Source organism: Thermobia domestica, chromosome 3 (assembly GCF_964235325.1).
Source record: "Thermobia domestica chromosome 3, izTheDome1.hap1.1, whole genome shotgun sequence".
Classification (NCBI taxonomy): Eukaryota; Metazoa; Arthropoda; class Insecta; order Zygentoma; family Lepismatidae; genus Thermobia; species Thermobia domestica.
In genome coordinates, this window is record NC_137456.1 from 175,615,288 (window position 1) to 175,759,466 (window position 144,179).

The window sequence follows — 144,179 nt, forward strand, 5'->3', positions numbered from 1 at the left end:
AATACAGGCTTTTAATACAGTAAAAACTGCCTTCAACAAGCTCCTTATTAAACGGAAATATTTCACGGTCCCATGAATTTAAAAGTAAAGAAATGTGTTAAATTATCTTGATTAGGAGGAACCTGCGTTCCGAACAACGGATGTTAAAATATGCCTCTTAACGGAAATTTTCAAAGTTCCGGAATGTAGCACTCAGAGAAATTTTAGACATTCTGTGAGAGGTAGGTATATGAACTACGTTGTCTGTAAAGGTCTTCGTTTACTTGTTACCCTACACATTTAACCTTTAGTCCACCGCCATATATGGCCCTAGATACCGTGTGAGTTTTTGAACAAAGTGCAATTTACATAATAACTCGTTCCCTAGGTGGTCTAGAGACATGGAACAAGGAGTACAATATGCACAATAGATCAAAAGGAAGCCAAAAGTAGAGGGAGGAGCGCTGAAAAAGACACAGCATCTAGTTTTCGTCTTGGCCTATGAAATCGTATGTAGGCTTTTTTTTTTTTTTTTTTTTTTAGTGTAAGTTTTATGTGTATTAATTCATAGCATAAATAAATACTGCAATTGAAAACGGTAGGCCCTATGTACAACATTTTATATTCTCACTATGTCAATTATATGTATGTACCTTATTTATTTTTTAAGCATAGATCTATCTTCGTTAACTTTAAAACCTTTAACGGACATTTTTAAGAGTCCTGTTCAATTTCGCTAGGCAGTTTTATTATATGCTTACGCCAGAAATGTTTATTAACTTCTCTTAGTATATTTATTCTTTATTCACAGATACTTAGCGCATTCTTTTTTATTTGTATCTATCTATCTATCTATCTATCTATATATATATATATATATATATATATATATATATATATATATATATATATATATGTAGTACAAGTAGATGTATTTCAATTTCACATACTTAGTGTGACTTGCTTGAACTCAAATAAACCAAATGTATTCAAGAAGCCTTATACGGTTGTGGAGCTGAAAACATTAAAAGCGACCTAGAGTTTATCAATAATCATTTCAGTTCAATTTCAAAGATCCTAACGAGATTAGAAGAGCGGTGATTAGTACTTTGTAGCGCATGTAAGCTGTTTGATTCATTAACGAAACACGCCACCAAGACTAATCGGACAAGTATTTCTTCAAAACGCACAGTCAACCGACGGGAAAAATCCTGGCATAAAGTTCTTGTTAATTTTAATATTGTTCCTGGGAAAAACTCGCACGAATTTCTAATTTATCGGCAAGTAACACTGCTTCTTTGAAATACTGTCTTTTAACGACCCGTGACACGGAAGAACATTTTTTCAATGTACAGTAATGTTTTGAAATTACATACAGGCCATGGCAATACAGGTTTGGCATAAATTCAGGTTTTTGCCAGAAAACACCGAAATCTACAGTTGTGTATTGTAGCATGAATGTATTATAGTTACGCACCGAGTAGGTCTATATGTAGTTCAAATAATCCAACTTGTTTCTCAAAAGATAATAAAATTCCTCATTTAACTTTAGCTTTTGATTGGTGCATATTTACCCTTTTTAGTGCATATTTGCATATTTTTACTGCATATTTTCGTGATTTTTTTTCGCATGTTTGCATGCATATTTTACCGTTTTTTAGTGTATATCGATCCGAAGTTTACCCATGAGATTACTTCTTGTCCACAGAAAATTTTATTGTCATTGATGAATTAAAAAAAAATTCCACATATGCCTCCAATTTCGACGAAAATTTTCTCTATCCCTTTCCAAGAAATCAACGTTAAAAACTCCCACAAAATGGGATTATTCACACAGGTTGGAATCACTGATTTGTTCTTCACATCTGTTTACTATATAAGCATTTTCTGCTTTGATTTCCTGCATCCCTTACATTGGAAAATAACTTTTTTTAGTTGTTAAAAAAACGGAAAAAAAATTACGTGGAAATAGAAATTAGACAAGTGAAACACTAGTAGTCGTAAGAAATGTTTTTCTTTTGAGTATTATTCTTTCTGTACAAAAATTAGCTTTAATTGCTATGTAAACGATATTTATTAGATTTCTATTACGGATACGTTTGGTTGCAAGCGATCAAACTAGCGGCAACCACAATAGTCTACCTATTGTGTATTTTTAATAAAACCTGTCCTCGATCCTGGGATTTGCCTTAAGAAATCTACAGTGCAACAGTTACGAGACTTATCTAGTACAGCGTAGACTACAGTATAGTAGGCTGCCTATAAGGTTACACTGGGGCATCTCTCCACCTAAACCACTATCCAAATGGATGGCTTCTACCTGCTTACCATACCTTATTAGCTATTTTGTTTTCATTGTGCTATTTTGTTTTCATTATCATAGCTACTGAACCTCACGCTTCTTCTAAAATCTCCTTGGGCCCCTCCGTTCCGACTCCATCTCCTGACAAGCAAAGGATGAGCTCCAAACGCACCACACGTGGTGATGTTCATCAGAATCAGCCTCAGTCACCTCAACCAAAGCGCCATCACACTCTCAGCGAATCTTCCACTGCATCAGACTCATTCAATCGCATGGACGCTGAATCTTCTGCATTCACTTCTGTAAAACCAACTCTTCATTCATTTCTGTTCACGAATTATGTTCGTCTGTATCTCGATCTCAAGAAACTGTATCATCGCATCACCAAATACATGCCACGGACGAGTGTTGCACAAATCATTTACACCCAGAAAGGCATCATTATTAAAACGCCAGACGATAAATTCGCATCCACAATTCGCAATACTTATTCCTATGAAATCTTTGGTAAAAACGCTTCTATTTCGAAACTCTACGCTCAACCAGCCAAGCAACTACCTCCACCACGCAAACAACCTGCTTTGTCTGTTGTCATCCAAAGTGCTGGCTCGTACTTTACAGACAAAGAAATCAGTCCGGAACTCCAGCCTGATGGACCTTCTATCATCAAATGTATTCGTATTAAAAAAACTCGAAGAAACCTTATATGGTTCGTGTTTTAACCAATTCACACGACACCATCGACTCTCTTCTATCAAATGGAGCCTTCACCTATCGCAAAGGACATGCGTCATCATTTCGAGCCTTCTCGTTCTCCTGCTCCACTTCTTATGCACTGTGAAAAATGTCAAGTATATGACGATCATCCGACTGGCTCATATCCAAACCAACTTAAATGTGGATTCTGCACTGACCCTCACAACACCCGGAATTGCACTAACAAATTCCTAAATGATCCACCTATAATGAAACTGGACATGCTACTTATAGTTACAAATAAAAGGCTAAACCTACAGCCGATCCATTCAAACTTGAATTTACAGTGCCATTATAACAGCATGTTAGCCAAACTACATCTGTCCCTCAGGATATTTGTCAGCCAATCACAATTACCCAATTCTTGTCGTTTCTCACTGTTACGCTACAAAATATTCATGCGCCATACTACGCAACCATACCATCTGCAAAATCCAACACGCTGCCAAAGCCAAACTTAACATCAACTTCACAGCTACTTACTCTGGCCAAATTGTTTACTTTCATTCAGATCCGTTGCAAACAGAAGTTTAAGATCCCACATCATCTTGTATCTTATCATCATTGTGGACATTACCTTTCTCTTTTAGAACATTCGTTCTCTACCTCAACATAAAATCTTATTTGAACAGATTCTTTTCGAAAAACATCTTGCGTGTTTCGTTTTAAACGAGACGCATCTTACGGGCCGCACTTATATACACCTGCCAAATTAAACCATGCTTCGACATGATAACCTGACACCAGCAGGAGGGCAAGTGGTGGGGTCGCTATAGGATTTTCTCCATCTCTTCCTTTTCACTGAACTAGTCTTTCCATACACCTTACCCGAACATCTAGTTACTACTTTATATTTCAAACAATTCAACATCACAGTTGCAACCATTTACATTATTCCTAGACATCCTCTTCCATATCAGTTTATTCAAAACATTTCATATAACTATCACATTTATATAATTCTAGCTGATTTGAATTTTCACAGTCGCAGTCACCGTCAGCAACAGGATTTCCGCAACTAACTTATAACGCATACTTCCGGCCACTTTCATCCATTACCCAAGCCTACTTGACCTTGTAGTAATACAACGCCGGTTGTTGTTATCACTTCTCTCAATCTACAAATTCGCTGCAGGCTAGATGTCCTGTATCCTCTCGGCAGTGACCATGTGCCAATACTTCTGACCATCACCACTCCACATTATGCTACTCACACTCTTCCTCCAGCTCCTCGCTCTTATCCCATGTTTGACAAAGCCGACTGAAACGATTACCGCATCTTACTTCAATATTAGTTAGAAAATGTCCAGGAACCCGAAACAGAAGAAGACCTTTGTGTCACATTAGATACTATTACTCCTGCCATCCACATTGCCTTTGCCCAAAATATTCCGCTTCACACCGCTCATGCTTACAAACCGCTCTTCCTCCTCAGTATCTTACACTTATTAACCGTTCCCGATCACATTATCGAGAATCACTCGCACTGGTAACCTTGAGTCTCTCCGCTTCCCCAGTAAGTATCAACGCACTGTCAATAGCTATCTTGTTGCTTATAAACGCTGTCGTTGGATCGCTACCTGCAATGATCTTTCTACCACCACCCATTCTACAAAGTACTGGAAGCGATTCCACCAACTCACTGGATGATCATCTCGTATACTATTTCCTCTCTTAGATGAAGGTGAACCTCTCACTGACGATACTGCTGAAGCAAACACCTTTGCTGATTATCTTCAAGGCATTTTCACTCCTCTTTTACCTGATCCATCTCTACGCCGTCATCCAGCAGAAAATATCAATCTTTCTTCACCCGATCTTCAACCCAATTCCAATCACCATTTACCTGCAAACAGTTATCTCACTGCTCCTATTACGGTCGAAGATATCCACAGCACAGTCGCCAGAAAACATCAGTCGGCTCCAGGTACTGATCGTATTTCTTACTGACATATCAAATAGACTCCCTATGTTGTCCTCCATTTACTTGCAGTTATTTACACATTTACTTTAAGCACAGTCTTCATTCCGACTCACTGCAAATCATCGATCACTCTCATGTTTCCGAAACCAACCAAACCTCTACATGCGTCTCTTCTTATCGGCCTATTCAGCTTATCGTCTGTTCAGCAAAATTCTGGAACGTATTCTTGTCACACGTCTACATCGTTATCTTTCTGCTAATAATCTTCTTCCTCTTCCGCAAGCATGCTTTCGACCTTCGTATAGTATCAATGATCAGCTTATGCGCCTCACCACTCATATCACAATATAGTTCAACACATCCAAACTTTCATGCCTTGTCTTATTCGATTTGGAAAAGGCTTTTGATAAGGTGTGGTATCTTCGTCTTACATATAAACTTCTTTTCCGCCTTCCTTTGTATTATATCCGTTTTATCTGTCACTTTCTCTCTTGCCGCCTTAGTAAATCTATCAACAATCACCTCTCACATCCTATATTTCTGCATACTGCTGTCCCTCAAGATTCCTCATTATGTCCGTTATTATATCTGTTATATGAGGCCGACTTTCCTCCTTTGCCTGGGAATATCAGTTTATATCAATTTGCAGATGACACAGCCTTTCTCGCCATAGCAACACTATCCAAGGGATAAATCGAACTCTGCAGATTACTATTGACACATTTCTCTCATGATGCAAACGCTGGCGACTGACCCTAAATGCTGCTAAAACACAAACCATCATCTTTCTTCCACCAAACAAACGCTCTTACGTGTATCGAAACACTCCTAACTTCCATGTTCATGTCGACAGTGTTCCTCTTCAGCCTCAAAACACTGTCACTTATTTAGGGATTGTCTTTGACAGACATCTTAAATGGACTGCACATCTCAAGTCCATCTGCACCAAAGCCTACAATCGCCTCAACCTTTTACGCCGTATCACTGTTACTACGTGGGGGTTGAACACACACACTCTTAACCACCTACAAAGTTTCTCTCCGCCTAGTTCTCACCTTCGGTTTTACCGCCTGGATTGTCGCATCTCTCTCATTTTCTACTAGACTTCCAATTCTTCAACCACACGCCCTCTGCTTAGCTTTCCGTATCCACCTTCCCAGCCAAACGCATGAACTATACGATCGCACCCCATTTCCCCACATACTCTATTACCTTGAAACCTTACACCTCTGCTACATTTCAACTCGTTTTCAAACTCATCGTCCCCTACTTCTAGACACGATGCATCACTTTTTACATCCGTCCTATGTCCTTCTCCGTCATACTCCTCTTTCGCTCCTCTTTACACTTTACCACTTCTCCTTACCACCTGACAGTCCTGACCATCTTTTATCACAGACTATATCACTGACACGGCATCACCTTGCATTATTCCATCTTATGCAAAGTAGTCCTCTTCTTTAACTGAACTTCCCCTGTCTACATCAGATCCGGAGTTGCCCCCGGATCGGAAGATAACACACATCTGTTTTGCTAACAACACCAGTTGTTGTAACGTCTAGTGCACCTCATTTCCATTCATTCCCATCCACCTTAACATATGATTATGGTTAACGGCCATAATGTTCACCCCTTCCCATATTACATGATTTACTGATCTGTTTAGTAAATGCCCTCCCAATATATTTATGTACAACATAATGTTGAGATAAAGTTTAATAAATCTAACAGTATCCATCCACACTTTCCTAATCCCCATCACTCCTTCACTCCACTTCCCGATATAAAGGGTGGTACCCTTTGAGCGAGAGCTAGTCGGAAGCGACTAAGAAAAAAAAGTTATGTGAAGTGAGTCGATTTATAATTTTATTGTGCATTAACTCGGGAACTGAAAACCTGGACAACATATTTCACGCGTAAAAAAAAAAAAAAAAAAAAAAAAAAGTCAATTTCTACCACTATATCAAATTTGTTCCCGATCGGATGACTTCGATGTATGGGTTTTCGTTCTCGAACGTATGATGAAAAATTTAACAGCTCATAACTTGGGAACCGAAAGCCTGGACAACATAATATTTCAGATTATACACCAGGTCAAGTTCTATCTCGATGCCTAATCTGATCTCGATCGGATGACGTACATACGAGGTGTGTTTCAAAAGTATCGAATGTTATTTTTTCCCACGTAAACCAATGAAGAGTGCGAGACTTTCTTCGGTGTAGTTGGAGAGAAGACATTCATGCGCAGTCGTGAATGTTTTACGCCTACAGAAAGCATCAGTCGCTGGCAGTCGGCCTACTAGTCAAAATGTGTAGTTAGCGATCGTCAGATTTCAGTTTTTTTTTTTTTTTTTTTTTTTTTTTTTGTTAACAGACAGAAATGACAGAAAAACTAGAGCAGCGATATTGCATAAAACTTTGCCAAAAACTTGGTGATACCCAAGCAGACACCACTCAATCAGTTCGGTACATTCAATTTTGAACGAGAATTTTATCACGAGGAGAGTGTCCACGAAATTTGATTCAGGATTTCATAACCAAACACAACATTCCTGTGTGTCCTCAGACTTCCTACTCACCGACATGGCTTTGTGTGACTTTTGGCTATTTCCCAAGTTGAAAATGCCACTAAAAGGGACCTGATTTAAGTCAAGAGAAGATACTATGCGAAATGCAACGGCACGGTTACTCATCATTCCAAAAACTGCGTTCCAGAAGTGTTTCCAACAATAGCGGGAGTGTTGGGAGAAGTGTATGCATTACCAAGGAGACTACTTTGAAGAGGATTAGTGTTTTGGATTTTCAAATCAATAAATATATTTTTGCCAACGAAAGGTTTGATACTTTTTGAACAGATTTCATATGTAGTATTTTTTCTTTCTTTCCGAAAATGTGATGCAAAATTTGACTGCAAATAACCTGAGAACCGTAAACCTTCACAATATTTCACGTGCTTATATATTAGGATAAGTTCTAACACCATGTCAAGTTTGATTCCGATCAAATGAGTTCGGTTTATGATTTTTTTTTTTTAACTTTTGAAAATATGACGCACCTTTAACTTGAGAACCCAAAGGTTGCACATCATAGTATTTTCCATGCTTATATAGCAGGTCAAGTTCTGTTTTCCCTAAAAATTTGCCAACTTTGATTCCGATCGAATGAGTTTGGCATAACTTGTACAATATACAGTGTCTTTAATTTTTAGGAAAAAATCACACGGATGAAAATCGATGCGTTCATAATTTTACATAATGGTGATATCAATCCTTATTTTGAGAAGTGATAGTTTAGGGACAACAAATAGGATGAAGATTGAAATTGTTAAATTTTTGCCGACAGAACTTACTGATGACAGAAAGCCTATGAAAAATGGAAATCGAAACGATAGGGAAATTTGCATGTTATTGATACATGAAAGTAAATTAAGTGAAAGTAGAAAGAGTGCAAGAGAGAACTACTATAACCAGTGGCGGTTTCACTTAATGTTTGCATGTTTGTACAAATCCCCTTCCAATATTTTCATTTTTTATTTATGCTAAATCACTTTTCGTTTTATTGCCAACACCATCTTTCCTTAAAGAAGTGCGTTTGAAACGGGCTGGCTAATAGCTTTCTGCTTGGGAGCTTGACAAACTCCCCAGCTGGGCTACTGCGAGGCTTGCGACGTGTGATGATCCTTATAATGTCTCACAAGAATCTATATGTTTGCAGATCTTTTGCAAGCAAGTCTACCAACAAAAACAACTTTTCCAAAACAAAACGCTTCGGAACTGGAAATTCTCCACCGTCTTTCCCCCTGCAATATTGGTTGACACGGTTCTCGCCTGAAGGGATATGGTCCGCTCCTCGAAGTCGTACACAGAGGAGAAAAAAACCTTGCGCCTTGCCTAAATGCGAGATTGCCAAGTGGTCATAACTATTGATTCTGTCAACCAAGTAAGGTCAAGGCAGCTATGGAAACAGTAAAGGCGACCCCGTGAAGAGTGCAGTCAGATTGAGGGTGTCAGTAGTTAATACCTCGTGTTTGAATGAGTAGAATTTTCGCAGCATACAGAGAATATTTTCTTTTTTATATGTGTGTGGGTGAACGAGAGAATTGGAGAGCAGTTTTTAGAAAAAGAGGATTAATGGGGGAAAGGGATGAGATTTTAACCCTCCTGATACCACTGGCAACACCCAGTATGCTTCGCGATTCCGCGGGCCATTAAAATGATTTTTAATAGTCTATAGTGTATAAAACAAAAGCGTATAGCATAACTTCTATTGTGCATAGAGACATGACGTAAAAATATTTCTTTGTCTAGGGTCTCTAATTTTTTTGTGGTATTCATGATATTTTTTTTTTAAATACAGGGGGGCCATGGGGTCAAAAGCCGAAAATTCTAGAAAAAAGGATAAGTTTTTGGGGGAACTAATTAGTTAATTTCAGCGCTGAACTTAAGAGCGCTCTCAAGTCATTAAAAACGCAACAAATTTTAAGGTTACGTCAAAAATCATACAAAATGAGCTTCTCTATTGCATGTTAGAAGTATACCATGAAGAAATCACTATTATTATTTATACTAACTATTATTATTATTATTATTATTATTATTATTATTATTATTATTATTATTATTATTATTATTATTATTATTATTATTATTATTATTAATAATAATAATAATAATAATAATAATAATGATGATGATGCAAAAACGAGGTAATATATTGTGCACCCCCTAAAATTCAAAGCACGAGCCGCCACTAACTATGACTAATATAGAAACGAAGAATGAAAATAAAGGGCCGAGGAGGTTAAGTGGTAGAACATCGACGTCTCATGCTGGAATCTCTGGTTTGATCCGCCGCGCTAAGTAGACTTTGTGGTGGACAAACACCGTGTGCATGAGTTTTCTTGGGATTTGTCCGTTTCCTCCCAATTTCTTTATACCACCATTTTATTCATTATTAACTCACCGTCTCACTTAGTCTTGGAGATTAATCGTGGGACGTTAAACTTAAAAAAGTGAAACTAAGTTTGAGGTTTTCATATGAAAGAAGAATCAACTGTAGATTTCACATATTAAATATGAAAACGATGTAAAAAAAAAAATATATGAACAGGAATTTTCTTCTTCTTCTTCATAATATTATTTCAATAGTACTACAGCTCTATTGAAGGTCACATTACAAAAAATTAAATTTTTATTGTTTGAAACTAAGAGTAGAAAACTTAACCTAATGAATTAACTCTTGTATACAAAAGTTACAATATTTGGTAAGTTTCATTCCTTTAGTTTGAAGCAACAAAAGTTTAGTTTTAATATAACCTCCCTCAAGAGCCGGCACTGCATATAAAGAATTTACTAAGAGCGTAAAAGAAAGGGGGAAAATTCTCAATTTGTTATAAAATAAGAAAGATTCACCACAACTCTTTCAGGCAGAGTTATAGTTCCATTAGCTGCAATAGATATACGAAAAGTTGTGAAGACTAAGTAGAGATTTTGCTTACAACACATGCAGCTAAAATTGATCTTTGAGTATTAAATAGCTTGTTTGGATGAGCAAATTGAGAAATTGAAGAAATAAGTTTTGATTTAGAATATAAATGACATTAGATTTCTAATTAATTTCCTTCAAGAAATATACGATATCTTTCAAGGTTTGTATGTAATATTAGTTGATTCAGAAGATTTTATTAACTACTTGAACTGAACGATTCTCATGGAGTTATTTTAAAAAAAATACTTGGGGGGAAAATGGACATATTAAATCGAAAGAAACTTGCATGAGAACCAAGAGTTAAAGAGCCAGAATAATATAAGATACGACATAGAATATTGCAATTGGAAAAGTTGTTGAAGAAAGTATTGCGTGATATGTCAGAGTAAGTAAAAGGTTGTTTTGATAGGAGGTAGAAAGTATTTACTTTGCAGATGATATGCTTGTTGTTGCGGAATTCGAATTGAAAGTTGATATTGTGTTAGAAAATATGAAGGAGAGTTGTGAAGAATGTGAAATGGAAATAAATACGAAACAGATTAAAGCAGTGGAGGCTGAAATGATGGAATCTGAGACAACTACAGAAGTCTGAGTAGAGAAAGTAGAACAGGTGACTAGTTATCAGTGCATAAGTAGTATTATCCCTGAAGAGGAATGTTTCGATGTCGAAAACTATCTATTGATAATTCCTGAGGAAAGCAAGAGAAAGAATTTCTGCCTCCTCCCCCTTCCCCACAAAGTAGCTTCGCCCCAAGACTGCCAATGTCACAAAGCTCTGCCACAAGCAAAGCATACGTTTTCATGCCATATAAAATATTTCCACTCTCCTCATTTATGCGTATACCCACCATCGCTACCGCATCTGCTCCCTACTGACGTATCCCCATGTTACGGCACAGGTCTTTCTATTGACTCGGTAATATAGCGTCCGTTCTTTTTAGTTGCCACCTAGCGTATGTTGTTTTGTGTTTTTAAGTTGGTTCGTGTTCTATGCACTATAATTTTTATGTTATAGGGTCTAAATTCACACATTGCATTTATACTCAATCTTCGTAAGGTGAATCTCACTCATTAATACAACTCTTAAGAAACACTTTTTCAGGCAGTAAGAGTGCTAAGAGAAATTCACCTTTCATGAATATATGGAGAGCCATTCATAATGACCTCTCCACGTAGGGCAAGAATACGGAACACTTCATGGGATATTTGGCAGAATATCTACTCAAACACGCAACAAAAAAGACTGACATTGTTCACAAGTTCTTTGTAGCAGTTTCGAAGCTATATCCTTCATCGCTGTGAGAAAGCAAAGATTCATTGATTTCGTTATTTGTCAATAGTGCGTAATTTGCAACACTTAACAGTTTCGAGGTACTAATTTTGCACAGTAACACAACATAGATACATAAGTATTTAGGAAAAAGCAAAGAAAGTATGAAAGTAAGAAATATTTTGGATTAACAGTTAGGAGTGAAGGATAGAAAGCTCTCCAACTTCTGTTTGATTTCTGTCCTTTGTGAACTGGTTCCAGTTTCTATTCTGTATTTCTGTTTCTGCGAGATCCATCTTAATATTGTCCCCCATCTGCGCCTAAGTCTTTCTATTGATCGTTTTTAGATTGGATTTCCAGCTAAATCATTGAAAACATTCCTACTTTTCTTTCATTCTGGTTATATGACCTGCCTACCTGAACCTTATAGACTTGATAACTCTAACAATGTTTGGTAAGTGATATAAATCTTGTCGTTGTGAAGTTTCCGCCATTCCCCATTCCTGTTCCTTTTGAATGCGAATACAGGTATTCGTCTCAGGATCGTGTTCTCAATTACTTTCAGTCTACGTTCTTCCCTCAGAGTAAGCAACCATATTTCGCAACCATACATGACAACAGACGTGATTATCATTTTATATATTTTAAGTTCAAATTCGTCGACAGATTCGGGACGACAAAAGATACTGAACTGAATAATAAAACGGATTTCCTGCTTTCAGTCAACATTTATATTCTTAGTGGATATAGTTTTGGTCTGTTAACATTAATCCTGGATATTTGAAAGTAATCTACTTTGTCGACCCTATTATTTCATATTTTGTCGAATCCATAATTTACAGTATTACGATTCCAGCAAACTTCCATGTATTTAGTTTTCTCGTGAATAAAAAAGAAAACGAAATAGAACTGTTAAATTACAGGGGGTAACACAACACCTTTACTCTTATTTCTTTAGACACAACTTTAATGTGAATACAAAATGTAACAAAGACTACTACTTAGCAACAAGTGTAACATTCATTCCTCTTTCCTTCTTCATTACTTCGAACTAGCAGCGTCATTTCAGATTTTGCCACTGGGGGAGTGGAGTGGAGATCGTCCTCTGACATAAGAGATTCGCGTTTTTTATTAGCATATTAGTATACAATTTATTAAAAATCGCGTGTTTCTCAAACTTAGGCCCATGTCCTCCCCAGGTAACGCCTCTGCTTTTAACCTGGATCTATGTCATTTCCTATACAAGGTTTATGAGACTCACTGTCCCTTCCCCAGAGACACTCTTGCCCCACGTTCTCTTGAGTTTTAGTTGTCATGGGTACTTAAAGATGTAGAGTACCGCATGGGACCAGAATAAGCTGACAGAACTTCGGGGAGAACTTGAAATAGTATGCACAGCAATCCGAGTGGTAAGTTTGGTTAATTTTGCCCAAGCAGTAGTTTCCCATATTAATAGTCGGAGACTGATACTCACTAGTTGTAGTGGTAAAATGCAAATGTTGCACTTGTTCTTTGTATAGACTATTTAATGAAGTTTCTTTTCTTTCTATGAGAGCTTGTTTGAGAAGTATTTTTCCTTCTCCCATTACGAATATTCAGGAATTCGATTCCAGTCAACAGTCGAAGCAAATTTGCGTTTTATGTTTCTCATTAAGACTTCAGTTTCCAGCTACATGACAATTTTTTACTAGAGTACCGAATGAAGAGGAAAGTAAACTAAAAATGAAACGAAAGTTTTGATTCAGTATTTTCGTATAGTATAGATTGAAATATGAGCAAAATTTTGACCATTAACAATATGTTATATGTGAATATTTAATAAGAATAGCTTTTAACTATTATTAAAATAATTTATTTCATTATATACATCAGTACATGAATTAATAGCCTTAGGTCATATAACTACAACTAATGCTAATCATATGTACACAAAAAATACAATTAGATAATATAAGTATTTACAAAAATTGTAATTTATATCTTGCAATAAAAATAAGATCTTAACATATACAATTGTACAATGATAGCATATTTAAAAGTTTATTCAACTGACGATCAATAAGAATAACCATATTGCAATGTAGATTAGAACATTAGAAAATTTTATACTGAACACTATATGGGTAACCAACATGTTTGCTTTTCAATAATACAGGGTGTACAAATTGAAACGTCTTAATTTCAAGTACTCATAATAAACATGCAAGAAGAGTTTGTTAGGTGGTACCTTTTATCTTAATTATAGAAATTTTAAAAGTGGTGATGGTGAAAAGTGAAAATGGCAACCAATGCTGAAAAAGCAGGTGATGGTACGTAAAACTGGGATCCATTATTCCAGTTCAAAGGCGGTTCCATCCAGAGTATTAAAGAGATTCTCCCGATACCAAGAGACTTACGCGAGTAGCGTTTCTAAAGATATGATCTATCCCAAAAAGGCATAGTCGTGACCGATCACAAAATCAGAGAAGCGTCCAACATATTATATAGATGCATTTGCTAGAAGTTTTAATAAATCTATTTATATGGGGTCATGTGAGCTTGCTCTTCCAAACCCCACAATCCACGATGGGCTTCACAAGCATCTTAAGCTTTATGCATACAAATTACAAGTCTTACATAACTTGAAATCCGATGGCGAACGAAAACAAACATTTGCCGTAGACCTTCTTGAGTGCATCGAGATCGACAACGGAATTTTAACCAAGATTCTCATTTCTGATGAGGCAACATTTCATCTAAGCGGTATGGCCATAGAAACAACATGCGAATATGGGGTAATATACATCCTCTAGAGGTCGTGGAGTATCAACACGATAGCCCCAAGGTCAACGTGTGGTGTGGATTAATGGCGGATGAAGTCATTGGGTCATTTTTACTTGCGCTGGTTTCACATATTTTAATATGTTACAAAATTTTGTATTCCTTAGATAAAACATCGACACTCAAACCTGCTGTTTCAACAGGATATAGCACTTTGACACTGGCAGCGCGGAAAATGAGGAATTTCCAGAAAAAGTGGATTGAGAGAGGTGGTTCAAATCCCTGGATACTTCGGTTTGTTTACCATTACTTTCCTGGATTATTCGTGTGGGGTATGCTAATGACATGATCTATGCAACAGAAGTGATAACTGTGGAACTGCTTTCCGAGAAGATGCGTGGTGTTATTGAGACAGTTACTTCAACGATGTTGCAAGCAATCTGGAGAGAAATTGAGTTTCGTCCAGACATCTTCCGTGCCACTTGTGGAACACACAGAAATTTACTGATCGTACAGTCAAAACTTTATGCTTATCTATGTTCATAGTTGTATAAATATGTTAATGCATTCAATACATGTGGTATTACAGATAGTTAAAATTAGCACGTTTCAATTTAGATACCTGTATTTAGGCCGTCAAATTTCCAAACAAAGATCTAAGCTTTTAAAATGTTATTACGTTTGCCAAATAATGAATATATACTTAAGCACTAAGTAACTTTGTAAAGAATTCTTGTAAATAAAACAATATAACCTTGAAACACAAATAATATATTAAATGGTAATTGAATTTATTTTCCATATAGATCTATGTGCTCTAACTATTCTAGTTTCATACAATTTTGTTTATAATACAATTCAAATATCTTCATCTCTAAATTGAATATCCTTTGAAAATTTATAATATAGATATTTTATTTTCAAGTTTATATATATATATATATATATATATGAAAAAGAGCTATTTGTAAATTAGAGTAGTAATTCTATCATTCGAAAAAACATTTGAACTTACTTTTGCAACATTTGAAGATCATTGTGTGTTAATATTAATATCGTTGATCTACTGTAGCTCTATATCAGTACAGATGAGTAAAATAGTTTTATTAGTTCCAATATAATGATGAAATTTTGGGCGGACCTACTCTGATTCTTTGACTTCAGAATGGTGATAGTTGTTGTTTCCTGTTGTTCACAGTTAAACCGCATTGGACACTGAAGTAAACATCAGGACCCGACAACGATCAGTAATGAAATTTCTGTTCAAAATCGGTGATGAATCAGCCATATCAATTCATAAGAAGTTGTTTCGGGCTTGTGGGCATCATACATTGGACCACATCATTATCCAACGTTCGTTGGAGCGGTATAAAAAAAACTAGATTTTCCAGATCAGGCCAGAAAATTAAGGCCTCCTTTTTCTGGGATCAGTCCGGTGTCATTTTCATAAATTTCTTGGAACATGGTTCCACAATTAACAAGGACTGTTATTGTATGTCACTAGATAAGGTTGCTCTTCAGATCAAGAGACCGGAGTAAGGTCATCAAACTTCATCATGACAATGCCAAGCCTCACACAGCCATGATAAAGCAGTATAAAGTTATGAAAATAGGATGAGAAATCGTCCCTCAGCCTCCCTATAGTTCAGAGTTGGCTCCTTCGGATTTTTTCGCTTTGTTTGTGTGAAGACCCACCTGCAAGGATCAGCATTGGATAATGACAGGGTCTTCATTTCTTATGTGAAACAATGGTGTAAACGTCAGCCACCTGAATTTTACCAAAGTGCATTCAAGGCATGGATAGAATGTTAGACGATATGGATCATAGCAGATGGACGCTACATTGAGTAACATGGTCTTGTAGCCAAAGGATCAAAGTATGTTCACCTGAAATTTCACCATCATACTGCAACTAATAACAATATTATAAGATCTGTGCTAAACTTATTAAACGCCTTTTGTACGTCTAGGCTATTTCTGTCATTCCATATCTAGGCTCCCTCGTGGCTATATGGTTGGCATACTGACATTCGTTCTTGATACCCGGGTTTGATACCCGATGAGAGCTCATGTGATTCGGATTCCACGTTAGGCTTAGATCCTCGTTTCATATAGCCTTGCTGATGAAAGGTACGCAAAGTTCCAACCTAACCAACCAAATTATTATCTTATGAATTGCCATTCTAGAAGTATTATTTATTTGTGAGCTATATAATTTCAAGAAATGTCTTTAAATTATTTTCTTAATTTTCATTTTTCTCGATTGTCCTTTCTGGAGCTTATATCATCAATATTTCATAAACATTGTTGCTTTCTGAAAAGCGAATACTTTGAAAGAATTGGTTTATTTTGAATCGTATTCCAGTCTTTAGTCTTGTGTATTCCTTTTGTATAAGAATAAAGCCTATTTCTTAATTAAGAGATTTTCGTTCATATTAGTACGTGTGTGGTAATTTCTGTTTTTAGAGGCGATAAATAGGACTATGTATTACACATGCATGTTATCACTAACTTCTGCTATTATTTCATGTTCTATGTCCTGTTCATAGTAGTTTTATTTGATTAGTAAATTAAGGTAGCTACATAACTTTATTAATTTGTAGGAAATAAAATGCTTCATTTTCGAGCATTATATAGGAAAACTATGACTCAGTCTGTGATTGAAATTTGGAACTAAACAGGCGAAAAGCTCTAGAGTAATTTAGACTCTTATTTTGACAAAAGATTACTATATATATATATATATATTAAATAACGTCCTTTTACAACACCTACAAGAAAACGTGGAATCCGAACATTTATTTACTTTTGTTGGGAATCGAATCCAGATTTTCAAAGCTACAACGTAATTAGGCTAATATACAGTCAGGTAGAAAGGAGCTTGAAAATTATTATATACGTGAATTATGCTCGGATTTATCGAAAAGTACACAATTCTCCTCTCCCAAATTTCCAATTACCACACAAACTTTTGTGATGAAACACCCTATAACATTATTTCTCAGTGTTACATAGTGATGATTAGCACGAATTTCGTTATATATATATATATATGTATATCTTTAGGTTTTATTATTTTAGTGTGTTAAATTTTATAAATTATATTGTATTCCCGCTTAATATATCCTTCATCTTTTAGGATCTTTTTTCATGTATAAATAAAATATGGTGACACTGTATTTTTAAAAAGTATATGTATATATTGTATTACTAGTGAATGAATTGCTTTCAAATTATTTCATCTAAAACTAAAATGTGTATTGAGTAATTATTACTTTTCATATTACTTAAAAATATTTTTCCTCTTTTGCACTGGAAAGAAACTTAATCCATGTAATCAAGTAAAACAAATTATTTTAGTCATGTTTAAGATCATTTCTAAGAATTAGGTCGAAAGCAGACTTTCGACTTTCATATTGTTTTAATGAAAAAAAAAAGTATATTTTTACTTATACCAATTATATCACTTATGCCAATAATACTCGCCTTTAATTTGAAGGGTAAGGGGAGAAAACAAGGAATGTCCATGTGTGTGCTTTAACTTGTGCTTTGCCCTATCTGTTGATGACTCTTGATACTATTTGACTTTATATACATGCATGCATAGATGTAGAAATGTCCAAGGAAAGGGGCAAAAGATTTGACTAACCCTATTCATTTAGTACGCAGTTTTCAATATTAAAACGTCATTTTCTCGAAAATACAGTTTTGGGACATTGCTTGTTTTTTACCCTTACCCTTCATTTACAATAAGCAATACACTAATTACATCCTGGTTTATTTTTCTTAATACAACGTGACACTATTGAATCAAATACGTAACCTTGCGGACACGTAAGTTTCGCCAGTCTCAATGTTTGATCCATTACCAAATAGCAATCAAAATATTTCGTACAATTTGTGGGATCAGGAAAGAGTCCTGGCTTGTTGCATATTTTTATAGAATAATCACTTGGTATATCACAGTCTGACATGGAGATATTTACACATTCCAGTAATTTAGGACTAAACTCAAATCCTTGAGGGCACTGTAAGCGAAAGGCTTTATAACCACCGGCTTGAGGATAACATTTGTAGAAATGTTCGCAACTTTCAGGATCAACAAAAGCACCGTAAGACCTACACTGAAATTCAGGTTTATGTGCAAACAAAGATACATTACTATTAACACTTTCTTGTTCATTTAACCGCTTTCCTGTTAATCTTTGTATCTGTTTTATAGAACCATTTATAATTTTATGGTTGAAAGGTGAGCTACTGTTTATATGTTTATCTGCGAGAAAAGTATATGAAGATGATGTGTTACTTATATCATGACTTCTGCTAGAATAAACCAATGTCTTATTAAGGGATATTTTGGAAACATCTGAAGTTGATTTACTATGAGGATGTTTGCTTGTGACAGGAGTAACTGACGTTAAATTGGGACTGGTCAAGTAATCTTTGCTAGATCCGAACGATGTCTTGTTGTGCAATGTTCTAAAAGTGACTAAAGATAAGTTACTGTGACTGCGCTCTCTTAACATGGGTGTACTTAAAGATGGAAGAGAGCGTGGTATGTTATATTTATTAGAATGATTTTGTGTGTTGTTGTGAAAAGTTGTAGATCGAAGTATTGCTACTTTCTTCTTACTGCCTTGAGTCATTCTTGGCCAAAGAGTTCTATTTAAATTATTTTTCACAGTATTCTTCGATTTATGTGAGTTATCACTTCTGAATGATCCTTTTCCTGTTTCATAATGTAGCGTTTGATTTTTGCGCTGTGATTCATTTCTATAACTAGCAGCCGTTGCTAAAGCTTCTTCTGTTTTATTTGATTTTTGTATATATGTACTTTTCCGATTATCCAAATTCTGTTTATTCCTATTCTTTGTTCTTGTATTAGAAACTAATTTTCTTTTTCTGGAACGTTCATTTTCTTGGTTTACTTTTCTTGCGTTCTGTTTATTAGTTATTTCTTTAATACTTGTTAAATTATTTTCTGTACAGTTTTTATTTTCTATAGTAGAGAAAACAGTTTGCTTTTCCTTGTCACAAGTTTTTGCTTTTACAATGTCTTGATATTGATCTGATTTCTCAGAAAATAACATTCTAGCGTTTGTTTTATTTGAGTTTATAACCAAACTGGACCTTGCTTCATTATTATCGTTCCGTTTTGATTTTCTCGAAAACGGCCGTTTAGAATTGTTTTTGTATGTTTTTATGTTAAAGTTTTTCTTTCTTTTTCTTGGAGCAAGAGTTGTTGCTTCAGATCGGTCTTTCAACATACTAGCTCTGTTAGCCACCTCCCTAATAGACATACCTCTTCTCGAATCTCTTAATTTGGGTGAGGAGGTTACTTTCACCGTTTTAGATGTGTGGTTACTTTGTGACCGTAGATGACTTGTTTTGGTCTGTTGAGCTTTCACAGGTATGCTGGGCTTGTTTCCAGCAAGTTTTCTCGTTTTGAGTTCTTGAGAGTTACTTTGTTTAGTGCGTATACTTTTCACTTTCTTTTTGCTGTCATTGGGTCTACTTGCTCTTACGCTTTCAGTACTTGCTTCGGTACTTAATGACGACATGGAAGTTTTTTTTCCCGGTGAAGATGTTTCAAGATTATCAGTCTTTAACCTATCCTTACGTGGTTTATTACGTAATACTTTAGATGAAGACAACAAACTAGCTTTTTCATTGCTAACATTTTTTATTTCTTGACTACTTTTCATGTAAATATTTCTATTTTGTGTTATCTTCTTTCTCAAAATTCTTTGGCTATTTTCAACTTTACCTTTAGAATCTAATGGATTGGTCGTGGTATTTATGAATGTAAAGTTATCACTTGCAGATAATATTGGAATTTTCCTTAATGATTCTGATAGTTTAGGAGAAGAAGTGGAAATGTTTGAACTTGATTTAGCATTTTTATTCTCTGTAACTAAGGGATGAAATTCTTTATTTATTTTCAGTATATTATCTTCGCTTTGTGTTTCGTTAACAGCCACATCCGTATGAGAGATTTCTGATTTGTTAGTTTGTATGTTATGATTATTATATCTTAGATTCAAACCCAGAACTGAAACATTCTTAGCTAAAGATAAATTATTATGTAGCAAGTCATTTTCTATTTGTGAATTATTGTGCATAGGCGTGATAGCAAATGGTGTTATATTATAATAAAGAGCATTTGAAGAAGAAATTAAGATATTCGGTATTGCAGTAATATTTAATGGGTTTAGTTTGTTTGCAGAAGGCACTATATGAATAGTGCTTATATTCATATTCGGATAAATATTGTTTAATGAATTGTTCACTTCTGCAGTATGCTCAAATGCTTTTCTGGGATCTTTCATCATTACATTTAAATATGTATTAGTATGGTTTTTAATAACGGTGATTGTTTTGTTAATGGTCGTTACTTTAACAGATTTCATTATCATCTTACCGAATTTTGAACTGTCATTTGTACTTTCTGTTTCGTTTCCAGAACTGTAAAATATATTTCCCAAGCTGTAATTGTTCATGGTATTCTTAAATGTGGTATTGCTCACAACCGTGACACAATTACTACAGTTTATCTTGAGTGATTGATTTTCCGGAGGAGTATTTCCTGAAAGCAATCCAAAGCCATCAATGCTTCCATTTTTTCTGTCTCTGGAATCAAATCCACTTCCATAATCTAAGTTAGTTGATGGCAATACAATTATATGTTTTGTTGTGACATTTCGTGTTACTGAACGGTTATAAGAGATGGAAAGGAATAGTTTCGAAACTTTCACCCAATCATAAGGGCTATTTATCAATCGTAATCCAAGTTGCATTTCCTGTGTATCTGATATACATTCTTCACACGGTGTATTCGAGTTATGATTGCAGCATTGGTCTGGTAAACATTCTTGTAGTTTCACAAATGTAACTCTTCCAGATTTCTCGTCTGTTCCACATTCCCAGTAATGTGTGGCATTCGCACAATGATAAAGGTTGTTTTGGCACATGTCCACTCCCTAGTCAAAAGAAAGAAAGGAAAGGGAACACATTTTTGATAGGTCTTGAACAATATGATTCAAATATTAAAAGTTGTATTTTTTTTTCAAACGTTTAATAGAGAAATTTTAAAAACGAAATTATCGTGAAATTGTACATAATATTAACAAATTTGGTTCACCTTGAAAATGTTTTGAGGTGTAAACATATGTAATTGAAAAAATTACATTATCGAGCAATATGTTACACCGGGTATCTTAATTTGCACATGAAAATATAATTTTCCTCGAAGATTGTTCGATATTATTGTATATCAGAGACGAATACCATATAGTTCATATAACCATTGACGTAAAACAATGTTTTTATTAAGTATATAAATGTATTATGACTTTCTAGAGTATAACTAAAGTACTTAATTTAACAGCTGAATGGATAATCAATAACACTCCAACAAACTTTGTTTTTGAGACGAAACTCGCAAATAAAGCTTCTTTTAACTCAAACAATACATCACACACACACACACACACACATATATATATATATATATATATACGAAATATTTCTTGAGAAGATACAAATGCAACATAATAAAGGTTGAGCGCTTTCAACTCAAAATAATAGTGAGATTTAAGATTACTTTTAGAAAAAAGTACTTAATCCATTCTCACTCTTTCGAAATGTAACTGGTTTTCCACTCAGCCATCGTAAGATATAAATAGTGTGCTAGTACTATTCTGGTACTCTTAGAGTCTAAAAAAATTAATTCTTATGAACCATTCAAGAGTGCTTATGAATTCTATCAACATCTATTACTATTTTTTAAAATATTATCAACTATAGTTGCCACGAACTATTTATATGAAACAAGCCATATTTATAAATAAATATTTAAAAAATATGTTAATTCCAGAATTAAATTTTACTCTTTAAAAATTTGCAAGTAATATTACAATTATCATCTTAGTGATTTGTTTCGAAATATTAAAATGAATAAATAATGAAAATGGATTAATAAATTGCTGTCTTCAAGTTATTTTTTACGTTTCATTTCCAACAGGTAATAATAATGTAAACACTTACAAAATCATTTTTTAAACTTAAACACCGTTATATATAATCAAACTTCAAGTTCAAGTAATAACGATATAATTATATACCTGTGTAATTTAACATATGTTCTGTATCTTTATAAGTATTCTAGTTCATATATATTAAATTAAATATTAATATTGCTTTATTTTCAGTATCTTTCAATTGCAATAAACTATCCACTCAAAATAGAAATTATTTTGAAGTATGATCTACACTATTAACAGAACTCAATTATTACATGCTACGATCTCAGTTATATTTTCATTCTCACAATTATGAGCCCTATGAAAAATATTTTTTAAGTCTTACTCCAATAATAAACTTTAGACATAAATGTACTAATTAAATTAAAAAACACATTCAAGTTATAAAAATACAAAACATTATAGCTTAAAGATATTTGCCATATTCAAGAGGTAAAACAAACGTTACTTGGATGACAAATAATATTTTCTGGTTGGCCTTTTCCTGAAGCGTTTCTTCAATCTGCGATTAAGTCGTGAATAGTGATTAGCTGGTACAAGTGAGTTTAGTTTACGTACTGGTAAATGCTTAGTTATGTGCGACCGCCTTACAGTTCCCTTTCTTGTTACGTTTGTAAGTTTAACTTTCATATTATCTAAAGTATCATTCACATGTATTGTTTCTTTATTTGTGTTTTGAAAATCATTAATTGAATATTGGTTTGAAGTAGTATTTGGATTGGAAAGTGTATATGCGGACACTGTATTGGATTTCCTAATTGTGTTTAATTCTCCTGGAACAGTTATAGCCCTAATATGTCTTCCTCTGCCATTATTAATTTCAGTTGTTTCAGCAGTAATGTTTAAAACCAAGGGAATGTTTTGATTTTTGAGACTTTCATTTCTTAACATACTGCGTTTCATGTCATTAGTTGTTTTCAGTGGGGGTATTGATTTGTTATCAGACGGAAATTTAAGTGTTTTCCTAATTCCATTCTCTTCCTTATAACCAAACTTAATTGATTTAATTGAGTTAAGACTAATAGTTTCATTACCCATAGCCAATTCGTTTGCCTTTAAATTTTTACCAACCACTGTTGCTAGCTTTAAGTTATCATTTTCTTCTGTGTTTGATATCACTACTAAATCCAGTTTCATTGTTGAAGAGTTGGTTTTTGTTAAATTACTTTGATTCAACTTTTTAGGATCAAAGTTACGTATAGTCGAGTTTGTAGAGGAGATGATTTCCTCTTCAATATTATTCTCTTCGGCACTTGCTTCAGCATCAACATTGTTAACTATGGATATTTCAGACCTGTTTTCATGATCATTAATTAAGGTATTGTTTTGTGAATTTTGGACACTTTCAGAACTAAGTTTTGTTGTCATAGGTGTTTGGTGATATTTTGAAATATTAGATAAATCGCCAGATGGATTTAGACTATTATTTGTTTCTAGCTTGTTTCTTCTCAAACTGGACATGAGAAAACCATCATCTGGTATATGATTGGCAGTACTGTTGGACTTACGATATGTGTTATTACTACTACTCCCATTTTCTATCCTGAAAACTTTTTCAGGTATATGTTTTACTGTATCAATTATATGTGTCCCTTTTGTCACGTTTCCAACAGTAGAGATATTTAATACATTTGCAACAGTATTAGTTACTGCATCTGAAATGTTGTAAACTTTGAAATTTTTTGTCCCTTTCCTTACAGGATTTAGAAACTTTTCCAATAAAGTTAAATTCTTCTTACAAATATGCACTTTTCCGCTCCCTTCTTTTGACCCGTCACAGTCAATACATGGTTGGTTTGGATTAGCCCGTAATTTTTTAATGCAACTTGTTATTCTTTTAGGTAAATTTGCTGTTGGTATTTCATCTCCAAGTATAGATGTACAATTTGGTTTTAGTGGCGCTATAATAGGCTCCGGTATCCGGATTTCTCTTTTCTTATATGTTTTCTCTGGATATCTTCTTACACCAGTTGCATTTATATTTTCTTTACTGCTTACTAAAGGTTCCATGTCACCATGACTTTCCTTTGAGGCTAAAGATTCCAGTGATGGTTCTGGTAATTTGTTAAGATCTGACTCCATATCTTTCGATAATGTAGAATAAGTTGCATTGTTACCATCTTTTCCTGTCATATTTCCTATATTTAATTCATCAAGTACACTCGGACGGTAAGTCTTATACTCGTGCATAATATCAGGTTCCAACATAATTGTTCCATTATTTGTCAATAAATCAAATGAGTTAATTGTTTCAAGATCAAAGTTCAGCACTTTAATATCAGTTCCTCTAGAAGTTCCTCCTTTTCCAATGGATTTCGAACCAGGTCGAGAAATACTATTTTCTAGTGTGCGGCATGATTCACAAGGTGAATTGGACTGTGAATCACAACACAGTCCACTTTCACAAGCCATCAGCTCTTCAAATATTACTTGTGCTCGTCTCTGATCAGTGGTGCATTTCCAATAGTGTGAAGAATTTGCACAGAAATATGGGTTGTCTATGCAATAATCCAGACCCTAGCCAAGAAAAAAGAAAGAAAACAATGCTTCATGGTTTGTAAAAATGTAAATTTTACAATAAATACAACATTATCTAAGACCAACAGTTGAAACCAAACTATTCTATAATCGAAAAAATATTTATTCAATTTGAAATTTCACGTAGATAAGCGATAGATTTCCGGGACAACATAAACAGAAAAATTTTTAAAAAGTGCCTAGAGAAATTCTTTCACTTAAAATATAAACTCAAGAATATTTATGATATTATAAAACTACGTAACTGACTAATGACCAGAATCCTGGCTTTTGGTCTCATATTATTTCAAAACAAATTTAAGTATAATTTCTGGAGAACCAATTTACAGTTCGTACTATGATGTACACTACTCAAACTTTACATTTGGAGTTTGTAAAACTTCAAATATAATATTAGAAGCAAATTTATACTGAATTGTTTTAAAAGAGATACCGACTTTTTTATTTTGTTAAAATTAATAACCATGAATCTTTTATATGCCCTGGAAATCATAATCAAATTATTATTTTTCTGGTATAATTTTAGTAACCAATTCTGTTGATTTCGATTCCCAGACACAAAATGAAAATTTTTCTCTTCAGAAGTTGTTTTACATGTTAATTAACTTAGTTAAAAAAACATAAAATAAGCAATAACTTTTTAAATGTTTTTAATTACTTAAACATTAACTCACAATTATGCGGCACCAGTATATTTAAATAAAAAATCTAAGACACTACTAACTACACACATTTTTTTTTTACAAGTTACTGCTTATGTCAATGCTTTCTTTAAAAAATGTCTGAGTCAAGTAGCATGAAATCCTTCTGTGTATATCTTCATTTAGTATCTGATAGTTAAAAGTCGATTGGTTGCCGAAATCATTCCACGATAATAATCATCCAATTAGGATCTCCAGTGAATATAAAATGTTAGTAGTTAGTAATATATACTAATTTCGTTAAAGAAAAATAATATATACTGGTTTCGTTAAAGAAGAAATTATTAATATAATTTCATTTTAAATTTTTCCATTCTTAATACTAAAAGTGTATAACAAGCTAAGTGAGACCTTAAAAATCACAATACTCGCTGAAATTTCTACATTATATTCGGGTTTCGTTACTTAACATTCAAGTATTTTATATCTATGTATGACTTTTGATACCACTAATTTGTTTGTGAATAGTATATAAAATATTACTCTTTCTAACTCAGTAATTATTTAGCTAATGAAAAGTTTTAAGTAGTTTATTTAGCTTACTTTTCTAGTCAAGGAATGAACTTGTGCTAGAAGGTACAAAATGAAGTTGCAGGTGGGCAAAAAGTGTGAGGGAATCTCGTAGTAAATTATTTTTAAACTTTGACCCCAATTCAAAATGTGAAGTGTTTATAACTTTTCAAACAGTAGCAGGAAATTGAAAAAGAAGATCTACATTTAAGAATCTAGCGCTAAAATAAAGGTAAAGTACAGAGTTGCTTTGTGGGTACTGTAGCATGTATTTGTTGGAAGAAGTTAGATATTCCATGGTAAGAAGCAGGTAACTTCCATATTTCTCTCAGAAATGTTGGTGTACCTAAGAGAAATAGAAACTCACTCATACACACACACACACACACACACACACAAAAAAAACTATCAAAAGTTATTTTTCGTTTCATCTCTTTTTCTCTTCCATTTTGCTTTCTAGTCTATGTTCCAAGTCTCTCTGTGATTTGTTTGTGTATATATGTGAGTGCAAAATATAAGACATATTTAGAGATTTCCGAGACTAGTTTTCTCTGGTCTTTAGTTTGTTGTCCAAGATCCCATACGTTCAATATAGTACAAAACTGTTCACATAGTCCAGTGTCTTTGTGACAAATTAGTGCAGTTGAATTACGTGAAGTACACGATTGAAAGTTAGTGATATTACATATATATATATATATATATATATATATATATATATATCTTCACCAAACTAGAATAAAATTTACAAGGAACTTTTGCTTATATAGTTCGTGCAACTTATCAGTTTCAAAATCTCTTTACATATTTAATGCCTTTCATTAGTTACTACTATACAAGTAACTGTTAGATTCAAATAAATGTTAACTTTTCTTTTCATCTTCAAGGTTATATAAGATAAGCACGTGCGTTCGGCATTCGGCAGGACGTATGTTAAGGAAAAAGCAAAGGGAAAGACACTGAAAAGTTTTGTATTCTGCATGATTTTTAACCATAAGATGTTATTATAAAAAATTCTCAAAACTTTCAAGAAAGTATATTTAACCATTTTTCAGTCCAGTAGCTGAAGCAATTTTAGATCTTCTAAAAACACTTTACCTGTTTTACTTTACTTTAACATAAACATAATATTTGAATTGTGTTTTTGGCCAAATAGCACTTTTGTTCAAGAAAACTAATCTAATCCAAAGTAGGACCAATTTCAAGTATATACCCTGCAATTATCTTTAGCAATAAAATTATATATATATATATATATATATATATATATATATATATATATATATATATATATATAATTTCTTCTTTTGTTTTGTTTCCCTTTTTCAAGTTTTACTTTTATTTTAGAATATAACAGATATCGACGGTTAGCATTGCTAGATTAAATAGTACTAAAATAAATACGTGTAATGTCAACTAAAAGTATTTGACTGAATTTTAATTATTCTATTATTACTATGATAGTACCAAAATTCGAGAATAGTTAGTGGAAATGCGATACAATTAATATCCTCAAATATTTCTTTTTGTTTATTTTTGTAAAGAAAACTTGAATTTTATTAACAACAAAACTTATTTTCAATAGAGAAGCAGTCCTCACTATCACTTGTTAATCTTTTATTTGCTACACTATTCTTAACATAATATTACATGGCTTTCTTGAAGGATAAGCATATAAAATAACTCAAAATGTTTTTTTGAAAGAATAAAAATTATTATGAGGAAAGAACATAAGAAGATTGGAGAAAAGTGAATGGTTTAAACAAATTGCTCATTGAGACGGGAAAAAAATAACATAAGAGTCAGTAGATCAATTTTGAATAATTCACTGGTGATGGTTCGAGAAATGTAGAGAAAAAGTAAGTTTGTGTAACTCAACTGAAGCTGCAGTGCAGACTGAATTTATATTCTTTGTCCTTGATCTCAATTAACAATACAAATTTACCACATTGCAACATATCAAACATCATTTCATTATGCCACAACATAATCTCGGGGTCCAGAATTTCATTTTGTACACCTTCTGCAGGCTCTATCTCATTTAAAAATGTCCATTGTTATTTCGAAACAAATTACTATCCAACAATTCTTAATACTGTTTCTTGATATTTTTCTCTGATAACATAACTCACTTAGTAGATTTTATTACATTACTTAGAATGCATTTTTTTAAATTCGTTTAGTTTACAGGAACAATGCATGAAATGCTTTCTAGTTCTAGGGAGAATGGAATAAAAATTTAGTTCATTCTCCGAAGAAAATTATTTTCTATCTCTCATTTTGATATTGTTCAATAAGTAAATGTAAATTTTATCCAAAATTGTGGTGGGATGCAATTTTTGTTTCACATCTTGTATTTTTTGAAGTATAAAATATGAAACCTGGACGATATATAAAATATATTTTTATACACATGCCTAGTAATACTAACATTTTGCTATCTTTTTCTTTTGGTACTTAGAACGATACGAATTCGTTCCAATTTCAGAAACTAAGAAACAAATTCCTTTTTCAGAGAAGAAACTATGAAAAACAGAAAGGGGTAGAATAGAATTCTCTCTCAATAGGAGCTTTTCAAATAACTTATATATTTAAAAGCATCTCAGATTAACGTTTCGAGAATGTCATCATTTGCTCAGCTTCATCATTAAAGGAACAGGCTACTAAAACTATAACTGAATATTCAAATATACCTAACATATATTGCTTAAGATTGTCTTCATCATGATTTTTAAACGAAAAGCGAGTTCCTACCTATAAAGGATCAACTTTGTGCACAAAAGCAAAATTTGCTTCACATTTCTCCTATACAACGCCTAAGGATGCAGAATGCTATCTAGTGCTCAAAATTACAAAAATATTTCAGTCCTGAAATCTTTTCGTTTACAGTGTCAGTAACCCTACAGACTTCACCTCCATCTTCTTAGACTACTACTTTCAACCCATGTTCGCGATCTCCAGTAACATTTTTAAAGATAGCAATTAATTCTTGTTTCTAATTTGTTTCATCATTGTTCCTAGTTTCAATAGATTCAATTTCTTTCTGTATACTAAAATTCAGTATGCTCTTGCAATCCCTTTCTCTTTTAATATTTTCTCATTTATTTGGCAATTTCATTTTATATGGATTTCAAGTTGTGGCTGCAGTGACAAGTGTTTGTCTTTAGGAATGAATGAAATTTATTTTTCAGTTTAATTTAATTTTTTATTGTATTAAAATTTTCCATTTGCACTTAAATCTCTTCAATTTCGTTGCATTTTCCATCTACAAATTGTTCCTTTGTGGTTTAGCCACCAGCTATTTTTAACATGAAAGATTTCAATGCAGCTGATGGACAGCTTTCTCCTAATAAATGTCAAGAGATTCTGTAACTCCGTTTGTTTCTTCTTTTTACTTTTTTTGTTTAAGAAGCTCGTGTCTTTTTCTTATTTTATTTTATTTTATTTTATTTTACTTTATAGTGTGCTTTGCAGATTGAAAGTGTTATAATTCCTTTTGATTATGATTCGTGGGGCTTTTTCTGACTGGGGAATAGAGGGAATGCAGCTTTTTAATTCGAATTGTACAGCATAGACAAAATGTAAGCTAAATTAAAATATTATGTGAATTAAAGTAAAATTGATTTTATATTGATAAATGGAGAAAACAATCTATTTTTAACATAACCCATCCCTCTATAGGTGAGAATTCAGTGACGCACAAAGACTGAAACATGCATTACTGGACTTGCACTAGAACCCGGGATTTTCAGCGTACTGTTCTGATGCGTTAACCATTACGCTACCCAGTCCGCTCTCTGAACAGCCATACACTTTCTCACTCTTAAAGTCGGTTTTCCTTCACTCAGACCACATGGTTTCTCACTGGATCTTCAGTTCTTCAGCATACCTTGTCACACTTGTCCCCTCCCTGCTAAACTACTCTTGTACACTGTTTCTATTTCTTTTACACTGTTCTTCCTTCGTTCTTTTCAGAACGCTACAGTTGTGGTAATTGCAAATTTAACAGCAGAAGGAAGGGAGTTGTAAGAAAAGAACCAAACCAAAATTAAGTGCTGGAAACTAAAAATCTAAATCTAAAGTACCAGTTTAAAGAAAAATTCTTGCAAAGAATATAACGATCGAAAGTATCAACAAATGATGTGAGGATAAATTATGTGATTATTAAGCAAGTATATGACGACCTGTAGTGTGAAAACTCACTAGAATGTGGGTCTGTAGATAAAGCACCTGACGGAAGAATGACGACGTAGCAAAAGCAATTAAAACAAAGAGAAGCCCCAAAATAAAATAAGATAAAACAGGAATCGATGAGTTAAATGTTGAAAACAATACCGGTGAGCATGCAAAACGACTAAAAGAGCAATATAAAACGTCTACTACAAATAGGCAAGGCACAGAATAAAGCAACGAAAGGTTTCACCCAACAAAAGAGATGGCCACCTGAAATAAGCGAAAAAAGATAATGTGAAAAAAGAAAAAAATGGAAGGGATGTGGAAAATTTTGTTGTTTCCTGTATCTATCCTATGATATATTTGCGTCCCTCGTAGGTAACTTAACTACGAATTCAGAAGCTAAGGTGTTCCTCCAGAAGAAAGAAAAAGAATACTGAGATTTATGTTAAGAAATGTTACACTAAACATTTTACAGTACCCACAAAGTGGAGACGAGCATGTTACTTCTATTTTACGATGTCCAAAAGTCAAACTAGAGCCAAAAATAAAACAAGTTCTATATACCTGAAAATAAATTACAGTTTATAAGGTTCTGAATGAGAAAAATAGAAGTATAACTTTGTCTCTCTCTTGCTATGCTGTATGTATATAGCAGCAGTAGTCAACCTTTTTTTGGTTTGGGAGCTACTTTTCATTTTTAAAATTACTTTCGGTCTACCTATCTGTTCACTACTGGCTAGAGGGAATCACGAAACAATAACAGTAATCGCTATATACCTATGACACAGACCACCGAGGCTACCTCTCATGATTTGGCGATCGACAAGTCGTCCGCGGTTAACATGTTTGGCATCTCTGATATATAGGCAAGAATTCTAGATCTGTACAATCCAATTATTCTTAGAAAAGTTTGCAGGATATTTAATGTTGATGGTGATGTCTAAATGTGAATTTAAAGTAGCCTTGAAAGAATGGTATTGTAAAGCATGTCCCAAATTGTTCTACTGCATAAATTTTTCCATAGTCATTCTCATATCATTTTATTGAATATTCGTTTATCATATTTTGTATATCTGTGGTTATCTTAACTATCGCTCTACTAAAATCTAACATTCTTTCTCCACAGGTGTCCTCTTTGATAGTTTTGATGAAGCTACTGTTCCATCATTTACAAGAAGAGTGAGACTACACGATGGCTAAAGGTTTCTTCTTCGTTGCTCTTTCCTCTCTTTCTTCATTTGTATGTTTTATGAAGAAGTTACAGGCAAATGAAAAGTTTCTTTTGTAAATCTCATGTATAATCTTCAAGAAAATCATGTGAGTACCCTAACTTTACTTTTCGCATTTTTATATTAGAACTACTATGAGCTATATACAGGCCCGTATTTAGGTAAGTGCTATTCAGTGCATGAGAACAGGGTGGCAGAATTTAGGGCGGCAAAATTTTGGATTTTTTTTTAAAGATTCACAATATAATATTTAAAAGTATCAACATGGAGAGTCCCGCGAAAGCGCGACAAAATATGTTAATGTGTTTAATTCGCTCTAATTACATCAGTTGCTAATTAGCTAGCTTACCTTATTATTTTTAAAACGTCATCCTACCCCACCCCACCCCAAGGAATGAGGATGAACTTGAACATCGTGAAAACTGATAGCGTTAAACTCAGCGACCTCAAAAACTATGAATTTAGCACTAATATCTGTCGTTTTCGATTACTTTTAAAATCTTGCCCCCTCCCTGGGAAGTGGAGTATAACCTTGAAGTTGAATTGGAAATAAACTGTCATTATTCATCTCAGCTACCCCAAAAACTATGAATTCAACTCTAATATTGCTCGTTTTCGATTATTTTTAAAATGCCCCTATGTTATTCCTATGGGGACTTTGCACCCCCCATATCTCAGCTCAGGTGTGACCCAGAGACCTGCAACAGTCGTTTTGATCATTTCTCTGTGAGCTTTAAAACATTAAAATTTCATGTTTTTATCCATAATGGTTCTCGAGTTGAAAAGCGTTACAGACAGACAGACAGCTTAAGAATTAATAGAATGCATTTTCTCCGGACAGTGAATTAAAACCTACATGAATAAATTACATGCCAGTATTGAGAGAATGTGTCTGCAATGGATGAGTGGCTAAGCTCGCTGTCTTGTAATCAAGGGGTCCCGGATTTGATTACTGTGGGGACATAAGTGATTCGGATCCTAAGTTAAGCTGTAGGTCCCGTCATTAGCACGTCATAATTATCCTATGGAAAGCAGTGGCTAACTACCATGGGCTCACCTTGCCCAGGGATCTTCCAGTCAACCACCTACCTTCAGCAGAACACCACATCATAATTATCATTGAGAGAATTAGGCCATTTAAAATTACATTGTAATTCGTGTAACTTGTCATACCTAAACTACTACTCAACAAGAGCTGGTATGTTTGCAAAATCACGCCTTGATTTATTGTTTGAAATATAAGTTTGTGCGGGGGCGGGGGATTATTTAGAGCACAGAGGCGCACAATATATAAATATGGGCCTGGCTATATACTATTAAGAATATGTTAATCAGTAATCAAACCTTGCAAAAACTTAAAAATAACGATTTATGTTGCGGAAAAATAAATGGTTATCATATTATGCAACAGAAATGGTAGTCCGTTTACTTGTATATCGTGAATCCGATTCTCGAAGGTAATAATTTTGATTCTATTTATTTTTATCCCCCCAATTATGGTGTTTAATCTCTTCACGGATATGGTATCAAATGATGCCACATATTTATCAGGAAAACAATCCGAATTATTTTCACGAAGAAGAGTGCGAACTGAAGGTAAGTAAAAATAATATTCTGAAGCACTTGTTTTTACTTACCTTCAGTTCGCACTCTTCTTCGTGAAAAAAAATCGTATTATTTTCCAGATAAATATGTGGCATCATTTAGTGCCATATCCGTGAAGAGGTTAAATGCTATAGGTTTATTTCTTATACAAAATAATCTTGTTGATTTATTTATTTGACTTTAGATGTACTGTGAAGAAATCTACATAAACCGTCTTTTGCATTTCCATCTTATATTTTACACTAAAACTATATTATTATTATTATTATTATTATTATTATTATTATTATTATTATTATTATTATTATTATTATTATTATTATTATTATTATAACATAAAGAAGTAGTGCATAGGTGCATGTTTCTTCAAACTAGATATATTTATTTGCCTCTCAATTTATTATCAACGTGAAATGTAGAAATTTTACAGTGATTTTCTTCCATTTAATTCTTCATTTGTTTTCTATTCCATATTTTAATATATATATATATACATAGATAGATAGATAGATAGATAGATAGATAGATAGATAGATAATTTTCTACTAAGTTTAATTTAATGTTACTTGGTGTAATGTAGTCTTTATTCTATTTCAAATTGGATGCTTTTATTTTTATTTTATTTATAATTTTCATTTATGTATACCTTGAAATATTCATACTTAGAGTAAAGGACAATAATTCGTCTGTATTAGCATGTATATATTAAAGTATACATTATTCGTATGTTAAAATGCTAAGTTTATGTGTTTGTGGCTAATTCCTTTTGTCGATGAGATTTCAGAAACCACAAGCTCTATTAACGTGCTGCTTTCGCTGGTAGATTTCAAATTTTATGTAGATTTGACAGTTCTCATTCAAATTTTCGAAAAACGTAAAGTTAATTTTTTATTTAACGTTTAATGATCATTTAAGCCTCATAAGTTTAACATTGTTGCTAGAGTATTGCTAGGATTGATATCCTCGTATATTTATCTGCAGAAGAGCTGCAAGGCGTATTTTTTTAAAAAAAAAAAGAAAGAAAAAGAAACTATAATATTTGCAGGTATTGGCAACACCGATGAAGTTGAAAATACGCAAGAGCATGCTCTCGTATTGTGTGCTTGCAACAGAGATAGAATTGTCCGAGTAGAGTTGCGTACGTGCGAGTAGCAGTAAGATGAAATGGATGGCTGCCATAATACAAAATCCAAGTGTGAAGTGAGATCTGTCATACAATTTCTGAACTCCAAAGGACAGAATGCAGCTGACATTTAACGGGAATTGTGTTCCGTTTACGGACCGACAATAATGAATGAAGGGAAGGTTAGGCAATGGTGCTCAGTTTCGGGAAATGTGTTCAAATATTCATCACGATGAGCGCAGTGGTAAGCCTAGTGTTCAGACGAACGATCTTGTGAAACGCGTTAACGAGAAAGCGCGATCTAATCACCGGTTCACTATAACTGAACTCGCCAAAGAGTTGTCAGAAGTGTCTGCGAAAACAATGTATCGAATTGTGACTGACAAATTGGGCTATCACAAACTGCACGAAGAGTGCTAGAAACGCTCACAAAGAGCAAAAAATGACAGCGGTACATGATTTTTTGGCCCGGTGAAGGGAGTTCGGGAATGACCAGTTTTCTCATGTAGGAATACCAGATGATACCTTGATATCATACGCCACTGGGGTGTGGAAGTAGCAGTCAATTCAGTGGTGGCGCTCTGGTTCTCCTAAAGCAAAAAAATTCAAACAGCGATTCACAAAAATCATGGCAACCGTGTTTTGTGATCAAAAGAACAACTACAGAGATGTACATTGTCAAATACTAAATAATCAGCGATGTGCCATCCAAGCTAGACTGAGAGGAATGCTACGGTCAGAAATTCTTCTGATCCATGACAAAGTCCGCCCAGACACAGTTCCTCGTATTGCTGAGAAAAAATCAAAGATTTCGTTGAGAGAGCCAATCATTCCTCTTACAGCTCCGACCTTGTCCCAGCAATTCCTTTTCCTTTACCTGGAAAGGTGGCGTCTCGAAGCTTTTAACGACAGTGAAGTGCTCAAGACATCAGTTCTGCACTGGTTCTACTTTGAGGTGACAGATTTTTACACATGAGTATAGCAGAAATGGTGAAGGTTCATGGTGACTATGTCGAAAAATATTCCAGGTATGTCCCCGTCCGTAAACGTCACCAACACCTAGTGGCCCATTTGCCGGTAATTGTCGATCATCGCTATAGTGACGCGTCGAAGGACAGCCGCTATTGTGCCACTGGCGGCAGAGTTTCGTTGAGTCGAAAGAGATATCTAGAGTCGGGGTGTTGAAGTTACCACCGCGTAGCAGCGAGGACTTCATTTTGGTCCACGCTTCTTCGATTCGTCCCGGAGAATCACGAAGGGACCAACACGAACTATCGCCAGTCATGTGCATGAGGTTATGATTTTATATTATTTTTTCTGACGAATTGTTCCTAAAGTGAGCTACGGGGATCAAGAGTGACCCATGCTTCTACATCATGAAGTGAAAAATCTTGAGATGAGTGCGTATAATTGTATGAATTTAGATGACAATTATAGCCGATCATTTGAAAGTGAATATGGGAGAACCATGAAATAAAGTAAATAGACTCGTGTCATTTTGTTATAAAAAATTACATGACGAATGGATTTTATCTAACCTCAAACGGTTGTCGTCGAATATACACGGTTACAGGAGCACTCTGATTAGCTAAATTAAAAATACCTCAATGATTTCTGCCTCTACAAGCGGATCTTTTCTTCATCGCCTCCGTGGCCAAGTCAAAAGAGCTCGCGCCTAGTAATTCAAAGGTTGGTGGTTCACGCTCATCCCGGACCACGATTTTTTTATATATATATATTACTGTTTTCAGTGTTTCTTCTCTTTTAGACTCTCCCTAATGCAACGAATTACGCATATAGGCGATTTAACATATTTTGGGGGAGTACTTTTGTTGTTCATTGGCGTTTCGTCGCGTCTCTGCCGCTGGTGGTATAATTTTCAAAAAAGAAGTGGGGCCACCACGGATCGTCGCTGTGGGGCCGCCAATTTTTGGCGAGATATCTCTAGTTGCCCATCGGTGGTGCACCGACGCTTACGGCAAGGGGCACTTATACGTATATCAATCGCAGTAAGTTTCTTTTTCTTTCAATTTTTTTTTTTTTTTAATATTGCCCTTTTTTGACATACATATAATAGGTTGACGGACATTGCACGCGCAGGCGCTTTGTTGAATAGCAAAACCTATTGTATTCTCGCAACTTCAAAGGCCTGTAGAGGCGCAATGAGGCGTGCTCGGATATGAATTTGACATCTTTTATCACTTTTCCAAGTTTCCACTAATTCTCCTCAACATCTATATATTAAAATGCCACGTTTATATGTTTGTCCTTATCGATTCACTTCTTTTGTGAGTCCTCTCGTCCTTCACTTGTGTTTGTAAAAGACATGTACAGATATAGTGAGGAAGTGGGAACGAGATTCATACTCATATTATCATATAATGATGCGCTGTTTAGGTACTTAAAGTTGAAATTAAATTTAGATAGTGAAAGTCTAAATCAAAGATGAGATCATTTAATGAAGCATATTAACAATAAAGGAAAATTAATGAAACACAGCCTACTAACAGTGCAGACAATGTCAATTAGGAGGCGCATTTCAAGATTGTTGAGAATAACAAAAGGAATACTACTTAACTTATCTATAACTATTACCTCAGTAGTTTGTTTACTTTAGTATGTGGCTTTTTACAATTTTACTTGTATTGCATCTTGTGTGCTTTTTACTGCATTTTTTCTCCTTAGAAAACAATCCACATAACGACTCAAAACATCAAAATTAAGTTTTAGAGGAGTGTCTCTTTATTATTTGTGAACACGTTTCAGTGCATTTTCTTTATAAAATTCTCTATAAAGTGCATTCTCTATAAAGTGCATTCTCTATTTTCTTTATAGTATAAAAGGTATATTTAAAATTAAAATTATCCATGAGATACATTAAATTAAGAATTAAATTTAACTGTCTTTCTGCTTCATGAATTCAATCACCGCCAGAATAAATCACTGCGACTGTCAGTGAGGTATTTATGGTATTGGGTAAACATTTTTTTAAACTGTATAACTTTTTGCTAATGCTGCAAGTCATTAATCGAGTCATAGTACACCGTGTTTCAAAAATAATGATCTGATTTTGGACGGTAATAATTACGGAACATGGGTCGTGCCGGCAAGGAAATGAGTGTTGTTTGAATGGGCGTCGGCTAGAGTTTCAGAAAAGCGCCGTTTGATATCAGTCAATGCGTCTTCTCAGTTTGCAGTCAATCAGAAGTAAGATAGTGTTCGCTGAACAGAAAGCGTTTTGTGTGCTGCAGTTTGCAAAGACTGAGTTAATGATTTTGGTCCAGTTTGCTTTTCGTAGGCATTTTGGCATTGATCCACCTGCATCCAAAAACATCCGTCATTAGTATCGCCAATTTGAAGAGACAGGATGCTTGTGCAAAGGTAAGAGTGCAGGTCGGCCTCGCACTTTTGATGAAATGGTGGCAACAATTCGATAAACATTGGAACGGAGTCCGCGAAAGTCTGCTGCTGGTGGACACAGAACATTTGTAACAGCATCTAAAACTTGAAGATTTCGTGAGTATTTTGTAATTTATCCCATTTTTGTAGTATGTTTTTATGTATACATATGAACTTTTAAAATCAGGTCATTCTTTTTGAAACACCCTGTAATATAAATGTGCAATACTTTGTTTTATGCACTACTTCTTTTGATATAGAAACATGAAGGGAAGAGTAGTTGACAGTTCTTAACGCCTAAGTTATTACAAATTATTCTCCTACTATTTTAAGATAAAAGTTTTCATAGCCAGATAATTGAATAATGATTGTTTAATTTCTGTATCCAATGTGATAACTCAATTTATAGCGCGAAAACTCATTAATCGGATAGCCTGGGTTCAGCATCTACATTCCGAAATTTAGAATTATGAAACTAACGTTCATAGAAACAAAATAGTTATCCAATGGCGTATATGTATTTAAGAAATTAAACACAAAACATTTTTTGAAATACTGAACATTTTTCCAACTACTTCCCTTTATGTTTTGTACTAGATGCTAGTTTAATATCGTAATTATATTATACCTCGTAAGGACAGAGGACATTTTCCTTATAATCGCATGTTCTAAGATCGAAATTGTAGTATAATCCAGGCGAGCATGTGAGTACTCGTGGAAAATTATGTATACATCGGATGGAGGCATCACATCGCCCAAAATATCTAAAATATCCAAATGCTTGGGGACACTGAAATAAATAAAAATTAATTGTATGATTCTTATTATAACCTTTATGGTTTTCAAAATACGACCACATGCATTTCTGTTCCGTATTTAACATGAACAGATAAGTATAAAAACAAGAACAAAGTTGCAAAATATTTGAAATACCAATAGTATTTCACCATCACATAAAGTGCATTCTTATTAAAAATATTACTCCTACTTCACAACTTAGTAGTATTGAGTAGCTCAATTGAGGAATCTGTTAATTACATTTTCAAATACTGTAACACTTAACTAAGTGTTCATGATCTTTACAATCGACATATTCTTTGTCTGAAAAACTTTCTAAAGCCCGTTAAAAAGAACGAAGAATATCCTATTCAATTCCAAAACTTGTCAATTGCAAAGAGATTGTGAATAGAAATATGTTAACTGCAGCACGGTTGGTAATTTTATTAACTTAAAGGAAAACACTGCAGTAACATGAGCTACTGTAGCAAAATCTACTAGTTTCTATATCAATGCTACCAACCATCACTTGAGAGAATATTTGAGAACGAACGCAGCTACATGTTCTAATATACAGTACAAGAAGTATTTTAGGTAGGTTTTCGTATTTTATGATATACTGCTTGCACTGCGAAAGAAAATAAACCAAAGAAGTATTACTTAGCTTTTGTTCTTATGTTAAGATTTACTTTTCACACAGTTTTCAATATCCAGCTCCACTTCTTCTCCTTCCATATGGGAAAGAAATACTTTTATACTGGCTTAAATCACTGTTTTGTGGTGCCATTTTCAGTATATTTTTTCTTATTTAGTTTAATTTATTGATCATTTTTCTCCATGATCTTAGTGCTTTTCTGTCTTTTTTCGTATTTCTTCTTCTTCTTCTTCTTCTTCTTCTTCTTCTTATTATTATTATTATTATTATTATTATTATTATTATTATTATTATTATTATTATTATTATTATTATTATTATTATTATTATTATTATTTCTTTTTCCATTTGCTCAGAAGTTATACTTTTCTTTTCTGAAATTGTACATCATCATCTTAAAGATACAATAGAAGTTGGACATTGATTTTATCACTGTTCCACGCTATCAATATTTTTAATGAGTATGGTTCTTGTCTCACTTTTTGTTGAGACTATGTACAATTTTTAAATTTTTTTTTCTCTAGATTTCAATATTAATTTACGTTCAAATAATATATGATCAATTGATTCTTCCGTCTTCCACACCAACATATTAAGGTATCTCGGCGAAGTATTTTGTACAAAGTTGTATTAAGTTGTATTAAGTATTTTGTAGTTGAATTAAGTTCCGTATGTAATCTTAACTTCTTTAACCATATGATGCAACGCCTTTTAACTTGTCAGAGTTTACCCTAGGGCTTTGTGTATGTTATTTTAGATTTTTTCCAGTGAAATTTTCCTCGTCCCATTCTACTATTTTTCTTCCAATTTTTTATTAGTATTTTAATAGTGCAGTTAATACTAATTAAAAAATAGAATGATACACAAAGACTGAAAAAGTGCATGACTGGACTGAGGTGCAAACCCGTCATCTTTAGCGTACCATGTCAGTGCGTTAACCACTACGCTGCCCAGCCCGTTTCCTAAAAAGCCATATACCTTCTCATTCTTGAAGTCGGTGTTCTTTCACTCAAACCACATGGTTTGTATTGCAACTTCCCGTTGTGCTTGGGTAGTCCAGTGTCTACTTTTAGAACACATCTAACGGTTGAATTATCATTGCAGCAACGAATGAAGGAAACAATCGATTTTGAACACACCAATTCCTCTGTGAGTGCGAAATCAATGATACACAAAGAGTGGAAAAGTACGTGACTGGACCGAGGCTTGTACCCGGGATCTTGGGCTTACCTTGACAATGCGTTAACAATTACACTACCTAGTCCGTTCCCTGAATAGCCATACTTTCTCTCATTCTTGAAGTCGATATTGTTTCACTCGGACCACATGGTTTGTACCACAACTTTCTAGTACTTGGGCAATTCATTGTCTACATTCGGAACACCTCTAACGACTGTATTGTCATTATAGCAAAGAATAGAGAGTAAAACAGAATTTGATGATACACAAACCCGAACTCGACCCGCATTAGAGTCGCGGTTAAACCATAGGGTTTTTCTATCATTGAATTCGGATCTATATATTCAATGTGTTAAAATTGGTTGTTTCCTCCATTCATTTCTATAGTATATAGTACTTTAAAATTGATTGGAAAGAGTTGCCGCCTGCTGGAAGGCTACATCGATTAGTTCATTAAAATCTTCGTTAGTGTGCGCTTTGACATATATAACCACATATGACAACTATAATATTATTATATTTTAGTTGTGTAAATATAACCTTTATGTTAAGAATGTTCCATGTTGATTTTTTGTTCCAATTTGGAGTATTAATACTAACTACAATATTTAATGCATCTATGCATATGCATACCTCTTTTGCATGACTTATTTCTATGTTTAATACTGCCTGGCGTATTGCAAAGGTTTTTATTTCCAAGATTGATGTTACGGAATGCAATTAATATTGCATTTTTTTTTTATTTCATAATATGTATAGTTGCTCTGACATTTGTGTTAGTCTTTGAACTATCTGTATATATGTATGTGTAGTCGGAAGGTAATTTATCTGTGTGATACTGCCAAAAGTTTGGTATTATTGTGGATTATATATATATATATATATATATATATATATATATATATATATATATATATACACCTAGGTAAATATATATATTTTGTCTCCAGAAAAGGATATTTTGGAATAATAAGATTGATTGATATATAGATTGTGAAGAAAGAATTACAGTAATAAGGAAGTAGGGGAGCTTTGTATATTTTTGATTGAAAGATTTGTAAGTTAGTATAATCCTGATTGGTAACCTCGGGTAGTTTTAAGCGAAATGGTAGCATTTTGTTAAAGTTTTGTATCAACATTTTTTTTTTTTTTTTTTTCAAAATATTTATGCAAATTGGTGTTTTACTGTGCTAAGTCTAGATAATATGTACTTCTGTATAGTTTTATCTATTTGCATGCCTATTGGAAAGTTACTTGTTTCCTCTCATATAATATTTTTTGGACAAAATGAGGGTTGAGAATAAGTTATTTTTAATATTTTATATTGTAGTTGCACTAGATTGTTTATAAGTTTTGTTTTCTTGAAGTGAATGAAAATATCTACAGTTAAGTTTAAATGAAGTATAAGAATTTTCTCTTCGCAACTTATTTAATAATCATAATCTCTAACCATGTTTGGTTCAGGAAAAAAATCAAATGATTCTGTATAAGCACGTTGTAGAGAAACTGGTGGTATAAGAGTTAATATATAGTGCTGGAAGTTGTGTAGAATATTTATTTTTTTTTTATCAATTTATTTTTAACAATTTTATTGCCATAAATTTAAAACATTATACAAAGACCTAATATAAAAGACCATATTTGAAACAACGAATTATATAACGTGAAGTTATGAAAAATCATTTTAAAGAACCAAGAAAATATTAGTATACGAGTTAATTATAACATCATAATCTATACACAATTTATACTTAAATGTAATTAATATGCAACGAACGTGTATCGTAGTTAGTTCTGTAGAATATGGTGTGAATAAGTGTAAAAAAAAAAAAAAAAAAAAAAAAATAACAATGTAATTGTAAAATAAGACAAGTAATTAGGATATAAGCAAATGCAAACACTGTATATTTTCAAGTTTCGTGTATATTTTCAATATTGTTTATAACTAGTTTGCTTTAAAACATTATTCAGTATTTTTAGTGAAATATAGAGAAGATATGCATTATATTCTACAAGTACCTCAAGTGAGATGAAAGAAATAATTAAAGAAAAGAATTAACAATCTTTGAATGTAACTTCAAATTTTAAGAAAATACTAACGAGTAAAGTGTCTTTTTAATTGACGCTTCCTTTGAGAATTGCTTCATTGACAAAATAGCATGGTTTTCAAACTGAGATAATGTTAAGACGTTGGTCCATATAGTTAGAAAATCTTCCAACCAATGTTTACAAGGCCTGTTTAATAAAATTTTAATGGTAATACAAGAAACTTCCCATTGCAAATTTCACAGTATTAAACAGGTATTTTTTGTGTTAATGTTTTCAGAAAACAAATCACAGAAATCATGGCTTCATATCATTTATAAAATGATCACAATGACATTTTTCTGATTTTCAGGTTCCGATTCTGAAGCAGTTAATAGATCCAGCAGCTACACTTTTCAATAAGTGTGTAGAACAGAGGTGACGAATCTCTTTTAGGTTTGAGGACTGCATTTCGTTTCGAAATCACTTGTTGTCTACTTATCAATTTATAGACTAGAGGGAATTATAAAATAATAACAGTGATTGATGCAGACAGTATGACACAGACTACCGGGGCTACTTCTCATGACTTGTCGGTAGATATGCTGGCCATCCCTGTATAAAAATCTCAGAATTTCTGTTCGTAGCTTATTCAAATCTAACAAAACATAATAATATGAAGAAAATATTAACAAGATACTTTTAAAAGAAATTATGAAAAAATACATTTCTAATTCAAACTGTCTTCTGCAAAAGAAAAAAAAAGTTCCAAAGAAACTGTACATAACTCATAATAATTATTATTGAATGTTCCCTTAATTTTATCACTCTAGTGATAAACATTACTTTCCATATTGCTGAGCTAACTACTGAGTCGATGCATAAGTTCGTGCGGTTTTCTTTTGAGTTGGCAACAATGAGACGTGAAGCGATTGTTTATCGTTATTCCGTTGTTTCACCGTAGTTTGGAGTTTGTGTGTTGTTAAACACAGGTTTTCTTGATTGTGAGCGTTTTATTGTATATATGTTGTATATATTGTATATATTTCAGACAAACTAATATGGAATGTCAAGTTGAGAAAGGTGATCATTTTCGTCACATTTTACTCGTCGAGTTTAACCGAGAATCCAGTGCAGCACAAGCTGCAAGATCAATTTGTGCTGTGTACGGGAATGAGGCAATTGCTGAAAGAACAGCACAGAAAAGCTTCTCTTAACCAATGGCTAACAGATTTCTTCCAGTCAAAACCAAAACAGTTCTACAGACGAGGCATTCAACTGCTACCTGAACGTCGGCAGAAGGTCATAGATAGTGGAAATGAATACATCACTGAGTGATTGTGAGTTAATGTGAGTGACAGTAAAATGTATGCAATGTATTGTTACACTTGTAGAATATGTTAATGTTATGTCTATGTTGTGTTTGTATTTGAATTAACAGAACAGCAGAATAAAAATAAAATGTAAAACATAAGAACCGCACGAACTTATGTATTTACTCAATATAAATTGACCGTTGCTAATTACCTCTTACATTTACGAAATTTTTAGCTATGACATTTCTATATGAGCTTAAAAATGTCCCTCAGTCAATACAGAAGAACAATTTTGTTTTCCTAAATATGTTAATGATACCACGAATAAAAATTGAAATTGATCTGTGTCATGATGTGAACCCAGAAAATCGATAAATAAATTCTCAGCGCTACTAATGAGTTATCAATAGTAAAGCTATTACTCGAGATTTAACTTTTCTTTAGAATATAAGCGGTACGACCACAATCCTTGTACTAAACTGCCATCATAAATAAACTAATTCAAAATCTTTAAAAAGTAGTGTGTGAGAAAAAATAGAAAAATTCGTATACTATGAAATTCAAAGAAGGGCAGAAGTACTAGTAGACTCAAAATCAAACGCGAGTTTCTGGCTTATCGTATTGGTGTGCTAACCACTTCGGTACGTACTATACTTTTCGACCCAGTCTCACATCTCTTTTAAGTCGATGTTCAATCACATTGATTAACTCAAAACTCTTCTTGTGTTCGGAAAATCCAGTGTCTATATTCGTGAACACATATCACACTTGATTAAATCAGTGTGAGAAAACAGTTATTTTCTCCATTTAATTTAACATACGTAGCGTTCATTAATATAGACTCTGTATTATTCAGGTAAAGCAAATGCTACGGGTAGCCCATGTACTTTCGGTAGCTAAACACCAACATCTCAAAGATGAAGACTGATCAAGGAATGTATTGTGTAGCATGTGATTATGTACCAGAATGATTAGCCGGAGGTACTGTTAAATTCTCAGATCTGTCGCACTGTTTTTGCTCATTGAATTTCATTGCAAACTACTTTTTTTTTTTTTTTTTTTTTAAATTTATGATTCAGTTTCCCATTTGGTTTCCAGAAATATAAATAATTATAAGAGAACTTTTCTTGCAACTGGAAACAAATTTAGGACTTTGTTATCTTATCAAAGTTTTAAAATACTGCATGCGGCAAATATAATATCATTATTGTTTTAAAAATATACTGTATTTACTGGTAAAAGCTAGAAGAAGTATAAAAGATTATACTCTGTTCAGCATATGCTACTAACTATTTTTCATTTCGTTTCTACTGAAGAGAATGTAGATTTTTTTTTAAAATAATTAACACAAATTTAAATCGAATCCTCTCAATTTTGTTTTTCTGTTATAGGATAAGGCAAAAGTAAAATTAAGTATATTATATCCTTTACCATTGTCTTTGATTATTGTTATTATTATTTTACCTGCTGATTGCAGTGAACTTCGGACTCTGATGAACATTCGTAAGTCTCAAAATTAAAATTATAACCATCTGGACAGTAACTTATATGCGATTCTCCTTCATTACAAACTAGATATGCATCACAATGGCCTTGTAATGGAAAGAAACCATCTGATTCAGGGCACTGAAAATATATGTAAAGTTAAAATAAATAAGTAAAATATTATTTATGTTACAAATTTTATGTTTTATACAGGGTGTTTTAAAACAACACCGATAACTTTTGGATTTTATTCCTGATACCAAGATAAGACAAAAAAGTATAGACCAACCTTGATGCAGAAACTCGTCATTTCGGAGTAATAGGCCGCCGAAAACATGAAAAAAGAAATGAACTTTAAGGGTCCATAGCTCCAATATTATGGGACCTACCGTAGTCGGGCCAAGACTTCACTTAAGAACTAGTATGTGCCTGTTCCAAATATCCATGTTTCAGAATCCTGCAGTACTTCCGCAACATTTTTTATAGAGGTAGTTGGTGAGTACTTCAAATTATATGCCCGTAGCCAAATTCCCACTATAAAAATTGTTACCTGAGTACCTTAAGATTATGAAACATGGATTTTTGGATAGAGCATATATTAGTTCCTAAGTAAAGTCTTCACGTGACTACGGTAGGTTCCATAGTTTTGGAGCTACGGACCTTTAAGGTTCATTTCTCATGTTTTCGGCGGCCTATAACTCCGAAATGACGGATTTCTGCACCCAGGTTGGTCTACACTTTTTGTCTTCACTTGTTGTCAGGAACCACTTCCCAAAAGTTATCAGTGTTGTTTTGAAACACCCTGTACATGTGAAGTTAAATAAATAAAATATTATTTGTGTTACCAACTTTAAAGCTTGACTTGAAATCTAACTTCCCTTTAAAGTATACATGTTGATATTTATTAATATTCATTAGTATTTTAATGACAGTATTGTAGTGTCGTTAAGTTGAAAAATACAATTTTTTCTTTACTGTCAGTAATCTTCCAGAACCCCTGATTTATAAAATGATATATTCGTACAATTTGAAAAATGCTCACTTTACCCTTGTCTACACTGTTTGAATCTATTAAACAATTATCAATCGTTGAATTTGCATTTTCCCTATTAGCAGTATTGCCAAGACAGAAAAGAAAAAGGATTTAGTGGGGATAGAATGAATAAAAATTAATTATAGGTAACAGCTATGCATACTAACATATTAAAACTTTTAAAGAAACACTTCCATATATCTATTGATATATATATATCCAACGAATTACTTACCAACAAATAATGTATACATTATCACAAAACACGAAAGTGTGAAATTTTGGCAAATATTTCATCGGATAGGAAAGAAATGAAAACTGACAAAACAGAAAAGTAACTACGAAGCATCCGTGTGGGCGCCATCTTGGAATACAATCAATGTATTCTTAAATTGTAGTGTTGCAAGGTTAAACGTACAGAATGTATCAGGCCAAGAAAGAAAAGTAATGGGACAAATTATTCCGGATAAGTGTACTGAAAACAGAAAGACAATGAGGAACTAAATTTATATGTTAAATCATGTTTGAACAATTATAGAACAAGTAGGAAGGCCCATAGTCAGATTTTCACTCATCTTTTTCTCTTCATCCAACTGTTCCACATAAGCATGGCTATTGTGGTGCTATAGTTCGTACGAGCAGCAATGCAGTAACCAAAAAAGTAGGCTACTAACATATATATTATTGAAAACTGCGCTGTTTCTCGCATCTGTGCATAGCTTGTCTACAAATGGCATCGACAGAAATCTTTCGATTGATTGGGTTTTGTAAGTGCTACAAAACGAGGAACACTGAATTTATATTTAGTCATTGATCATTAAATTTTATACACATAATTTTAACAAAGGAATTTTTGAATGGGAAAAAGTAAATTACCTACCAGAAATCATGAAGTTCAAAATCTGTTCTTAGATTTCTGTAACATCTCGTTTTATTCTTCAATGTAAGCTTGTTTTCCAAGAAATATATTTCTGTTTAGTTAGGAATTTGTAATTATTTAAGAAATTGACAAATATACGCCCGTTCTTTGTATAGAAGTCTAGGAACTTCGTAATATAATCATCTAGGATTTTCCTAATAGTCAAAATAATAAGTCGACGTAACCAGTAACTTACAGTTACTTGCAGCAACGCAACAATTGAAGTCGTGACTTCCATAATCACACAAGTTCAGCTGAAGCGATATTGAGAAAATCATTAAAAATGGAATATTTGTTGGAAATATGAACTTGGAAATCAGACTTTGTTCATACTTAGTGACATTTGTTATTCAGCAAAGTGTAAGTATGAAAAAAGTCTGATTTCCAAGTTCACATTTCCAACAAACATTCAGTTTTTATTGATTTTCTCAATATCGCTTCAGTTGGACTTGTGTGGTTATGGAAGTCACGGCTTCAATTTAAGTGACACAATTCTTAATAAAGATTCATTTATAACAAGCTTGTCATATAGAGTAATATCAATGTGTAAAAGTTTTCTTCACTCCAATTAACCAATTTCTGTTTTAGGTAAGTTCTTATATCATTAAGGCAATAATAATAATAATAATAATAATAATAATAATAATAATAATAATAATAATAATAATAATAATAATAATAATAATAATAATAATAATAATAATAATAATAATAATAATAATATATACAGTGGTGAATCCAGGATAAGATCAAGGGAGAGGCTAAACCATAGTTTGCAGCTTTATTCAGGTAAAGCAGGATTGAAGCCATTTTATCCAGTGTATACCTGAGCATCAAGAAGGGGGCTATAGCCCCTATAACCCCCCTTGGATCCGCGCCTTTATATGGTTGGTAATATCTCCTGAATTATATTTCTTGGTATTATCTCCTGAATATAAAATATTATTCTTAAAAGTTAATAGAAAAATGGAAAATTACCTTTACTTGTAAACATTTCACATATTTAGGATAGTCACATACTAACGTATCAGGGTTAAACAGCAATCCTGGCGAACACTTCCGAACTTCTCCATGACCTCTGTCACACACAGTAAATTCACGACAATCATCTAGTGTGGGGAAAAAGCCATTTTCTCTCGGACACTGTCAGAAATTAATAACAATAATCACAAATTAAATTAGTACCAATGAACTACTTTTATGCTCAAAATTACCATAGCATTGCTATTTCCAGTAGATCGTAGAACGAAACAAGATTGAGAGAAATTTTTCGTTTTTCTTAGGTATCAAAAATATATTTCTTTCTTTTTCTCAGCAAACTTTTACGGAACTCAAGAAATGGGTCACTCACTCATCTCTTTGGGATAATCTACTTGTAATAATAAATAAATAATATTTTGTATTAATACTTGAGAGAATATGAGGCCTGTATATCTCAATAAACTAATACTGTGGGCTAAACTTCGTGAAAAGGAACTCGGATACATAAAGAAAAGAACAAAGGAAAAACTTTTTAATAATTGAAGTATGTAAGTAATTATGAAAATAATTTATGTAAGTAATTTGCATTCATGAAAATGCAATAAATACAAAGTTGGTAGTAAACCAAACGCATCTCAGTTTGTATTGAATGCGCAATATAAAACAATTTAATGATATGTATTTATATTGTATTGATATATGGAGTCTGCCATCATACACTCTATTTTCCCTAGTTTGCTGGCAGCAAAAATAGAACATATGAACAATGGTCTTTCGCAGGTCAAAATGTAGTTCCGGAGGTAAAATATCCCCCCATTCGGATCTCCGGGAGGGGGATGGCTTGGGAAGGACTATTGGATGAGAAAGTAATAATGGGGGGAAGACAGACAGAGAAAGGAAGACAGGGAAGAGCAAAAGGTTTAAAAGAGGGACATGGAACGTACGTACTATGTTACAGGGAGGAAAATTAGAAAATCTTAAAGAAGAAATGAAACAAAATAATTTAGATTTGGTAGGCGTTTGTGAAGTTAGATGGGAAGATAATGGGGTATTGAACAGCGAAGGATATAGAATGTTTTACTCAGGGAATGAAAAGGGCGGTCATAATGGCGTAGGAATAATTCTTGGAAAGCGCTTAAAGGAGAAGGTAATGAAAGTAGAATTTATTGATGATAGAGTTATTATGTTAAGACTTAAAAGGAAAACGAAGGATCTAGTGGTAATACAGACATTTGCACCGACGACTTCGCATGCAAATGAAGAAGTAGAGGAAAATTATGAGAAAATAGAAGAAATTATAGATAGGGAGAAGAAGGGTGCATGCATAATTCTAATGGGAGATTTCAATGCAGTTGTGGGAGAAAAACAGGAAGGTAGTATCGTAGGCAAATATGGTTTAGGCGAAAGAAATGAAAGGGGAGAGGGACTGGTGAATTTCTGTAGACAGAATTCACTAGTAATTGGGAACACTTGGTTCAATCAGCACAAGAGAAGAAGATATACATGGAAATCACCAATAGACGGCGGAATATATCAAATAGACTATGTTATGATTCAGGACAGGTATCGGAATAGCTTAAAGAACGCGAAGACTCTTCCCGGGGCTGATATTTTCTCTGATCATAATCTTGTGCTGGCCGAAGTAGATATTCAACTGAAAAATGTAGGCAGAAGAAAAGTAGGTAACAAAGTGTTGAATACTGAAAAGTTGAAAAATGGGGAAATAAGAAATTTTTTCGTTGAAAAATTCGAAGAAAAAGGTTCAAACGAGGAAAGGATAGGCGCAGGTAGTAACGCATGGTGGGAACATATTAAAAGTTGCTTACAGCAGGCTGCAGAAGAAGCAGTAGGTTACTGCGAACACAAAACTGCTAAAAAACCTTGGGTTACAGAGCAGATGTTGCAGAAAACGAGGGAGAGGAAGATGTGGAAACAGGTTGACATAGAAGAGGGCAGAAAGATGTACAGAAAGTTAAATAATGAATTACGAAGAGAAACAGGCAGAGCGAGGGAAGAGTTTTACAAAAGAAAATGCAAGGACATAGAAGAATTAGAAAGAGTTGGGAAATATGAGGAAATGTACAAGGAGATGAAATCTATGGAATTTCGGAGGAAACAAGGGGGTATTATGATGGCAGTAGAAAATAAGAATGGGAAGGTAGTCAGCGAGAGAAATGAGGTCATAGGAAGGTGGAAAGAATACGTTGAAAACTTATATGAGAGTAGGGATAGACCGTGTAGCCTAAATGTTGAAGTAGAAAATGAAGTAGGCGAGGATGATAAAGGATTTAGTATTCTTCAGGATGAGTTTGAAAAGGCTATATCCGAGATTAGGAATGGAAAGGCAACAGGAATAGATAATATACCAATCGAATTCATTAAAAATATAGGAGACAAGGAAAAGAAAGAATTGTTGCGACTATGCAATGAAATATATGAAACAGGAGAATGGCCAAAAGACTTTCTGAAAACGATCATGATACCGATGGCTAAGAAATCGAACCCAAAGAGATGTGAGGATTATAGAACTATTAGTCTCATATCTCATGCAGCTAAAATTCTGCTCCGAATACTGAACAGAAGATTATATGGAAGAACAAATAAAGATGTTGAGGAGGAGCAGTTCGGGTTCAGAAGAGGCAAAGGCACAAGAGATGCTATTGGATTATTAAGGACGATCGGGGAAAGATTTATAGAAAAAGGGAAAGAGGTGTATGTTGTATTTATTGATCTAGAAAAGGCTTTTAACCGCGTGAATTGGGAATTGTTGTTGGGAGTTCTAACAAAGATAGGGTTGGAATGGAAAGATAGAAGACTCATAAGAAACTTATACATGAACCAACAAGTAAGTGTTAGGATAGGGGAAGAACTGACGGAAGAGAGTGCAATTGGAAGGGGAGTTCGACAAGGATGCTGCCTCTCGCCAACACTATTTAATGTCTATCTAGAAGAGATAGTGAAAAAGAGCCTACATGATGATGATGGCATTTCGGTAGGAGGTAGAATGATTAGATGCATAAGATTTGCAGACGATATGGCACTTGTCGCAGAATCTGAAAAGAAAATCAATAAAATGTTAGAAAAAATGAGAAAGGGCTTTGAAGAATATGGGATGAAAATAAATGTTAGAAAGACAAAAGCCATGGTGATTGGAACGAAGGGGTCTGTGTCAAATATAAAAGTAGGAGGAGAGAAAATAGAACAAGTGAATAGTTTTCGATACCTGGGTAGTATTCTTAGTAATGACATGAAATGCGAACGTGAAATAAAAGCAAGGATAGGAATGGCGAAAGAAGCCTTTAGGAGGAAGAAAAGTCTGTTTTGTGGGACCTTGAATAAAGAGTTGAGAAAAAGACTCATAAAATGCTTCGTGTGGAGTGTTGTACTGCATGGGGCGGAGACGTGGACATTACGTAAAGGTGACGAAAATCGACTGGAAGATCATACGCGAAGATGAAAAGGTTAGCGGAGGACCGTGGAGCATGGAAGCTTCTCAGCTGCGGCAAGTGACCTGCCAATAAAGGCAGAATACCTATGATGATGATGATATATGGATGATGATTCAATCACAACTACTAGTATTTTCACACATATAGATTAGCAGATCATTAATTTGCTTGTTTGACTTAATTAAAGGTCATAAGAATTTATACTATGTATATCAAACAATATATATATAAAGAGCCATATAAACACAAAGGGTTTCGTATGACAATTTTCTAGAAGCGTAGTAATAACAAAGGGATTTCTGATTTACAATTTACAAAGTAATAAAAAAGAACGTGCGTAACATAATTTTATAAATCTATAACTATCTTATTTTTCATCTTTTCTCAATCGATGACTATTTATGACAAATAACATAATGACTAAAACCAGATTAATTGCATAATATTCTTATCATATTGGGAAGAACTAACAAATGTAAACTGTTTCCGTTTGTCTCATAATTTCTAAAATGGATTGTTAATCTATGCTAAAGTCTCTAGTATGTTAATGCTGTGTCTATGTACTTACAAAAGGTCAAAAGAATTTGATCAATACTATATGCTTTGTATTTTAGTTATATTTACAGAAGGAACCCACGTATAGTTTCTTCGTTTCTTCTCTAAAACTCAATTTCCCTAATTAACCATGGTTCACTTGAAGCTTTATCTCAAGCAGCTACCTTTATCATCTTACTTCAGATAAACCAAAAGCTTCTGGATTCTGTCTTCCACCTAAAATTTGTAAATTCGATAACCCAGAAAGATTTACTGTTTCCAGTTAGGTTGTGCTATCGAACTGAGATATTAGTTTTTCTCAACTATAGTCGCTGACCGCTCATTCATGTTTTTTATCATGAAGACATAAACCATTTTTTTATTCATTAACTAGCCTCAACCACCAAATGCCATTCTAGTCACTAGAAATATTACTTCGTTATGTACCAACACCTAACCTAAGCTCTATTAAAGAATTCATAAATATATGTTCTAATCTTTAAAAGTTCAGATCACAAGTTAGTAATCCGACTAAGTTCGTTTTCCTAATTTTGAATTTTGCATTAAAAAGTAATCATACCTTCAAATCAAATGCACTTTATGGGTACTCTGGCCCATATCCAGCCACTCATGGGACGAGTTCAAACTCTTACCTGAATTAAATTGTAAGTTAACATTTTTCTTATATGTATGCAAGGGCAATGGTTAATACTAGAAATAGACCCACAACCTCGAAACAATAAGTTCCTCGTTAAATTCGTCTTCCAGTTAAACCATCTCTTTCTTTAACGTAAACGTCGAACTTGAGAATGGGTATCCCAAGGCTGCATCAAACCAACAGTAGGTAATGCATCTATTTCAAGAGCTTATTATTTCAAACGGTCCCTACACTATACCCTGGCCATTCGAAAACTTATATCTGCTTCACTGCAGTGCCCTTAAATAATCCCTTCGTGATCTTCTTGTCAGTACTCTTCAACCAAAACTTAAAGTAGTTCGATTTTTTTTCTACTTAAAATTTAGGTGGTGGGGAAACAAAAACAAAACTGAAAATAAAAATCGAACTACCTTAAGTTCTTTATTCTGAATTTGCTCCATCAATACCATCCTAGTCGCCATTGGCCACCAAATTTCTTTTCTCCCATAGTCACTACTTCACTTGATATTGAGAAAAGCTTCTACCCCGACCTACTGTTAAACCAATTAGCGAAAGTCCTCTAATTTTTACACCTTCATTAGAAGATCGGATGTACTTTGAAAGATGCCTAACAGTTGTAAAACTTGACCTCTATTCGACACCAATTTGTCTTTCCAACATCCACTACAAAGACAACTGCTCTCTCTGTCTGTAAAGCATCGACAAACGATATACAATATAGTTTTCCTTGACTTGTATCTTGTTTTTTGAACAAAATTTTTATTTGTTGTATATTAATATTTCGTTAAGTCTTGGTGTATCTTGTTTTTTGAACAAAATTTTTATTTGTTGTATATTAATATTTCGTTAAGTCTTGGAAGATACGATACAACTTAGTTTCAATAAGAAAGGAATCAGATTTAAAATGAACGTGGAAAAGATTAAAATGGTGCTCACCGACTGATTACTAGATTAATACCTCTACTTTCACTAGGTGGCAAACTTAAGTGCTAGATGGAATGACTATATTGACGATTTATGCCTTAGAAATCAACTGAAGAGAATATTGTAAATTTAGAGGTGAACTTTCTTTTATTTATATTTGCTTTTTCTTTTTATATTTGTGTTTCTAATGTTGATGTTGTTCAGTTTTAGCCAAATGGCCTTGAGCTGTATGAAACTTAGTGAATTTGTATGTTCGTAATTTCATCCATCATTTTCTAACATATTACTTCAATAAATTGTTTATACTTACAAGCTTAGTACATTTCACATTTTTCTTCACATCGCAGTGTTTTAATCTTGGGTCAAAATACATTCCAGGTGGACATTTATATTCTTCTGATATTCCGTGCACACATACTGTGTAATTCTCACAAGTATGAGGAACAGGATAATAGCCAGTGTTTGGGCACTGTATTACAAATCAAAAGAAAGAGATAATTTAATTTCAAGCCAAAGTTAAGTTGATGAAAACAATTAAAACTAACATTGAGAGAAATGTAATATAAATCTGATAGTTAAAGTTCGATGCACACTTCTTAACTTAATTAATTTAATTTATTTCAATTAACGTCGTAACTACTAGAATCTGTAGTTTATTTTTTGGATAATCTAGTGAAAAGCAGATAATGTGCACATTTCTAAGAACAAACGGTTTGTTGATTTTTCTGTTTTAATACGTCAGTGTTTCTTTAAAGGTTAACAGTATTTCTCAATTGCCTTTAAAGAAACAAATATACTGCATTTATCAAATTCATTGTTGTAGTCACGCATTAATTAGATAATTGTTTAAATATAGTCATTAATTTATTTATTCGTTAAGTTTAGTATCCCCTTTCAATACCGAGAGTACATGAGATATTGACATACAGTTTAAGGTGGAATCAGAACCATAACCATGCTATTCCGTCGGGAATTAAATCTGGGACCACAAGCCACTAGACTAGCGGGAAAGGGTCTATAAATGGTCCCAAAGTCTCAAACATTTTCTTTTTTCATCTAGATATAAACAGGAAGAGAAAAGAGTATGTGCAACCATTTGAGAAAGTATTAACATTGGCATCCACATATAACAATACATCACAAAACTTAAGTAAGAATGGTTATCATTGTTCATCTAATTTGTATTTCTCGGTTATGAGACAATTATGATAGAGCGGTCTGTACCTTGTTTCACAAATTGAATACACAATTTCTCATTGCAAGTCATCATTTTAATTAGGACATAGTTTACACTAATTAAATAGTTACATGTATGGATTTATTAAAGTATTCAATTTTTAACATTTTATGGTGTAAATCATTGACAAAAAATACTAGAAATTTCTTATCTTTATGACATATTGTTCAATAATAGCAGTAACAAAGAGTGTTTATGTACAAAGTAATAATAGATCTAAATGTAATTCACATAGCGATATTATTATTATTATTTTACAGTTTTGACAAGTTAGTAATTAATTCAATATTTTTTTTCTAGAAAGATTCTAATTCATGTTTTAACTTATTATGATTTTCTATTTTCACTTATTGAAATTCTTATAAGAGTAAAACCAAATAAGAAATCAATAATTCTTTTCCTCCCTTAGTTTTAATTATTAATCTCTTAAGAAGCGTTATGCTCTAGCCAGTGGTGTATTTAGGGGGTGGCTATCGGGCTTAACCGATCCCCCCCCGAAATGATTTTTTTATATGCACAAAAACATTAAAATTTGTCAGCACCCCAAAGGGAAAATATAAGGGCTTATTTTCGTGTAGTGCATAGCCCTTTATACGCCACTGGCTCTAGCCATTTATTGCGGCAATGAATAATAATATTATTAAATTGTCTTTCAATGGACTCTGGTGGAAAACTTGGGTTTTGATTCCGGATCCGAAACTGATTTTTCTCAAAAGATCGGTTCTGGTTCTCTAAACGAAATCGATTTTCTCACAAAAATAGATTTCAATTCCAGAACCAAAATTATATTTTTTCTAAGAATATCGGTTCTAGAACATATATTAATTTTTCCGAGAATATCAGTTGTTTCTGGAAGCGAAACCTATTTTTTCAGAAAAATGGGTTTCGGTGCTGGAACCGAAATTTATTTCTATTTGGTTACGATTCCAGAACTGAAACTCAGTAGAACCTGTTTACATCTATAGGTTCCGTTATAATTAAGAACTGTAGTTAAATTGTTCCAAACAATATTACAAAATAATAAGAATATAAGCAGAAACAAAATTAAATTCGATTCAGTATATCCTGATAATAATGATTTTGAGGGATTCTTGTAGCAACGGAGGTAACGAAACTGCATAATTGTCTTAACCTTCATAAAGGATCTGAATAAAGTAATGAAACTGAACCAGAATGCTGCATTTCTTGGTTAATAGTTAATGACTGTATTGTTTGTCAAACATATTTAGCCTTCTGTAATCAATATTTCGTACTCAAACAGAAACTCTCTTTTCTCGAGACTCGAAACGACGCACGACGGAAGAATATTTAAATGTATTGTAATACAAAGCCAATTGTACAGGTGAAATATGGATGGGTTCTGTTAGTAGAGTGACTGCCTGCCAAATAAAAGTATATAGAAGATATTTTATCCCGTTTCAAATCTTAACACTATTTTTTTTCTTTCTTTACATGGCGATTACATTCGAAAAACAGGATATTACCGATAAAACATATTTACAAAATGTATTGCGATGTAAGCCACAGTGGATTCTTACAAGTACATTTTGAGGCGTCGGAATCGACTTTGTTGACCAAACTTGGCGACGAAGTGAGGAATATCAAGAAACGAGCGTAAGCAAAATTTAAAATGCTTCTGTCCGTAAAGACAAGCACAGTGTCTAGAACAAGGTGTTGCAAGTCTGAAAATTGCAGTGTATTTGTAAAACGGGAGACACCAGGAGAGGATACAAGAAAGCAAGAAAGGCGACAAAACTGAGTGTAATAATTACCGAGGCATTTCTCTTCTGTCAATATCGTATAAAATCCTTTCAAACATTCTATTAGCAAGATTGACCCCATACGCAGATGAAATTATTGGAGATTATCAGTGCGGATTTAGACGAAATCGATCAACTATCGACCAAATATCAACTATCGATCAACTATCGACAAATACTCGAAAAGTAGTGGGAATACAATACCCCGGTACATCAACTACTTATTGATTTTAGAAAGTCTTACACTCAGTTAAGAGAGAAACATTGTACAACGTTCTTACAGAATTTGGAATACCGAAAAAACTAATTACATTAATTAAGGTATGCTTAAATGAATCCCAAAGTAAAGTCCGGGTAGGAAAATTTTTGTCCACGAGCTTTCACGTCGAGAATGGCTCGAAACAAGGAGATGCATTGTCGCCATTATTATTCAACTTTGTCCTGGAATACGCTATAAGGAAAATCAAAGATACCAACCAGGGCCTAAAGTTGAACAGTGTTTACTAGGTTGTGGCGTATGCTGACGATGTAAATTTAATACGGGATGAAAGGAGAAAAATAGAAAGAAACGCAGAGGTCTTATTAAACGCTTGCAGGGACATGGGTTTAGAAGTAAATGCAGAAAAAAACTATACGTGCGTCGGGACCGTAATACGGAAAATTATGAATGCGTTAAAATATTACTTTTGATAAAGTGGATACTTTCAAATATCTAGGATCAATATTAACAGAAGAAAATCATATTCACAAAGAAATTAAATGTCAACTAAAAGCAGGGAATTCGTGTTATTATTCCATTCAAAATCTCTTATCGTTGCGAATTCTGACGAAGAATTTGAAGCTTAAAATATATAAAACGATAATCATCCCTGTTGTTCTGTATGGTTGTGAAACATGGTCGCTTACTCTGAGGAAGAACATATACTGAAAGTATTTGAGAACAAGATCTTGAGACGAATATTCGGACCCAAGAGGAACGGGAATGGGGAATGGCGGAAACTTCGTAACGTGGAACTACATAATTTATACGGTTTACCAAACATTATTAGGGTCATCAAGTCAAGGAGGCTTAGGTGGGCAGGTCATGTAACCAGGATAGAAGAAAGTAGAAACGCTTTCAAGTCTTGACTGGAAGACCAATCGGAAAACGACCATTAGGAAGACCTAGGCGCAGATGGGAGGACAATATTAAGATGGATCTCGTAGAAATAGGAATACAAAGTAGAAACTGGATCCAGCTGGCTAAGGATAGAAGTCAGTGGAGAGCTTTCGTGAACGCGGCATTGAACCTCCGGGTTCGATAGGCCATAGAATTAGTTAATTAGTTAGACACCAGGAGAAAGTAGACATCTATTAGAGGGTAGACTTGTTATGGCTGCCATCTTGAAGTAGACCATCTTGTATCTCTCTCGATTGTTTTAAATAGGAAGGGGGTCATGTCATATATCAAATAATTTTAAGAGAAATCCAATGGTTAAGTCTATGTTGCATTATGTTTATATTTGTAAGATATGAAATGGCATATTGGTATAAGTGGTCTACCCTGTTGAGAAATTCACGACTGAACCGCGACGTCAGAAATTAATGGAATAAGGCAGTATGAGAGTACAGTACTAACATATTTATTCTCATACTAACAAAGAAACCCAATAAGCATGATGCCGTCTAATGGTATCAGTTGCTCACAGATATACACAAACACATACAAAGCACTAGAAAGAGGACGGATTGAACTAGTTCCCCAAATCAAACAAGATTATTATATTCATAATTACTTCACGTGTAATTTCACACAAGATTGACTGTTAACGTTGTATTCAAAGCAACTGTGTTTGTTTCTCATCAAATGTTAGGCCAAAGTGTTTTATCAATTCTCGGAACCAACCGGAAGAAATCTCGGAACCAACGAGCTCTTACCAATGTGACATTTCATTATGTCTTACAAATATAAACGTATGGCAACATTAACTTCACCATTGTATTTCTCTTAAAATTCTAGCAAAGTTTGATATATTACATGACCCCCTTACTATTTAAAACAATCGAGCAAAAAACAAGATGGTCTACTTTCAAGATGGCGGCCATGACAACTCTCTTTAAGTTTATTAGAGGCCTTATGAGACGATCAAGATAAGGCCTTTAATAGATATCTACTTTATCCTGGTGTCTATTAATGGTTTTTGTTTTTCATTCCTTTATTCGTTTTACAAATACAAATTTTGAAATTTTCAGACCTGCAACACATTGTTTTGGTTTGCTTACGCTCGTTTCTTGATATTCTACACTTCGCTGCCAAGTTTGGTCAACAAAGTCGATTTTGAACTCGCAAAGTTTACTTATTTTGAATGAAGATAAATTGAATAGAAAATAAAATAAAACAAATAACGGTGAGCGGAGCTTTAAGCAGGAAATAAAGCGTATGACAGATTTTGCGCCCCTCCAACTTGCCGGCCCATGCAAATGCACGTGTTGCACATATGGTAAAGCTGGCCTTGCCTAAATTTATTAATACGAAAGTAAAGGAGATTCCCCTTCTCCGAAAAAACATGACAGTATAAGGACTGTGTGTGTGTATTTGGAGGCCCTACGCTTTCTTGACTTGATACTCATATAGAAGTAGTGAGCATCAATGTGCCTTTATTTTTCCCGGTTCCCCTTGTGATTTGTGCCTGTTTTGCAGAACATAATTAGGGTACCAATTATCACATACTTGATCAGTCAATCATCTTATTCTTATTTCGCCGAAAAGTAGTTTAATTGAATCTATACTCAGAAATAGAATTTTTCCATCTGTCTCCACTTTTTGTAGTTTGACTTGTTTGTTGTCAATTTTCGTGAATTGCTATGCTTATTTATCAAACAAAACATTCCACTTGGAATATTCTTCTTCTCACTTTTCTAAACTAAAGATAATTCCTTTTGATTAACTGTTATCCGTTTTAACTTTTAAATATTTGATTTTAACGTTTTCATTTTATTTAGTTCTCCATTCAAAGCAATTTGTATAAGATTATATTGACAAACATACAATTAAGAAACAAAAGAAAATCCGGAGGCCGCGCTGTAATGTAGCTTCAAATTCGTGTGTTCCCAAGTAATACAAAAAATAATAGACAATGAAAAATAACTATGGATATCTTTTCCTGTAAAGCAATAAGAAGTGACCGAATTTTTTAGTTACTTTAGGATAGAGTCTGCAACCCTGATTGATGTCCATGAGAGCTTTGGCAACATAGCGTAAGTCACGATACTAAATGTTACCCGCTGTTTATGTGTCTAGCTTGGCTGTTTCTAGCATTCACCTTCCTCAGAGAACAACCCTTTAAACACCTGCACTTATGTAAACATGCTAATCACACGTTTAACGTGACGGAAGAAAACACTTTCTACCTAACTGTGCGGCCAACGGGGAAAGGGAGGAGGAGGGTGAGAGAAGAGAGGAGAGGGTCTGGGCAGGAGGGTTTTCATCTCTGTTTTGGTTTTGCGCGTTCCACAGTCAACAAGATGAAAGTGGGCGTAGGAGGAAAGAAATACATGTTAATCGCGGAGAAAGAATGATTCATATTGTTTCAAAGTAGACTTAGCTTTCCAGTAGTTTTTTGAGGAAGGAGTGTATTTTCTTAATGAATAAATACTCTTGAATTACATTTTAAATTGATTTACCTATGTAATTTTGTTGTGAAACCAAGCATGCGAAGTCATTGTCAAGTCATGTAGGACAGGTTTAAGGTGGAGAACACTCATGGGAGCTCAGTAAATTAGACTTGAGGATTCACGTATATTTTTGGAGCTTTTACGTAGATACAGAGTTAGCAAGTATGTATTCCGCATGGGATAGAGTTCGATTAGCAGGAGGAGTACTTGTGGTTTAGATTCAACGCTAAACAGTAGGTCTACATGTTGGTGCTGAAAATGAATGATTGTATGAAATTTCATTTGCTTTATAAACGACCGAAATCGACTTAACACTTTAATTTCAATGCACCATGAAAATATTATCATGGCCTTACTTTACAAGTTAATAAATATTATTAATATACGAGAAATAAGGCTAGTTAACTTTATATCATTACTTAGTTCTTTGTATCCATTTGAAATTGCATTGTTAATAATTATTATATATGTTAATGGGAATGTAACTAAATGAGTTTTACAGAATTGAGAAATTCATTTTGAAGAAATAGTTTGAGCACACTTCTTGAATAGATTGAAATCCTTATGCTGAATACATTATTTAAAATTAAGTTAAACAATTCTGTAGCAACATACTGGATGTTGATTATACGATGTCAAATTCGCTTCTTCTTCTTTTTCTTTCCTTTTTTTTCTTTTTTTTTTTTTTTACCTCACGTCAGAATTTAAAGAATGTCTTCAAAGTTAAAAATTACTAGTGGCCCAGAAGGGAGGATTGATTTCGTAGGAGAAGGGTACAAAGCCGGTTTCACTGCTATTATCGATGTAACTTCTCTTTTATAATCTCTGAAGCCGCCACTGCAAAGTAGATTACACTGATTACGAATTCACCAGGCGTCTTTATTTAAGACGACCAGATATGGGAAGGAACCTTTAATAGACTGCTATGAGCAGCACAGTAGTGCCTGAATGCCATCCAGTGACAAGAAGCAGAGGTGGCTAAAGAACCACAATTGAGGGGGAGACAAAGGATGGTGTGACGTGAGTACATGCATAGGTCAAATGATGCCTTGTCATCGAATGTAGCAGTTCCAACAGGTTTTGGCCTTCAATCGCGTATGAATAGTGGAGTATCGTAAGTGTAGTTTATTCCTCGCGATATTGGTGCCGTATTGGATAGAAAGCGGCCTCAGTGCTACGCATATGGATTCGGTAGCTCCAAGAAGGCACTACGCAGGCGGTTTGTGAATATGGCACTGGCGAATCGGACAGCCACATCTCACAATGGCACAAGTACTGCAGGCTGTCGCACAGCACCCAGAGTCTCCATGTTGTCTGGAGGAGCGCAGAATATTATATGTATTTAAAAACAAGTGTGTTTTATTTAATAAGTCGCAGTGATTTTTTGCGTAAATATTGAATGTTCCCTATTTCTAGCTTGAATGATGTACTGAAAACTCGCTTACACGGTTTGATTTTGTTCTTTTCTCAGTCTTACCAAGGGAGTGCTGAGAATAGTAAAGTCGTGTTCTCTTCCTTCTCATCTCTGGCCATCTCAAGTATGGACAACCAGTGAATTACATGTGAAGCCTTTCTTCACTTCCGATCTTCATTGTCAGTTGCATGTTTTTAATCACAGAAATTACTTAGAAAGGGGAGGTGAGTGAAACAAAAATGAACATAAATATTTAAATAAATTTTAAAAGTTAATAATAAGTTACAATTTATCAAAAGATAGTAATTGAATCTAGTGCAGAGAAGCTTGTAACATTCGATTCGGTTGGTATTTGTGACCCTGTTCATCCGTCTGTTCCACGATAACTCTCGAAAAACTTATCCAAGTTTAATGATACTTTCTATGTGTCTTTCTTCAACCTACAGAAATAATTCTGTTGCTTAAGGTTGCAATCCATAAAAAAATAAAGGGATAACATTATCCTATGTTGTAAGTGTGCACATAAGACGTATATACTCTTATTTTCTAATATAATATATGTAAAAATAGTTCAATCTAGATGAAACATAGTATATTTTCTTTAAGACATCTCATCATGTCAGTTGGTTGCTGTTGAAATCGGTCAATGATTGGTGGGAAAAGCTGGGTAAGTTACCCAAACTTCGGAGTTTCTTTATTTAAAAATACAATAACAAAATAAGAGCCGACACTAGTTACATGAACAGTGTTGTAAAATTATTGGATTTTGACTTTTTTTCTTTCCCACAATCCGCATTACTTGGGATTGGAATTAATAAAGAATGAAAGTTGAATTAAGTCTCCTCATTAAAAAAAATCACAATAACTTTCGTTAAAAAATCGATTTTCGTGGAATATAGCATATGGTTTTCTCCGCTTTCCCAATCATCTCCATTACTTAAATAGAAATGGATTGATAATAATGGCGTGAATTTAAGCATGACTCTCCTACCCACTCGATTTAAAAATAAGATTCACTAAAATATTACACTTTCTAAAAAGAATCAGATTCTATATGCATTTTATGCAATAATATGTTTTGTTTTAAATTGCATATTTACAGCAATTGTTTCTGGTTAAAATTACTCAGAGGGAGATGACGAATTCACCCCATTTTATAAAAGCCTTTTATCGATAATATTCCTTAAAAAATATTGAGTCTACTCTCCTTGAACATTTCAATCAAATGTATGGCTTATAGTTGACATCACTCAAAAGCATATAGATTAATGTACCTACTTTAAGTTTATTTCGTGGTAACCTAAGTCAACAATTATTATTATTATTATTATTATTATTATTATATGAAGCAAAGTGTTGTTTCTTAGAAGATAAAGAAGTCTTTGAGTTTTACGTCCCACGGTTATGCCGGTTAGGCTAAAGGAGACGGTGATGATGAGTAATGAATGAAATGGTGGAATGAAGAAAGAGGAAGGAAACGGGAGAACCCCGAGAAAACCCATGCACACGGTGTTTGTCCACCACAAAGATCACTTGGCGGGTGCTGGGATCGAACCCGCGACCCCTAGCACCAGAGGTGAACGCTCTACCACTGAGCCACCGCGGCCCCCTTTGAAGATAAAGAGTCAATGTTGTTGTTTAAGATGGTAATTGGTGAACGATAAGAGAATGTAAATGTCAAATTTAAAATAACATATCTTTCTTCTACAATGCACAGCATCACTTGTTATTATTGAAGAGAGTGTAATGAATTTTTACAATTCGATTCGATCGGCACTTGTGCGTTTGTCCGTTTCACAATAATTCTTCCAAAATTTATCCAGTTTTAATGAAACAGGATGTATATCTTACTTGAACCTGCAGAAATAACCCTTTTGTTTGGGATTGAAATCCCTCAAGAAGTTGGGGTAAAATCCACCCATGTTGTAAATTTGCATACATATATATATATATATATATATATATATATATATATATATATATATATATATATATATATATACTTTTTTTGTATATACTATTTAAAAGTTGCTCGACTTTGATTAATTACAAAGCATATATTCTTAAGATATCCCAGATTTCCCGTTGGTTGTGGACGAAATTGGACAAGAATAAGCGGGTAAAAGAGTAAATTTCGAAGTTTTCATACTTAAATAATATGATGAGAAAACAAATTTTCCTGGGAACTGTCGCCAAACATATTTAACTTTGATTAGAAATGGCACATATTTTCTTTGACACTCCCCAATTATTACCTCTGCTTGAGGTTAAAATATATCAAGAGTTACACGATAAATCCTCACTGCTTGGGGTAAAACCAGTTAGTAATATGTCATTGAATTTAACTTCTTTCCCTGCTTTTATAAAATACGACTCCCGAAAAATTTCGCAAAAATTATCCTCGTTTTATAAAATATAATGAAACTGATAAAAGGTAAAGCGATTAGACTCAACGATTATAATAATAATAATAATAATAATAATAATAATAATAATAATAATAATAATAATAATAATAATAATAATAATAATAATAATAATAATAATAATAGTAGTAGTAGTAGTAGTAGTAGTAGTAGTAGTAGTAGTAATAGTAGTAGTAGTAAACAACTTTGTGTCACTTTGCAATCCACAACATCACTAGTTAATTGCCAAAAAAAAAAAAAAGAAATATTTTACATCGTCGTCTTTATCATATTTGTAACTTTATGAATAATCAAAATTATTATCTGGTGTAATTAACTTCCATTTTATTGATTGATATTTGTTTTTCAAAGGAAGATAGAAAGTTTTTCATTTACAACTGTTTTAGGTTTTATACTTTAAAACCAGTGAACAAAAATCATTCTGGCTTAGATCTAATGTCTAGTATCTTGGCTGCTGATCACAGTATTTAAACACTTAATAAATTTAAACAATAATTCTTTTTTATTATAAAGTGTACACAGATTTAAAACACTGTTGTTTTTAAGAAATGATCCGTCTGTTTACGTACTGTCAAACCATTACCTACAAACGTTATAGGTAATTTGTCGTAGCATAAATTCCTCGTTTTCTACCTATGAATTACTGCTGTTTAACAGATAAGGGAAGAAAACGAAATAAAATATTCAGTTTCTTTATAAACGTAGAGAGTTTGCTTCTTTGTATGTCTGTTTCATACATTCATACACAAAGAAAAAGATAGTGGGGAAGAAGAAATACACGTTATAGGTCTTTTGTGACAATATTCGTATTTCCAAATAAATAACGCGTAACCTCCCAAATATTATCTTATGAAAAGGCTAAAAGCCAAATATTATGAAGGTTTTTATAGTGTAATGAGAAATAAATAAAATAAAATAAGAAATAAGGTTGGAAATAGAACAGCGGTCAAAATATTTTCTATCTATTTTATTTCATAGGCAGTGGCTCTACTAACAGAGCCACTCAAATTTTACTGGTAGAGTAGGCTTTGTACTACCATACATTGAAATAGTCTTTTCCAGTGCGTCACTTTAAATTTCGAGAAAATGGATTTTCTATGCTTTTTTCTGTATCTGTATACGAAATATTGATGACAGAAGACTGAACATATTTGGCGTACAATATATCCGCTAATGTTAAACAAAAAATGCAACATTCCATTTCTTTATTCAGATACTTGAAATGTTAAGCCAATTTCGCAGATTCTATACCTCCGTTGCTAGAAAATCCCTTGGAAGCTTCACTGCCATGATAGAATGAATTCAGTTTATATATATATATATATATATATATATATATATATATATATATATATATATATATATATATATATATATATATATATATATATGTAAGATTTGTGAGAATTTTCATTTATGGAATGCCTTCTATCATGTTTACTTACTGATCACTTCACTTTAGCCAAGATTTAAAAGGAAAAATTAATAAATGCGAAAAATTGTGAACTACAGTGTATCCTCATTTTTGCACAGGTATAAGTTTAATAACATTACGGGAAATTTAAAAATAGATCAGAAGAGAGTGATAGATATGCATTTAATTATAATAAACATTTATGTGTAGTGTTTCTAACTATGTAAAAATCAAAATATTATCTATATGTTCATTTAGATGAACATGTACAGAATAGATATGCGTTAAGTGGAGCAGATGATTTTGCGAAATAATTTAGTTTGCGAATTCGGGAAATAACCAAATACTTATTTCTTAATTCCCATATATTCGTACAAATATATTTTCTTACATATAATCATAACATCAAATCATATTAATTTCATAAATCAACATATAGCTTTATATATTCAACTCTAATATCATTCATAGAAGCTATTGATTTCTATGTAATAAGCAATGTATTAATCTAGACACGCACAATTTTCTAATATATTTCACTACTTAAACTTAACGTTGAATACGATTTCTATAAGTTTATTACGTTTTGTAGTCTTTTTTAATGCTATAGATAATGGCAATATATTCAACATACATATACTGATATTCGAAGCTAGAAAAATAGTTATACAGTATTTTGGTTGAAATTTATAAAATTTATATTAGCATTTTCACTTAATATATTGTTATTTGTATTTAAATCAGTATTTGAAACATAACAAATAAATCACAGCAAACCATAACAATCCATGTTGTCTGTAATCAATCATGACTACTACATATTAGTTTGGTAATTGAAGTATATTACTTTATGAATTATGATTAAGAGCATTATTTCGGTAGTTCGTATTCATAGTAGTAAACTTTAAGCCTGAATACTGTATTACATTTCACTGTATTCGTCAAAAGTAATATTTCGTGCAATATAAACTGTAATTGTAGTAAGTACTGAACACAGTGATTTTACTGAAACTTATCTGATTCACCTCTAAGTATATTTTAACGTGAGAGTGAACTGTAACCAGTACGCATATTGGTAACTGTTGTAACAAAGCTTACTTCTTCCAAGATTAAAGATACGTCTAAAAGGTGTAAAGCAGAAACTTTACACCAAATATACACGTACACACAATAGCTAGGAAACAGCTGATTTAACATTAAATAAAAATGAAATAATAAAATAAAATCAATAGAAAGGAGAAATTAAATAAACCACTTAATACGTACAATGAAATAATTATTTCAAAAATTATATTCTCAATTAGATCCTCTAGTATTAAGATTATGTGTCTTTCTTCCGAAAATTTGTAATATCATGTGCACATAACATAAATGTCTAGATGCAGCACATGAAGATAATAACACACGTTTACAAATGGATGGTTCCAGTGAATAACCAGCTAAGTCGTGAAAAGTAAATTTTACAGGAGAGCACTTTAAAGGTAAATTTTACAATAGTTGCCTTGCTAATTTTGACATAACCAAATGCTGCAACTTCTTCAATTTTATGAATTCGCCTTAGCCGCTTCTACACAATGTAGAACTCACCAAAAGAAGTTTATACCTGTAAAATCTCAATTTTCAAAAAAAGGCGACTTAGAAGGTTATTCACTGAAACCAGCCAAATATGCGTAAACATAACATTCAAATATTCGTAAACAGAAATAAGTAAACGCATGAATAAATAATACTACACGTAGTAATAGTAATAGTCAATATATTTAAGGTACTATACTGCTTATCAACGTACAGTTAAATTGCATCCAGCTCTACTTGGAAAGTCACACGTTCGTGTTTTCTCATTGTAGTGAAGATCTGGAGGACAAAGTTTTATAGTAGCTGTTCCATTGTAACAAATCTTATACATTGTACAACTTCCAGCTACACGGAAATAGCCATTTGCCTCTGGACACTATAAAGTACGTAAGAAAAAAAGGGTTAATATAAGACAAGATCGTAATTCTTACAGAAATCTACCATATTTCACTAATTTAAGAAAGTTATTTGTATACAGTATTATGAATATTTTAAGTATTGTAACTTCCTCCATGTTGACTCTGGAATTATTATTTAAATAATAATTAATATTTTTCTGACCAGAGTATGTATACTTCTTTATTAAAAATTATATATTTCGTAACAGTTTCCATAATGTAACGTTATCTTCCTCAGATGTTAATATGTATCTTCCTCAGATGTTAATATGTATCTTCCTCAGAGCTACATATTAATGTCTGAGGAAGATAACGTTACCTTATGGAAACTGTTACGAAATATTATAATTTTTAATAAAGAAGTGCCTACTCTGGTTAGAAAAATATTAATTATTATTTAGTATTGTAGTAGTGAAATATTACTATTATTTATTAGAGAAGGTCATACAAAAGATAGAAATAATGGACTCTTATCATGGATGTTACTATCCCTTCAGTTACTATATATACAAGTAGATTGAAAGTATAATTAAAGAATTCCTTTCTGGATAATATCGTAAGTGGCCTCTCTCTCTCTCTCTCTCTCTCTCTCTCTCTATATATATATATATATATATATATATATATATATATATATATATATATATATACAGGGGTAAAAGTGGATCTGAAAAAGTAGGGGTACGGTAGGTAGCGGCATGACGTCCCGCCGTCCCCTTGGCTATCTTTGCCCATTGTAATTTATTAGGAACTGGGGGGACGCCGCACATATCTTCTGGAGTTAGGGGGACGGCGTCCCCCCGCACTTTTGCCATATATATATATATATATATATATAAGTAGTGTTGTAAAAAAACGGTTTTTTTTCTGTGAAGTTTTTTTTCAATAAAAAACAGCGTTCTTTTTCATGTTTTTTTTCAAAAGTCTGTTTTTTTTCTGGCAACTATTATTTATTGATTTATGTTGCAGATTATTGAAATAATCAACAGAACTTGAGTCGAAGCCCTCGTAACTTACAAAGCGTTTGTTTCTTTGAACCTATACGAGCACAATTGTGTGATTATTCCTTTCGGTCCCAGGCCATTTTTCGCGTTTTCCTATATTTCCAGTTAGTGACTTATTGCTCAAAAACTATTCATTCGATTGATATGGTTAAGGCCTTGTTTTTAAGAAAATTGACGTGGCTATTTTTTGGTGTAAGTTGCATTGCAGTGTTACCAACGAGTGGGAAATTATTGAGGGAAATGTAGGGGTGAAAATTTACAAAAAATTCCCTAACCGAATTTCAAACTTTTTTTGTATCTAGCACCACTGCTGCTATATGAGTTCAAGTCACCTAAACAAATCTTTGGTGTGTTGACAAGGTACAGTGAAATCCTGAAGTCGCTGGCTTCCATTCAAAGAGGGAAAGAAAAAATTCTGTCATACACATAAAATTTTGACACTTTTTACGCCTCAGAGGCAAAAATCAAATATGCCGGTTTAGACTTCTCTAATTATCCTATTGAAACTTTTTATGGTGCGTTCTGTAGGGCAAAGAGGAAGCTTTCAGGTAGTGGTACGTTTGTTTCAATGTAGCCAGTAAGAGGGTAATAATAGAGGGGAAAAAGGAAATTCTCCGAATTTTTCATCTAATAGCGGGAATTAATTGTTTTGGCTGGAAACGCTGCCATCAGACAGGCAAAAACTATCTGGAAATAAACCGTAGTACTCAAAGAATATATCCTACAAGTATCATGGCGATATATAACAAAGTAAGCATGAAATTAAAAAAAAAATCTCATTCTACCTCAGAAATTCACCATTTTCTTACCATTTCCAGAACATGGTTTATTATAAACCTCAACTGTACTTCCCCTAATTATTCTAGTGAAACTTTTTATGGTGCGCTGTGTATTCTAAGGATGAGGCTGTTAGACACTGGTACATTTGTTTGAATGTAGCCAACAAGAAGGAAATAATAGAAATGAAAAGGGAATTTTTCCCAAAATTTGCCCCTAAAATCTGGAATTATTTTTTTTTGTAGCTAGCAACACTACTATCAGACACACACAAACTATCTTAAAATAAGCTTTGGTATCCCTCTAATATATCCTACAAGTTTTGTGACAATATCTAATAAAGTAAGCATGTCAATAGAAAAATATCTCATTCTACCTTTTAAAAAATCACAGTTATCTTTTCAATTAGAGAACAAGGTCCATTGTAAACCTCAACTGTACTTCCCCTAATTATCCTATTGAAACTTTCTATAGTGCGTTGTGTAGAGCAAAGACGAGACTTCCAGATACTGGTACGTTTGTTCCGATATAGCCAACAAGATGGAAATAATAGAGACAAAAAATATAATTTTTCCAAAATTTCCTCCTAAAATCTGGAATTAAAATATTCTGTAGCTGGCAACACTGCAACCAGACAGACGCAAACTATCTTAAATTAAACATTGGTACACCACTAATATATCCTACAAGTGTTATGGCGATATTTAAGGAACAAAGCTTCTAATTACCAAAAATATATTACGGTAAACAGAAAAGTAAGGAAAAATTAGAAAAATCAAGGGCTAGAACCTAAATACGAATTTTATGTGCTTCCCCTAATTACCCCATTGTAACGATCTGTACTTTCGTTTGTTAAGTAAGAACAAATGTTCGATTGGCGTAAGTTGACTTGCACTCGGACGTATAGGTACGGATTTATAAACAAAAGTTTCTATTTTTTTGCCCAAATATAGGAGAATTTTAATTTCCCTAATTGGCAACACTGCGCGCAGGCCCGTCCAATTGATGTCAACAGTTAGGTATCAATTCGAGGTATCTACCTGGCAAGTCTTAAGGATGTCTTTCTACAACGAAGGAAGCTATAGGGAAAGAAAAGTAAAGGAAATTCGAAATTAGAAAATTCTCGAATCTTTTACTGGGGTAAAATTTGAGAAGGAAATTCGACACCAGAAGAAAAAGAAATTAATATGATAAACTATAGTCCAACCACATTTTGCAAGAATAATATCCTGATATCTTAATTAGAGTCCACCCTGGAGCGGATTAAACAAGTGACACACCTGTGTGTGCCACTTTGGCCACCTGGGCTACCGAGTACACATTTGATTACATTTTTTGACTTTTAACTCGTGTTGTTGTTGTAGTTATAGTCTCGACTAATAATAATATCGTTGTAAACAATAACTTTATAAGGAAAATTTTCTCTCCTTTTTACATCTTAGTTCCAACACTGTTGGTGAAAAATGTAGGGTGTTTCAAAATAAATTTTGGGGTTTTAAGTCTTCGTAGTACTAATTACATTTTACGTACAGTTATAAGCAATGCATCAAGTAAAAGAGCACCTCAAACAGTCTTTGTTACAAGTGTTCAATGTGATATTCATTCATCACACGGCACACATCTAGTCGATAGGCGAGAAAGGCCCATAAACTTTCCGCCATACGGCACAAAACACATTCAATTTAGGGGAGTTTCGTTTCAATTGTACCATCTCCTGAGGATTTGCTGACGGCCAGATGCAAACATTATGAGTGTTCACATTAGCTCTTAGGTGAAAAGTCGATTTATCACTGTAGACGATACGATCCAGAAAATCTTCATTGTTATGCAGGAATATTTCACTTGCGAAATTGGCACGTAAACCGTAGTCTGTAGGTTTTAGACCTGTAGCAACTGCAAACAATAAAGACGTAGTTGGAAGCGTCTCCTTAATATTCTTCACACAGACGGTTACACTGTACAGGTTCAGTCTTTATTAAAACACAAAAAGCTTTCTGCTCTCTAGTCTCCATCATCGCTACTTGTTCTTTCTAACGGCAGACAGAAGAAAAATGCATGTACATGCGTGCGTACAAAACTGTTTGAGTTGCTCTTTCATCTGATATAATATTTATAATTGTAAGTTTATTGTAATAAATACTACAAAGTTTTAAAACCCTAATATTAATTTTGAAACACCCTGCATTACTTCAAATTGAGTCATCCTATATTCAGGTCCTAGTCAATTTGTCGCCTCGTGTAATGGCATAATTTGCCGCCTCCCCCTTTCTCCAGAAAGAACAAATCTTAGAAGTCATGATTTTAAGTATGCTACTCCAGCATGGACAACAAAGGTGAGGGTAAGTGCAGTCGTACTCAGAAAGGCTTAAATACTTACTAAAAATGCAATTCCGTTGTGTCTGTTTTTTTTCTTTAAATGTTAATCTATTATGATAGTGAAAGATAAAGCAAACAAACCTGCAGAGGAAAGATGGTAACCTTTTTATAGAATTCACTATCGAGCTTCAATTTCAATGTATCATTTTGCAATTCCAGTGCAACTAGCTCTTTTATCTTTATTTCTTGATTTTTCTTCTACATATTCTAACATTTTTTTAAAAAAAACTTGTTTCTATCTTCAATGATAAGGAACTTGCTGCAGACAAAAACAAGATTACTTTCATATCAAAACTGTGATAACTTACTAAATGGAACAGATATTCATTACTATTCGAGAATTGAATTCTTGCATTTGACAACAATCAAGCAATTTGTGCTCGGATTTATTCGCCCATTTGCTTTAGCATTGTTTATGTGATCTTAAACTAATGCAACCTAAACATAATTTATGAATGTAGTATTCAAATAGAAGGTCAGCTTAGTAAATGTAACTACCATCATCATGAAGTCTATTTCCAACAAGAAATATGTTATTTAATTTAAATAATATACTTATGACAGATTTTGCCGGACCATCCAAGCTTGCCGTTCCACGCAAATGCACGTGTTGTATATATACAGTGGCGTATTTAGGAGGACTTCCGGGCTTAAGCCCCCCCCCCCCCCGAAATCTTACTTACTATAGTAAAGTATATGAAATATCTTGCAGAATTTTCACATTTTCAGGCAAAGCCCCTCCCGAAACAAAATCTATATGGTAGAGCCGGCTCTGCATATCATATATATCTAGTCGACAAATTATTTATATATGACATTTAGAAAAATACTATTAGGCAAATTAGTATTATTCTTTACTTTTAGACAGGTTATTGGAATTTTATACTGTTCGTGACATTATTTTCGTACTTATTAAAGGCCTGCTTTCACGAAAAAACAAAATTTCATTTCTACTTTTATTTCTTAGTTGATATTGATGAAAACTGCTGAAACCCGAATTGTTAATAGGTATGGTATTCATGTAAATTGTAAAATATTTGTAGCGTATCAGTATCTAGCGTTTAATTTATGTTGCATTTTACGGTGATTACACCTACATAAAAATATTTCATACTTAAATAGACGTAAGATGCATTACAAATGACCGTTTGAAAAAAAACGAAATTTAGAAAAAAAACGAGAGGCAATGTTTTTTTTCTAAAAAAAAAACGTACATTTCTGAAAAAATACGAACCGTTTTTTTTCTATTTACAACACTATATATAAGGACGTTAATATTTGTCAAGACATGATTAATATATAACACAATAAAAACTTATCAAGCCTCTCGGAAAATAATGCTGCTACCACCAAACGATCTCATGTTATGGCTATATGAAAAATATAATTCTACATATGCACAACTTTTTCTTCTTCCAGGTAGTAAAGTTAGAGAGAGATTGAAGCCGGTTTTGTTTAAATTGCTCAAATGTTTCATTGCGAATTTTTATAAATAATAAAGAATTACCTAATCTAACTTATTTTTTCTGAATTCGTCTCTTTTATATTCAAAGCGGTAGCTATTTTATTTTTTGAACCTTTTTAATGTTTTCGAACGTCTTAACTTTTAAATCTTAACTTTTAAATCTCCAACCTGTTTCTTGGCTTCTATGCAAATTTTTATGTTAATCGTTTCAATGCACAATTCTTTAAAGTGACAAATTCCTTCATAAACACCTGAAGATTTTGTAAGTTCCCTGATAACTTGTGAGTTTCATTTCGTATTTGGAGAAGTAACAGCAATAATACGCAATTTTACATCTTTAAAAACGTTTATTAATTTCATTAGTTTGTTATTCAAGTGGACTGCGTTGTTATTTAATAAAATATGTTTGTTTATATGTCAGATAACGAGGTTCAGTTTATATTTGACCAATTAAATAATACTCAACCTAAGCAAAACAGTTACTTTCGCAAAAGAAAGTAATGGCAGTTTGAATCTAATATATTACAATTTACAACATACGAATAACGTTTAGACTAAAATCTATATATTCATACTATTCCAGCGTATGCATCGATAACCAAGGATGATTATTTGAAAAGACTTCTTTGTGAAGATCTATAGGCTTTGTCCAAATAGCACCAACAATAATAAAATCAGATCTTTAATAGAGTAAATTAATAAAATAAAATTGCTTTCAAAATTAAGAATAACTATCACAGACCTAATATTTCGTCTAGTAAAGAGAGAAACAGTCATAGCTGGAGAAAAGGAAAACAGGATTTGTTTTATAGAGGATGGATGGTAGCTACTTTCTCTAATGTGTTGAAATAATGAATTCTGTTGATAATCAAATGCTTGAATAATCAACGAAACTATTATTATTATTATTATTATTATTATTATTATTATTATTATTATTATTATTATTATTCCGAAATAACTGAGTAACCTTACGGTTAAATTTCTGCACTTGTAGATAACTAGGGAATGGATATATTGTTTTTGGCATCCATGATATGTTACCTGTATTTCTTTTTGTCAAACATATGTAAATTTCATCATAGTTATCTGATACTTTGTAAAAGACTCAGGAGAAATTTGGTTCTATAAAGTAGCTGTTGTAACTTAAGTATTTCTCCTCGTTTCTCATGTAAATAAGGGAAATCTTAAAATTGTATATTTGCAGTTGAAACTATCGAAAATCAGGTAAAAGGAAAGACTTAACCATTTTCTTGATGCATTTTTCAGACATTTTTTTTTTTATTTCCTTTTTGTCTTCAGATCTTTCGTCAACCGAGTCTAACTATTCTTCTGTTATTTCGATTTTATAGCCATTCTTTACTTACCCCAAAATATGTTGTGTTTTACTTTGAGGATCGTCACTAAGTGATCTGAGCTTTATTGTTCTTCTAAAAATATTTTCCTATAAATTGGGTTTCAGTTAGAAAAGAGGGTGCTGAAGAGGCATGCACGTATTGTGAGCCTATTTTTTTCTAACGACTTTGTCTCAAACTTGTTGACTTTGTCTCTAGAAATAGCGAGATCTACAAAATTCAATTCATGATTTCTTTGTTCAACATTGAATAAGAGCTCCGGATGAATGCTTGTTGATATAAGGTAAGGATATTATCAAAGTATCTAAAATAGACCTATTCTAATTCTAATAGAATAGGTTAGACATAGGTTAGACATTCAAAGTGGCCAGAAGTGGGGACAGGAGATTACACATGGCCAGACCATACGTAAGACTGTTCTTTAAATTGAAAATAATTTATATAAAAATGTATTTTCATAAATAATAACTCACCTATGTTGTGTTCTATATAACTATTTCATTGTTTATTATTTCGGTGACTTCATATATCTTTCACCTTTGTCTGAGTCATACAATTGATGTTAGAAGGGAATTTTATAAGAAAAGAAAAACACCACTTATAAGTGGTTACCCGAAATTCTTCCTTGCAATTTTGTGCTGGGAATTTCTGTTTATATTTCACCATCCTCATCCAGTTTGTTTATTTAGTTTTGTCAGAACGTGGGCTATTAGAATTACTAAACTGTGAACTTGTAAATAACTAACTATTTTGAGACGATAATCATAGAGTAATCTTGTTTTTTGTTAGTAAAGGTTTTTATTACTTTATTCCAATTTTTATAAATTTCCTATATTCGAAATAACTTTTCGAGTACGGATTTTAAAGCACTGTTGTTTCTTCCCAGCAATTGGAGGTGTACTATCTAACGGTTCTAATTTGAACACAGCGGTGCCAATAAATGTTCACAACATGCTGAAAATATAGTCTATAGTTCATTCGCAATAAAATATAAAGCAAAGCGTGGAACCATGCCCATCGTTTGTCCTACTGGACATTAGATACACAACAGTCCTAGCACGTTGGTCGTCTGTAAGATGTTAAGTTTTTGAGACCTGGAGATAGTATTTATTGAGATCGTTCGTATTTAATTTTATCCCTAAAAAAAATTACTATATATTGTGCACAAAATTGGCAAAATACAGTACATTTCCTATTTAATATTTTATGTAATTATTCAACTTCTATATTTGGAAACAAACTACTTTATTTTTAAAGTCCGAATTTATAAGCGGTAGGGAAGTTAGCATCATCCAGCCGTTATTCTCACTATCTGTAGCAGATATCTTAAGCAACCGTTTTGCGTCTCAAGTACTACAAATAGAAAAAAGTTAAATACTCAAAATACTATTGAGTTGTGGACGATATATGATATAAAATAGATGAACAATTGCAGTTCCTTCTAGAAAATAAGATAGATCCAAAGAGAAAATTTACTGTAAAATTAGAAATATCAAGACACTCAATTATCAATATAAAGACAAGAAGTGTGTTATCATTATCTATATTATAGCAGAACCTAGGTGTTCTGATATTCACAAAAAGCTGTTTATTCGTACTTAATGTAAAATATTTAGAATAGTTTCTTCATTAGAAATATAAAGTAGTAGTTTCAGAAGAAGGTATACAAAAATTTAATTAATTAGATTTTCAATTTTGATGCAGAAACTGTATGATAATAATACATTAACAAAATGGCAGTCACTAATTAACTCCAAACCTTCTGTAAAAATAAAGACGAATTAAAATATATAACACAGATGAATTGCAATCCCTTTTACCGAAGTTATTATTTGGTTAAACAAATTTTTCCAGACGTGAGTTTTAAGTTTTCAACTACTGAATTAATTAATTCTGAAAAGTTAAATAGAGACAAACACTATTTTATATATCAAGAAATTTAATCAGGAAACTATAAAATCATATGTGAATTGTTAATTCTCGTAATGGCATTGTAAAACCCAAAAGCAGGGCCCAACAACACATTATAGATTGAGAAGAGAAGATGTCTGGAATTTTAAGCTTAAAGCATTTATTTTATAAAAATAATATAAATAACATACGAAACTTCTACACATAAATTATCATCGCATATTTAAAGAAATACTTTGTAAAAGTTTTTATTTGAATCAAAAGCTCTGATGTTAATAGGGAAGAAAAAAATCGAGTAAAGATTCGAACAAAATAATAAGAAACTTTATAAACAAAATAAAGTTATACAATGGTCATTTTATCACAATAGATAGTTAGTTACAATCTCAACTTTGATAATTCATAAACTTTACGTTCAGACAACACTGATGAAAGCTGAATAAGAAGCGACAGTAATAATGACATGGAATGCAACGCAGTATTTTATATATGTTATTTGCGTACCATGAGGCACTATATCTCTAATAACTTAATGATCTCTGCTATTTCAAAGAATGACATGTTATTCTGCCTCAGTCACGACTCAATATAGGTAATAGCGTATTTAAGGATAATGGACGTACTCATAAGATCTATGGATACTAATTATAAATTGTTCTCGTTTACTCTATACACTTGAGTATTAACGTCAATTATAAATATGAATTACGAAGTGTTATTACTCAATATTTTATTAGTGTTCTTCTAACAGAGAAGTCTCCATTAAACTTGAATCAATCAATCAGTCAATCTAACAGAGAAGTCTGGTTTGTTTATCTTCGTTAGACACACGTTTGATAAATGTGAGTAGAAACAATTAATCCTTTTTATTGTTATTTTTGTGCCAATAATGTGCCATGAGCTGGTAACAAACTTCTGTACTTATTCGCCTACATCATTTAACGAATTTTAACAGTGACCGTAAGTCTTTAATTCTGTATAGAATTCATTTTCAGTACTGTTCTCCTTTCAACTCATGATAACCATATTGGCTCTGCCCTTTTGTATGTATCATAAACCATGCTTGTCTAAACTCATGGCGAATACATTGGCGAATTAGCTGATTGAATGATGAACAGTTTCGTTTTTAAATTCTTTCCTCATTAAAGAATTATTTAAAGAGGTGGCGTATCAATATTTGTGCTCTTCTTGTTTGCTTTAGACACCAATTTAATTAAATACTTTCATAATGCACAAAAAATTTTGCCAAAAGAAAGTGTAGAGAAGAATTAATTGAATAAAAAGTCAAATTTTAAAACTGTACATAAATATGTCATTAAGTCAGATATCAGAAAGGTTAAAGGATATATCAATAGAATGTGAATTGATTCTCAATTTTGAAAGCAATCAAGATAAGATTTATTTCTACCGTCATTTTCATTTGATTTACAAATGATTTTCATTCGCAGTCAACACAACACTTGCATTAGAACTTTCAAAACATTTAAAGATTAAAAACATGAATTCGATTTGGTGAAATTGTAAAATGTAAAAACAGAAATTCGAAGTCAGATATTTGAGCTATTTTTTTTATGAAGATACAAAATTGTCATGATTCCGATAGAGTGAAATAAATATGACTTCGACTTCTCCATAGAAGAACATATATATATATGCGTAGAGTTTCAACTTTCAGGTAACCGTAATTACGACCATTTGGTAGAAGCAGTTCTGGCCTCTGCCATACTTGATAAGCTTTTACCGTGATATATGGTCCTTGTCTTCAACACACTTGCATCCTCATGTGTATAATTCAATATCCTGTCCTATATTAACATTTATATATTAATGTTTAGTTTTATTTATTATTATTATTATTAATTTTTTTATTTTTTAAAATTATTATTCGTGACGATGGAGTGTGAACTGCTCCAAATTTAGAAAGTTCAGATATTGAAAAATGTAAAGGTATTGAGGTCCCGCTAATCACAATCTATGTTTTAAATTAAACGTTTTGAATACAAGGAATTATGACTTCTTCTTTGTTGACATCTTTTTAAATTCTATTGCCTATCTGGACTCGTAACATTTTTTTATGTGCATTGGATTTCTTCTATTCTATTCGAGAAACCGTCTTGACATTTTATAAATATTAAATCAACTCAGTATCTTAACCTGGCCACAAGACTTGTCAAATGTAGTTCAAAACAGAATAGAATGCTCTGGCATCTATGAAGTTATTTCTTTTTAAGACACCTAATACTAACGCACGTAATCTTAAGAGTGAGGCACATACCACTTTCATTTCTATTATTTATTTGCAACATGTCTATAGTAATCACATGCTGAAGTTCAGTAGATGTTTCAAACTGAAGTTATATCTAGATGAAATTAAGGTTAACAAAATTCCAATACAAAATTTAAAAAATATCAACTTACAAATGGTTCACATATTGTTGTATTTTCATCTTCGCATTTTCTGCTAACTGTGCTGTAATTCTTTCCAGGTGGACATTCTTTTACTAAACCATAATTCATTTCACAGGATAAATATTTATGGCATTGGCCAATAATAGGAAAATTGCCACTTGGTTCTGGACACTAATAGAATAAAAAGTTATGAAATTAAGATGCAAATTTAGAAGCTAATTCATACACAATAACTACTGATATATGTAATAATTAAATACACTAGCTCGTTACTTCATCTAATGATTGATTTCAGGATCCAATCCCATAAAAGTTCCAACATTTTTCTTTGAATAATTTGAATTACATGTCCAGATAATCATTGAGAGGGGCTAAAATCCTTGCATGGTACGAGTCTAATAAGAAAATTTAAGAAACAATACAGCAATAGATCACCATCGCTCTTTGGAGTGAAAAGTATGTCACAAGGCTCTCTCTAGATGTCATATACAATTAAAAAATATTGAATTAGATGATTTCAGAAATAATCCACGAGCTTGAAGGAAGCTATAGACATCAAATCTATTCAGATATGTGTGACACATTGCTATACAGCTATAACTTTTACTATTAAAAATATCTACTTCCAAACTAAGCTACTCTTTATTTACGGATACGGGTACATGCATACAAACTTCAAAAGTACTTTACTAATTTTTATCCTCATGCTACTAAATAATATTCTTCACAGTACTTCTGACAAGCCCACTTGCATACTCTAACTTCATTCTTGCTCGTACGAACTCTTGACTCATGCTAAAGCCGGCCATCCTCATGCCCCATCACTGACTATTGATAGTCCTCTCACACTCTTCACAGACTATTGCTATACCACATTCTCCACAGATTATTCACTATTACATTCTTCCACATTCTTTACAGATTATTGACTATTACACACTTCCACATTCTTCACATATTCACTATTACATTCTCCCCCCCTTTTTTTTACAATTTGCTTACATTAGCTCAAATTAAATATATCCTAGTTCTTAAATTAGCTGCAAGTGAAAAAATGGTTCCCGGGAAAATTAATCAAATCTGGTATAAATTTGAAAACGTTTTATAGATACTTAAATGTTAATATTTAACACGTAGAGCAACGTTGAGTTGGCGGCTGAATAGGAGCATTCGCCTCTTCTGTGATAGATTACACGTTCGATCGTTGGTTTATATGAGCAAGTGTAGTGCACATATTATATGTATATTTCTTTGTGGTTTCCTATTTATTTATACTGTCTCATTCCACCAATTCTTTATCAATCATTCTCTTGCCATCTGTTGCTTTAACAGTATGTTAAATAATGAGCTAGCTACCTTGCTCATATATGCTTCCGCTTTTTTCTAAATATAGCACTCTAAACCAGATAAACAGTGCATGCTATTTAAATCCTGGACTTCAGAAAATTTACTAATTTAAGAGTTGCTTCGGTAGATTCTTGAGATAAAACAGGCTATTAGATAACATTTTCAGTAATGGCTAAAAATGATTTAACTTTTTTAAATTAACGAAACACAACGATGAGAGAAGACATACAATCTGTTTAGAGGGCAATCATTGCATACGTTATTCGATATGACTCAGAAAGTAGAACTTTTTAATATAGAACTTTACATATGTGTTTTATATTTATTTTTCATGTCAATTATGCATACACATTTTTCGTTAAAGCGTTACCATTAAAGTGAAAAAAACTTAGGTTCACTATTTTCCTATTATATACCCTATACACATTTTATTTTGAATACAAAATACTTATTGATCTAGATGTGATATTATATCGGGGTATAGAAGCAAAATTTGCTACATCAATTTTTAAATTTTGTCAGGGAACGAAGGAAAAGTGACGTCCTTATGTTTCAAAATTGTTGTACAACTTCTTTTATTTAGTGGTAGATTTCACTCATCTGCATTAAGTAGTGACCACTAAACAAACAAATAAAAAAAAAAAGTTCAGCAATTCTGAAACATAAGGGAGTCCCTTCTTCTTCGTTTCCTGACAAAATTGAAAAATGGATATAGCAGGTTTTGCTTCTATACCCCTGATATATACATTATCAATAAGTTTATATTTGCGGAATAATTAGAATAACTGAACACTGACAACCACACAAAGGAAATAGTTCCTAATATGCATTTTTCACATATTATTTGTATGATAATTCCATAGAATTTGCACATTATTGGGGTATTCTACATATAGGTTCTATATTGAGTTAGTCATACCTCTGGCATGCAGGTAGTTACTTCTTCATAATCACAAGTTCCTTTTTCTGAGTTAAATGCTAAACCTGGAGGACATATTTGAACCATTGGACGTCCTTCTTCACAATCAATGTATGCTGAACATGAATCTGGTATTGGGTATACTGCTTCTGGATAAGTACACTAAAAGTAAAGGAGAATGTAAGCACTGCATAATTATGTTCATAATTTAAAATTATAGCTTTACTATTGCATTCGGTACATAGGACAACCTGTACATAGGACAACGTCTGAAGTTGCGCTTGAATGAAGGAGAAATCAATACTGTGGAGATTGGAAGAGAAGTCAGACAAGGATGTAGTATATCGCCCAAATTATTCAACATTTACAGTGAATGTTTGATGAACGAAGCATTAATAGGAATCAAGGATTTCAAGATTGGAGGGCAGATTATTAACAAGATCAGATACATAGATGATACGGTTATTATAGCTAGAACCGATGATGGACTACAGGAAATGATTGACAAAATAGTTGATGATCGGAAACTATATGAAATGGAAATCAACATAGGAAAATCGAAAGTCAAGACAATATCCCGTGAAAACGCGCCCTTACGGGTCAGAGTAGAAGACGTAGAACAAAGAGAACTTGAAAAGGTCGATCATTTCAAATATCTGGGAAGTTTTTTGACGAGAGAGCTTACTGCTCCAAAGAGGTTAGATGAAGAATTGCGATATCCAAAGAAGCATTCAATAAGAAGAGATTACTTGTAACCAGCAGGCTTAATATTGAACTAAGGAAGAAGTTGGTGAAGTGCTATATATCGAGCATTGGATTGTATGGGTCAGAGACTTGGACATAATGGAATTAGAGAAGAAATATTTGGAGACTTGGAAATGTGGTGTTGGAGGAAGATGGAGAAGATAAAATTGACAGAGAAAGTAACAAACGAAGATGTTTTAAGACGGATAGGAGAGAAGAAGACGTTTTTAGCCAGCATTCTGCGTAAAAAGGCCAATTTGATTGGACATATCTTGCGAAGAAATTGTCTTCTTCATACCGCCATAGAAGGAAAGATGAAAGGAAAGCAAGGAACAGGAAGAAGAACACAATTGATCGATGATTTGAAAAATAGAAGAAAATATTTGGAGATAAAAGAAGAAACTGAAGATCGGAAAACGTGGAAGAAACATTTTCAGGCCCAAACCTTAAAATAATACTAATAATAATAATAATAAATAAAATAAATCCAAATTAGTCCCAGAACCTTAATACTTAATAATGATAAAAATAATATTTGTATTATGTATATTTTGAAAGTTTTAAAACTAAATAAGCTTTCATAAGACGATTTGATCTGCATTTTTAGTAGTTTCGGACTTATATTCTTTAGTATTCCTAGCATAACTTTAGTATGTGTACAAGTAAGAACTCCCTTTATATATGCTTTTGTTTTTTATTTGTATTGTAGAGGAAGTTATTTATTTGGGCTTGATTGAAAACTACCAGTTCCACAGAATAACAAACGGGAATCAAAGATCTTTATTCTCATCTGTTAATGATATTCATTTTTAATATTAAAAATGAGGCGACATGCACAGCCTTGGTTTCTTGCGTTTGAAAGAATGTCATCATTTGCAAAAGACTACTATCGACTGAAAAACAGCGTAGATTATTATAAGTATGAAGCACGTGTAATAAAGTAGTATTTTAAGTTTTCTAGATATATTCCGATTCTAAATCAGATGTTTCACATTTTGGTCAAATCTTCACCCTTCCTGTAGTCTCCTAGCAATCTTATTCCTAGCATTCTTTTCTTATTCGACTATCTTTTATTATTTCTGAACTCAGATATTTAAATGTTTCTGCTCTCTCAAATGGTTTCTTTCGTAATTTTGTTTGTCTTCTAGTGTTTGTTCTACTAGATGACCAGAGATTCATTTTCTCATGAATTATTGTAAGGTTTATTGTGTTGTACATTTGTTTCAGCATCTAATTGCTCTTACGTTTCTCTTCAAATGAGTACTTCAACTTCGAGATAAACCTGTTTCTGTTCCTCTGTTCTTCTTTTATTCTTACCATAACGACACCAAATAGGATAAAACAGAGCAAACTTGCCATGTTTTAGGCACATTTGATTTTGAACCATTGTCTTCTTTTTATAACTTACCCGCATTTTACACTGATACGTCTCCATAGAGTTGTTTAATGGCTATATTGTCTCTTCATCCATTCAATCTGAGATTCGTTTCCCAGTCAAGTAAGTTTGTGGTATCACGTCTGTGGGTTTCTAGGGATACTCTCGTTTCCTCCCACATTCTCATTCCACCAATTGTTTCATCATCACTCACTTGCTTTAATCATCCTTCTCACTTAGCCTGAAGGGCATAATCGTGGGACGTTAACTGAAAGATTTCCATTGTACAAACTTTGCTTTTAACAGACTTAAATCTGATTTAAAATACTCGCTTAGTAAAGCAATACGTTTATTGTTAAATATATATTGTTAAATATATATACAGGGTGTAACGTAAATGCATGGCTAACAGTGACGAGGTGATTGTGTACATCCAAATAAGTAAAACTGTTCCTATAAACATGGGTCCGATGCCGCTTCGTTTTCGAGATACAGGGTGTTCAAATGTCGAGTTTCTCCAATTGCTCCTATGGGAAAATGAATGGAAATGTTCAATATTACATGAATAATACTATTCAGGTGGAATTATGCCTGTGCAAATACATTTACACTAACATAGAGAATGAAACTAATCAACATTTGAGGTTATTGTATTGTAAGTGTTGCCGACCTGGTGCAAAGTGTTATGTTTTCAAATCTTACTAGACGTCCACACGTTAGCATATGATTGCTGACATCAAAACTTTCCTAAACATGGGTCAGATTCCGCTTCGTTTTCGAAAGACAAGGGATCCAAATGTGAAGTCATTTAACGGCTCACAATAGTAAACAATGGTTCATAGATCACGATTACTACATGTTTCCAAAGTTTAGTAATTGAGAAAGGTATTCGATGGAGGCCATAGCGTTCTTTTATATTACACATAAACTTCGGAAGAAACACTGAAGTGAGGTGCGGATTCGAGTCCTCTTGCTACTTATCCCAAAAACGGTTTTCTGGTGTATTTCTCACTACTAGGATGATCCCTGGCAAATACACTCTGACCTTTATACGAAGTGGGCAACATTGTTACTCAATAACATTACTTTGTGGCTTTTAACATTCAATTACTTTGTGGCTTCATACGTAAGTTATTCTCATTTGCATTCATTTGCAACGACACAATAACACTTTTATGCAAGAGTTGTGATCTATGAACCGTTGTTTCCTATTGTGCGCCGTTAATTGACGTTACACTTGGACGCCTTGTCTTTCGAAAACGAAGCGAAATCTGACCCATGTTTAGGAACTTTTTGATGTCAGCAATCATATGCTAGCGTGTAGACGTCTAGTGAGTTTTGAAAACATAACACTTTGTACCAGGTTGGCAAGACTGACAACCTAATAACCTCAAATGCTGATTAGTTTAATTCTCTATGTTAGTGTAAATGTATTTGCACAGGTATAATTCCACTTGATTCTATTATTCCTGTAATATTGAACATTTCCTTCCACTTCCCCATAGTGAGTCATGTAGTGGAGGGGCTCGACATTTGAACACCCTGTATCTGGGAAACAAAGCGGCATCAGACCCATGTTTATAGGAACATTTTTACTTATTTGGATGTGCGCAATCACTTAGTCACTTTTGGCCATGCATTTTTGTTACACCCTGTTATATCAACATGTAACAGTTTCGTCAACTATCCACTTTGGCTTCATCAGAGGGTCTGATGAAGCCAAAGTGGATAGTTGGCGAAACTGTTACACTCGTTTTATTTATTATTTATTATTATTTTTACAAGAAACGTATTGTTTTGCTTAGCGAGTAGTTCAAATTAGACGAAGATTTCTTTTTCTTTCTTTTTTTTTCATTCAATCTGCCTTGGAGCTTTCCACAGTACTCCCTAAATAAGTTGTCATATGGTTTCTCTTGAGTTGTTGATACTATGACAAGCTACTTACCGTCCCAGTTATTTCCAGTTTGCTGTCTTATTTCCTATTTCCTAAAACCATGGCGCTCTTAATATTTGTTGCGCTCGATTTTATCTTGGTTATGCTCTTGTGAAATTCTTTCAAAAATTTTAGCTACGTGGTGGAATTCGTAAGCACAAAGGGAGTAGGCTTAAGATTATCAAATGACTGAAACTACTTGTTGGCAATACGAGAAAATATGAGAAATATAGATATAAGTGCATGTTTTCAAGTTAAGGAGCAGAAGATACCTTCCATATATCCAATGCTAATAGGTCGAATTATAGCGTTCATACAGCCATAAACACAAACTGTCTCTCCTTCCATTTTTAAATAGGAATTCTCGAAAGATGTATTAATATTGTTTTATACCTAAGACTAATGATATTATTTTCTTCAAATAATACTTTTAATAATTTCAAAATTCTTTAGGAAGTATACAGATAGAGATTGCACAAAGCACGCAACCTGTGGTAGCAATGCAGCTGGTAATACCTCACACATCTATCAAAAAAAAAAAAAAAAAAAACTCCATAAACCCAAATATAAATATTGTTCTATATTCGACACTAGTTTGGCTTTGTAATATCTCAATACAAAGATAACGCACGCACTTCAACAATTCGCTGGTTAAAAATATAGAATAGTTTCACTTCATTTACATCTTTAAATACACCCACTATCTAGCCTCACACTTCGGAGAAAATTGCTCCTCTTTATTTCATACCAGCTACACTCATAAATATTCCTGCAGCGCTCGAATTTCCCGTCTATCTGTTCCAGAACACACAACTCATCAAACAAATATTCAACTACACTTTCTATGCTATTATCCTAAAAACCTCCTCCCAAACAGTTCCACGTCCGTCTGAAAGAGACAGTGTTAACCATTTAAGAGTTCTTCACCTTAATACATTCACTTTATTTCTCATACATCAATTTTTATCTTTGCAATCGTTTATTATTATTATTATTATTATTATTATTATTATTATTATTATTATTATTATTATTATTATTATTATTATTATTATTATTATTCCATTATTATTTTATATTCATTTATATATTGTATTTACAATCCTTATTTTTAATTCGTTCCGTAATTATATAATTTTAGTTCATCATTAATTATCTCTCTTCTCCATGCACTCTTATCGATTAACCCTATCCCACAAGTTAGGGATTATCTTTCTCTTTCCACTTCACTAAACTCTTTTCACTTTCAACATTGCATTATTGTCAGCTGGCTCTGGATTTCAATAAGGCGTCCAACTTGTCACTCCATAATTACTTCCCTATTTTTAATTTACCTTTTTTCTAATTTCTTCCTCTCTCAATCTGAACTCAATTTTTAATTTATCTTTTCTTCTAATTTCTTCTTCTTTCAATCTGAATATTCATTTTTAATTTATCTTTCTTTCTAATTTCTTTCTCTTTCAATCTGAATACTCGATTTTTAATTTATCTTTTCTTCTAATTTCTTCCTCTCAATCTACTGTTTTTGCTGCTTTCTGGTATGTAAGAGCGAAATCTTTCAAATATGATTTTACATAGGTATATGTGCTATAAACAGAACTTGTTTGATAAACATTGTATTATTTCTCTATTAATTTGGTAGTAAATTAATTTTAAAAAAAGAATAAGAATCACAAACTCTTTTATTTATATAATATCTTATTACTGTAAAAATGAACGGATTCTAGTGTATATATTGCTTTTCTCTCTTTACTCATTTTGGCTTTCCTTTGAAGATACATGCATACACCTGTGACCTAATATGTAATATGACCTGTGTACATATTTTTCACTACCTAGCTATGACTCATTTTAGTATCTGTCATCAATAGAATACAAGAAAGCATAAGTTTCACCAACATACTAGCTTATGCATATTATTAATATATGAAATGAAGTAGACATAAACGTGAACTTTATAGTGGTTGTAAAAATGAACTTAGAAATCTCTTTCATGACAGAAACTGTATTCTACAGACACCTATTCTACTTTCACGATTCCCTCTTGGCCATATCCACGCTATTCGTTCGATTCATCCTTGAGAAAACAATTTAAGCATCATAGGTGTTGATCTGTTGTACATTGTTTCCTCTTAGTAACTGGGGTGCACATGGTAATCTTGGATGAAATATTGTTTTGTTCTCTTCAAACAGTATATTTATTTGAAACTATCACCTGCTATTACTAACAGCAGCTAAAGATGCACTATGTTGATCAAAGGAGGGAGAAGGGAAAGAAAGAGAATTCAGTGTCGTTGATGGTATTAAAAAAAAAAAAAAAAAGATCAAGAGAGAACGAAAGACAGGTCTTTTAGCTCTCAGAAAATCCCTTACTTTTATTTTCTGGACAGTTTCTTAATACTATACACTTGATGCACTAGTGGCTTTTTACATATAAAGTTGATAACACTTTTTTCCCATTTCGGTAGCGGCAGAGATTTTCGTCAAAACTGTAAGTCAACTTTCTTCCACTGAACTTTTTAGATTATAAACGCTTCTCTATTAGAATATTAGACTTTTTTTTTTTTGAAAAACTGAATGTGTGTAGCACGATTTATTCAAACAAGTTTTATTGTTACTTTATTTTCGTCATCGATGGTTAATGGAAGTGTATGTCTAAATTGGCTATGTTTGCATAGGAGAAACAGTATTTATGACAATGTTAGGTACTCTTGCAAATTATGCAATGCCCAATATTACGACGTCAGGATCCTCTTCACGATTTCATTATGTCTGCAGATTTCTTCGGTTTCATCCTCAGATCTATAACTAAGCTCATATTTGTGGCTACGGCTAATCTAATCTTCTCCGCCGTAAACAGTCAAGTAAAATCACATGTTATAAATAAATAAAAGTAGATATTAATTTTAAGTGATGTTAAGACTTACGTGTGGAACGCATTGAGCTTCAACTGGATGTTGACATATTTGCTGTTTCTTATTCCAATGCATATTTCTAGGACATTCATAAACAGTAGCATTATTATCAGTACATTGTATAAATTTTCCACATTCGCCAGGTACCTCAAAGAAACCATTGCGTTCAGGACACTGCAAAGAAAGCAATTTAATATTTTAACTTGATTGCAAATGATAAATTTACGTTATAAACAAGAGCAATTGAAATGATATGAAACTCAGCAGTTGGTTATGATTATATTTTCTGCTTTTTTATTACAAATATTTGGGCAGTAAATGCTTGGTTAAGATCGTATTTTCTACTTTTTATTATCAGACATACTTTGACAACAAACATTTCATTAATATCATACTTTTTCCCTTTTATCATTGGAGATATTTAAATAGTAAACACTACTTGGTTTAAAAATTTCTGCTCTTTTGTCATCAGACACTTAGACAACAAATACTTAGTTAATTTTATATTTTCTGCTTTTTGACAGAGATACTTCGGCAACAAACAACCGTGACTGGTGGAGCTTACATTTATGAAATATCCGGTGAGTGGAATATTTCTAATTGTTGTCAATAAATAGATAACCTTAAATCGAATTAGAGAAATATTTTGAGCAGTCATTTGCTACGAAAAGAATATCGATATTTTTTGATCAAGTCATCAAGCTTTCTTTACAAATGTACGAGACTTCTCTGACCTAATTTGGATTGTGAGAAGCAAGTTTTACATTATGATAGAACTTCTACACGTATAGGCTAAGCCAATATGTTACTTCTACAAGAAAATGTCTCCACACTGTCATGTCAAACCAAGCTTGGTTATTTCACAAGGATTAAATTTACTTCAAACATTTTTAAAATTTTCTCTTACATTCTGATGAATTCCTTGATTTTTATGAGAATTTCTAACAAAACACTATCTTACATTTGCTACAGGAACCGTTTACGTTTTCATGAGAACACTAAATTAATAATCAGTGTTACACAACTTCCAAAGAGTGTTCTAACATGATTTCTCAAGTGTGATTATCTACATAAAATTTGTTTGCAACGACGAAAACGTTTAGCCCTGTGGAACTATAAACAATGCCTAATTACTTTTTCTGTAGTAAAATAAGGAAGCAAATCACATTTTGCTAAGAAAAATCAATCGAAAATAGGTTTAAAATTGTCCTAAATAGAGTTCGCATGAAACAAGTATAAAATATTAGAGGATATTAAGATGAAAAATTTGAAATGAAAATCACATACAAACATTGAACATTTTGAGAATAATTTTTCTTCCTTGTAAACTAAATGTATTTTAGGAAGTTCCATTAAAAAATAAAGTTCTTGCCACTTACGAAAATAATAAAAGTTGAGCCTCCTATTAAAAACTAACTTAATCAATACGCATAAAAATATATTTTAAAAGCACTAAATGAGACTTAGAAAAAGAACATATTGACCTTTCCTCCTCTCTCCCGAAATAAAGTAGGTCTGCCCAATATCCTTATATCTGCCCGTCTGTATAAAGAATCAACTAACTTCTATCTGATTCCTGTTTCAATTCTTGATTACATATGTTTCATTTATTTAACGTTGTATTAATGGAATGTAATATCTTTAGAGCTCTCCCCTCTTGACAACGGAAATGGTCAAATGATATATATATATATATATATATATATATTCCTGATTTGACCATTTCCATTGTTATTTGATTTCTAATAAAAATGCGAAGGTTCTTTCTCTTTCATTTTTCTCAAAAGACGGGAATATGAACAAATAAGTAAAAATAACAAGTGAGTTTCGTTTCTCAATGTGAAACCACGATAAACTTCCGAACTATGAATTCAATATTTATTTATTATAGAGAATACTACAGGTAAATATGCCCAATTACAGTATTCATAAGAACAGATAAACATGTAACAGAAGGATAAGCACAGAAGTGATAATTTTAATGACTTGTTAATTATTAATTCTGTCACTTAAAGAATTTACTGATTGCTTAAATTTAGTGAAGGATATTCTGAATATATCAATACTTGTATCAACCACACAAAGTTTGTTATAAAGGTCACACATACTCCAAATGGGTAAGTTTATCATTATATTTGTTTCTAATGTTCTACAGTGAAATAAGCCAGGTTTTGGACGTCTTCTGACGTTGGAAACTTCAAATTTCAGAATACTCAAACTTGAAGTAATTACTGATACAATAGGAGGAAAAATCAAACATGGATTTTGTTCTTCGGACGCTGAATCCATATCAAAAAGCCATTATTCATTACTCGATATCTCTTGTTGTTCTTGCTCTATGGAGATTAACATTAAAACCGAGAGAACTAATTCATGTATATCACTTCCGGTTACAATTATTTTTTTTTAGGTTCGCGCCTGGAAATGTTTCTTCCAAGTTTCTCGATCTTCGGCTTCCTCTTTTAACTCCCAATATTTTCTTCTATTTTTCAAATAATCGATCAGTTGTGTTCTTCTTCTCCCTACTCCTCACTTTCCTTCTATCTATCTCTTTATGACGGTATGAAGAAGATAATTTCTTCGCAAGATGTGTTCATCTTCGTTTATTACTTTCCCCGTCCATTTTGTCTTCTCCATCTTCCTTCAACATGACATTTCGAAGCTCTCTAAATATTTCTTCTCTAACTTCCGTAATGTTCAAGTCCCTGAATCAATACTCCATACAGCAATCAATATTATTCAATGCTCCATGTATCATTTGACCAATTTCCTCTTTAGTCCAATATTAAGCTGCTAGTTAAAAAGATCTTTCCTTATTGAGTGCCTCCTTGCCTGTAACAATTCTTGCCCTGATTTCTTTAGTGCAGAAAGCGTCTTTTGTCAAAATACTTCCAAAATATTTGAAATGATCGACCTATTCAAGTTCTGTTTGTTCCACTCTGATCCTTAAGGACGTGTTTATAGGGGATATTCTCATAACTTCAGGTTTTTCGACATTAATTTGCATTCCATATTGTTTCTCAGTGTCAAGTATTTTGTCCATTATCTCCTGTAGTTTTTCTTCGGTTCTAGCTATAATAACCTTGTCATCTGACCTTGTTAATGATCTGCCCTCCAATCCTGAAATCTCCAATTCCCATTAATGCTTCCTTCATTAATCATTCACTGTAAATGTTGAATAATTGTGGTGACATGCTACGTCCTTATCTGACTCCTCTTCCATCCTTGTCTGACTCCACATATTGGTTTCTCTTTGATTCAAGCGCAACTTGAAACATCCTATGTATACGTTGCGAACGAGTCGTCGTTCTCTCCAGTTGACCTCGATTTCTTCAAATATTTTCAGAAGTGTGGCCCAATTGACAAGGTTGAAAGCTTTTTGCCATTCAACGAAGCACAAACACAACTCTTTCTTTATGTCAAGAACTCGTTCTGATACGATTCTAACTAAAACAAAAGCATCTCTCAATCTTGTTAAGCATCGTTTCAGTTACCCATTTTCTCGGTGCTCTTTCCAATCTGTTGATATTGTTGTTAAGTTTGTCTAGTAGAATCTGTTTAACTTCTCCCTAGTTATTTTCTATCGCCCATTGCAGAGAATTTTTCTTCAATCTCTTCTTTCACATCATTGTCCATACTTTTTAGTTCCACTAAGTTCCATTTTCAATTTCTACTCCCATTTTCTTGGTTGACTCTCACCAGGTTTGCACTTTCTCTACTGTAAAATTATGGTCCGAATCAATGTCCACTGCTAATTATGTCTTCACGTATAGTTCATTATTACTGAAACATTGCTTGACAACAATGTAATCCATTTTGTAGCGTTTTTTACCTCCTGGACTATTTTAAGTGTAGATCTTGGTGTTTCGTTTCTTAAACCACGTATTTGTCACCACCATATCATGTTGCCTACAGAAGTCAATAATAATTTGGCCCCGTATTTTTCTCCTACCTAGTCCAAATGATCCCGCCGCCTTACTTGCAGCTCATTCTCACACTACGGTGTTAATGTCTTCTATTACTGTGGTATTGACCTTACCTCTTCCCAACTGATGCAATATGTCACTAACCTCATCATATATTTCTTCTACTGCATTGTCATTATGGTCGGTTGTTGGCATATACACTTGAATTATCACAGTATCCACTGATTTTGCATGTAGATTTACAAATATCAAGCGGCCACTACAGCATTTCACTTTGGTTACGCTTTTTATTATTGCGTTTCTCATTACTATTGCGACACCATTCTCGGCCTTAGCGCCATCCGGATAGAATATTGTATAATTTTCGGACAATATTTCACCTTTCTCTGATCACCTCACTTCACTCATACCCACTATGTTCACTTTATATTTACACATTTCTACTTTTAAAATTTCAAGTTTACACGCACGTCTTAAAGTTCATACGTTCCAGGCTTCTATACTGAATGAAAGTAATTATTATTAGTGAAAGTAATATTATTTTTTCCTTTAATGATTCTTTCCGGATTAGTCTTCATCCGGAGACCCGAACGGGAGACTATTTTACCTCAGGAAGACCCATTATTGTATTTGTTCTCCTCGTTCGTCCCTCCTGGAAAAAAGAATGTGGTAGTATTCCCATTTCCTTTCCACATCTCAATATCGTTAACCACCTTGTGGTTCCTCTGTCTTTTAAGACATTTCCCCCTCCTAATTACAAGAAGGATCTCTGAACTCCAACAGCTCATTCACCATCCGAGAAGGCCGTTGGCACCTGGTAAAGGGTGACTCCTTATATCGGGAGTAAGTCGGTCCTCATCTACGTTGGACGCACAAGACATTGCCGACTTTCTCTTGCGAGGAGGTGTAAATTAGGATTTTCCCTTCGTTTAGGATAAGACCCGAAGGAATTTCTCAAATCTCTTCAGTACTTTTAGAAAACCCGATAAAAGAAACCTCTCCAGTACTTTTGCGATAAAGGCATAAAATCAGAGACGAAATATACTCTTGGCACTGAATGCATATCAAAAATCTGTTTGTCGCTAACTATTTCCGTTTTATTCATTATGCAATCATTGTTGAAATGAAATAATTGTAAAGTTCAACTGGTAAACAATAATCGAGCCAAATACATTCTTGAGACGCGGAACGTCTGTCAAATACCGTCTTTCGATATCCCTTACCGTTTCCCTTCTATAGAAATAACTACTGAAACCGGAAGTACTAATAAATTCCAACCACTTCTGGTTTTGACAGGTTGTGGATGGTAATGGTAGAGTTCTCTTGGGACCCTGAATCGATTGCTGAAATCAGCACATCGCTATCTATTATCTTTTCTTTTCTTCACTGATTAGAGCTTCATCATAATTTTCTATATTTGATATTCTTTACTATTTAATACTTAACTACTTCATTTAGAAAGATATATTTTCTGTCTTTTTAAATATGCGTATGCAAGCTACATATCTTCTAAATGAATTGAGAGTACGAATTATAAAACTTTAAAAGAAATATACATTTCAGATTATAATCAGTATGTATTGAAACTGAATTGAGAAATACACAAAACTTAATGTCTCCCATTTGTTGCTTTAAGTGCTTCCAAACAATGAGATAATGTTAAGAATCTGACTTCTTGGGTGAAGCAACGAGTTCACCTTTGGTGCAATATCGGTCATGACACTTTAACCTGGCCTTTAACGAAGATCGATAAATCTTGATTCAACCAGAAATTTTCTAATTTCAAGTTGTAGAGAATAAACTTACCGATGGAGCAGTCCATGGAGCAGTCCATCTTTAAATCTCTGATGATATGGTTGCAGCCCGGGATACCTCTGTGTTTGAGACCTGTTGGAGAAGCATCCAACCTGCCCTGCCAATTTCACTTCGTTGAATATTCCTGATGATCAACACATTTTTCAAGGAGTTTCAGCTATTGAGGTTCAAAATGCAATTAACTCCTTTCTGTCAAGCAGCGCGGCAGGCCTACACGGGCTTCGTCTTTCAATTCTCAGACATTTTTTTTTTTTTTTTTTTGCCAAATACTGGAATCGTAGGAAAAATTCCTACAACCCTTTTGTTATATATTTAATTTAATTATTTGGGAAAAAGTAGCTATGGAAGTTCGCCTGTTGTTTTCGGTGAAAAAACTTACAGGTTTGAGAAAGAAGGGTGATGGTATTCGGCGCAGCGGTATAGCGATTAGAAATATTTGGCGCAGAATATCGACAAAAAAAAAAAAAAAAAAAAAAAAAAAAAAAAAATGCTTTAGAATACGTGAGCCGGTTAAGAACATTTTATTCCCCCATAAGAAATAAATAAGAAAAGTAAATAAGAAGACATCTTCACTTGGGTTTACATCTCAATTTTTCTAAATGCAAGATTATTTTTCGGTTCAAATCAAACCACATTCGACGAAATCTTTAGAAGATTTAATGAGGCTGCTCCGGTCATACGTCTTCTAATAATTCAGAATGCTTGTCTTCTAGGTGCTGCTCTCACATCGGAAGCAATTACTAACATGCTATTGAATAAAATATCTAATTTAGAATTGTTCTTATCTGGACTTTTCTCAATTTTATCCCATTCAGTCTTTATCCTTTTATGGGCATCTATTGATCCCATCCCTAGATTAATCCCTAGCTTAATTCATTTTTTTATGATGCTTTCTATCTTGGCAGAAGACTTCATTGCTGCAAAAATATGATCTTGTTCTAAAAGCTGGCCTTGAATCAATTCTGAACTGCTCCTTAAATGATGACTCTTGGGTGCAAGCATGTTACCCGTTGGCTTGGTGATCTCTTTATTTTTAGTGTCTCACCATGGATCTCTGCGTTTAATTGAGTCTCTCCTTCCACAGGGTTATTGTTTGGATCAAAATGGGGGAATTGAGGAAGGATCTAATACATGGGCAAGTTTAGCAGATAAAGAGTCCCAGGAAGTAGCAAAAGGTGTTACCAGTTATCTTGGTATATACCAATTGCATCTCACTTTCGTAATGTGTTACATTCTGTTGTTGTTTTGGAACATAAAACCAGGTTTCTTGCTGCCTCATCTCCCGAAGCAGGTACATGGTTGATTGCAATACCTTCCCCGCCTTTAAACTTTTATTTGTCAAATGAAAGTTTTCAAATTTCTGTTGCCTTATGTTTAAGTTTAGCTGTTTGTGAACCACATCGGTGTCCAGCTTGTGGGGAACAGGTTAACCAACATGGCTTGCATTGCCTTTCATGCATGAAGAGCGCCAGTAGAGACGCCCAACCCTCCTTTGTTAATGATACAATACTACAAGCTTTTAACACTGCTAAAGTTTCTTCAATACGGAAATCTTCTGGCTGCTGCCGTTCAGATGGAAAGCGGTAAGATGGCATGACATTGGTTCCATGAATGAGAGGTAAATCCTTATTATGGGACTTTACGTGAGCTGCTAATTAAAGCTTCCCTATGCCTGTAATAAACGCTGGAGGTGTTGCTAATCGCAGAGAAGCTGAAAAGCAAAGAAAATACAACTTTCTTGAACAATTTTTCGACCCCAATTGCTTCCGAGACTAGTGGGACTTGCGGCGCAAGCAGCCTTCATTTTCTTAGGGAGGTAGGAAGACGCATTTCTTGCGTTTCCAGAGAATTGGCTCTAATTCTTTCCTAATACAGAACATTAGTTATTTCTATCCAACATGGTAACGTGTCGTCAGTCCTTGGTACTTTACCATTTGGAAAAAAACTGAATGAGGTGTTTCTTCTCTAATAAGAACGTAAATTTAATTTCACGTCTTTTCAAAACTTGTAGGGCCTTATCCAGAGTCATTTTGTAACGTGATTAGTGCCATACTAAAGAGTTCGACTAACATATGTTTCCTGTAGTAGTCAGGTTTTTAGTAGTACTCTAATCATGGGTCAAAACGACTCTGCATAAGGCGGGTAATGTCTAATTATAATGTATTTATGAAAGTATAACAATGTAAAAATTAAAAAGAAATTGTTTTGTCACATTGATATAATTTTATATTTCGGCATGTAACAATCAAATAGTGTTTCAACTTTTAGTGTTCTTGAACTTCTTATTGAAACCAATGTTAAACTTTATGTTTAATTGAAATTTCTTGTATTAAAAACTCTTTGTAGTAAAAGACATATATAACAAAACTTAAAATATTTATTTTGAATGGTGGAAACTACTTTTGAAAAACCTGAAAAACTAAAGGAACACAAAATTCTCAATATGTTACGGACTGAACTACAGAAATATGAATTTAGTTGAGATTAACTTACAATAATTATTTATTGTAATTATTGTCTGGTTCAGTAAAGGGAATAAAGGGAATTATATAAGTGGTTATTTCGACCTTTCAACAGAATAAGAATTCATCATTGGTGCGTGGGATACCTGGTTGGATCTCAGCTCGTTTCAAGTGGGTTTTGTAGTGGATAAATACCATGAGCGTTGGTTTACTCGAGATTCTTCTTTTTCATCCCACTTTCTTCATTCCATCTCATTCTTTGTCATAATCACCTTCTCCTTTGCCTCGGATTATAATCATGAGACGTTAAAGAAAAATAAACCAATAAGAATTCAATTGAATTCTTCGTTCAAAGTCTTAAAAATTCTTATTAGAAACCATCTATCACATAAAGAATTAAGAATTTGCAATTCTGGAAATGTATTTTATTATTGGTAATTAATCCTGAAATTACTTCATTTAGCTGAAGGAGTGTAATATTAAAATGTGTAGTTCATATACTTATTATTGTTATTTTGTTAAAACAAAATTCATTTTTATGTATTTTACATAATTTTCACGGAGATATCTGTAATTAAATAAATTAAAATTTGGGTGTTCCATTGTATTTTATTTATTTTAACAGGCGCTTCAAAGGCACTGATTGCCTTTATAATCAGTGTAGTATTTTTTTTTACTTAAGGTATAAGTGCAACACTGTTGATAAATGCAGTCAGGTCTGTTTGAAAAGTAAATAAAGTAAATAAAGCACGAGTGGAATATAAAATGTTTGATTTTTGTTAATTAAAAATTTAAATATTTATGAGTGAACAATTATATAGTTTGACATCAATTTACAAAATGTAATTTACGGTCTGTTGGAAAATAATAGTACTGCTCTATTCTTAAATGTACAAACCCTCGAAGGGAACTAAGTAGAGGTTAATTCTGCATACTACTTCTCCATTCTTTTGCATACTTCAAGCACTCTTTCTTCTTTTATTTTATATTTGAAATTTTTAAAGCCTTGAATACTATTCCTAAAAATTTAGTCAAAATATATCCACCTGTTAGTAATAGAACATTAAGTGGTGATCTCAACATCTACAGAATGATAACATAAAAGTTATTTTAGATAAAATTGATGAAACAGTATGTTTGAGAAAAAGTTTTGGGAGAAAAAAAAACTGTGAATTCTAGATAAGAGTATTAACACAACTAAATTCAACGACAGTGAAATACCGTAAAGAAAACATAACACAATAATGAAATAAAATGTAAGAAGTCATATAATATCTGGATATGAAATTTAAAGTTACCTTAACATTACATCTTGCCATTTCTAATGCCTCACACATTCTGGTGGTAGGACTAAAATGCATCTCAGAAGGGCATTTCATGACACTAGGAACTCCGCCAATACATCTTACAAACGTGGAACAGTTGCCTGGTGTTGGAAAATCTCCAGTAGGAGTTGGACATTTTGCCTAAATTAGAAGGATATATATATAATATCGACGGGTTGAAGTTACAGCAGAAGTAACATTATTTTTCAAATCATAACGCAAAATTTACTGTAAAAATTCAAGGAACGAAGCACCTTTTTTATTATTTATAAATAGAACTTACAGTGTCATCTGTTAGTAGCCGAATGTCAAATGTAAACTTTAACAAATGTAAATGTAAACTTAGTAGCCGAATGTAAACTTTAACCTGTCAATATGTTTATTTCAAAAATGAAACTCAGTAATCGAACCGAAACGTCACACATGATATAGAGAATGAAAAATGTACTAAATAGTTGTTGAAAAATACTTTGATTAACCTACAATTAAAAGAAAAGAAATATGTCTTTACAAACTTTCCTTCATAATTCTTATAACTATTCCTTGATAACGTTATTATTATTATCATTGTACTCATAAAATGTACATTTCTATACATTCTGAGTTTTATAGTAGAGAAAGAATGACTTCAACTTCGGCCTATTCAAAATTTGCCTAATAACCTCAGGCAATGGAATTTACAGGTGTTAACTCAAGAGAAAGTATAGGCAAATCTTGATCAAGATTTGCCTAATGCGAAATTATGTTTTTAGTACTGATAAGAAATGACACAAAATTTGGAGCTTCTAAATTAAATAATAATAATAATGATAATAATAATAATAATAATAATAATAATAATAATAATAATAATAATAATAATAATAATAATAATAATAATAATAATAATAATAATAATAAAAAGTACATATTCAAACAGCATAAGTACAATTACAGTATATGACTAAATAGTTTGAGTTTGACATCGAGCTGTAATAATGTTACATGAAGTTACAAAATGTTTTACAGAAAATATAAAATGAAGTGATAAAAATCCAACAGGAGTTTGCATAAATTATAAAATAAACAAAACACTAATAATCATTAGTCATGTGTAAATGAATTTGCAGTGAGGTACTGCATCAACGTGCTGTATTTTATCTATTTCTTGTAATTCAAGCCTTCTTTTCAGTTCCGCAATATGTCGATTAAGGCGATACTACTTTGCTTTCCTCGATTTAGCGACGCGTCCCATCTGCCTTTGGAGTTGATACACTGCAATTTCATTTTCCGTTTGCTCTTTTTTAAAAATATGTATATATCCAAATAGGGATTCTCTACTTTCTTGTTTATTTTGGAGTGCTTCCGCTCGATTAATAGTCCTGTCTCCATTGTTATCGCGGGTTTGTGTCCATTGGTTGTGTATTTTTGTGTCGATTAATCTTGCATCTGTTTCTTTCAAGCGTATTTTTTTCTGATATTTTTTAAAAAAACTCTTTCATAAAGAAGGCAGATTTCATCAACTAGCCAAAATGTTTAAATACATGAAATTACAGGAGGAAACATGGATTATATGATACTCATTTTACATAGATTTCAAGGAAGTGACACTACTTTGTCTCTGTTCCAGAAAGAGAACAAAACTTGTAAGAAACTACTCAAGAGATAGACAGTGAATCGTAATAGCTTGTGAATATATTCAATAAATCTACTACGAATATTGAAGAAGTAGTAAAAATGAGATAGCATTTCCAGTTACTCTTTTATGCTTCGCATGATGATGAGGTACTGGCTTTCTGTCGATATTTCATATACAGAAGACTTATTTCACACCAGCCACTCTCTCTCAGTTTTACGCACAAGAGCAAGTGCGAGCATACAACATGTACAATTTTATTTATTTACAAAATGTTTTATTATAAGTTCAAAGATCGTAGAACTGAACCTAAAGTCAGAAATCAAGGAAAACATCGTTGTTCTGTGGATGATAGTGGCCAAATTGGATATTGGATGAAGCTCAAGAGGGAGTTCGGGCACTTCCTTTTAGGATATTACTATACTTGATGAAGAGAAACTATCCTTTAAGTTTCATTATGCTACTAATTTTTGCTGGGCTTGTCAAAAGTTTTCCTTACATACTGGACTATTTAATAAGAACGTGAAAATGGTTTCAAGAGGAAATGTTCAGTATTAATGAATTGCAGGACTACCAACGTATGCGAGCTAAATCAAGTTTTAAAATAAATTAAAACTTTCGCCTAATAAGAAAATTAACTCTGTCATCGTTTTGATTGATGTTTGCATAGCTAGGAGGTATTAGACGAATCTTGAATAGACGAAACTTGAAGCCCCGTAGAGAAAGAAAGAAATATTATGTTCTTTGAGTTGTGCTTTATTTATAGAAGGATAAAATGTGATTTCGAATGGTAATTCGATTTTTCTGTAATGTAAGGAAGAGAAACTGATAAATTACCGTCGGTCCTTGTGAAAAATGTATCAGCTGAAATAGCTATGTAGGGAGTCATATGCTGGAATAAGTATAATGGCCATGGATTCTTTTTATTTATTTATTTACATTTATTTTTTATTTATTACTGTGATGGACTACATATTCCAACATACTCTTTCAATATGTAAGCCACATATACAGTGACGCCAGAAATTTCTCAAGAAAACACTTTCCTCTTTGTTTTTAATTTGTACAACTAACTGACGAATAGTTGTAATGTGTTCATTCGTAAATTGCATTCAATTACCTTTATTACATAGAACATGTTTCTTTAGGACACGATAATCAGTATCAATCAGTATGATCAGCAATCAAATGACAGAACAAGCATTATTGTTGTTTGTTGAAGTTCAGTATCCGTTCTCAGTACCAAGGACATATGAGACATGGACGTAAGTTTAAATGGAATCCAAACCTCCGTAATGCGTTCGAATTTCAATGTTCTCGAGCTGGATATCCAAATCAAACGCGTACACCACTAGACAAGCAGGGAAGACCAGAACAATCATTAGGTTCATCCTCTGAATTTACGACTGGCAAATGATTTCAAAATCGTACTAAATTGAAAGTCATACTTATATATTTTTCAAAAATGACTATTTGATTTTAATTTTTCAAGTGTTGGCGTTTTATGCTACTTCAACAAGCGGAAAGACCGAATGTAAGTTTAATTTATGTTCAAAACGCTTTGAAATCTACTACAACCTTCTATAGCCCACGATTAGTTAAGATATTATACAATGGTATCAAACGAAAGTGAACATGTTTTTTAAAGACAGAAAGTTACTAACGCATTGCGATTACGCTCCAAGTGAATAATTTATCCAAAACTAGATTCTCCTAACTATAGATCAAACTACTCTAATCTAAACTATAATGATTACATTAAATTCTAGACTTATCTATAAACTGCAGTATATCTATAAATGTGAGTGCAATTAAAATGTTTTATTGGAACTATACAGGGATAAGATATCAATCCTGCATTTCTCAAGAAAAGTAATTGCTTTTTCCTATAATTAATTGAAGTTTAATTTGTTTCTATTTAATTGAAAGATTATTTGGTTAAGAACTGATTATATATTGTTAGGAAGATTTGTTCTGAGAAGAATTGAAAATGGCACAAACAACTACTATTGTTGCTATCGCTACTAATACTACTACTGCTACTACTACTACTACTACTACTACTACTACTACTACTACTATTACTACTACTACTACTACTACTACTACTACTACTACTACTACTACTACTAATAATAATAATAATAATAATAATAATAATAATAATAATTATTATTATTATTATTATTATTATTTGGAGCTTGAAAGCGTTTCAGATATAAAAATATATCATATTCAGCAGTTAGGCTTACTAAACTTTGAATATAATAGATTTTAGAGCACTTTACTTTACTAGATTTTAGAGCATCTGAAAATTGATGTGTTATACTTACAGGATAATAGTTTGTTGTTCGAAGTCCTCCGTTCTGATTAGTTGTCTGGTTTTGATTTGTATCGGTATTATTTATCCTATCTTCCGTCTGGTTTTCACCAATATTCTTGAAATTAGTTTCATTTACAATTTTACTTTCATTTCCTGGCTGATTAACTGAAGACAAGTCCTTTGATTTGTCGTGGCTTCCCTGACTTTTAGTCGCTGATATAACTGTAGTATGTATTAAACAAAACACAATGAAAAAGTATATTCAATGAAAGATCAATAGTTTAATTACGTTATTTCAAATTAATCAAATTTACCATTCCCTGGCATATATATATATATATATATATATATATATATATATATATACTTTTGTTTCACTAATGACCATTATTCATTTCTTTGTAATAAAAGATTTCAATAGTATATTTCGATGGTTGAGGGCCAAAGGGGCGTAACTGCTTCTTCGATTTGAGAAAATCGAAAAAAAATGAAATCTTTGAGTTTTACGTCCCACGGTTATGCCGGTTAGGCTAAAGGAGACGGTGATAATGAGAGATGAGTGAAATGGTGGAATGAAGAAAGTGGGAGGAAACGGGAGTACCCCGAGAAAACCCACGAGCACGGTGTTTGTCCACCACAAAGTTCACTTGGCGGGGGCTGGGATCGAACCCGGGACCCCAAGCACCAGAGGTGAACGCTCTACCACTGAGCCACCGCGCCCCCTTGAGAAAATCGAGTTTAAAAGTGTGGTGGTTTCTATTTTCACAATAATGTCTGTGTTGCTCTCTGAAAACGATATTTAAGTTACAATTCAAGTTTAGTTCTGTCACAACAAAATTCAATCCATGATACATGTCCTCATAGCTCAAAAATCAGAATTTGAAAATTCGGCAGTTATACCCCTTTGGCTCTCAACTATCGATTTATGAAACGAAGATTTCTTGCGAAGGAAATTTACTTTAAAAAGTTCATATGCGAACCAGGTTTCTTGTCATCATTACATCATATTAATTACTAATAGAACTACGAGGCGTATCCGAAAAGAAAGTACCATTTCGCATTCCCACCGCTGCTGCGCTGCGATCGGCGTTTTGCGCATGCGCACTAGTCGTCCTTGTTCGTCTGCTCTCAACTGACGCCATTTTGGTTGCTCTGTGTAGTGTTGTCTGTTTACAGTGCAAGTTTAAAATGTCTAAAACAATTGACGATCCCGCCGACTGTGAGATTCGTTCGATAATTCGATTTTTAAACGCAAAGAACGTGATACTGGCATAAATTCATCGTCAAATTAAAGGTGTTTATGGTGAAAATGCAGTGACTGATGGAATGATGAGAAAATGGATAAGGATGTTTAATGAGGGTCGAACTAATGTCCACGATGAGCCCGGAGTGGTCACCCTTCTATTGTCAACGATGACTTGGTAGGAAAATCGATGAAAAAGACCGTGAGAACAGACGTTTCACTATGACAACGCTTTCAGGCGAATTCCCGACACAACACTATAAGGCTAGTTGTGTGGGGAATTGCTATATCTGCAATGATCGTTGTAAGTTATCGTTTTACTTGCATGGAGCGTCAAGTGTCAGTGGTTCATAGGTAGTATATACGAAAGAAGAGAGAAAGTTTCCACACGTTGATGCTAGTGGTCTACTAATCCACGCTTAATTGCATGCATGGAGAACAAGCCCGCGACCGTTCGGTCTATTTGATGGACGGGTTCCGCGAGAATGTAACGCACCCCGCCCGTGGTTGCTCTGCTTGGACTTAAATCCACGTGCACAAGTGCACCGCCAAGATTTGTCCCTTAATCTTGGCACCTAAGTGTATGACCCCCATTCACTGAGGAAGTGGGATACGCCCACTACGCGGCCAGACCGAAGTCCTGAGTGCCTACCAGTTAACCTACTGGTGGAGGCGGTCCTGCTAGCGAGTAAGGCCCTACCATACTCTGAAGGCATGGTGTCCGAGCGTTATAAGGCGAGCTCACCTCCCGCACATGTTCAACGTTACCCAGGTTCCTGGGATTAGTTCCCATGTGCTACTGAATCCCACGGTATGACTACAACCCGGCAGAGTCCAACCCAATCCGGGAACCCCAGGCAATGCCCGAGGCGGCTCGTGTCCCGGCCCTGCCTACCTCTATCGTTCAACTGGCAACCGCCGTGTGTAGAGGTACCACACACACGTCGAGATGCTGTGCATCTCATCCCGGATCCAATGGTACGTGTTAAGTCACCATTTGAGTTTGGAGCCAGCCCATATCCTACAGGGTTACCTCCCTTTCACGGAATTGGTACCGTTGCCCAGGTATCTGGGATTGGACCTTTCCCGTTTCCGTTTGGTCCTCCTAGCAGACAGGAATCTGACTCTCCCTTCCCGGTAGGATCGCCCAAGCAATACGAGACTACCTCTCCTTTACGTGTTGAGGTACCACGTACACGCTGAGATACTTTGTATCTCTTCCCGGACCCAACAGCACGTGTAGGTCGCCATTTGGGGAGACATGCCTCTGTGATGCACTGGGAAGTGTCTAGACCCAAGCTGATCGGATGGCAAATGCCAGAGAAAATTGACCAATCATGGCCACATGTGAGCGCACGAACACTGCTGTTTCGCTTCGGGGTGGCCCTCTTACTATTAAGATGTATTGCATGTATTTAGAACACCCTGTTCGGGGAGTTCCGCAATCGTAATTTTAGGATTACTACCACTTACATCACCTTCTTATACATCAACTTGAGGGCAGATCTGTGAATTCCTAATGTGTGTACTAATAGTATTTCCGTTCACATTAACTATTAACTGTGCAATCGCTTTCATTTAATCATTTGTGTCAATTATCAGGCTGCGATTTTCTTTAAAACAACTTTTTTTTTTTTTTTTTTTTTTTTTTTTAAATTGGAACTGTATACCTTAGAACAAGATAAGAATGTTTCAATGTCATTCCTTTGTTTCCAATATGCAGACAAGTTCTATCATAACAATTTAAAATTATATACAGTGTGTTATTCGTGGTTGAGATACAGTCAGTTTAAATCATAATGCAATAATGAAATGCAAAATGAACCAAAAGTTGTGTTTCGAATACAGTGTGCTTGAGAAGTAACTATACACCTATATAATTATGATTATATGTTAGGCAAGTGTACTCTGTAAGTTCGAATTGTATCTGGAATTTTAGTGATGATCAGAACAGCTAGATTTTTTAACAAAAAATTAGTTTTGAAAGTTTCTGAATTAAAAATTTGAAATATTTTTTTCAAATTTCAGTAGGTGAAAAACAGAATATTCCGAATATTTTAGATTTCAGAAAATTCTATTTTTTGAAATTTTAGTATACACACATTTTTACTATTAAAATGTTTCAGAAAAAAATTGAATTCGAATTTTGGGGATGGAAAATAAAATACAGATTTTTTTGAAGTAACATATATTTTAGCAAAATATTTTTCTTGATGCTTGTACATATTTTTTAAGATCTTGCAATTGAGGCGAATGTCGGTGATTCCTCTTCGCACGTGTAAAGTTTTAAAAGGGTGCCTGGGATTTCTCAGTTTCTCTCGTTTCTCGTTTCACAGTAGATCTCCGCTTTGTATTGGAAGAAATGTGTTGTATCCTCACATTCACCTCGGTTTCGTGCCAAAGATGGAACAGAAAAAGAGATGACTAGTTCGACATAACAGCTTGCCCTCTGATTATAGTTGAGATGGATGGCTGGTTCTCCTAAATTCTTGCATTTGTGTGATGAAAGAAAAGGGAATGGTGTAGGAGGAAAGAATAAGGTAGTATATGGCTGTTATACAACATGTTTATTTTCTCTTTGGGATTTCTTGTATTCATATGGGGCAGTTTCGTATGTATCTTCTATGAATCGACACTTTTTTATAATTGAGGCTGTATTTCTTCTTTAGGTAAAATTATGATCTCGAATTGTGAAAATTTTATGAAGCGTCTCAATTGAAATCTTCCTTGAAATTATTTAAAATAATTTGTTCCAAGCTATTCAAATTTAACTTTTGGCTTCTAGTGTAAATCTTCAAATTTTATACACGTAGTGTGTTATGTTTGTGTTAGGGTCATAAATTTTCAAGGCGTATTGGTTGGATCCATCAGACACGGATTTCTTATTTATAATTTTCCAAAATCTTGCAATTCATTCGTCATTCAGCCAATAAAGTGCTCTGGTTCTATGATAGATTCAGGCAGCTGTTGTATAAATATAATGGAATCAGTGTCGAAGTACAAGATTTATACTTGAAAGAGAGATAAATATTTATGTAGTTCCAATCGCGCCTGATAGGTAGTAAAAGCTCCGAGGACGACATTACAATTACGATTTTGAACCGGAACATTCTTCATACTGCCAGTAAATGTATAACAATATATCGTTCACTGGAAATATTTGATTCAACTATATATCTGGATCCAGGTCTGGATTAAGGGGGGTGCACCGGAGCACGTGCACCCCCCTCCGTTGTGAATATACACTATCTAAAGTGAAAAGCTGGCAGTGAAAATAGCAATGCCTTCCGAAAATTTCATATGTTTCTGTTTCGGGCTTAAAGCGGATTTTTGCAAAAGCAATAGTTTAAGTCAATTCCTAATATACACCACAGATGCCTCAAGGCATTAAAAAAATAAATTTTATTCAAATGTACTGGTAGTTAATAGTGCACCCCCCACAGAAAATCCTGGATCCGGCCCTGTCTGGATCTATTAATTGTTGATACAGTTCTTTTTGATTGTTAATGATGGTGGTCTGGCTGAAATTGTCCAGCATGGCAAGAAGCCCCCATATGGAATTTAAACATAATTTTGCAAGACAACAAGGAGATGAATTGATCACCATATTTGCAGCATCTAGGGAAATTCTTTTACGTTGTTGTACCATATCAATATAATGTTGCTTTGCTTCGTCCGTACACAGGCTTTGCTTCCCCCGGTGGCTGGCTATCAAGAAGCTTCAATCTTTGATTTTAAAAAGATGTTTATATCGCTGAATAACCCATCTGTTTTCGTTTCAGGATCAAGTGCTGTAGTATCATAGTCCCAAATTTCGTACATTTAAATGATTTGATTTCCAAGTTCCACTGCTTCTTTGTTTTTCATAGGACAGACAAGTTCTTGTCAGACATCGCTCGCTGTTGAAATGGTTGCATGGAGAATCTTGATTTAATTCATTGGCACATGCATCACAAAGTGGAAGTAAAAAAGCATTTTATTGGTGCAAAATGGATGATGGAGTGAAAGAGACTTGTCCACAACAATATGCTCAATTTTATTAGTCCATTTCCTTCTTCAATTGGAAGCATTTCTGGATCTCCATGTAGGTAGATTCGTGGGTGCTCTACTGGATATTGTCCACACTTATTAATAAATGAACATAATGAAACAATGTCCAGGTATCGAATTTCTTCGCTTTCATTTTCATCCGCTATACAGTACAATTTAATGTAGTCGACAGGTCTTCCATAGAAACATTTTCGTGTACTTAATAGTGCCTTATTGGTATTCAAGTAAGTGTCAGTGCTAGATTAAATCTTAAAAGTTTACGAAATTCACACTCCCACATTTTATGCTCCTTGCAGTCCTTATATTGTAATAAATTAATTTACGCCATGTTCTTTCATAGCGAAAATTCATGGTCCTCTCTAAATTTTCGTAAATGAGCTGATTATGGTCTGTAAGGAAACGCTGGCAGACCCGTCAAAATTGCATTCTTGGAACACATAGACATGTTCATAGGTATTGGCATCCTTAAATTAAATCCGCCAACAAAAATGTATTTCTCTCCTGCAGCATGTATAATTCGATACCCGTTTTCTCTTGCTATGCATTGTAGTTCAATACGTGATTGGTTATTTCGGTGTCGGTATCCACTTGTAGGAAGCATGCTGATGGTATTAGATTTTAAAAAATCAACGAAACATAAGGTTAAAGGTACTCGCAATTGTTATATTTTCTAAGATTGGGTTTATGTACATCCTTGCTTTGAAGATGATCATAAATGAGAAACATGCTACACAAAGTACGTTGACGTCTTGTACACAGTATTTCACTAATTATTTTTGAAAAATAAACGTATCGTTGTGGTATTTCTCGCACCACTTTATGAATTTCTATCATCCAATTTCATTTCATCAGCAACGTAATAATGGATATCTGGTAGTTCTCCTATATACGCTTGGTTTGCATTAGTATTAAAAAAATGAAGGAAATGCTTTTTGGTCGCAGGTAAATGAAACACCATGGATACTTTTCTCAATGCTATTGACATGAAATTTAATAAATCAATATATGATAAGTTATTGATCTTCATGCTTAAAATCTTCGTTCTATTCAAGATGATAGTCGGTTTTATTTTATATTCTTTGAATATAAAATGGCTATAATAATCCTTGAATCATGTGCCAGACATGTAATATTTTTGATATGAGGTCTTCTTTGACGTAAATATGCAAGAAAGTTATTGATTGAATCTTCTTGGAAAATGTGTTCTCGCTGTCCACACATGTCGCATGAATAATGTACGTATATCTCGTATATCTCATAGAGACCTGCACGGGCCGAATTTGTCGGCCCGAGCCCAATCCAGCCCGAACGTACCCAGGCCCAGCCCAGCCCGGGCCCGAAAAGTTTTCAAGATTTTCGGCCCGAGCCCGGCCCGGCCCGATAAGTTTTTCAAAATTCTCGGCCCAAGCCCGGCCCGGGCCCGATAAATTTGAAAATTTTTGGCCCGACCCCGGCCCGATAATTTTTTAAAAAAAATAGCTCGAGCCCGAATCTTTCTCAAAATTTAGTACTAAATTTGACCTAACTCTCAGAAACATTTTCTAAACTCTGGTTCACAACCTGACGCTTGCCTCCCGAATGGTACCATTGCCTCCTAGAACTTTGCCTGTCATCGAGAGAACAAAAACTCCATTTCCTGTAACAAAAATCTAACTTAATTGATTTTTAGCATAAAGTGAAGATGGCAATATTGTTTAGCGACAGGCAAAACATTCCCACCCCTTTTTTTTATATATATATTTTGAGTTCAGTGAAGGTCAAGGTCAGAGCTCAATTTACCGCATAATGCCTGCATTCCTCTATAGTGAAAGTGGAGGCGCTAAGCAACACAAACTGTAAATAGCTATTGCATTCTTTGTAACATTTTTCACGGACACACTTCTTCAACGTTTGGCTTTATTCCAATTATCGTTTAATGAAAGTCAATAATTATTAAAGAATTGCAATTGATCGGCCCCAGCCCGGCCCGGCCCAAAGAAATAATGTCGGCCCCCCCAAGCCCGGCCCGGCCCAAAGAAATAACAGAGCCGGCCCGCCCAAGCCCGGCCCGTGCAGGTCTCTAATATCTCAGTCTTCAATACAGTTGTTCCGTTTTTGAAAGACAACCAGTAAACTTGGTTTATGAGTGAACGTGTCATTATTAAACTTAGTGTCCTGAGTAATCTCGATGTCATAAAATACGTGTAAGCATGACCTTCCTTGCGTACAACAGCGATGGTTCTCCAGGTTTTAATTGTGTCGTATCAGGCATCATGAGACACTGATGAGTCGACGATACGTGCTCGTGTATATATTACAAAAATGGTCGGAACAATTATGTGGTTGTTCACCTATATATACAAAAAAATAAGGCGTAGACACTTGGAACACTGTTTGGCATCTTACCGGCTAGCCCTTATGATATGTACTGTAAAATGTTTCATGTAGCGTATTTCACCATAAAATTCGCAATTGCATTCTAAGCACATGTTCTCAACATTGGTTTGCAGCACGGTTGTTTCTGCAAACATTTCTCATACATACCCGAACAGTTCTTGACCTGCCTATCATGATAATCATGCTTTTGTAACATGCTACACAGTACTATCTAGTAGAAAAAACAGATGTTAGCAATGTTATAATGTAATGGGAGTTGAGACACATCAAATTAATTGGAATTTTGTCTTCTCCGCCAGGCCTTCATAAAAAATATCTTCATCGGTAAAGTTCATGTGTACAGTAATTCTGTATTCTGTCAAAACTGCCTGCAATTGTCGCAGTTCTTTCACTCAAGCTCCATGGTCCAAATTCACTGAGGAACTGCACAAAGTTCCTGTACATCGAACCAACTACATACTTTCACAGGGTTTTTATACTGTTTGTAATTTTTATATTGAAATGTTCTTTTGGTAGGGTCAATATAGTAAGAGATTAACCCTTCACCAATCTTATTATAAAATTAATCCTCTATAAAACAATTTACAAAGATTTTATTGTAAAGATACAAAATGTTTACAATGCAAGTCTTTAGCACACGAAACTGGCTTGGAATGATGAACGTTCAAGTTAGGTATGTACGGAACCCCTTTGCTCAAAGCAGTCTCCAGGGTGTTATTAAAGGAGTCTTCTCTATCCGTAGAGGCTATGGGAGACACTTTGTAAGGAACCTCCTTCGTCCAATACGGCCTCCAGAGGTAGATTGTAATTAAGAATCTCCCTCATTCAATGCGGCTATCAGAGATAAAGTAGGATTAGGAACTCCCTTGTCCAATGCGACCTTAGGAGCAGGTGTTGTATGTTAGTTGATCAGTCGTGAACTGATAATTTGATCCTCTTCTGGTCCTCTGTTGTGGGCGACTTCTGGGTGATTCGTCCATCTTCGGATTCTACCGTGTCGTCTTCGTGTCTTCCTGTTTCTTCCGTTGATCATCTGTTTGAAATGGTGTTTATAAATAACAGTACATGTTTTACAATTATATTATGTGCTCGAAGAAGTAATATATACTGAGAGGTGGGGATCCTTACAATATTTATATCCTTATATTTCTTCATCCGAATAGCATTTACAGTTGCGTACACCGAACAATTTGTTTTTGTATTTTTACTTGCAAAAGGCTTTCTTGCTCCACAATAATTCTTCACTCGACAGAACATTTTGACGTACTCTTCCAAGTTCATGAGGCACATCAACATGATGAATATATACAATAAATAATTCTTTCATGAGAAATATGTTATTGCTTTGAAGAATACGATCAAAGGATGCTCGCAAATTCTCCAAAATCAGATTTTTTACTCTTCTAAAGGATAAATAAAACGGCTTGTTTTTTTTATCAAGTGGTAATATTGATGATCTGAATGACTTAACGACATTCTTCAATAAATAATCAAACATATGTTGAAATAATGTTTGAATCCATTTAATAATATCTATGACACTAGCTGGACTATTAATTCTTATTTCCATCATTTGTCCCTCAAAATTGAATAGTATAATTTTCTTGATTTCTCTCAAGAGAGCAAACACAGTTGAAATGATATTAAAACAAATGATAGGATGACTAAAAGGAATGAAAATGTAGCTAAAGAAAAATATTTAAAACTAGAAAGAAAGAAAAAACACAATTTAATATTATTTTGCTTCCCAGATCAGAGTTCACTGCCTCTTAATATACACATTCTTCACAATATATATATAAACAAGACAGAAAAATTTAATATTTAACAATATCCAAATAGGTTACATTAATAACTGCTGAACTATACATCATCAGGCGCAATTTTCGAGAAAAACGATTATCCTTATATCAAAACGAAATTTTATAAACTCGAAACTAATATAGTTCAAGAACAATACCGCTGATTGAGATTAAATTAATATTAAATTAAGACTCCAACAAATAAAAAAGAAAATCCTCATGCATAATTTTCGAGAATATGCAAAATTTGATAAACTGAAAATAAATGCTGTACATAAAAACACATAACTGATTAAGATGAAACGAGTACTGAATCACAAATAACTACACTTGAGAGGAATTCTCATGTGTAGTGCATAAAAACAAAATATTATAAACTCAAAATTAATACCGTACAAGAATCACATCAACGATAAAACTCTGAATCAAATTTGACAAATAACAAGGGATATTCTCATACACAATTTTCGAGAAAATGAAATTTTATAAACTTCTATGATAAATTCTTATGCATAGTTTTCAAATTCATGCTATGGCATTCGATATTCTTCTGAGGAACAATACAATGACATATTTTATACTATGTTTCAATAAAAGAAACTTAGAAAAAATAACTTACCTCAAAATTTTTGCGTTGAATTTCAAATATCGATCATTCAGTTGAATTTCAAACATCACTAAATCACTAAATGTTTAAGTAGAAAATACGAAATAACGAACAATTGCTGATAAATACATGCAGTCAGATCTACAGTTGTCACTGATGTGGAATTTTAAAATGGATTTTTGAAAATTTATTTCGGTCATTGGTTAATCAGAAAGGAGTAGGCTGACGAATGATGTCATTGAGAGCCAGTCGAAATAAAGATTACAAATATATAATTGGTAATATAATAATACAGAGATTACAATTATGTATAATATTGAAAAATGTTCGATGTAAAAGTATAATTATATCAATTTACTCGTTAATCATGAACCTAAAAGCATATGAAAAATTATTGATTTACGGCTGTCATGACGTCACACAACATTGAAAAAACACATGTTCAAGATCTGATTTATTCAGGAAAACGACAATCTCATTACCTAGATATATTTTTATAATATGCTTAATTGGTTATTATAATCATATCACCATAAACATGAAGTATTGAACCATTAAATTATACAATTTGCGCGATATTGTTTAAAATTGCGCCTCATTAATTTATTGCAACTTCAAAATCAAGACATCGAAAGTAATTCATAATAAAAGGATGTAAAATTTTCATTTTCCCCGATGGACAAACATTATTGGAGCAACGATGTAATCATACTACTCTGAAAGGTACAATCTACATGAGTTATGGAAATGTCTTTTCATTACATTTCTTACCGATGACAAATTCATATCAATGAAGGTTGTAATTTAATGTTGAGCTTACGATATGAACCTATAGCATAACGTGAGAATTGATTCACATATACTCTCACAAGAAATCAAACCAGGACTTTTTAAGAAGCTACAATATTCTTCACATCAATCTAGGGTCCTATATGTACCTCTTAAATCGCAAGAGAAACTTGACGTTATCAAAGAGGAAAAATTGAAACATAAACCTCCCAAAATTAATTTTTGACAGTATTTTAACCATAAAAGAGAACAAAAGAGCAAATCAAACTTACAAAGATACATAGCACAGTCCTATACAGCATTAACGAAATTTATGGTAAATTAACGCACTACTGCTGAAATTAAAAGTGGGAGCATCTATATACGTATATCATATGAAAGGGAATGAACTCCTCTACTCATCCATGAGGCAATAAACCTTCATCAAAAAGGAGGATACATTCGGTCAAAAACCTCTCATATTTACATTTTCCAATTATTTTACTCAAGACAGAGAACGAGATGTACACCCAAATTTACAGAGATACATACCATGGTCTTATACGACCATATCTATTTTTAGTTTGGTAATTTCCAAAATTTAAGGATCGGAAAACACGCCCCTACCTAAATTTAAAATGGAAGCATCTATGTACCCACGTTCTGTGAAAAGTGAATAATAAATCCTTATTAAAGAGGATACATTAGATAAAAAACCTCCAATATATTTGTGGCAATTTTTTTCTCACAAATGAAATCTTTAAGTTTTACATCCCACAATTATGCCTGCTAGGCTAAAGGCGATGGTGATGAGAAATGAATGAAATGGTAGAATGCAGAAAGTGAGAGGAAACGACAGAACTCCCAGAAAAACCACGTACACTGTTTGTCCACCACGAAGCTTATTTGGCACGACCTGGGATCGAACCAAGGATCCCATGCACCAGAGGTGAATGCTCTAGCACTGAGCCACCGACGTCCCACTTTTTTACTCATAAAATGGAACGAGATAAACCACCAAACTTATAGAGGCATATACAATGGTCTTATATTGTCCGTTTAGTATAGCTTGGCGCTATGTTTTGACACAAAACCTTGCTAGCGAATCTTAGCAGTCCTTCCCCATCTTTTCCCTTATCGCAGTTGTAACAGTGGCACTAACTAATCAACTTTAGCACTAGTAGGGTTTGGTATTTGCAAGTTGCGTAAATTTCGAAACAGTTTACTTATTCTCTAATCAGGGCAGTAACTTGTGGGGAACAGGGAGAGGCAGCTGCCCCCCAGGGAGGTTTCCCGCCGTTCGAAGGGGCCCATTTTGAGAAAATTTTCTTAGTCCATATACGATACGAACATGAAATTATAAATGAAGCATCAAACAGTTTCACTACATTACATAAACAAAGCAGCTCACAAAAGGTAAATAAAACAAAAATGAGTCGTGCGCCCATTTCAGTAAAAACACGTCAACTATTAGGGGCCCTAGGAATAACACTTAATCGTATGGCTTTGAGATTTGTCAATATTGTCCCCTTAATTAATTTGTCATGTATGGAACGGACCCAGGGCGTAAGTAACGGCCCTGCAGACCTTGCCGTGAGGAAGGGCCCACAGGCTCCGGTGGCCCATAAAGAGTAAGAGAAAGATAGAAAGAGGAGGCCCAAGAATGAGAAAAACAACTTTTTCTAGGAGGCCCAAATACACGTATTAATGCTTGCTCCCCAGAAAAAATCTAAGTTACGGCGCTGTCTCTAATGTGAATTTATCGGTACAGTTCTGCTAATAGTTAATGTATCAGGTTGGTCTCTTTAAACCTTGGGCCATGGAGAGAAACACAGTCTTACAGGAGGATAGCATTCGGATTTTAAGAAGGTGGGGAAAAGAGAGCGAGGATGAGCAAGATGAGAAGAAAGAAAGAAAGAGAATGAAAGAAGCACTTTTACATTTACTTCATAACGAATTTAAGGAGCCATAAAACGAAAAAAAGATATCGAAACGCACCACCACAATATTTGCGAAAGTGTTGGCAACATAATATTCTGGCGGAATATATCTTCCGCCAATTTTGTAGCGTCAGAGTTTGGCCCATTTCTGGCCTTACAGAAGCTACCATTTAGGCATTGAACTCGTGGGACTGAGGAAAACCTTAATAAGGAATACCAGCCAGAGCCGGGTTCATGCCCACGCTCGATCTACCTATTTTAATGCCTTTTTTGTGTTGGACAGTGTCTGGTAAGGGAACCCAAACAGGGCAAATGTGTACTGCTTTAAAATGTTCACATGTTAAAATTCGCTTTATACTGTACTTTGAACACGTAATTCAATGTGTATTATATTCTTCTTATAGTAGCATGCTTTATTTCCTAATACTTTAAGTCTATGGTTGTTAGTATTTATTATTATTGCATCATACTAATCCTTCTCAAAGCTCGTTCAATTAGTATGAAATTCTAGACTTGGCAGTTTGCAACATTGCAAACCTTTCCCAACAGAAAATATTTCCACCTATGCTCGCATCGAAATTCCCAGCCCCTATTTACAATCAGTACAATAAGTTTCTGTAGCCTTATCATGAAAACAATGCTGTTCAGGGAACCTAACGGTCTTAGCTCTCTGTTTATTGTTTACAACACACACTGCAACCTCCCAATATTGCCAGACGTACAAGGTTTTCGCACACTTTCGAACAAGAACACTTGTACAAAATTGAGTGGGCATTATATGTTACATTGTATTACATAATATCTAACTCGATTTGTCATAACGTTAATGTCTCATCATCTCAAAAGCAGCAATTTATGCAGTAATAGTAATTGGTCTATGACTGTGCAGAAGTAGGTACATTCGGTTCGACGATTCATGTGCCTGGCAACCATGAATTAACCATGTAGGGGTGAGAAGCAAAGTTTTGACGCTCGCACTACAGTTGTTGTTTGTAAACAATTTTCCATCCTAGAGTGAACGGGACAATTTCCAAAATTTAAGGGTGATCCTATGCACCCCTCTCGAAATTTGAAAGGGTGGACTAACGAAACCATTGCCAGAATTTAATAGATGATTCTATGCACCTCTGGAATACACAGGAGCACAAAAGTCAGCGCAAGTGACGCCAATACTTGAAAGGGACCAGATTGTGGTGGCCAGACAACTGAAATGAGGATCTTGGAAATAGTGCAATTTGTTGGTGTTCGTGAGCTATCCATGTTTAGTGACTTCCAAAATCTAGAAAAGGCCGATGAAACCAACACGAAACCACAAGACATGGGGAGGGCACATCTCATTCAAGATGTCAAACGTCGTAAACTGAGGTTTGTACAACATAAAAGGATGAAAACTGTTTTACAATAAACAGTAAACTTTCACATATTTTAACCGTGAGCAAAGTACGAGTTGGTCTAAATAAACAGTTCACCGTATACTGTTAGATATAAGTCTCTGCAGCCAACACTGCACACGTGTACCAATGTTAACCGCACAAATCATCGATAACGACTGGAATGGACACGTCCCCACCGTCATTAGAATGCAGAGCAAAGGTACGGTCCGATGAATCACGATACTGCCTTCATCACATCAATGATCGGATCAGAATCCCCGTCTTCGAGGAGAACAGCTGTTCGAGTTGTGCACAGTAGGAAGACGACAGGTCGGTGGCGAATCCATTGATTTGGAGAACCTTCAAATAGTCATTCATAGGCCTGGCAGTGCGTGTAGAGAGCACCATGGCAAATTATGGCTTTCGATAGGTCATTGTTGACTACGTACACCTATTCACGTCGTCATATTTCTAGCTGAGAATATCATCTTTCAGCAGGACGACGATCTTGTCACAAGGCCAACATTGTGCTACAATGATTCGAAGAGCAGAATGAATTTCAATTACTGTAATGGCCGAACTATCATGATCTTAACCCAATTGAACACCTTTGGGATGTCATTGAATGTCAGATCCGACCTCATCGACTTCTTCTGAGGAATTTAGTGGGAATAAGTGACTTGTATATGCAGATATGGTCCGCCATACCTCCAGCCACCTACCAAGGTCTCACTGCCTCCATTCCAAACTACTGTTCTACGCACTGGCGCAAATCCCGGGGGGGACGAGGGGGACATGTCCCCCCAATCTTGGACCTGGGGGACTGTCCCCCTCAATAATTTGACTTAAAAATGCTTTTTGGGATAAGTGTGATAATTTGTGTCCGACTGCCACAAAGGAATGTGAGATGGAATTGATTTATCTTGGCTTTTCCATTTCTTTTAAAAAGAATCGTATTGTGTAGTATTTCAAACTGAAGTTCGTGCTGTAGTGCGTTTAGTAGTCTCATCAATATGTATTAATTTCACTTCCGCTACTTGGTCACAAATTGCAATAAATGCCAGAGGAGGATATGCCCCTCTCCTCATGCTGAAAAGGTGTTTCAGGTGTAGGTATGGGCACAAATTCCGGGAAAATTGGGAGACATGTCCCCCCCAACACTGGAACTGGAGGCTCTCCCAATAATCCGATTTGAAAAGTGCTTTTTGTAGATAAGTGTGATGATTTGTGTCCGACTGCCACAAATAAAGTGAAATGAAATTGGTTTCTCTTGTTTTTTTTTTTTTTATTTTCAATGAAAATGAAGGAGTGCGACTGTGTGTGACGTAACCTGATGTGAAATCTTATCTCCTCCTCTCCCCTAGGCCCTGGAACACGAAGAGTATTTAGATCCAGTTTCTACTTTGGATTCATATTTTTGCGAGATCCATCTTAATATTCTCTTCCCATCTGCGCCTACGTCTTCCTAACGGTCGTTTTCCGATTGGTCTTACCGCTAACACTTTGAAAGTGTTCCTACTTTCTTCCATCCTGGTTATATGTCCTGCCCACCTAAGTATCCTAGACTTGATGACCCTTTGGTAAGCCGTATAATTTATGTAGTTCCTCGTTATGAAGTTTTCGCCATTCCCCATTCCCGTTCCTCTTGGATCCGAATATTCGTCTGAGGATTTTGTTTGTAGATACTTTTAGTCTATGTTCTTCCCTCAGAGTAAGCTACCCTCAGGGCCGGATTTCCCAATAGGCCCGGTAGGCCCGGGCCTATGGGCGCAAGCTCCCAGGGGGCGCACGGCAGAGAGAAAAAAATTAAAAATCTAGAAAAAAAATAAATAGCCATAACAAAATCTTTTGAATTGATTAAAAAAAATCAGGCTAATAAAGCATTCTGATCTTGAAGTTCATTAGAACAAATAATTGTTGGTAAAGTTAAACTATTTTTCAACATTATGCATCAACTTCGTTACAACATTGATCTCAAACACGGGAGAACTGGCTGTAGAGATGTCGTTGAGCGGTACGCATAGTTGAGCGGCAATCTCGTAATCGAACGGAAAAATGTCATTTTTTATACTAGTACAATTTACTATTTGTACATACAAATATCTAGTTTTACTTTAAAACACAGTTTTTGTGTCACGTTATCAAAATACTTCATGAAAGCTGTGTTTCTGAGATTAAAACTATTTTAAAATGTATTACAGAGTTTTTTAAATTTATTTTCCCAAATGGCTAAATTGAACAAAACCAAAGTTATTCACCAATCTTTTGTTAATACATTAACGGTATTTTGTTAAGCCCAGAACCAGGTAAATTCCTCAAAAAACTTGCAATGATAAAATTGCATCGTGGAGTGGTGTTTAACCAATTAACATATAGACCTGATATAATTCTTTAATAAAGGTTTTTAGGAAAGTAACTTTAACCAGATTAGCGGGCGGAAAAAATTATTGGGCCTAGGGGCGCCAAAATGCTAAATCCGGCCCTGGCTACCCTGTTTCGAAATCATACAAAACAACAGGTATGATTATCGTTTTATATACTTTAAGCTTCAAATTCCTCGGCAGAATTCGCGACGACAAGAGATTTTGAATTCAATAATAAAACGAATTCCCTGTTTTAGTCGATATTTAATTTTTCGTGAATATGATTTTTGTCTGTTAATATTGATCCTAGATTTTTGAAAGTATCCACTTTATCAAAAGTATTATTTAATATTTTAACGCATCCATAATTTGCCGTGTTACGGTCCCGACGCACTTCCATGTATTTAGTTTTCTCTGCACTTACTTCTAAACCCATATTCCTGCAAGCGTTTAACAAAATCTCTGCATTTCTTTCTATTGTTCTCCTATCATCCCCTACTAAATTTACATCATCAGCGTAAGCATAACCTGGTGAACACCGTTCAACTCTATGCTCTGGTTATCTTTGATTTTCCTTATAGCATATTCCAGAACAAAGTTAAATGATAATGGCGACAACACATCTCCTTGTTTCAGGCCAATCTCGACGTGAAAGCTCGTGGCCAAAAATTTTCCTACCCGGACTTTACTTTGGGATTCATTTAAACATGCTTTAATTAATCTAGTTAGCTTTTTCGGTATTCCAAATTCTGTAAGAACGTTGTACAATATTTCTCTCCTAACCGAGTCGTAAGCCTTTCTAAAATCAATAAATAGTTGATGTACCGGGGTACTGTATTCCCACTTCTTTTCGAGTATTTGGCGAATGGTAAATATTTGGTCGATAGTTGATCGATTTCGTGTAAATCTGCACTGATAATCTCCAATAATTTCATCTACGTATGGGGTCAATCTTGCTAATAGAATGTTTGAAAGGATTTTATAGGCTGTTGACTGAAGAGAGATGCCTTGATAATTATTACAGTCAGTTTTGTCGTCTTTCTTGTGGATTGGAACAATGATTGATTCTTTCCACTCTTGTGGCAATTCTTCCTTGTTGTAGATAAGGAGGATGAGTTTGTATATCTTGTTCCACAATTTTTCGCCTCCAGGTAAAATTAACTCAGCTGGTGTTTCTTTAATTTCTTTATAGCGATTTCTACTTCTATTCGGTAAAGTTCTGGAATATACGGTTCTGCAGTGTGTATCTCTCTTTCTCCGTTTTGGCTGCGTGATAGGCAAATCGCCCAAGAAATCTTTCCATCTATTTAAAATGCTATCTGTATCAGTGAGAACTGTTCCATCAACTTTCTTTAATATAAGCACGAGGTTGATAGCCTTTTTTAAAATTCTTTGATCCCTTTATACATGTCCGGAATGTTTTATTTTTACTATTATCTTTAAGTTCCTTAATTTTAGCTGTCAAAAATCGCGTTTCTTTGTTCTAAAACTTTTGTAAGTTTCCCGCCTGATATCTATGTAATTTTGTGTAGTCATTTCATTCGGATTTTGCAGCCAACGTAATTTTGCCTGTTTTCTCTTCTCTGCTAGTTCGAACCATGGTTGTTCCTACGTATTTCCGCGTGTCCCAGTTTTTCTTTTGAGAGAGGATGCTTCGTAAGCAAAGAAAAGAATTCAATTGCTGGAATATTTTTCTCCATCATCTTAAGGTTATATCTGTTAACTAAAGAGTATATGACATGCGTCAGTTTTTTGTAACGATTCCTGTAATGTTATTGAGATTATCATCATTTTGCTCAAATACGAGTATTGTTGCGTTATACATAATTGATATTCTTTCTACATAGTTTTGGGGAAGTCATTATTTATATTATTATATTACTATAAAACAATTTTAACGTTGATCTTTGTGGATGCCTAATTAGAAACATACCAATTTTAAATATGCATGTATTCAGATTTCAGAATGTGTTCACGGCAGTGATTTGTAATACTGATATGTACTACTACTTCATCTACATCGCCTAATATATAATACACTCTACAACAGGTTCACCTCAGAAATCAGATTCATCTACCGTAATATGAGTTTCATCTCCATTTTCTAGAATAAGCCTCAAATCTGCCCACCTCCCAATGTTTAAGACAACCAATGGCGTATTTAGTTTTTTTTTTTCGAGGTGCTATGTTCAACACAAGGAAGGAAGGGGCAATTGCCCATCTGAGTTTGAGAATTAAATGTATTTTAATGTATGCATAAATTGAAATTATAATGGCAAGAATTGCAGACTGATAAATCCTATATGATATGACACAAAAATTTAGGAGTGAATCTAACCCTTTATTCTATTCATACAAGAAAAAGTAGGCATCCTCTTGGCCTTGCTATTTTCCCGGGCTAATTATTCTCCCATTTTCATTTTCTTTAATTCAAAAATGTCCTTCTTTTGAAAATAACTAAACGATATAATTTTTCCTTTGTTATAATAATCAAAATCCTGTCATGTTGATATCCGCGCAAGTTGGTGTGGAACACTAGTTTCGCTTATCAACTCTTAGTTTTGATGTTACTGATGACGGCCGACTTGAATCACAACTGACAACGGTCGATAAAGTATGATAAGCAAAATGAAAGAAAGGAACATCAAGAAAAAGAAACAGAAAAGTAGAAAGGATGAAAGACAAAACAAAAGGACGCAGTTCTTACATGGAATGAAATTTGACAAATACAGTATTATTTCTGAACAAAGAGCATAAGAAAATGGAAAGTCAATTACATTCTTAGATATGTTGAGAAGGATTATTGTTGTGCGTGGAATGCGAAAAACTAACAAATTTATTTCGGGGGAGCTTGAGCCCAGCCCGATAGCCCCCTAAATACGCCACTGAAAAAAATTCTGCTCCTCTGATCCTTCACAGCATTGCTTTTCAACTTCATAAATATTTTGAACATCGCTTATATATATATAAAATATGGGAACGGTCTTAACCGCCCCCCCCCCAATGTTGAAGACAGATTTGCGCCGATGGTTCTACGAGCGAAAGGTGGACATACCAGATACTAGGTAGTTTGTCATAATGTTGTGACTGGTCAGAGTATTTTTATAGTGTATAGCATTTTCTGTTCATTATATGAACAGGGTTATAATTAATATATAAATATATTTACTTGTCTCTGTTAGCCACATTTGTTTGTATGTTTTAACTGCCGCAAATGGTGGCCCAGAAATACAAAATTTAGCGAGAAATGAACAGAATCAGACGAAATGTCAGGATGTTAGTAAGGAAAAAGGTAACGGTCATCAGTGTAAGTTGAGCAATAAGCAAGAAAACGGAAATTAAAATCTGAATTGTATGAGTTCTCGAAATGATGCGATATGAGGTGAACAGGCAGTAGAACATAACACGACAATGTTTACAATGTTTCAAACCCACTATATTATTAACTAAGGTAGGATGCGTATGCTGATGTAATGGAGGAATCATAAATTTAGAGCGGCAACTAGTAAGAAATGATTTGTATCTGAGATAAATGTAGTGAAATGGGGCAAAATGTTGAGTGGATTCCATCCCATATCGCCAAATCCCACCTCGCCTAACGATTTATCAACCACTGATATATCCAAGATAAGAATGTCAGCCATTTTAGGCGAGATAGTTATTTCCATCTTACCTAACCCAATCTCGCCTAAAATGGCGGTAAGATGCAAGGAGGGAATTTCTACTCTAAAGAGGTAATTCCTCTATTGGCATTTTAACCACATATTTCAATTAATGTTGGCAATCTCTGTCAACTACAATATAAATATATAATAAGTACTATACAACAAGAAAACATAGGGGGGGGGATGGATTTAGTGAATTTAGTTTACTTTTGGTTTGTTTTGGGAACACTGGAAGATAATGGGCAGACAAGAGCTAATCATAAACAGGATAGAAATATACAGGATGTTTCAAAACGAGACAAACAATGTTTGGGAGCTGATTCTTGATGCCAAAATAAGACAAAAAGTATAGAACTACCTGGATGTACAGATGTTTCCTTTCGGCGCTATGACCAGCCGAAAATCTACAAGGAAAATCCATAAAAGAGACATAATTCGAGAACAAAATGTCGGATCAAAGTCGGGGAAAAGGCACAACGCGATTGCCGTTATTATTTTTAGCCGTAGCTTCCATCAATGCACAACGCGATGTGATAGAGGGGCGGCGCAAGGGTCATTCCAAAGAAACTGAAGAATTCCTGGAATATTTTATCAAACGTGGGCTGAGACAAATTAACTACAATTAAATACGATATTTCAACTAACAAAAGTCTTAGGACATGGTCAAAGCTACAAGAACATCGTTCGAGTTCGGAAAAGGAAAGATACAAATTTTTGATTGATCTACTTTGTCTCAGTACAGAATTTGCTATTGAAGAAGAACTGAAATTATATGAAGAGTCCATATCATTTAAGTATTATGCTTTCTAAGCTAATGAAGACAGGAAGATCATTCATGGCTTTGTGGGTAGCATACGCGACTTTAGCATATGAGACCTGGCTCGGATACCCGGCTGGAGCCCAAGCGGTTCGGATCTCACGTTAATCCGTAGCTCCATATCTTATATAACTTTGCTAACGAAGGGATGCTAAACTCAAATCCGATCCAGTAATAGAGACAGATAATAGGTGGAAGCTAATTATTGGGAAATCATTCGTGAAATGAAAATGTATGAGAAAATAGAATAATCCCGAGAAAACTCACGATTACAATGGTATCCACCACGAACTTTTATAGTCTGGGATCGAGCGAGGTCCATCCCGCACCAGAAGTAAGCGCTCTATCACTAAGCCATGTGCCCCTACTTTGGAAGGAACACCATGATTCTGACAGATGTATCAGTCTAGTAAATATCGTGTGTAATAAACTAATATACAAGAAGTACAAACGGTCAGAATTTGGAATTTTATAATTTTCTTCGTTCGGAAACGGTAAGTACGTGTTTATAAGTCAATTATTCTTAACTGGTTGCTCGCGTCTCTCAGAGATTTTGCGAAGGGGGACACGGTACTCAGTAGTAAACAGCTTGCCTCTGTTATGTCGGGTCTCTGGTTCGATCCCTAGCCAAGTAACTTTGTGATGGACACCATCGTATCGTGTCTGTGTGTTTTCTCGGGATACTCCAATTTCCTTCCACATTCTCATTTCACTATATCTTCCATCATCATCATTCACTCGCCTTAATCATTGTCTCCCTTAACCTAAATAGCACAATCGTGGATAGTTAACCCGCGTCAGATACCATGGGGTCAAATTTGACCCCAGTGTTCTTTCCAGTGCTGTAACTTTAAATACATTCGAAATAGAATAAAGCCTTTTTTTTTGTATTTTCATTTTGGTTTCAGACAGCACTTATGCTTAGTATACACTTGACCTCGGGTTTACGTAATGAAAGGTATTTGTATATAAGTGTTTGGGGTCAAAATTGACCCCATGGTACCTCTTCTATTCGAAATTATGTAATATGTTAGATTCATTTTTTTTATGGCTTACGCCCTATGTATTAATTTTTCCTACCAAAATAAATAGCAGATAATAATAATAATAATAATAATAATAATAATAATAATAATAATAATAATAATAATAATAATAATAATAATAATAATAATAATAATAATAATAATAATTTTAATAATTATTACAATAGCGAAGTGAAAAGTTCTTTGAATATGGGATCATATTGAGTCTAATATATTTTCCTGGAATATGGGCTATTTTCTTCCTGGACTTGGCAACATTGCAACACCTGGAGTTGGGAACGCTTGCATCAGTCCAATTCAAATCGTCCAGGGTGGTCCACACGACTGTCTCAGATTTAGCTTATTTTTTAAAATAAGAAACTACATACAAAATTATTAAACCCATATTTTTTCTTTTTGCTGAAAAATTTTTTTCCTTCGATACACAGCCTTCCAAAATGGACGCCCTCCTCTCGGATTGCTCGAAAAACTGAAAAACATGTCAAATTAAAACTTTTATTGTAGACAAACGAGTATACTTAGTAACATAATCGCAATAATAGGAAGACTATAAGGTTGTATGTTTCGGTGGAGGGTCAAAATTCGTCCATTGGTCCAATAGGAATCGCGCAATTTACTCGCAATGTTGCCAACTTTGGTGAAATTTTTGCTAACTTCAAACATTTGTTTTTCTGTCCTCACGAGCAATATCAACCATCTGCTTCTAGCATCGAAATCTACTCCATAAGGTCTCTTGAAAAGGTAAAGGACTTAGGTTTCTGATTATTACATCCCACGTTATAGCATGATGAAAAGCTGAAAATTTCATTAAGACGCCATTTTTGGACGCCATTTTCTCAAAAACCCCACCTTTTAAAAATCTGAATATTTTACATGTATTGGAGAAGTACCTAAGTATTCAATATCCGTTAACCGTTCATGCGGCTGCAGCCCCTAACATTCGCAATTAATTATTGAAATTTCGATTTTTGTACTTGCAATGTAAATATTTCCTATGGGCATTTAGGTCATATACACAAGGCGATTTGAAAGGGAGTATGAAAATTTTGAGAGATGAATCCTGACATCAAATCCAGTAGGAAAGTTCCTATAAACATCAGTCGAATTCCACTTCGTTTTCGAGTTACAGGATTTCCAACTCGGGAACAAAATCGGCTCGCGACAATGCAAAATAAAATATAAATTTCGTGTTAAATCAGAAACTATGTGCTAAAGTTATGATGAAGTTCAGAAAGTTGATTTGTATCAATATGATGATTTTTACGTGTGTTGCAATTCGGTTGGCAGTGTTGCCGACTTGCTAGAACTTTTATTTGTTTCCAAATGACACTACGTGGATTTTATTTGATATTTGGTATTCATTAATGATTGCAAACATCACACAAAGCACAATTTTCCCTCACATCACTACAGTTTTCGAAAAATTACATGTATTTCATTAAAAGGTTTTATCTTGTGCGTTATTGATAGTTTGTGTGATTCGGTGTCGTGAACATCGTCCTAGTGTTCTTTGGAACCATGAAAATTGTTTACAATGGTAGCATGAGATTGTAGTGCACTAGTTAAGCGTTTGCGTGAATAACAATGGGGAAGTCCTATTACAGTAAGAAAGAACCGTATTAAATGTGTTGATTATGCTAAAAGCCGTAAGATGATTGTGCACAGAAAGAATTCTAGACAAAAAAAAAAAAATATATATATATATATATATATATATATATATATATATATATATATATATATATATATATATATATATATATATATATATATCTTGCGGTAAGATATATGGATTGCGTACAGCGTGTCAGCCCAAACGTACTATTAGGGGAGGATGATTATTTGTCCTGTACACAAGGCGAAAGGCAGTATGAAAAATTTTGAGATGTGAATCCTTCACCGTAGTCTCGGTTTCACCGATAACGGCCGTTTTAATGGGGGACATTCATGTTTAGCATGTTAACTGTCTGGTTAATGATTTCCAAATTTACATTCAGAGGGACAAATTCTTTATCCTGCTGGCGCATAATTTCATATTTACGTCTTTAGTGATCACCAATATGTCACACACATTCACGTTGTTCACGGTAAATATTCAAAGCACCCTTTACACGAATAATCATTCTCTCCTAATACTACGTTTTGGCAGACGCGCTGTACGCAATACATATATTTTACCGCAAGATAAAATGTTTGTCAAGAATTCTTTCTGTACACAATTATCTTATGTCTTTTAGAATCATCAACACATTTAATACGGTCCTTACTGTAATACAGTGAGAAAAAAATTGTAGGTGGCGCACTTACAAAGATAGGTTACATGCGTAATTCCTGTAATTTTTGGACAACGTACAACAGACGTGTAACTGAAAATACGTGTTTTATAATACTTTCTGTATAAGTGTTCAATCTATACGTACTTTCTGTATGAAACAATGTAGGCGGTCAGGATCTCACATACGAATGGACGTATATAACATATAGCTGACGAAGGTAACATAAGTATATGCATGTGATATACGGAAAACTGTTAGATGTCAGACATCCTGCAACGGCACTGCCTATGTAGCATACGGATAGCGTATGCTCCGTACTTATTTCTATAGTAAGCAAGAGGATACCGTATATTTGTACAATATACCGCTGTACGGAGAACGGATTTTTCTCTGTGTAGGACTTCCCCATTGTTACTCACACAAACACTGTAACTAATGCATTACAATGTCATGTTACCAGTGAAAACAATTTTCATGGTTCCAGAGAACACTAGGACGATGTTCACGACACCGAATCTCGTAATAAACTGTTTCGTGGTTGCCGCAGAACTTCTTGATTAAGTTCAAACTTGATGCGTGGAGTTACGAGAGGTTTTGCAATAAGAAAAAATACTTTCTTCTTCTTTTTATTATTATTATTATTATTATTATTATTATTATTATTATTATTATTATTATTATTATTATTATTACAACTTACACAGACGTAGTTTTTATTCGATATTGTGCTTCATGAGAAAATTATGCTTCATGTGATGTTTGCAATCATTAATGAATACCAAATATCAAATAAAATCCACGTAGTGTCATTTGGAAACAAATAAAAGTTCTAGCAAGTCGGCAACACTGCCAACCGAATTGCAACACACGTAAAAATCATCATATTGATACAAATCAACTTTCTGAACTTCATCATAACTTTAGCACATAGTTTCTGATTTAACACGAAATTTATATTTTATTTTGCATTGTCGCGAGCCGATTTTGTTCCCGAGTTGGAAATCCTGTAACTCGAAAACGAAGTGGAATTCGACTGATGTTTATAGGAACTTTCCTACTGGATTTGATGTCAGGATTCATCTCTCAAAATTTTCATACTCCCTTTCAAATCGCCTTGTGTATATGACCTAAATGCCCATAGGAAATATTTACATTGCAAGTACAAAAATCGAAATTTCAATAATTAATTGCGAATGTTAGGGGCTGCAGCCGCATGAACGGTTAACGGATATTGAATACTTAGGTACTTCTCCAATACATGTAAAATATTCAGATTTTTAAAAGGTGGGGTTTTTGAGAAAATGGCGTCCAAACATGGCGTCTTAATGAAATTTTCAGCTTTTCATCATGCTATAACGTGGGATGTAATAATCAGAAACCTAAGTCCTTTACCTTTTCAAGAGACCTTATGGAGTAGATTTCGATACTAGAAACAGATGGTTGATATTGCTCGTGAGGACAGAAAAACAAATGTTTGAAGTTAGCAAAAATTTCACCAAAGTTGGCAACATTGCGAGTAAATTGCGCGATTCCTATTGGACCAATGGACGAATTTTGACCCTCCACCGAAACATACAACCTTATAGTCTTCCTGCTATTGCGATTATGTTACTAAGTATACTCGTTTGTCTACAATAAAAGTTTTAATTTGACATGTTTTTCAGTTTTTCGAGCAATCCGAGAGGAGGGCGTCCATTTTGGAAGGCTGTGTATCGAAGGAAAAATTTTTTTCAGCAAAAAGAAAAAATATGGTTCTAATAATATTGCATGTAGATCCCATATAAAAAAAATAAATGTAATCTGAGACTATGATGGGGACCAATTGTGGTTTGCCTGGACGATTTGAAATGGAATTGGTCGTAAACAAAACGGCATAATGGCGAGACAAAAGCTATCTATTGAAGAAACATTGGCCTATTTTTAGGAGCTCAATAGTGACGAAGAAGACACTATTCAGGACAGTTTGAGCTGTGATGAGAGTGATGAAGAATTCAATGAAGGTGTTGATTCCCAGAGTTAGGAAAGTGCAAGTGGGTCTGAGTGCGACAAAGAAAACGGTAGTGATGTGATACTTGGAAAGGATGGATGTCTGGGAAACAAAGGCAAAACGACCAAGAACACCTGCAAGAAATTTGGTATGTGGAAAACCAGGTCCTAAAGGAGCTGAAAGTCAAGCTGACAATCCTCTGAAAGCATTTTCCCTGTTCATGTCTTCCTCAATGATATCTGTGATTGTGAAATATAGAAACCAGAAAATTGAAGCTGTGAAAACCAAGTACAAGGGTAGATGCGGATTCTCCTACAAGACTGATGAGGAAGAACTAAAAGCACTTTTCGGGGTATTACTCTTTCTCGGTGTAACTAAAAGTTCAAAGGAAAGTGTGTCAAGCATTTGGGCAAAACCGCTCTGCATTGCAGCTATGAGTCCAAAACGGTTCTTATCTCTCATTTACTGCTTGAGATTCGATGACGGGACAACGCGAGACCAGCGTAGGGCTGTTGATAAATTGGCATCAATTAGGAAAGTTTTTGACATGTTTGTGGACTCCTGCAAAACGAATTACACGCCTGGGATTGGGTGTACCGTGGATGAATCTCTGTTAGGGTTTCGAGGAAGATGAGCTTCAAACAGTATATCCCGAAAAAGCTCAGTAAATATGGAATAAAAGTGTACGTGTTAGCTGATAGCACGACTTTCTATTCATTGTGTTCCAAAGTGTATACAGGTAAAGGTACTCACGATCCTGGTTTGCCAGTTCCTACTCATGCTGTACTCAGAATGGATAGGAGTAGTTGCTGGGACCAATCGGAACATTGCAACAGACAATTATTATACATCAATTCCGTTGGCCAATGAACTCAAGTCGCGGGGCCTGACACTGGTCGGAACCATGAAGAAAAACAAGAGTTACATACCACCTTCTTTCCGTACAAAATCTAAAGAAGGGAAAGTGCGGTATGCATTTGATAATGCTAATGGTATCACGTTGCTGTCCATTACACCAAAACAAAGCAGGAAAGTGATCTTTTTGTCTACAATGCATCCGGAAAGCAAAAAGAGATGTGGATAGTGGTAAAGAAGAGATTAACCAATTCTACAACAAGAACAAGGGAGCGGTTGACAGAAACGATCAGAAGTGTGCTGTTTACACAACGTCACGAAAGACCAACCGATGGCCCATGCGCCTTTTCTATGGGATTCTGGACAGCGCCGCTCTCAATGCCTACATAATCTTCATTGAAAACGCACCAAACTTTGCATCAAGAAAAAAAGACCGAAGGCGTGTCTTACTCAAAGAATTGTCTCTTCACCTAATTACCCCATACGCAATGTAAAGACTTGCGGCCCAGCAAACCCCACAGGAAATGAAGAAAGTCATCGAGAGCTGTGGAATGAGGATAACAAGTAATCCTTCACAACCAAGTGGTACACACTGATATGGAAAGCGTGGGCGGTGCTATCTGTGTCCACGAGCGAAGGACAACAAACACGCCACATTCTGCATCAAGGGCAACAATTTTGTGGGAAAATAGCATAGCAAGAATCTTGTAAAGTGCGACGTGTGCAAACGTTTAAACAGAATTACAAAGGAACAATTATAGAAATAACGAATACTCTTGTGCAAATGTAAAATGTGCTAAAGATGAGTGTTCATAAAACATTTATAATAAAAAAAATAGCACACGAATATTGAAACAAAGGAAAACATTGTTTACATTCTTTAATAAAGATGTAAGGACACAGAAATATAATTCTAGAAGTCATATTGTTTGTATAGTTGTGTTTTCTTAATGGGGTCAAATTTGACCCAATGGTACCTTTAGTGTTTTTTTTTCGTGGTACCAGACGGGGGTTAAACTGAAATATTTCATTTAATTTTTCAGGGGTTGCTTACAGTTTGTCGATGGGTCACCATTGTTGCTATTATTTATAAGGAAGACAGAGTCTATGGGGTTCATAATTTTTGAAAGGCTGAGGACTACAATTGTAGGTTGATTAAAGAATCGAACTAAATTCGATTTGTGAATCTTTTAGCATTATTAGTCGTATTATGGACAAGAAATAATTCAGGCAATTTTCTATTGAAGGAGGAACGGCAAAAATACCCTACAATGACTGAATAAAGACTCATAGCCAGGGGAAAAGAAGTAGTGACAGGATAATGCGTCGAAAAATAGAACAGGCTACAATTCATATTTGATAAGGTCTAGACATTAATATATGAGAACATTTATTGAACACCATTCAAATTAGGATATTTCACATTACGATTAAACAGGCGTTTCTACAAGACCTACGTAGTCAACAATAGTGAACTAACTTGCATCGATTGCTTCATTGAGACAGTAACTATTTTTTAACCTATGAAATATTCAGTGGAAAGTATTTTAAATTCGGATGAAATTGATACAGAAACTCACTGAAAGATTCTTAACAGCGACGAATCCAGTTTTAATTGATAGGGTGGTGGTAAGCGGAGGGACAGAAAAAAAATAAAGACAGCAAATTTTTGTATACGAAAAGGGTAATTTTGTATTACTTTGCCTATATCATAATACAATTTGTCTGCGGGGCGCAAGCGTCGTCACCGGGGATGGACGCTCGTCCTCCTATTCCCTTTTAATGTTTTCACTCATTCTTAACTTTTACATAATTCGGAGTATTGCAAACGTATTAGGGCACCGCGAACGAAACGTGTGTATGAAACTTCTACTAGGAGAACTTACAAGAGTAAGACGGAAAAGACGGTCAGGTAACATACATAGTCGGGCATCCAGGGTCGATTTTCGGCTCAGTTGGAGGCAGGATATGCAACTTCGGGTGAATATTGTATGATCTATTGGAAGTTCAAAAATGAATGTTGCCCGCCTGGGAAGAGCAGCTGTTCCAAGATGGTCGCCCAAATCCAAGATGGTTGCCATCAAATACCTGCATTCACATTTCCCTACATATCAATGAAACGGTGATAGATAATAAGATGGGAATGGCCCACGGGAAGCTCAAAAAGGAATGTTTCTCATCTGGGAAGAGCAGCTGTTCCAAGATAGCCGCCCAAAATCCAAAATGGCCGCCATCAGACAGCCTTATTCACATTTCCCTATATAATAATGAAACGGTGATAGATAGGAAGGTTTTCCTTCTTTTTGAAGATGTTGAATGGTCCACAGGAAGTTCAAAAAGAAATGTTGCCCGTCTGGGAAGAGCAACTGCTCCAAGATGTCCCCCAAATCCGAGATGGCCGCCATCAAACAGCCATGGTTTCTCACTATCGCTCTTTAACGCTGACGCAAACGCATGGATTTGTTTTTTCTTTCCTTTTGAAATATTCGAAGTTCAGTTTTAATGTTTGAGTAAATTAATTCTGTTTTCGTATGCATCAGTTTTTCTTATTCTATTTCTTAGATGTGAGGCAGTTTGTTGTTCTTTTGCATTTATTTTTACTTGGTAAAGTTATGTTATAAATGTGGTAATGTAACTTGATAAATCATTTTGGTTTTTAATTATAACTATTCCAGTTACATATTTTATTTTATAAAGGCAGTCATTGAAAAAGTTTGTAGTTTGAAATTTATAGAATGTAAAATTTAATAACAATAACAAATCTGAAAGTGCAAATACAATTTCAATAGGAATTAATTGTATAATCACACAAAGAAACACATTTTCCTGATATGAATGATGGAAAATCTCATACATCATCACCATTGTTAATTGCCAGGTTATTATTCTGAATTTTAGATAAATCTCTATCATACTAATAGATTTTTTTAAATGAAGGTATGAATGATTTGAAATTTGCTTATGTAACACACTTTAGAATACTACTACTACTATACCAATAATAATGATGATTATAATTACTCGGTCGCCAAAGAAATCTTTAAAAAAATATGCCGTGAAATTTAAATAAATGAAGCAAGATGAACATATGATCACAACTACAGGAACTGTATTTTCAAAACATCGACAATCCATTATACAAAATTAATATAAGAATTTCCACTTTCACATCATATAATAACGTCAAAGTTAATAATCAAACATATTCTTCAGATACTATAACCAACCAAAATATAGGTGAAGTCCAAACTATAGGTTAAATTTTCCAATGGATCTAAATAGAAAAGGAACTGTATATAATTTCAGGTTAAAATTCAAAATAAACAAGTGTTAATAATCCATAATTTCTGCCAATCCAAACGAAGAAAAGGTCCACTCCAATTAAGAAATTATTCGAACAATAATAAAATTCAAATTCTATAAGTTCTTAACTAGGCTTATTCGGTTAGCTTGAGAATTTCCACTGTTTCCGAAAAATCATCTTTTGTAGATCGGAACTATGCATTGTATTCCATCTGATAATGACTTTGTAGTGTTATTATAGGTATTGTGCATAAAGGACCTCACATATCATTCATACATTACAAAATTTAGATACTTCAAACAATTTCGATTTAATTAATTGACTTCTCGGGTATCATTATTTACATGAATAGAAACACTCGCACAATGGGTAATAGCGGGAAGTAAGCTCTTAAGCTTGGAAACTTTTTCGGCTCCGTTACATTTTATATATATATATATATATATATATATATATATATATATATATATATATATATATATATATATATATATATATATATATACACTCGAAGTTATTTTACACTATCCCATTTAATCATTCGTCATTATTTTTATTTATATTTTGACGCGTCAATTCTCTAAATCTTCGTATTACGTTCCAATAATATTACCTTCTGACAACTAGTATATTATGAAAAATTCAAATAAAATTTATCCCGCTCGCATACACACCTACACTTATGCACAGAAATTTACAAATCGGATAAATTCGAATTATTAAATTACCAAAATTATAATTCACAAATCTCTAATCGATAATCCAAATACAACTAAACGTTAACATCATACGAACATACATAGAATTCGAGTTATCTGAATTTAAATATGGAGAAGCGACCCTGATATTGAATACCATTATTAAAAAAATATTATAATTAATTTACTAGAATTTCGATAGTCATCATCTGAAATCACAATTATTTTCTTCATATTAAAATATTACACCATATGTTATTACATTACGTGAACGTAGAAAGAAAAGAAAAAAATCAACACTCAAAGAAGTCAAAGATTCAAAATTCCAGAAGCACATCTACAGAATCCCAATTTGTATAATCAAATTTTAATATCAGAAAATATTTGCGCTATAAAAGATTAATCTAACCAAACGCATTATATTTCTTAACCTACATGAATTCTTCTCTTAGAGTTGACATTTCAAACTAACCGATGGAATTTTAAAAAATCAAAATAATTGGATATATGGTTTAGGGGAGAGGGGGGACATTGGTACGACTTTTACTTACCTGAGATTTTAGAAGATATCGTGAGCTTGAGAAACATGATTTTTTTCCTACTTAAACTGTGATTCTTTAGCTACATTTACAATATACAATATTGTTTCTACTAATGTCCTACCTGGAGTAAATTACATTTTACGAAAGGTCTGCAATCTGTACCAATCTTTCCCATGTGGGGGCAGATTGGTACTGGCTTGGGGAAGATTGGTACGAGCAAAGTGAAATATCACACATACATTTTGATAATAGAGGTAACGTAATTCTTTTGTTTTATTTTTTCATGAAATATTTTGAGATATAATACTCAATTAAACTTCCACAAACTCAAGTACTTTAAGAATAGATTTAAAGACCTACAGCAGCTATGCAAAATAAAAACATGTTTCATAAAAAGAATGTGAAGATTTGTAAGAATCTTTAGTAATTCAACAGATCTAGTTTAACCTGTTACAAAAAATAAAAAAATAAAATAAAAATAAAATAAAAAGTCCAATGCTTGCTTGTGTTCTCACCAAAATTTAAAAGTCCCGCAAGTTATTTACAAAGATAAAAACGTACTATAAATGAGGTTCTGTCTTTATAAGGGAAAATAGAAGTAGGGGAACGTGGGGCATAATGGGGAAGCTAAGATATTTGCTTTTCTAAATTGGTAACCAATATCTCAATTGCAGTAACTTTTTTGCGGTAGACACGTTGAACATTTATTGTAATATTTCAATCAGCAAATCCTTTCAGAAACATTATTTTGGACCTTTTTGCTTAGCTTTTTCCAAAATGGCTCTTATCCCCATTATGCCCCTTACGTGGGGCATAATGGAACATTGGATTTCAGTCAACCCCATTATGCCCCTACCCCATACTGCCCCGTACACTATTACATCTATAATATCCAGCTCTAATATAGACTTATCATTATAAAACAACAATATGTGATTACTATTATACAACACAACTTGAATTTTATGTAATATTTATTAGATCAATAATCAAATATAACAAAAGATGAGTACTCTTTTTTTTTTTTTAAAATGCTGATAATTGCTTCAAAAAGTATAAGGTACTTTCTGAATTAGGCATTATTAAGAAAAAGAAAAAATGTGATCATTAGGAATTGTACTACAAAGTTTATGCAGATTACATCGAATTATTGTCAGTTAAATCTTAATATTTCCTGACATCAAATCAACATAAACAGATTTTGAAGTTGAGCATGAAAAACTTAAACAAAACTGCGTATTCGAACCTTATATATAAATTTACACGACGAAATAAAAAATAGACAAGTATACAGTACAACTATTAAGTCTGAAATAGATGTGAAACATTGGTAGAATCATGTTTTTTCTAACAGAATTTACAATAGTATTCAATTTCATCGTCATCGCTAACAACCCCGGCACACGAATTGTGGGCCCACTGATGACATCTCGTGCATGAAATCCAGCCCTCATCAGATTTGGACCAAAGGTTGCCACAATGAAGACAAGCTGCGTCATCGTCTTCTTCATCCGTCGAGATTGATGACTCTTTAACTAGTTTTCTTTTTCGACCATTCTTTGATAGGCATTTGTTTGAGGTTGGTTGCGCTATAGTACGTTTTTTCTATACACCTTTGATTGTTTAGAAATTACTTGAGCTAATTGAAATTCCTTTTTGTACGGAGATGCAGTTAATATGGCTGTTTTACCACTTTTACGGTTTGTACGTTTTGTCCCTTGCTTAATTTTTGGAATAGCTATTATTATTTTTTGAGGCGAAGCAGAAGAAAAACTTGATGTTGATGGAGTTTGTTCTTTGTAAGAGCATCCGGGAATTTCTGCGTCAATCGAAGATTCAGATGTATTCGACTGTACGCTTTGTGCGTGTGGTTTGAAGAGGGATTTGCTAGGTGCAATTAGTGTAGGGTTTTCATTTCCTACTGACTCAGTGACGTTTAGGCCTATGTCTGTTCCATCTGCAGGTAGAAAGTCTTCATCTGTAAACACGTTCATGTCCAAAGGCCAAATCCCAGTTCTCTTGAAGGCGTTAATTGCGTACAGCATTGATGCTGCTCGCAAAAATGCAGGGCCAAAGAGTTGAGAGATGAATTGGAGCGTAACGACTTTTGGGTAACTGGTTCTAATCCATTTTCTAATCTCATCTTCATAGAACTTGCTGAGTGTCCTCATAAATCCGACGTCAAGGGGTTGAAGTCGGTGAGAGCAATGAGGAGTCAGACAAAGCAAAATTACTCCATTTTCTCTTGCCATGTCAATTAAGTCCAAGTTTTTAGTGTGGGCGCTATGACCATCCAGAAGAAGAAGAACTGGTTTACTTGTAGACGCTCCTGAAAACATTAGGAATTTCTTGAACCATTTGAGAAAGAGTTCTTTTTAATCCATCCAGTAACACTAACTTCTGCCCATGATCCAGGTGAAAGGCCCACCTCAAATTCCTGCTGCATCCTTGCTCTAGAATAAATCATCATAGGTGGCATGTAAGCTCCAGCAGCTGAACAACAAATTACTGCAGTAACCGTTTCTCCTCTCTCTGTTGAAGTTACAGATCCAACTTGACGTTTCCCTTTTTCTGCGACAACCTTGTATGCCCTTTAAGATTCACGGTTATTCCGGTTTCATTTACATTATAAATATTTTCTGCAGAGAGATTATGTTCATCAATGACTCTAGCGAAAAGCTCAAAAAACTTGGAAACAGCTACCTTGTTGAACCCCATCGCGCGAGCTCCCGATGTAGATTCTGGTTTACGAAGTGTTATTTCAGGATGGCGCTTAATAAATCCTCTTAACCAGTTAATCCAGTCTTTTTCTTCTTTGTTGAAAGGGAATGGTTGAATTTTGTTTCTTTCTGCCAATTGAAACGCTAATTCTCTCAGTTCATTGCCAGTTAGATAAAAAAGTCGCCTCTCCATTTTTACTAAATAATCTATTAACTCCCACTCCTGTTCATAGGTAAACACAGGCTTGAAATGTTCCATTAGTTTCTGGAAAGATCCAGGGTTTTCTCGTTCCTTGTTACAACGCCGATCCAGCGTAGTCTGAGGAAAGCTGAACTGCCGGGAAGCTTTATAATATTCCATTTTACCACGTATTACACTCTCGATGGCCGCTTTCATCTTTTCTTCCTCCCAACTTTGCCTCGTTGATTTCCTTTTATATGTGCGAACCATCCTGAAATGATAGCAAACAAGAGCTTATGCAATTCCAGCATTAACAAGAAATGTTTTGAGCTGGATAGTAAACTATACAATCGATACTCTTACGGGTCATAATGGGGAAAGGGGGCAAAATGGGGTGATTGCAATACCGTTTTTCCCCACCCCGTTTTGCCCTAGATGAGTTATAGTGTTAAATCAACGAATATCTCTGTTATAACCTACAATCCGTAAACCTCAAAAACACACAACAAACACAGAAGAAATATTCTTTCAACATATCACTAGTTTAAAAGTGTGCAATAAATAACTTGCCTTACCTTGACAAAAGAGAAATGCCAATAGTTATATGCCACAGCACGAAAACAAAGAACTGACACACAGCACTGTTCCTTTTCAACTGATAAGAACGCTACTCAAGCGCGACAGCCTTTAGTCCTTGAGAATCTTGTTTAGGTATTTATCGCTAGATTGCAGTAAATTATAGTTCGAAAAATACTGATACCCCGTTATGCCCCGCTTTGCCGTTATGCCCCACGTTGCCCTAAATAATCCAATGGCTACCTACAGTTTACAAAATTTTGAAATCTTTCATACCCCAACTACAAACTAGAAAAGGTGTTATACTTTTGTTTCGAGGCGGGAATTTGTTATTATAAAGATAACCAAGAAAGTTCTGTCGTTCTTTCACTCACCACCTTCGAACATTGATATGTCACCTAAGACGTACCTGGAAGATCAAAAATAGCCCATCAGCATCGACGAACTTCTTCCAACGTTCTGGAAGGCCATGGGTTCCATCGCGGTAGAACAGGTGATAATCGGATGGTGCAATGTCCGGGGAGTATGGTGGATGCAGTAGTGTTTCCCATCCAAGGCATGGAATGGTGTCCTTGGTCATCCTAGCCACGTGGGGCTTAGCGTTGTCCTGTAACAGGAGGACCGCTTTGCGATTCAGGTGTGCTGGCTCCAGAGTTTTGAATTGTTCTTGAACACGGCTCGACTGCTGATAGTACACAGTTCCATTAATTCTCTGACAAGCTGGTAGCAGTCCCCGATGCACGATGCCACGAGCATTCCAGACAGCAAAGAAACGCAGGTGTCCGCTCGCGTTGCCTACTGGCCCGGATCCAATTATGTGGAACCCATCTACCCACTTGTAGTGCTTCCAAAGTTGATGGAAGTGCTGCCGAACGGTTTCTTCACTCACACTAAATTGTAGTCTCAATTCCTTACATGTCTGGCCACTGTTCGCGTTAATTGCTGCCTGAAAATCTTCATTTTGTACATGTGTTGGTCTTATCGACACGTGGTGCGTCTTCGAGTGTTTCGTCACCGTCTTTAAACTTGTTAAACTGCCGTTGCACTGTCCGCGTATTCACGACATCCTCACCAAAGGCCTAGCATATGTTCTCCCTTGCTACAGCGGCGTTTGACCATGGTTTGAAGTCCTGCACTATACACACCCTTAGGGCTCTCTGTGGAGATCCATTTTCACTCTGTAATTAAGCAAGTTCACTGTGTAACTGAACTGGTGCTTCGTAATAAAAAAAAGTACAGAAGACACACAATGAGTGAGAATACCGGAGTTGAAGAAGTTGATATTCCTAGAAGTGAAACTTCAACAGATGTAATTGAACTTTTACAACAGCTAGGGCAACAAATGACTTCCATGTCACAACAAATGAATACTAAGTTGGAACGAGTGACTGGAAGCTGGATGACATCTGGCATAATTTTGCCGGTTATACACAAACGTCCATGGAATTACTGCGTTTAAGCAAGCAACATACATGTTCTAGTCTCCAGTACGAGTAGCGAAGATGTGATTCAGGACTAGTTGTACCATATGTAAGTATGTCTTCTAGAATTGTTACAAAACTCCACATTCTCTTACTAATCAGAAAAATACTGTTCGAATTGTTGATGCCACTTTAGAAACACTTCACTGTGTAACACTTGCTCATGATGCTGCTGACAAAGATTGAGCTTCAGGTCATAAATGTATTCGGTAAATTCACGTACTGTCACTTCGAAATTATCACCTTCTTGCAGTGAAGCCTCAAATTCATCAACGAGTAAACAGAATAGAGATTCATATATTACTTTATGCATGCGAATCCCACGATTATAATTCTTCCCACTTAATGAGCTATCCATGCTACTAGCTGCTACAACCTAGCCATAGACCGCTAAGTCTGTAAGGCTTGCATCCTCATATCTTTGTCCACTTATCCCGAGCAGCTTCATCAATAGGTGAAAACCACCTAACATTATAACTATGTTTCCGTAAAAGTCCTTCTTCTTCCAGTAAACCTCAGCAACTTTTGCATTAAACGACTGATCGACTGATCGAATACACACACTACAGCTGCAATAGGGATGGGCACGAGCGAGTTCGAGCGAGTTTTCTTTGAAACTTGACTCGACTCAAAACAGGCATTTTTCAGCTCGACTCGAAAAATTTCCATCAACTCGACTCGAATTTAATTCGAGTTTCGAGTCAAGTTGAGTTTCGAATCGGGTCGAGCCAAATCCTGTATGTAGTTCTAAGTACTCTCTTCAAGCATCCTGCATAGACAATATAATTATTATGAATGATGTTAGTTCTACTACAACTTATTATTATTATTATTATTATTATTATTATTATTATTATTATTATTATTATTATTATTATTATAACACCATGTATAAACATGAAAAGTGAGCAGTTTGTATTTGAATACTAAAAACTAGTTGATTGCAATCTCTTTAGTCGTAAAGTCTAAGAAGCAAGGACATCGTCTCAAGGTTCCGGGTTCATATTCCGGAGGAGGAGGATGGTGAGCATGGGGTCATACGTTTATAGGACCCACTAAATTAATTGACCCAGGATATAAAGTACATTTCCAGGGGAAGTGCATTCTTTGGTATCTCTTCACCCAGAAGCTGATAGACCTCGGATCAGCTTAATTTCCTGCGTAATAATTGAAAAAAGTATAGTATGATACGATGAAAATTCTAGCCCCTTTTCTATTTCTAACTGTTCGCTCTCACTTATCCTAATAGCTTAGATAGCAGAATTCACTTAAAATAAAATGACGTTTTATTATTTGAAGAGACCAAATGTCATGTGGATAGTTGTTTTGCGCTTCCCTCCCTACTTCCGCAATACGCATTGATTGAAATTTCACCGCGAAGCATTCAAAAGACTAATAGGTCTAGATTCTGACAAATCTATTAGCGAGATTTCTTTCGTAAGACAATTGGAAGTTACCTTTTAATTTCAGAACTATAATTTGTAATGCTTTTGATCTTCACTCAATACTTCAACAGTATCTTCCTCGAAAAACTGAGAGTGCGGAGAGTCACTCAATGCAACCACTATTTCGGGGCAAAATCTATGAAATTTAAATGAAAGACACTTCTAGTATCCTTTTATGTTATAAACAATCATTTTTTTCCCATATTATTCTAGATATTCATACATCCGTAGTCCTGAAAAAGACTAGCTCTCTCATTCCACAGAACCTATTGAAGTATTCAATATTTGAATGTTCTTAGCAAATGCTACGTATTATTACCAGAAAAATATTATAGTCACGTTCTTTGGATAAATAAACTGGGTAAGCAGCGGTGGCTCAGTGGTAGAGCGTTCACCTCTGGTGCATGGTGTTCTTGGTTCGATCTCAGCTCGCGCCAACTGAATTTTGTGCTGGAGAAACGCTGTGTAAATCGGCTTTCTCGGGGTTCCCCGTTTCCTGCCATTTTCTTAATTCCACCATTTCTTTCATTTCGCATTATCACCGTCTTGTTTAGCCTAGTTGGCATAATCTTGGAAGGTAAAACTTAAATATTTCATTTCATTTCCTTTCAAATCAGCTAGGCCGCTACTTACAAGGGAATATCTTATATGGATAGTAACATTTCGCGCTCAAAGAGTGCGCAATCCATAGAGGACTGAAGAAAAGGGAGAAATCCAAATTTGTACGTGCTGACACCCAAAAACACAGGAGATACAGAGGAAAGAAGGAGCAATAATCTGCAGATTGCAATGTAAAATAGACATTGACATAGAAATACCTCCAAAACAGTAAAGTCATCAAAAGGAAACTTGCACACATTGTACGCAAACATTGTACCCACAGACGTGCTCAGTAACGTCAGAGGTAATGCATTGTTGCCAACTGAGCACAAAATAATCTTTTGTTCAATTTCACGGGGCACAAATGATAACATATAAAATCTAATTATAATAAGTAATATACTTGTGAATTCCGGTTGGACAGTGTTGTCAACTTGTGAAGATATCCCTGTATGAAGTCCAAAGGTATAACATCGCAGATGTAGAAGAGTACATACAGTACACGAGTCTAACTAGTGGAAACCAAAATATGAGACCACTAATAAAAATATAAGCAATGAAGTACGAAAAGAACGGACGAAGCACAGTGTTGAAGCAGTGTTGCTAAGGTTGAAAATGAGAAAAGCAGGAAAACACAGCACAAACGCCGAAATGATGCATGTTTTGGGATGACCTATCTCTGATCATACTTGTGGTGAGCGTGTTTGATGTTTCACTCCCCCCACGTGACCAGTTCTGTAGCGCCGCCCCTGTCCACTTCCGGACGATAGGTCACGATTATGTGGTTGGTTTTGTGTCAGGAATGTCTGGTGTAATTTGTACCAGTACTTTTTGGACACCCTCTATATATATATATATATATATATATATATATATATATATATATATATATATATATATATAGTAGTATGTATCCTGCGATCGTTGTAAACTGCATATTAGCCAATTGAAACGTCCTGACGTGGGGCTATTTAACCAAACGTGCCCAAGCGTGCCGTCACCGGGAATCACAAACACGTATACATAGACAAAACAAAATCAGTACGTCGCTGGCAAGAAAATTGTAACAAACCTAGCTGTGTGTTAGGACTAGAGACCTGCACGGGCCGAATTTTTCTGCCCGAGCCCAATCTAGTTCGAATGTACCTAGGCCTGGCCCAGCCCCGGCCTCGAAAAGTTTTGAAGATTTTCGGCCCGAGCGCGGCCAGGTCCGATAAATTTCTTTTAAAATTCTTGGCCCAAGCCCGGCCCGATAATTTTTTTAAAAATTTAGCTTGAGCCCCTATCTTTCTCAAAATTTAGTATTAAACTTGACCTAACCCTCAGAAACATTTTCTGAGCTCTGGTTCAGAACCTGACGCTTGCCTCCCGATTGGTACCATTGCCTCCTAGAACTTTGCCTGTCATCGAGAGAACAAAAACTTCATTTCCTGTAACAAAAATCTAAATTAATTGATTTTTAGCATAAAGTGAAGATGGCAATATTGTTTAGCGACAGACAAAACTTTCCCATCCCTTCTTGTCATATTTTGGGTTCAGTGAAGGTCAAGATCAGAGCTCAATTTACCGGTGGGGTGCTGACTGCCACGGGTGCTGACTGCCACAGCCAATTATTGGTGCTGATTGCCACGACTGGCGCTAATTGCCAATATCAAGGTGCTGACTGCCACGATGGCGTGCTGACTGCCACGAGCCTGAGAGAAAGTTGCTAGGCGTAACATTACCGGACGCCAAGAAGCATGAAAGAAACTAGATCCTTAGGATCGTGTTGTTCAGACCAACACCTAACAAAGGTAAACAAGTCTCTGTATGTACACTCATGTCCAAAATTATTGTCACACGATTATAAATATGTTGTTCTAGTAATATAATTTGATAACGAATTGATAACGCCCGGTATTTCTTATAATTTTAGTATGTGTATAATCAGCAAAGACATGTATGTGATAAATTTCATGTCAAAAGAGCAGTAAATAAGAACAATAAAACGAAAATAAAATTTTCTTGTCCATTTACTTACATTTTATTTTACTCATTATGATTTTCGTATTTATAATTCTTTTCCTATGAAATTTATCACAAATATAAATTTCCTGATTATACACATAATATAAGTTTTAAAAGTACTCTGCAAAATTATCAAATTATATTCTTACAAGAAGATAGTTATAGATATGCGACAACAATTTTGGACATGAGTGTACTTTCAGTTTTGTCAGGGAGCGGTGCGTACAAAATTGGTGCGATTTATGTATTCTCACTTGAACTCCCTATGTCAGAATAAACTGTGTACAGCTGCGCAAATTGTTTCGAGCAGCTCTTGAAAGTTCTATCAAAAAAGCACTGCTGGCTGTACCTCACAAGGGAAGTTCAGGAGAAAGCACTCGCCTGCAGAGAATCTAAGCATGCCATTTGAAGTCCCAATTTATGCTGATTATAACAATCTAATAAAATTCCTGTACGGTTGAGAACGGTTCGAGATATTCAACTTGGAAGTTTATATGAGAAAATGAGGATATGCGCATTTATACGCGTTAAGTACAACATAATTAGTAACATAATATTGACATACAAATTGAAAGCTATCGGAAGTAACAGAAAAAAAGTGTTTCGCAATAACTATCGGGTTTGTTAGATACAATTAGTCATTACATTGTTCACAATAATCATAGGTTAGAGATGAAAATTGATCACTGTTGTTCTTCTGTTTTATGAAGAAATGACGCAGGCAAAATACTCCCTTGCACCATGAACATTTTATATGTGCAATTGTGTTGCATCCGGCAAGAGAACAGTTCGCAGAACTAAAGCAAAAAGCAAATTCGACAAGTGATTCAAAAGTTATAGGCCTATAATTTGTTCGTAACCTGCCTTGCAGAACGCAAACTGAAACAATCCTATGTATCGCGGTGATCGGAAGTGATTCGTATGGACACCAACTTTATTTGATTGTTTCGTTGGTACATTATAACGTCCAGATGAAGAAGATTCATATTATGTACAAATCTCCTGCTATAATCTTTGATTGATCGGAATCAAAACACATCAAATGGTTGCACAAATCGTGTGCAATTCTTTGGTATCTTCTCAACCATTAGGTCTTTGCCATCCGTCATGCAACTTGTAATGGACAATTTGTCTGTGAATGGACCCCAGTGATCAAGCAATAGCAATTTCAAACCATCAGGCTTCGCCATGGGTGAGAATACTTAACGTATTGAAACGTGCATCCACTCATTTTCTCATATAGATTTCCAAGCTGAATATCTCGAACAGTTCTCAACGTACAGGAGTTTTATTACCTGTTGTAATCAGCATGAATTGGTCCTTCAAATGGCATGCCTATTTCTCTGCAGGCGAGTGCTTCTCCCAAACTTCCCTTGTCACCTGGCTTCAGACCATCATATCCATTAAATAATACAATAAAACAATTAATATAAACAATGAAATGTGCAAATTGTACATATAACAGAAAAGACAATCCCTTTATAAACATCCAAGTGTATGTCGTTCCACTTAGTGAGCAACTTTGTAACTTATAGGATGCCACATAGATTTGCTGTGATGATTACTAAACTAATCCCTACTAAATTAATTAATAATCATAAATTTAGTATGAGGAATTAATTCCTCTCTTTCCAAATACAGTTCCTCCCAGGCTCGTGGCAGTCAGCACGCCATCGTGGCAGTCAGCACCTTCATATCTGCAATCAGCGACAGTCGTGGCAGTCAGCACCAATAATTGGCTGTGGCAGTCAGCATCCGTGGCAGTCAGCACCTATCCAATTTACCGTGCAATGCCTGCAATCCTCTATAGTGAAAGTGGAGCCGCTGAGCAACACAAACTGTAAATA

At 34.1% G+C, this 144,179-nt stretch overlaps 1 protein-coding gene across 1 annotated transcript; it reads right to left on the bottom strand.

Annotated features, from left to right (window-relative positions):
* Positions 1–22,609: 22,609 nt before the first annotated feature.
* On the bottom strand, positions 22,610–102,752 carry LOC145682028 (uncharacterized). Its single transcript, XM_081753630.1, has 12 exons — positions 102,662–102,752; positions 101,621–101,832; positions 97,646–97,813; positions 88,157–88,318; positions 81,178–81,339; positions 78,921–79,082; positions 67,431–67,592; positions 54,047–54,205; positions 48,169–48,333; positions 45,218–45,379; positions 38,430–38,591; positions 22,610–25,037 (listed from the first exon to the last, which is right to left on the bottom strand). The coding sequence occupies exons 1-12, from the start codon at positions 102,750–102,752 to the stop codon at positions 22,965–22,967; spliced, it is 3,840 nt and encodes a 1,279-aa protein (XP_081609756.1). The 3' UTR covers positions 22,610–22,964.
* Between the last annotated feature and the right edge of the window lie 41,427 nt (positions 102,753–144,179).

What these genes read in the sequence shown, in the direction of transcription:
- LOC145682028 (XM_081753630.1), bottom strand. Translation starts at nt 102,752, where the DNA reads ATGGCGTCAGTTGAGAGCAGACGAACAAGGACGACTAGTGCGCATGCG. An exon ending in CAACAATATGTGAACCATTT is followed by an intron (nt 67,593 to 78,920) that starts GTAAGTTGATAT and finishes CGTACTTTATAG; the next exon opens with TGTCCAGAGGCAAATGGCTA. An exon ending in TGAAATGTTTACAAGTAAAG is followed by an intron (nt 45,380 to 48,168) that starts GTAATTTTCCAT and finishes ATATATTTTCAG; the next exon opens with TGCCCTGAATCAGATGGTTT.